Source organism: Castanea sativa, chromosome 2, assembly GCF_040712315.1.
Source record: "Castanea sativa cultivar Marrone di Chiusa Pesio chromosome 2, ASM4071231v1".
Taxonomy (NCBI): Eukaryota; Viridiplantae; Streptophyta; class Magnoliopsida; order Fagales; family Fagaceae; genus Castanea; species Castanea sativa.
This window is the reverse complement of record NC_134014.1, coordinates 10,170,353-10,314,531: the sequence shown is the minus strand read 5'-3', so window position 1 is coordinate 10,314,531 and position 144,179 is coordinate 10,170,353. Positions and strand designations below refer to the sequence as shown.

Sequence of the window (144,179 nt, the reverse complement as noted above, 5' to 3'; positions counted from 1 at the left end):
AAGCATTGAGCAAAGTATGTTCAAGCAATTTGTGATCAAAGACAAAGTTTGCCCTAATTCATCTCTTTGTGAAGAAGCTGCTGTGTCTTTGCGAAGAAGCTGCTGTGTCTTTGCACCATAGGGTTTTGTAATCAAGCATCTTCTTGTTCTTCATTGTGAGGATGAATTGAAGAACTTTGCAGCCAACATCTTTCTCAAGTTGGTGATTGAAGTCACGTACTAGGATTTGCGCAATTGGTTAGTCACGTACTAGGAGCCGTGCATTGAAAATGAGAGATTATCACTACAAAACAAGTCCAATTGGATATTGGGGTAAGGGTTCAACTGTAGGTTGGTATAAGGTACTAGGATTCCTTGACTTGTAACTGCATGTTGTGATAATAGTGGTTTCTCGGGAGTGGTAACCTTAAAATCACCGGGTGCGGTTTTTGCCTTAGAGGTTTTCCTCATTCGTAAACATATCACTGTGTCAAATTTATTTTCTGCTGCACTTTAGTTTATTAGTGATTTGTTTGTGCTACCATGCATTTGCATTTTAACTTGATTAATTAATTAAACTTGGCTAATTAATCAATTAATCCATCATAAGGGGTCAATACGTTTTTGGTCTATCAAGTGGTATCAGAGTGGGCACACTCTGATTAGGGTTTAATCCTTGTGTGTGATTTATTGACTCCTAGTTGTCATGGATAGAGGACAATCTCTTATTGTCCCTCCTTTTTTTTATGGGACTAACTATGTATACTGGAAAGTACGCATGAGAGCTTTTTTGCAGTCTCTAGATGAGAAGGTGTGGTAAGCTGTAGAGATTGGTTGGACCAAGCCAAAGGAAGCGTCGGCCGATTGGGATGAAGCAAAGATCAAGGTGGCAAACTTCAACAGCAGAGCATTGAATGCGTTGTTTAATGCAGTCACGAATGAGGAGTTCAAGAAGATATCCTCCACTGAAACTGCAAAAGAAGCATGGACTATCCTCCAGACAACCTATAAGGGAACAAAGGCTACGAAGGATTCGAACCTACAGAGGCTTACTACAAGCTTCGAAGAGATAAAGTTGGAGGAAGATGAGTCATTTGATGAGTTCTACGCTGAACTCAAAGACATAGTGAACTCTACCTTTAATCTTGGAGAAACTATCCCAAACCCAAGATTGTCAGAAAGGTAATAAGATCTCTACCCGAAAGATTCCATGCCAAGATCGCTGCAATTGAGGAATTAAAGGATATTGATAAAATTCCTTTGATAGAGCTGGTTGGAAATCTACAGACTTTTGAGTTGGGTTTGTCTAGAATTGGAAGGACGAGTAAGAACAAAAGTATGACACTGAAGGCCAAGAGCAGTGAAACAGAAGAGTCTTCAAATGATGACAACTCTAAGATGAATTCCTACATCACCAAGCAACTCAAGAAGTTTATGAAGAATGCCAATGGAAAAGGCTTCAACAAAGACCGTAGGCAATTCAGTTCTTCTCAATTCAAGGGTCAAGACAAAGGGAAGAAGGATGCTAGGGATAGCGGTCAATACACTATTCCTATAGGACCTACGTGTTTTGGGTGTCAAGGCTTCGGACACATGAAACAGGAGTGCCCAACATATCTCAAGACAATTGGGAAAAGCAAGGCACTTGTTGTTACGCTAAGTGACACTGAACCTGAAGATGATTCCGACAATGAGGATGACGGAATCTTGAATGCCTTCATTGCCATGGTTAATCTTACTGAGGGGATTGTTAAAGATGTGGATGAAGAAAAGGAATTGGTGGAATCCAAGTTTGAGAAGATGGATGATCAAGATGACATTCACACAGCCTATGCTAAGCTATACAAGGTCTTAGAAAAGCACAAGAAGTTGTATAGGTTAACCACCAAAAAGCTTAAGGATGTGGAGCTTGAACGTGAAGAGCTTTCCACAATGTTTGATGAAGCAAATCAAATTATTGGAGCACTGAGATTTGAAAATAACTTTTTGGCTGAGAAGACTAAGAAGCTCGAGGTAGAACTATTCCAAGTCAGAGCTCAGTTGGAAAGGACTTCAAGCGCTACGCTTGATGAGATGCTCAGTTTTCAAAAATCTATTTCAGGTCAAACAGGTTTAAGGTATGATTTCTCTTCCTCTAATATTGCTTCTGCTAGTACTACTGTGTTTGTTCCTCCTAGTAATAACGTTGAAATTGAGAACACTAATGTTAAAACTGAATTAGCTAGTGAAAACATAGACAAGGGTAAATCTATCTTAGGAGCACCCCCTAAGCAAGATAAGAAGGAAGTTAAAAACCCTAGAGCTAAGAAGGCTAACTCTCAAAGGCCCAAACAAAAGAAGCAACATCTCTATCATCATTGTGGAGCAGCTGGTCATACTCGACCAAGTTGCTATAAGTGGTTAGCCACTCAACATAGCAATAGCATGTTGGCATTGAGAAACCAAAATCAGTTTCCGTCCTCGTTTGCTCCTCTCTGAGATCTTCTCAAAGTCCTCATATTCCTTTCGAACTTGAAGGGTATCAATCCTTCCCCCTCACCACTGGTTCAAGAGTTTATGAAAAGAAAAAGGTTCTTCCAAGATGTGGAAGGAAAAGGGTTCTAAGTGATTTAATCACTTTTTCTCTCTCTCCATCTTTTTTTTTTTTTGCATTACTTGTGTGTTTTGCTTTAAAGTTTTGAGTCAGTCTAGCTTTGTTTTGTTTTACACGTTTTTAGTTGTTAGTTTTTTAGTTTTAGTTATTTTTAAAAAAATAATAATAAAAAAATTTTAAAAAAATTTTAAAAATTAAAAAAAATACAAAAACAGTGTGTGTTTGTATACATTGGTTCTTGTGAACCTTAAAATGGCTATTGAAACAAAGTTTTCTAAACTTTGTATCGTTTGTAGCTTAGATGAGCATTTCTATGCACAACTAAGTAAGTGAGCTTTGTGGCTTTTTGTTTGTGATGTGTAAGGTTAAGTGATTTCTTGTACTTAACACTCGTATCACTCTTACGAGAATGACTAAAAAATCCTAAGAGAAAGGTATTAATAACCATCTCACCACTATTACCCACCAATCATGATATGACATCTGTATACTTTGGCATAGCAAAAGTGTAATGTCAATAACATCTGTATGCTTCGGCATAGCAAAAGTGTAATGTCAAAAAACTTAACATAATTGGGTATTTCTTTTCTCTCCTTGTATACCCATGTATGGTTTTCTTAATAAAAAGAAAATATGCAAAGAAATAAAAGCAAAATGCTTTAAAATATGATTGCAAGCCTGTTTTCTAGGAGATGTGGGAGTTATAGGATGTACCTCGAAGGTGATAGTCCCCATCAAACATTTATGATTGTGTGTGAGTTAAAGTGATTTTCTCATATCTCAAATTATCATAACATTAAGACACTTATGCAATATTGCAATGTTTTTTCACGCACAACACGCAATATTCTTTGCTACTCTTTATACATGCGCAGATACAATATGATTTGGCCATCACAAGGATTACATGTTGATGTATGCTCACTAAACTATCTTAACTTGTTTTTGAAATATAAAATTGGTTAGACTTGTTTAGTGTGTGTGTGTGTGTGTGTGTGTGTGTGTGTGTGTGTGTGCGTGTGTGTGTTTGGGAGCTAAATGTTTAACTCTTTGTTGATTGAGAGATTAAAATGTTGGTTGGATCATTGGCTGAGTTGCATGTTTGATTGCATTCATATGTGTGTTTTTCCTTTCTTGAAAAACTGTTTTTAAGCCATCTCGATACCTTCTTGACACCTTTCGATACTTGGCCTATCTATCAGCTCATCTGTTGTATCTTATTGCAATCTCGACACTTCTCGATAGTTGTTGGTTCGATTGAGAAACCTCCTGGCCTCTCAATAGCTTCTTGACAGTTGGTGGATCGATCGAGCTTCTCTTTTGTGTCTGATGTTTTGTTCCTCGACACCTCCTCGACAGCTGCATCTGTCGACGCTTGTGTTCTTGACACCTACCTCGACACCTGCCTTGATACCTCTCGACACCTCTATCTGTCGAGATTTACTGAGGTTCTATATATAGGTTCTCGTGCGATTTGAACTTCATTCTCTTGATCTCTCTCGATCTGTCCGCGCCTTTTTCCTCTCCCAAACACTCTCTAAAATCACTCCATTACTATATATGATCTCTCTTAACCTAACTTTTTTTTGCCAAATACAAAAAAGTTCAAAATTAGTTTCTTAAGTCCTTGATCACAATTCACATATGCAAGATCATCTCTCTTTCCCTTATCACATCACTTCCAATTTTTCCTCTTTTTTGTTTCAAAATGATACATTGAAAATAGTTTCTTGGAAATCCCATTTTTCCTTCTTTTGCAGGTGTTAGGTTAAGATAGCTTGACCCCAGTAAATTAATTCAATTATCCAAGTTGATTAATTAATTTCAATTGCATGCAAAATGTGAAGGCACCAACAAATCACCAAAAATACTAAGTGTAGTGGAAAATAAATTGAACATGGTGATTTGTTGACAAATGGGGAAAACCTCACAAGGCAAAAACCCTACCGGGTGATTTTAAGGTCACCACTCCCAAGAGTCCACTAATCAACAATCAAGCGGTTGCTTATAAGGATTTTACCAACTACCCTGGCCTATCCCGAAATACCAACCTACAGTTGAACCTTTACTCCAATATTCAGTTGAACTTGATCTTGTAGTAGCCTTCTTTCCCTTTGACACACAAACCTTCAATTTATGACTAACTATTTGCATGGATCCTAGTACGTGACTAATTCTAGCAACTTGAACAGATGTTGTTGGCTGTAAAGTTTTTCACTTCATCAACAATGAAGATCATAAAGCACTTGGTTACAGAACCATATGGCGTGCAAACGCAATAGTTTCACATAGAGAAAATAAGTCTCTTGGTCTCTATATCCATGTGTGACGGCTCTTAAAATAAGCCTTATATATGTTTAGGGTTATGAGAAAAGAAACCTTGAAAAAATACTTAAGCCTGGGTTGAATTTCAAATCTGGAAAACTAAGGCCCTGTTTGGTTTTTTTTTATCATTCATCACTCCTTACTCAATTTTCGTTACTCATCACTCAAAAATACCCCAATTTCTTATTACTTTATTTGGTAGCCTATTTGGGTGGAATATCTCAGTGGTTTTTTCAATTCAAACACTCACCTTTATGTCACTCACTGGGTCCCACAAAAATCAATTGCAAATCAGGTGTACAGAACGGTCACAAGCCTACCCGCGTTCTCTCTCTCTCTCTCTCTCTCTCTCTCCTCTTCATGCCCTTTCCACAACAAAACACTCTCTATCCCCAACTTCGAAAACCCACACATCACAACAATGGGTAAGTACTTGGGAAGCAATGGTACTTGGAAAAGGCGTGAAGGGTACAATGCTTAAATCTTGTTAAATACAATTTTTAACAATATAGATAGAAGAATATCTTCTTCCTCTTGCCTTTGGTTTGTTGTGAAGGCATTATATTGCAATTACTCTAGCAGGGGGTCTTCTAATGCCAAATCCCCAAAATGACAGCAATGCTAAAAAGTAAAAGAAATGTAACATCGTTCCCTAGCAAGATAGATGACCTGCGAAATCCGAGCATGAAAATTAGACACTATTGACAGTTAATTTAGAATAGAAAAATGATTTGAAATTATTTGTATGCAATTAGGTCTACATAGTAGATGGAGGGGTTGAATTTGGGTCTCATCGGAAACAAAAATCAGTGAACGGAGCTGTGTATATCTTAGGCTGAAGGTGTTGATCGACGGTGAGCTCTGCTTCAGTTGTGTTGTGGGTTCGGGAGAAGGAAAAGGGGAAGTGAGAGTGAAGTAGTGAAGCTTGGGTAGTTGGGAAAGTAATACAAAAGTGCCCTTGGAGCTCAGTGGGTTTGTAGTGGTGTAACTACACACTGTTGTAGGACCCAACTCTTGTCCAAAATTATGCCTATTGCCACTAAGTTAACATAACTCATCACTTGAAAACAGCCCACAGTTGTTTTCAAATTTGTTAACTCAAAAGCCAAAAAACTCAGTTTTGTTAACTGAGTGAACACCCATGAAAACCATCCAAACAAACATTATACAGGTGGGCCCTATGGATTTTTGGTTATAAGTTAACAAAACTCAATTTTGTTAACTCAGTTTGGCAAAATCCAAACAGAACCTAAAAATCGTAAATCTCGATAAATCGAGTTGCTGTTGAGCTATTTATCGAGCTTCACATTAAGTCTTGATAGTAGGCATCTGTCAAGATTTAATGAACAATTTTTCTTCACCTGTTTCTTAGACTAATCTTCATGTCTTTAAATCTTGACTTGAACAACATGTTTCTTGAAGTACTAAACTCATTTTAGAATCTACCCAATTACAAGTAAAGTGCATTTTCTCAAAGGATTAGTCAATTACAATAAATTATGACCCTAACAGCAGGTATGATTTCTTAAGCATTGCTCTGAGATGCGCTGCTAATGCTATCCTTCACTTTTGGTGTAGATATGAGTACCGGGGTTAACTTCCTACTTTAAGCCCGAGTACCAAAGGTCAAGCCACTTATAAAAATTAACTTGATACATAGTAAGTTAACAAAAACAATCTCAGCAACTCAATACATAGAATCTGTGTGATCACTAATAACCGCCACACACTTGCATGAAAATAGAGATGGGATGAGCTTATTTCAAGATAATTTGGTTAGTACTATTTAATAAACTGAAGGTACGTACGTAGCTCCATAATGCAAAGAAACAACATTAATTCACAAGTAAATTAATTACGTGGCCCTTGCGTGCATAACTTGATACTTGAAACAAGCACTAAAAGGATGTTCAATGCCTTATCCATAATGTGCTTTGGCTACGAACTAATGCAATAAAAGGTTGTATTGATATGTGTGTCGAAATGTAACCATCTTGACCCAGCTCAAATGGCATTTAAGTAAAACTTGTATGGCATAGCCATCCTTGTGATTGTCTTTAAGACTTTGACATTAATATAAGAATAAACTCTAAATTTGGCACATAAAAGTTTCAGGTTTGAATTTTTAATTTTTAAAGTTTGATTCCATTTTTAAAGTGATCCTTATATCTATCTCCATTACTAATTTGACCATTATTATCTCTCTCTCTCTCTCTCTTAAATGGCTAAATTAGTTATGTAGAGCTCATTGAGTCAGATACATGTCAAACGATCGATATCCACAACAACTAAGTCCAAATTTGTGAAAAATAATTGCTTTCTGTGAATTTTTTTAATGAATTAATTTCTTAATCATTACGATTTGATATTTGAATTGAGTTGTAGACTATAAAATCCCAAGTTAAAGGGATAAATATATATTTTTTAACATTAGATAAAGGCTATATCAATTTACATGGCAAGATTCTCTCAAAAAAAAAAAATTACATGGCAAGTTTGCAACAGATGAACTTAAGAAAGGAGTTTCTAGATTGGATGCCAATCTTCATGCTTGAAAGCTCACTTAGTGTGTAAAACACTAGTAAATGTTTAGGCTCCCAATTTAAAATTACCAACACAAGCTTATACTCAAACAATATATGTGCAGAATGATAAATATAAGCTATACCCAAAAAAACAAACTACTCTAAGGCATAATTTAATCACAACACAACAGTAATTAAATGCAAAGAGTAAGGGAAAGAGAAAAGCAAACGCAAGATAACACCGGCACGTGTTATCGAAGAGGAAACCGAAGAACTTGGCGAAAAACCTCTCTGTCGTCCTCTAAGGGGTAAAATGATCCACTAGAAAATCAGTTGGGATATATGAATAGCAATAGACCCTCCAAGCCTAATCTACCCGATGCACCTAAGCCCTCTAAGCATCTTGCTCCAACAGGGTTAAGCCTAAACTTGTCTTCTCTAGCTTACTAGATCCCGCAATAAGCCCATTGCATCAACCAAATGAATTGGTTCTCTCTTGAACTGCTTCCCAAGCACCAAATAACCTTCTCACTGATATGAATATGGTGAGGTAAGGATTAGGCTAAAGATCCTCTCAAGGGTATGATATTGGAGAGGATGAGTGTAGAAGAATTTGGAGAATCAAATGTATAAGATTGTGGATGAGTCAATCTTGTTTTTCTCTAAGGTTTATCTCTCAATTTCTCTGAAAGCTCTCTACATTTCGTGGGAATAAGGGTATTTATAGTAGGGTATGAGAAGGAATGTGAAAAGTCATTTTTCTACAAAACAAGGTGCTTTGGTGAGTGACTCGCGATTGGGATGAGTCGTGAGGTCCAGTTGCTAAATAAAAGAATGGTCAAACTGTATTTTTTGTCTAGTAGTGATCCAACTGTCCTAGCCATTCAACTTCCTACATGATTCACATGTGTGACACTTCTGGCAAGTCACCACTCGTGAGTCAAATGTGAGATCCAATCGCAAGATGATCTTTGATGCACACACTTGATCAATTCTTCACACTTTCTCACACACAATCCATACATAATTCCTAACTAAATACAGAGTTTCTAAATACTGAATTACTAGCATATTTGGCACAGAATAAAGCCAACACATGATTGAATAAATTCAACCTTACAATCTCCCTCTTTGGCTATTCCATGATGAAACCCTAAAATAGACTCTAGACTTAAAAATGTGAGTTGTGAACAGTTGCCAAAACTCACTTATACCTAATTCTAGAACTGTGAAACTCTTGAACCATACGGAAAAATTTCCTGAAAACAATATCACAACATGCACCTCATTAAGTTTATTGTAAGCGGAAATCTTAGAATTCATATGGAGCAAGCACAATACGATCAAGCAAGTATGAATATAACAATAAAGCATAGCTTGACCAAACAAGAACAATCACTATAAAAAGTGACTACAATGAACATTCACACGGTGAATGAACATCCAGACATGCAAGCAAAAAAGCTCAATGCAAAGTATCATTTGCATGTCCAATATCAATGGTTTTATTTTAGCTTTCAACATAATAAAATAATATAAATAACACAATAAAATAATATATCCACTACAATAAAATAATATATTCACTATAAAGCAGTGTGAACACTTGACTAAAATAATATATTTAACATAAAGCAATGTGAACATGCAATTTAACAATATATTTTTTTTACCTATGAGCTACAATGCACAACCACTATTGGCTGTGCACTGTAGTTGTGAAGCCAAATTTTTTGGCTTTGGCTCCACCAATGTAGCCATAAATTTGCATTTGGTGGTGCTGAAAATAACAATATAGCTTTTTAGCACCACTAATACTAATGCTCTAAGTGTGGAGCTTTCATGCTTAAGTTGTATAATTAGTTAAGGGGTAATTACATATAACCCACTTGTGGTTTGGGCGAAAATCATTTTGCCTACCCGTAGTTTGAAAAGTATCACTTAACCCACCTGTGTTATGTTTCTATCAATCTTCGTAACCCACCTTAGCCCTAGCCATTACAAAAACACCTTTTAACTCCAAAACACAACATAACACAAATCAAAACACCCAAAACTCAAAATCTTTTCAAGAGAGAGACCTGTGGTGAGATCGTAGTGTTCTTCATGTTTTCGAGTGTCTAGAGGGGGAGAAAACACAATTTGAGCAACATCGAAGTTAGGGAAGGTAGTTTCAGTAAAGAACTTCAAGGTATTTGTTTCTGTTCTCGATTTAGGGTTTCAGATTATGTTTAAGTGCCAAGTTACTGTGTGAAACTCTAAATTTGGGCTTCCCAAGTATCGTATTTTGTTGATATGTCTTCATCAAGTGGTAATTTCTCAGGTTCATGTGGGCATATGTGCAATGAGCAAAATTGTGTTTTGAGAACAAGTCTGAGTTTGCACAACTTTGGGAGGAGGTTCTTGGGTTGTAGCCGTTATAAGGTTGGTCCTAAGTGTCCTTTCTTTGTTTGGCTTGATAACCCAACCTGATGTCGTGGGAATGAAACTGCACCTTTGGGTCTAGAGAGGATATCTAGGCTTTAGAGTGCTCTCCAACTTGCCAATGAAAGGGAAAGGACAGCTCTGGAAACAACAGAAGAAGCTAGGCAAATGGCAAAAAAGGCTCTTGAAGAGGAAGCCAAAGCCAAGGAAAGGGAGAGAAAGGCTCGAGCTATCTGTGCAAAAGCTAAGGAAAAGGCCATGTTTGCCAAAGAGAAGCAGAGAATGTGGAAGTTTGCATGCATTTTGTCATGGATATTTGTTGTTATTGTTATGTTATTGTTGTTGTGTTTTGGCTCAATTGAGTTCTTTGGAGTGAAGAGACCGAGGTTGTTGCCCTGAAGTAGTTAATTGGTTAGTAGAGATAGTTATGGCATTGTAAAGAATGCTATTAATGAATTTGCATTGTAATGTTGTTGCCCTAAAGTAGTTATGGCACTACCCTACTGATGTAATGTTTTGATGTGTTAATGAACAAAAAATTGGTCACTTATTGAGTATTGTTTTGTGCATACCATAACAACTATTCAATGAAAGAAGTATTGGTCATGCCACTAGTCTCTAGGCATATAATGAAAGAAGTATTGGTCAATTATCAATGACCTGCGCATACCATAACAACCATTCCACAATAACAACTTACATACACACTGTATTGGAAAAAATCTACTTGGACACAACCTGTAATAGCAAATAAATAAACTTCTATATAATCCGGTTTGGACAAATAATATTCCATACAATTACCTACACATACCATAACAACCATTTCACAATAACAACTTCCAAACACTCTATATTGAAAAAATATACTTGGACACAACTGTAGCTGCAATAATAAAACTTCCATATAATCTAGTTTGGACAAATAATGTTCCATACAAACTGAATTTAATAAATACCATAATTTCCATACCATAATACCACAAAATTTCGTACCATAATAACAACCTAGAGTGTATTGTGCCTTAACTTCTAGTAAATTACAAAAAAACACATTCCAAGGTCAGCTACATATATATATATATATATAGCTATAAGTTACATTTTATTTCTTCAATCAAGTTAGCAGGCATTGCCGCCATAGTTATCCAATTATTTTGAGCATTATCATTACTTTCATTATTTTCATGAATATATCTCCTATTCCCCATATTTTGTTTTACATCTATTTCATGATAACTCTTCCATTCCCATTCATTTATTTCTTCACCTGTTACTTCTTCATCATTTTCTACTATCTCTACATTTTCTTCCGGTATGTCTATGAATGGTAGGCTGAGCCTCCTTCTTAACCTATCTGTTTATTATTTTGTGATTATTTGCTCAAGTTAACTTTTACATCCCAGTTATCTGCTTCTTCTTGTTTCTATGTCTAGCCCCAAAGTTTATTGCAGATGTGTACTATTGAGACGTATAAGACCAAATCTATGCTGTTCGTTAACCCAGTAAGTCCCAGTATCCCCCTGGTCTATGTTGGTCAACCTGTGTTAGCTATGTGTCAGGCGTTTTAAGGTGGTCCTGCAATTTGGAGGATTGCGGCAATAGGAGGTTGAAGTTTGCATGTGATAAGACGATTGTCATGTATGTATACCCTGTTTCAGATCTAAGGATAGATCCAGAAGTTTGAGGAAAAAAGGTGATTAGGTTGTGATTGTTAGATTAAACTTTTAATCCAAAAAAATGAATAGGTTGTTTAGAAGTTACTCTTCCACCAGTTCTAGATCACCCCTCCTTGAAATCCCACAAATTCCACAAGATGCTGGAATTATCAACTCTGAGTCTTATGAGTTATCAGATGTAGATTTAAAGCTAGGAGATTGGAATATCCCCAAAGTCCCTACCAACTAGATTTATAAATCTTCATGGTCCTTAGAAAAGATTTTCAAGACAAACTACCATGTTAGAACTATAGAACAAGTTTATGGAATTAACAAGGAATATGAGACATGCTACTTGTTATCACCATCTGCCATAGCAGCACATAAGAAAAAAGGACACAATTACCTACACATAGGTTTAGTCCAAGTCGGAGTTAAACCTTTGATTAGAGAAGGGTTGAATTGTTCAATCCTCATGGCCCTCAAAGATACTCGTCACATATGATTTGATGACAGCCTCTTAGGAACCATCCAGTCTAGCCTCAACAATGAACCAGTCTATTTTGACTGTTTCCCCAATTTCACAGTCCATCTTCATGACCCGCATATCATGAAGACTCTCAATTTAAATATCAAGACCCAAGGAACCCTCATGGTGCAAGGAACTTCCCAGTTAGCCTTGATATACAAGATTTATTATAAGTGCATCAGGACAAACATAAATGTTCAAGCATGGGATAAGAAAAAGATGGGAGAAACAACTCTCATCCAATGTCCAGACCCTAGAGCCAAAGTTGAGGGACCAAGAACCCCGAAATGGTCTGAGGTCACTTCTCCCCCAAATTGGACTCTAGAGAATGAAAATCATCATCTCCAGATCCAAGACCCATCCTAGAATCCGGACCTAGATTTTGTCCAGCAGTTAGCCAATGGCACAGTTAGACTCATCTTTGACCAATCTAGACTTAGAACCCCTCTAGGTTATAACGAATCTAGATTTAAAACACCAATAGATGAGTCAAGTTTAGGTCCCCAATAGATCTACACCAACCCATTAGGTAGTCACCTATCCTTCTTAGAGATAGACCTGCATCCTAGTGTAGCTTAACCAGACCTTTGTCACCATTCCTAAAGTCTAGAAGAGATTTAGGTTTAAAACTCGAGGGAGTCAAGACCAGATCCCAGGTTAGCACACCTTGCTACACAGCTAAACAGGACTCAGTTGTCGATGAGGATGACAACAGAGAACAGTCCCTTCCATCCCCATCTAGGACTGATATGGAACAACCATTACAGCAAGAACCCCAGTACCCTGCAATAGATCACCAGCTCCAGGTAATTAAGAAAGACTTCACCCCTGACCTGGTATCCTTAGGTAAGGAGTTTGATTCTAAAGAGAACAGAATCAAAAGAGAAGCCTATAGAGCCAACCATACCAGAGAGCAAAAGATAGAAGTTTTGGAAGGATGGAAAGCATTCATGAAAGAGATATCCAGTAATGTCTCTTTCTTTGAATACTTTGAAAACCATTTTGAATGGCACAAACAGTCTACTGTCATTAACAAAACCAAATGGACCAAAACTGACAACAAGGAAGTTGTTAGGTCTAGCCATCCACCTTTAGAGAGCATAACCTTTAAACACCGTGGAAGTGATGTAGTTGCTTCACCTTTCAAGTTTCCCACAAATAAGGAAAAACCAGTTAAGAAAGTGATAGAGCAAAATACCTATACCAACCAATGTTTAAATGTTATAAGAAAATAGCTTGCTAGGATAGAAGATAGGATTGTGAACAAAGTTATCCTCCAGTTAGAAAGCCCTAGCAAGCCTATCCAAACCTTAGAAAAGCCTTTAGACAAGCTTCCCATATCTAGGCATACAAGCCTCAAACCTAAGGACAAAACAGCCTTAGAAATAGTCACCTAGAAGTTAGAAGAACTAGTGAAGAAAGAACCAGTCACCCCTTCACCAGTTTCAACTAGTAATAATCCCCAGCTTAATGTCTTAGGCACAACCTCTAGGAGCTTGACAGCCTTAGAGATTGTTACCCAAAATCTTGAGGAACTAGCGAAGACGAAACCAGTCATCCCTTCACCCAGAAAAGCCGCACAGCTTAAAGTTTTAGACAATTACACAACCTCTAGTAGTTCTAGTCAAGCCTCCTAAGAGTTTGACAAGGAAATAGAACAACTAGAAAACTAGTTTCAGGATTTACAGTTAAAACGACTTTACCACCCCAAAGTAAGTCCAACCAGCCTAACCAATAATTAGTATCCCAAACCAACACCTCCTAACCTCCAGTTTGAGGAAAGGAATGTTAGCAACCAGTTCTTAGTGTCCTCTGGTAAACTCAATGAATGGAACATAGATGGTTTATCAAAACAAGAAATCCTAAACAAGATCCAGCATAGTGACTTGTCCGAAATTATTCTGAATAGTGACTTGTGCTATCTAGAGCTAATCGTTATCCAAATTATAACCATCATATCGGTCCTGGGAATCCTAGAAAGGATCAATCAGATTGCGGTTAACTAAAGCTTCTGAAGAGGTAGGAGAAACCTTTTCTTCTAACTTTAATTGCTTTGATTGAAGAAGCAACTACTAGGCAAGATCTTTTAATTCTTTGCTAAATTTTCAGACGACCTGGACGAATTCTAGACTAGACTGAGATCTTGTTCTGTGAACAATGGTTTTTGGAACTAGAGGAGGGAAATCCTTATAGATATGATTGAAAATTTGATCAATCTTAAGGTTATCCCACCATTTTACTAAAAACTCTCTGTCCAAGAGATTGGTATTAATTGCATAACTCCACATATTAATCCAGTGGATCCTGTATCTGACCGTCATATGCAGGATTATTGGAAACTGGGAACCATGTCTTGATGCTTGGAATCTTGAGTCAAAATACCTAAGGGCATCTTGCAGGGGTTTTGGGAAAATTTAAGGGATTGATCCAAACATTTTCCACCATTTGAGGAACCATGAGGAAATCTAACCGAAGAACCTCTTGTTAAACATCAAGAACCATGAATGGTCATAGTTTTTATTCTGATAAAAGAGAACTTTCTCAAAGGCATCCATGCAGTCATAATAACTATAATAGAGTTCTGAACCTATGAGAGACTTGAAATCCTTGAGAGTTCTTAACAAGGAGGGGTGATGTCCCCAATCTCTGCAACTGACTAAACCTGTGATGATAAACTTATGATAGAGGACTACTGAGGGGTACCCTCTGTTCATGATGTTTTCTATTCGAGCAGACTTTTCCTGAATGAGGATGCTCTTGTAGAACTTGATATTTTTCTCTAGGTGTTTTGGTAAGAAATGTCATCCCTGTGGCAAAACTTCCATGGCTAGGGCTAGGGGATCTATTGTATGAACTAGGTGTGGTTCTATATAAGAGATATGTTGGATGAAAGATTTCTTAGCATAATAGGATCTTCCTTTTTTGGTTGGGTAGAAAGAAGGCTTTTGAGTTTTGACGGGGCCAAAAGGTTCTTCAACTGTGTATGGAGAGATTGTTTTGGGGGCGGGGGTGGCTAAGGCTGAAATGTAACTGGGTTGACCATAAGGTGGCCTCTCATAATTTGGTTTTGGGATTGTAGAGACCAAATAACAATTGGCAATGGTTGAGGGCGAGGCTGGAGCATACTGGCCAGGGTTCTTTGCCTGACTGGTACCACCGGGGTTTTGTTGTTTAGGCAACTTTGGGGGTTAGGGTTGTACGGGTTTCTTCCCGGACATCCTGGTTCAGACTCTGTAAGAATTCACGGGTTAGAAAATCAGGGATACTATCCTAGCTTCCTTCAATGAATTCTAAATCAAAGTAAAAAACTAAAAGGATAGCTTGCCATCTTGCAAAAATTTGTTTTGATGCAATATTTTGAACATCTTTTTACAAAACATGTTTTGTAGATTTACAATCAATCCTTATTAAAAAGTTTTGATTCAAAATATCGCTTTGAAATTTTGAGATACATAGTACCATAGATAATATTTCTTTCTTAATAGTACTATAATTGAGCTGAGTGAGAGTCCAAATTCATGAATAGAAACAAACTATTTGTTTTGGAGAATTAGGATTGACACACTAGAGAAGAATGCCACCATAACCTATGTTAGAGGCATCTGCTTGAACAATCTTGAAGGAATTCCTAAACAAGGAAGTGTTTTGACATATTTTTTGATCTCTTGGACGACTGCTGTGTGATCTGGAGTCCAAGGAGGTGGATTTGTGTGAAGTCTATCAAAGAGAGGTTTGCATTGTTGCCTGAGGTTTTGATAGAAATCAGAAATGTAATTAAGAGATCCTAAAAATCTCTGAAGCTGGGTTTTATCTAGGATCTGATTAGGAAACTTATTTGCAAACTGGATGACTCGATCTATGGGTTTGATGACTCCATGGTAAATGTCAAAACCTAAGAACCGAATTTTAGTTTGGAAAAGTTTCATTTTTTGGGCTAAAACAACCAAGCCGTTGAGCTTGATGGTATGGAGAAAAGCTTTTAGGTGTTTCTGATGTTGTTCCAATGATTCTGAAAAGATAAGTACATCATCAATGTACACAATTGCATGGCTGGAAAATGGATTGAAAATCTCATTCATGACGTTTTGGAATTCAGAAGGTGCATTTTTTAGGCCAAAGGGCATCACATTCCATTCGTAATGTCCAAAGGATGTGGTAAAGGCTGTCTTATACTTATCAGATTCTCTGATTTGTATCTGCCAAAAACCACTTTTCATGTCAAATTTACTGAAAACTATTGCTCTGCTCAGCCTATTGACTAAGTCTTTCTTGTTGGGAATTGGGTACCTTACCCATTCTAAGACTTTGTTAAGAGGTTTGTAGTTGATGACTAGTCTAGGAACACCTCTTTCTATTTCAGCATTCTTTTGGACATAAAATGTTGGACAAGACCATGGTGATCTAGACTTCCTAATGATTCCCTTTTTAAGGAGATCCTCAATTTCTGCTCTACAAATATCCATGAGTTCTTGGGTCATTTGGATAGGTCGAGCTTTAGTGGGATGTCCTTTTCATCATAACCTTTGACATATGGGAGAGCTACCTCGTGTCTCTTTCTATGCCAAAAAGTTGTAGGTAGATCAGAGCAGACTTCCTACTTAAGTCTTTCTTCAAACTTTCTGACCTTATCTTGGATGGTTTTACAAGTTAATTGTTCTTCAACTTTCTTGTATCACACCTCATCCTATAGATACTTAAGGTGCTAGGTGTTGGCACTAATCATGGTTAGTGTTTTGGAGATAGAGACTTCTTGGAGGCTGCTAATTTCTCTAGGTTTAGGGCTCCTAAGATACTCAAACTTGACAGATTGGCCAAAGGGATGGGCAGTGAGACTATCACTATCTATTGTGAAAAGGTATAACAGACACAGAAAAGGGTTTCCTAAGATAACCCTATCTGTCATGTTCTCGACAAAGAAAAATGTGGTTTTGAAACATATGTTGTCCTAACAAACATGGGCTTTTGAGAGTTTGAATTCAATCTGCATTTTTCAGCCACTTGTGAATGTCAATCTTTCCTTAGTTTTCTTGAAGTACTTGGAGGGAATGATTCCTTCTTGGATGCAGTTAAGATCAGCACCTGAATCTATTAAGGCTATAACCTCGAATTCAAAATCTTTGCTGATGACAATCCTAACTTTGGAATGCCATTTCTGGAAGTTAATCCTACTGATGGTACTGGATGGTTCTTGGGCCATATCTGCTGTAGGGTTAACTGTTTCATCAGCTTTTTTATCAGAAGGGTTCTGAAATGAGGGACCTCCCTCATTGCCTTGATGAGAATTACTTTCCAACTGTTGAACTTTTTGGTTAAGGAGATTGTGATCAACCCTAAGAATGGTTAGTTCTTGCTTTAGGGTTCTAATTTCTGACTTTGTCTCCTTAGCTTCCTTTTGAAGGTCGTTAATCGTAACTTCCTTCTAGGACTTGGTGAACCTATTGTAGATTTTTTCTAAATCTACTTTGGGTAAGCTTCTAAGCTTTGATCACTGGTTCTTCTATTGCTTCTATAAGATCTAGAAGAAGCTCTTCTTTCTTAGTAAGAACATTGATAGTTTTGTTCTTACAACAACTATCCTTGCAAGGTATGGGTGCATCCTGGCCACTAGAGGTATTGGAGGAGGCTCTAGAGGTTTCATAGGATGTCTGGTATAACTGTTGGAACTCTTAATCACTAGAACTACTGGATGACTCATTGTATGAGTGATCGAGTTCTAATAGCTTAAAGATTTCATTCTTACTGTATTGGTCATTTATAAGGGTGTTGATAAGGGATTTGGCCTTTGATCTACACTCTTTTTTGAAATAAACTCTTTTTCCATAATTGAAGCATTTTCCTGATACTTGTGAAATGGGTTATCTTGTGGACTTGGATTTTCCTTTCTTATAGAAATCATCATTCTTGCATTTCTGTTTTCTATAATACTTGGAGGTTGTTCTCTTCCTATGGAATTTCTCAGATGATTCCTTTCCCTTATATTTGGATTTCCTTTTGGAAGGGTTTATTGAGGGTAAGCCATACTGTGTACAGAAGTTTCCTACTTCGTACTTGGCTTTGTTCTTGTTGGCTTGGCTTTGGATTTTTAAATCTCAGCACATTTTCATTCTTTCACTTCGGATAGTACTAGAGATATCTTCATAGGTTAGGTTATTATAATCAATGACACCTAAAGGGGTTGCAAAGGGCTTCTTTGATTTTCTGGCCAAAGAGTGTGGGTAAACCATTGATGAACTTCGCCTTCCAGAATGGAGAATTACAATCACTTCTATGCATGACTCAGGTAGTAAAGACATCTTCATACCACCTATAATCACCTAGGGTTTTACATCTATGGTTACTCAACTGTACGTAAATCCTAGATGTGATGTCGCCAGGTTTTCCTACGAAGTGTTTCATGATCGTATAGATTAGGGTATTGACTCCATCAAGAATTCCTCTTTCAATGCTGTCAAAGATGGGGGTGCCCTCCTTATCTTTTTGGATTGCACTTTTGATATCTTCTTTTGACTCTTCTGTTAGGCAGTTGTTCCACCATTATATTTTATTTCTTCAATCAAGTTGGTAGGCATTGCCGCCATAGTTATCCAATTATTTTGAGCATTATATTCATTATTTTCATGAATATATCTCATATTCCCCATATTTTGTTTTACATCTATTTCATGATAACTCTTCCATTCCCATTCATTTATTTCTTCACCTGTCACTTCTTCATCATTTTCTACTATCTCTACATTTTCTTCTGGTATGTCTATAAATGGCAGGCTGAGCCTCCTTCTTAACCTATCTATTTATTATTTTGTGATTATTTGCTCAAGTTAACTTTTACATCCTAGTTATCTACTTCTTCTTGTTTCCATGTCTAGCCCCAAAGTTTGTTGCAGATGTGTACTGTTGAGACATATAAGACCAAATCTGAGTTGTTTGTTAACCTAGTAAGTCCCAATATCCCTCTAGTCTGTGTTGGTCAGCCTGTGTTAGCCGTGTGTCAGGCGTTGTAGGGTGGTCCTATAGATTGGAGGATTGCGACAATAGGAGGTTGAAGTTTGCACGTGATAAGACGATTGTCTTGTTTGTTTGTATACCTTGGTTCAGACTTCTGGATCTATCCTTAGATCTGAAACAAGGTATACAAACAAGACAATCGCCTTATCACGTGCAAACTTCAACCTCCTATTGCCGCAATCCTCCAAACTGCAAGACCACCCTAAAACACCTGACACACGACTAACATGGGCTGACCAACATAGACCAGGGGGATAGTGGGACTTACTAGGTTAATGAACAGCATAGATTTGGTCTTATACATCTCAAAAGTGCACATCTGCAACAAACTTTGGGGCTAGTCATAGAAATAAGAAGAAGCAGATAACTGGGATGTAAAAGTTAACTTGAGCAAATATTCACAAAATAATAAACAGATAGGTTAAGAAGAAGGCTCAGCTTACCATTCATAGACATACCAGCAGAAAATGTAGACATAGTAGAAAATGATGAAGAAGTAACAAGTGAAGAAATAAATGAATGGGAATGGAAGAGTTATCATGAAATAGATGTAAAATAAAATATGGGGAATAGGAGATATATTCAAGAAAATAATGAAAATAATAATAATGCTCAAAAAAATTGGATAACTATGGCGGCAATGCCTGCCAACTTGATTGAAGAAATAAAATGTAACTTACAACTTCGACAGGCCAAACTTGGCTCTAATACCAAAAGTTGGCTCTAAGCCTGCTCTCTCCTTGTGGAATTAATTTTATGAAAAGGAAGATTTTGAATTAATCATTATCAAAAAAAAAATCTTGAATACAAAAGGCTTAAATTTTTGAGTTCAAAAAAATATGCCATTTTTTTACTAAGCTTTTTTTTTTCTATAGTTCATTTACCAATTTCGACTATAAGAATAAGAATTTGGAAAAATTAAGAAAGTGAAGGCTAATTATGTTTGTATGTTTTGGTGCTGATGTAGTTAAAAAAACGAGGAATGGATTATAATAATAAAAAAATGATCTCTTTCTCTTTTTGTAGTTTTGGTGAGTAAAACATAATGTTGTGAGTTTTGATAGAGTCAAATTGAAAATTCTATTCTTAAATCAATTCCTTTAAGTTTTTGGATTTTACCAAATTTATATCGAAGATTTCCAACAGTTACTATCTATTAGGCTATCACATCATAATGAGATGAATAATTCATAGAAAATGTGATGCAACAATTAGATCTGTAATAAAATATTATAGAGACAATTAAAAAAAAACTATCAAAATATTTGAAACGTTAAAGAAACGGAGTTTATTATATATAAATGGGTAAGATGAGAGGAAAAGGACTAATGAAAAATGGGAAGAGTTTAGTTCCAAACTTGTTCGGAGATACATTTTTCAACTTATTATGTGATAATTTATAAGAATATCTATGTGTATTATTTAAACAAGCCACATAATATATTAAAAGAGCATGTGACAAAAGCTAAACGTGAATAGCCTTTTTAACCGTCATATAATAAGTTAGAGCAAAATAGCTCCCAATTAACATGTTTGGAGCCAAATGTTTTCTATGAAATATTTATGGGAAATATAAGATGGAAGAGAAAGAACTGTTGGAAGAATATTGCTTTGGTCAAAAAGAAGAGGGGGAGAATAACAATGAAAATGAGGAGAGGAAGAGTTGTACAAAATGTAATTGGAAGAATATAAGAAGTCATGAATAAAAGAATTGAAGAAGGCCTTCAGGGAATGGATTTGAAAAATCTAATATTACAACAACAAAAAAAATATGTTGCTAGTGGATTAGGAGAGATTCCTTTAGATTGGTTTGTTTGAAAATATTTAGTGATCGTTTTTTCTTTCTTATTTAAATATTTGACTCCCTGAAAAAATTATCGTTATGTACTGCCTTTAATTGCCTTTGAGGGGCAATCTTGGACCTCTAACTCTATTTAAGGTTCTGCTAGATGTACCCAAATCAAATTAATTGGTTTCTTACGTGGTCATTGATAACTCCACCACTTCCAAAAGTCGTAAAACTGGTTTTTTCAACTCTTTTGTGATCTCATTCTCTAGCCACATGAAGTTGCTTCTTGCTACGGACATTCGTTGTGGAATACGGATGCGGACAGTCATAGATTTGCATTGGCTACGAAATACTGCTGCGTAAAGAGATCAATGCTTGTGTGGAAATGTTCATTTTGAATTTGATGAACTTAAAAATATATAAAAAGTAACTCACAAAGTAAATAAGTAAAACCACTTACATGCTACTGTGGGTTCAAAATGGGCATTTGTCAATGGCCTTATGGAATAGCCATGGACCAATATTTAACAAGTAAACCAGATATAATCCGAGGAAACACATGTAATCTTGATTAGTTAAGAGTATGAGAAATGCTAACGAATTCCCATAGAACATTGGTTAATAATCCATTTAAAGAAAAATTTTATGGGAAAACAAAAAAAAAACAATTAATATTTTGACAACTTTTTTCATTTCCCAAAAAAGTGGTGTCAAAACATTCCTAAAATGGATTGTTAACCAATGCCCTAAGGGCACACATTAGCATGACCCTAAGAGTATTATTTAATATTCAACAAAGTAAACACATTTATAATCTTTGCCCTAAGTCTCAATCCATCTTTATATGTATATTATTTATAACAGTCCATATACAAACATATTCAAATTCAGACTTAATTTTACAACATATATAATAATGAATATTTCATTATCCAAACCAAATTATTTATTACTTTGTTGAATTAAATAAATAATACTTTATTACTTTGGACCCCAGCAAAAGAATTACAACTAGAAGTGACTTTGAGCATTAATACTTAAAAACTTTTAGCCACATATGAATCTAGATCGCGATCATTTAAGATTCTCAAATTACATTAATTTAGTCAAAGTTTTTTTTTCTTTGATCATTGCATATGCTCAGGCAACACAAACTCATTCAATCCAATCCACACAATCTTAGAATTTCATAATTTATGAGAAATTTTTTGGGGAGATTATAATTTTTGGGTTAAATAGTATCTTATATGTTATATTAAGGTTTCAATTAGAGTATTCTCAAAGTCTTCTCTCCCCAACTAGTGATATAAGAACTAATTAATGATGGTGTAAGGCAATATGGCAAGATTATTAAAGTGTCTCTCATAGTTGGAGTAGGAACAAGATGCATGTTCTTAGAGTCTACACAGTATTTACCACACCAGGCAGGCCCACAAAAGCCCATCCAAGTTATCTTTAAAAAAATTCCCAACAAAATAATATTACATATTATGCTGAATCAAAGAAGAATGATGTAACATAAGATTCCCATGGATGTGGACATATCGGTTCCCATAGATGTTCTGTAGGGTTGACAATTGCCCTCCATGAATGACGTACAAAAAGTTCATGGATGATGATAGAGGAAGAAAAAGTAAGTACTTGTAATTCCTATTTAGCTAGTTTGATGTATTAGAAAATTGGATGAAAACTTGTTACTTATTAATAGTTTTGATGCACCTGAGAATCAAAAAAAAATAAAAACTGTAGGAAGTTTAAATTTTTTTTTTTTTGAAAGCATAGGAAGTTTAATTTCAATATAAGAGATAAATGACCCAATGGCTAGGACAAAAAAGCCTAGCTCAATTAACTCAAACCAATCACCTATGGGTTGGTTTGGTCTAGTTATTTTTGTGATAATTGATTGGTTGGGATTGGCAATATTTGAATCAAACGAGGTTGGTTTAGATTCAAAATGCCACAAACTAAACCAACCCCAACCTTTTAGGCCTTAATTTGGCTCAGGCCTTTGAGAAAGGCTCACTCCAGGCCCTGATGAAAGTAATTAAATTAGGAGACCATTTTTTTACAACATGATTCCAAACTCAGCTCATAAGCATATATATACTTGTGCCCACATATTTACAAAACCATAAAGATATATAAACTCAACTCATAGATTATGTGTGATCACTAATAATTGTCACACATTTGCACAAAAAAAGAATTGGGATGAGTGTTTGTGAAGATAATTTGATCACCATCATTTAGCAAAGAAACCGCATTAGGGAAGATATTTTTTCTTCTTTTTTTAGCGATTATTTGTTCAAGCTTTTGTTAATCGGTGACTCCTCCATCAAAAATTGTGCTTTCTGCACAGATTTGAATATGAGAAAATATGTTTTTTTTTTGGGCCACGCTATAGGCTTCAATTCAATCTTTTTTTTATTGGGCCGCGGGTTTGGGGCCTGAAAAAAAAAACCGTTTATTAAACAGGCCGGGTTCAGGTATCGGGTACAAGCCCATAGGGCAGGTTTGGGCATCAAAAAAAACCCAGCCCGAACCCGACCCGTTGTCATTCCTATTTCCAGTGCAGTAGACAAATAACATTGTGTGTACCGCCCTTAGGATACAGCAACTCAGCCACCTTGCTGAATATCCTTACAAACCCACACCGTTTGTAAGATAGGAATCCCTCAATAGTACTTTCCTTTTACCCAAAACATATAGTGTATCGAAGGATATCTTGTTTTCATGAAATTAGAATTTTGATTCGGCAAAAATGTAGGTAGTTATCTTTTTTGCCCGAAAATGGTGCCCAAAAGAAAATTGATTTTCTCATCTGAAATCGGACGTGTTGGCTGCATATTCATATTGGCCGAAGAAACATACAATACAGATCAAGTTTATTTGTTGCTCAAAAAAAAAAAAAAAGATCAAGTTTGTTTGGGTTTCAAATTTACTTTATTGTTATTATAATTATCTTTAAAGTGGCTAGTAAATAGTAATTATATTGAATCATAATATATCAATGCCAACGGTAACATAAAAACGGTACAAACTCAACCAATTAAAGATGATGGTTTAAAGCAATGAATTAAGATTGAATAATAGAAAAACGTTAGCCACTAACGTTTACTAGGCCGCCAGCTCATAACTTATAGTAAAAAATAATAATAAATATAAAATATTATGATTTTTATAAAAATATTTCTACACTTAACACTGTAGTTTACCAAATATTCTAAACTCTATAATTCTTTCCGGTTAATATAAGTTTTGAAATTAAACTTTTACTTCCTACGCACAATAATACCAAAACGAACGCCATCAAAGAGGCTTTTTGCCAATTAACATTGCGTTGATTATCATATACAAGTCAAACGAAATCCACAACTACCTCCATATTCATTTCAAGGACAATAAAGGCTTTATTAATTATATATAGCAACAGGAGTACTCCTTAATTAGGAAAGGAGTTTACAGATTGGATGACAATCTTCATAACATTATTGTAGAGTTGGAAAGGAAAATACTATATCATTGGTTCAATTGACCTTATTCATGTAAATACTCTTCTATTCCTCAAGTTGAGGAACTGTAACGGAACCCAACTGGCCTAAAGGTGAAAATTATACGGGCACCCACAACGTTGGTTGCAACGAACTGTATGTCCGATTCCAAGACTCCCACAGCAGGAAGTGTGGAGTTGCAGGTGGAGAGGGGTGTTATAACCACTAGATCGCAAGCACTCAAGCCTAGTGTTGCTGAGAGATTAAGTCGTATAGCATCCAAGGAAAATGAAAATACTCCAGCGGCATTGGTTGTTGTAGTAGCAACCACATTTCCAGCTCCACACTGCAGTGGTACTTGGGCACCTAGAAGTGAACATAACAAAACATTGGTGAGATTGAAGTACCTTATTAGCTAAGACTAATGTGTGTAGTCATGGTGCATTGGACTAACCGTAACAAATTCTGAGAAAACTTACTTGGGAAAGCTCGGATGGTAACATTGGCACCTAAACTGCCGTTAATAGAGCAAGGCACAAAAGACGGCTGGACCTGGAACACAACATCAGCACCGATGGGTAACGTGGCTTTAGCTATTGGAAGTGCCAATGCAGCAACCATTACGGAAACAAAGAGAACTAAATTCAAGGCCATTTCTCAATCACAGTGTATTGCTCTATCGAAAGTCGAAACTGGCTTGCAATAGAAATGCTGGCCATGCGACCATTTTATAGGGTAAATGTGGCCTAGTTGCAGCCGATTTTTCTGACATAAATCAGGAAGCTAGATGTCACGCCCCAAACCCCAAAGGGTTCAAAGTGTGAGAAAGACATCTCAATTACCTGTAAATTTTTATTTTTTGACAATTCAATCCACATAAATCCTATCAAGTATCAACATCAAGAATTATCTTAATAATTTCATTGAATTTACTCTCAAAGTAAGTCAGAGCTCTAAGCATTAATTACAAAGATCATTGGCCACAAAAGAATAGAGGTCTGAATAATAATTACATTTCAACAGTTTATCCCATCAGTGGGAAACATAGTCACAACCACTATAATATGCAAAAGAATGAGTCAAGCCTATTCTAAAATGTACATCATCAAATAAACTCCATTACAAAAGTTCAGCCTCCATCAGTAGTTAGTCTAACTACTATTAGCCACTAAAAGCTGTCTCAAAATATTGTTGCCTACTTTGAAAAGTTTATAAAAATAATGGGATGAGACTGGGCCCAGTAAGTAGCATAATTAATGGGGGTGGGGGAAATGCAAGTTTCGTCTTCAATAATAATAATATGACAAGAATGGTTAAATAATGAAATACCAAATTTCTCTAAGTAACTACCTTGAAACAATATACTATAATCTGTGAGCACTAACAATATAAATTTCAAAGCCATAATATCTAACATAAGATAAATTATCACAATAATATACCACACTACCACATAGACCGGTCAGGGGATCCACCCATTCACAATTGGCATGATATTGTCCTATTTGGTATGCAGACTCTTGGCCCCATGGATAGTAGCCTCACTCATACCCTCAAGGTTTTTCTCTCCCCCCATTTGCAGCAGAGAGAGCGCGTTAAATAGGACCTCTCTTGCATGTGGTCTTTTGGCCCCATGGACAGCAGCCTCACCCATACACAATCAAGGAACCTCTTCCCCCCATGGACAGCAAGGAAGAATGCGTCATCCAAAATGAAAGGGCTCTAACCTAGATTTGATTCCGTTGTCACAAAGACTACGAAAACCAAATTGGGTGATCACCGGGAAATCACACATGGCATGGTGTTAAAACTACATAATGCTCACAAGTTACATTTCTTTGAAACACATAGTTTATATCCAAGTAGTTTCAGAAAAACCTTAAATAATCTACTTCCACAAAGTTTGTAAGGTTTTTAAATTTATTCTTGCCAAAAAGATTTTCTATCATTTTATCAAATACTAAGACAAGATAAGCATCTTTAAATTTTCTATTATACCATAGAATCTATAATTTCCTTATCAAAGATTAAATAAAAGATGCTCATTTTTGCATATCAACAATTCATGCATTTCCCCAAATGCAATACCAAATATGATGCATTTTTATATATAATAATGTGTAATAGGGTCACAACACGACAATTTTAAGAAAACATATATCCATATATAATTTTTCAAAATATGTTTGACCCCAAAACATCGTTTGTGAAATATGGTAATTTTCCAAAAGTATCCCATTAAGAAGCTACTTACCTCGCAACCACAAAAGCCTAACTCTCCAAGCTCCAAGGAGATTAGCTAGAACCTAAACAATATCTAGTAAACCTATCACAATAAGTCTAAAACTTGAAATTATATCTAACCAAAATTTAGGATTTGCCAAATAAACACTTAATTAGGCAAGCTTACTATTTAACCTCATCAATAATAATATATACCATTCCCTAAATTTCTCAACAAATTTATTCACAAGGTATCAACTCCAATTTATAAAGTTAACCCATTTCATAATATCTCCAACATTATGACTAGTTTTCATAAGATTTACACTACATCATTAAAAAACTCATGAAAGCAAAAATCAACATATTCTCCAAGACAAGAAATTTAGAATTTCACTAACTCCAAATAAGCCCAATGACAATGGAAAAATTAATTTTACCAACCATCATACATTATATCTTAAAACGCCTAAATTTTTCCACCATACATAAACCTTGAATAGACATTATAGCACAAAATATATATATACCCACTCATCAAAAATTCCACCAATACAAAACCCATACATAAAAACACATAAATATCACTTCCAATGCACATAAATCACATGGGTATCATTATCAAAACGTAGATAAAAATATCCTCAAGCAAAAGTGTAAAACCCACCAAAAGATTAGAAATTTTTACCTCAAATAAAATGATGAAGATGCTTATGGGTTCCTAAGAATTTTTCCGGTGATCTTGCCGGAAAAATGATGGTGAGATGGTGTGTTTTGGAGAGGAGCTGGCGGGTGAGGTGAGGAATGAGTGTGTTTAAGTGAAGAGAAAAGAAAGAAAAATGAAAGAGAGAAAGAAAGGTGAGAGCCGGCCAAAAGGGAGAAGAAATAAGAGAAAATGAGTGGTGGGGAGTGATGGGTAGTGGGGTTAGGTGGGGGGCACATGGGAGAGCTTAAAACTTGACCTTAACATTTTTTTTTTTTTTCAAAAGCTGACAGGGACGTGACACTAGAGCTCTCTGTGCAAGTCAAGAGAGATAATAACTATCATGCTTTTTGACACGAAGTTCACCTTCACCATGGATGCCAACTTTGTGGGCTTACACCTACTAGCAAGCGGCTTGATATAGTTTGAGGCTTAGTGCAATAAATTTAAGCGGAATTTCTTTCTTTGTTTCATAATTAAATTGGTAGCATGTTCATGTTCATGTTATGGACAAATTAATTACAAATTTATATATATATATTATCACGACCTTCATAATAATAGTGAGTCACTTGAATTTATTTTTATTTTTTTATACAAGGTTAAATTTGTAAGTGCACAATTGCACCTGGCCCCAAGAACAGTTACGGGCTCGGGCCCAATGAGCCTTAAACAATATGAATTTGTAGAGTGTGGGCTTGAAACTCAGGTTAGAAGTGTCTAAGGATTAAATGACAAGTCAAAGATTGTAAACACTTGAAAACAACAAGGAATATTGTAAATCAACCTCCTCGGACGTAAGCCGAGAGCTGTTCTTATATTATCTCTTTTTCTTTTTTTCTTTTTCTTTTTTTAGATTACAAAAAAGGGAGCCCCCCTTTTCCTGTTCTAGGTTTCTTCTTAAATACTCCTCTTTTTGATACTTTGTACACGTGTTGCCCCCACTTTGCCTTAGCCTAGATATTTCTTTTCTCAGTACCTTTGAATAGTAACCAGAAGTTTCCCTTCCACTGTTCAGGTGTCACTTCCCCATTAATGCGGCCAGGGTGGTAGGTGCAGGGTCTTTAATGTGGAGGTGGCAGCCTTTATCTTTGGTATTTCTCTAACATCGGTGCTTCTAGGACATTCAAGGGTTCCCCCTCTTTAACCATTGGTCTTGACCGTGTCATTCCCTAACCTTTACCATGAAGTCCCGGGTTCTCCGGTGTCCGTCCGAAGGGAAATTCACCCTCGACTAGATCCTCGGATCCTCGGCGTATGGGCCGACCCGTAGTACTAACAAGTTCTAAACCCAAGAGCAGGTCGGCCTTCCTTAGCATAGGCCAAAGGCCCACATTCCCATCAGGGTCTTTTTACTCCCCACAATAGCCCCTCAAAACTCTAATTTTCAACGTCCGAGGAGAAAAATAGGGTTTTGATCTGAAGAGAACTTACTCCACACACTTTGTGAATGATTGCACGTGTGGAAATCGTTTCGCGTCCCAGAAGATGCCACTTGGCGGTTTTATTTTCAAAAACGCACGCATTTATTACTGTAAGCTACACTTTGTCCCCCACGTTCAACGGCGAGATGGGTATCCAACGGTCCTCGTTACTCCACGAAAATTTGGGCGGGACGAATATAATTTTGAGGCCGCTTTTCCGCACATCGTGACGCTTCGAGAACCTGCGCCTTCATTTAATTCCCCAGGGGCTAATACCATCAAAACATCAACAATCATATTTTACCTGCAGAAAACCGTGGAAATTTGCACACCTTCAACTTTGTAAGTTCTTGCTCTCTCTATTCTTAACCTTTTCTCCTCGGATATAGTCCTCGACTGTCCTCGTAGATATTCTCCCCTTTAGAGTTTAGCCTTTCGTTCTTTTCTGATGGGTAGGTTCAAGTGTCTAGTTGATACCGCCACTGGGATGGAAGGCTTCAGAGCCAAGTATAACATTCCCGGCGATGTAGGTTTAAAATATTGCCCGGCGAAAGCCGTGGTCGGTTCTAGAAAAGAGGGAGAGGTTATCATCCCAATGATAGCCTTTATAGAGGGTGGGATGACCCTCCCAATGAAGCCTGTGACTAGGGAGTACCTTCGCAACCACCGGTTGTGTCCCGATCAGTGCCTCCCAAACGTTTTTAGAGTTTTGGGTAGTGTCGATGCTCGAAACGAGCAAATGGGTCTAAACCTCACCTGGCACGATGTCGTCTTTCTGTACGAGTCCCATAAACTTTCCAATGTAGGTTACTACATTAAGTCTCGCTCCAGTGTCATTAGGCTAATCTCCTGTCTGCCCAAATCCAACAAAGGCATGAAGGACGACTACCTGATCGTCTCTGGGAACTGGCACGACGGCCTCCACTGCCCAGTTGAGTGGGGAGATCCAGGTGCGACACCTTAGGATTAACCTCCCCATCTCACAACTTCCTTTAATACTCACAAACATGCACACTAACATGTATTTATATTTGTTTAACTTTATCACTTGCTGTGTGAATCTAACCATGTTGTTCACTTTCACGTCTTTCTTTGCAGATAAGCAACACGTGCGTCCACGCTTGAGCCACTGCAGTGTTGCCGATCTAAACCGAGTGCTTCACTCCGAGGTGTTTGTCAGCGAGGACTTACAACTTAGAGCTGCTCATCTGATTCTGGGATACACTCCCATCTCTTCGAACTTCCAGGAGATAGAAAACGCCATAGTCGCGGGTGACCGAAGGCGAAGGAAGATAAATGTAGCCCGGCCCAACTTTTTGGACGACCGCGATCTCCCCGTCGCCCCTCACACCGTCTTGTACAACCAGCCCATAGCGGCAATTCCTCTCGCCGTACATTCTCAGGGCATTGCCATCCCGGAGGAGCGAGTGTCCTCTTCTAACACTTTGGACGAGGAGATAGAACAATTTCAGTTCGAGGGCTCTCCACAACCTCGCGGAAACCCATTTGTTATCCTCTCCGACAAGGAGGAAGAAGAAGAAGCCGAGGCCTCAGGGATTGCAGGTCTAGTGATAGCGCATCCAGACGATAGTTCAGTCGAAGAAGAAATGGACACGCTTAAGGATCTCATGTCTGACAGAGGTGCCCGGGTGGCAAAGAAGGGTGCGAGAGGGTCCCAAGTTCCTCCTACCTTGCCACCACCTCCTCCTCCTCCAGCTGACACTAAGCCTTCCACCGATGATTCTAAGAAGAAGAGAAAAGTGGACGCCGAGGTGGCTGGTGGGGAGAAGGCAAAGAAAATAAAACAGCAACCGCCGCTGGCCTAGCAGCAGAAGCCAGACAAAGGCAAAGGGCGCGCCCGCTCGGTTGAGTGGGAGATCGAGAAGTGGCGAGGTGCGACGAGCGCGACTCACCTGGTCTCCTGATTTGAGACTGGACGGCGTCCCTATTCCCTGCCATTCCAGCATCAAAGCCGTGCAACAAGGCCACGCCCACCACTTAGCCGAGGTGCTGGAGCGTTCTCTTCTGCTGCCCAAGGACATGGAGTCTTTGGAGAAGATGGGCCATCCACAGCTGTTCCTCTCGTTGAAAAGGGGTTTAGCTCGGTAAGCTCCCGCTACACTTTTTGTTTTCTACATTTATTTATAAACATTTCGTTGCATTTAACCTTCTTAACCTTTTGTACCCATCCAAGAAGATTTTGCGGCCGAGAAATTCGTGGAGGATTCTCGAAAGCATGCCGGGATGGAGCAAGTTGAGACAAGAAGCAGAAAGTCTCTGGGCCAGGCTTGGCGAGAAAAGGAAGGCTCACTTCACAGCTGGCCGATCTAAGAGAGAGAGAGAGACGGTGACAAGGCCAGCTTGAAGACAATGGGGAGTCAAGTGGAGGCCCAGCCGTAAGCTCCTCCGTCAAAAGGAGGACGAGCTTGCCCAAATCCAACATGCACGCTCCGATCTTGAAAGGAGCTTGCGGCGGCAAAGAGGAAGCTCACGCCCATAAGCACGCCATGGAGGCCGCAAAGAAGGCCAGTTATCAGGAGGGGGTCATCAAAACCCAAGAGGAGCTGACAGAAGCTTTCGCGGCCTTGTGCCGTGAATACTGTCAGCAAGTCTAGGGGGAGGCTATGAATATGGCAGGGGTTCCTCAAGTTTCCGAACTGAGGAAGCCCGAAAATATTTGGCTTCCCTTAGACATTCAAGAAATTGAAGACCCTCCTGTCCCTGCCTCTCCTACTCTTCCTCCAGTGGTACAAGAGCTTGTTCCTACTCCTACAGAACCTGAAGGTTCCCATAAAGAGGAGGACAAGAGTGATGGTGCCGAGAAGGAGGAAACCCCAAGCATGGAGCCCCTCATGCCTTCAACGGACGAAGGAAAACAAGCCTTATCAACCTTCGAAATGGAATTGAAGAGTACTGAGGCTGGCAGCAGCTCCCATCAAGCTCCCCTTCCCTAGCTTAGGGCCTAGTCTAGGAACTTTTGTATTTCCCTTCTTTGTATACGCTTAATGAAAAACATTTTATTCGGCCTTCATTATTGTTGCCTTTGCTTTACTTTATTTTCTTTATGTGTTGCCATGAAAGTTCGTAATAACAAGTAGTTACAGGGAATGTCCCTCCACCATGCAAACCATCATGACTTCAAAAATTATCATATAACTTTAGATATTAAAGAATGTCACAGTGCAAATAACTCACATAAAGATCAAACTTTTATAATCCGAACGGATTTGACACTCAAGAATGAAGAATTTAAGATCCGATTTTAACAAATGGAGAAGTAATAATTTCCCTCACATGTGTGATAAGGGCAAGGACACCAACAAGATTTGTGATCCGAGGACTGTACTTGGACAAGTTCCTGTTTGATTATTGATAGTTATAACTTCAAACGTTAAATTCCCCAAAGTAGGAGGTCCGAGGACCCAGCATAACTGAGGTTCTATCTAACAAATGACAAGATATCAATTTCCACAAGGTTTGTGGTCCGAGGACTGCACTTAACCAAGTTTCTGTTTGATTCTTAAAGATAGTAGCTTCAAATGTTAATTTTCCCAAAGTAGGAGGTCCGAGGACCCGCCATAACTAAGGTTCTGTTTAACAAATGATAAGACATCAATTTCCACAAGGTTTGTGGTCCGAGGACTACACTTAACCAAGTTTCTGTTTGATTCTTAAGAACAATAGCTTCAAATGTTAATTTTCCCAAAGTAGGAGGTCCGAGGACCCGACAAAACTAAGGTTCTGTTTAACAAATGACAAGATATCAATTTCCACAAGGTTTGTGGTCCGAGAACTGCATTCAACCAAGTTTCTGTTTGATTCTTAAGAACAATAGCTTCAAATGTTAATTTTCCCAAAGTACGAGGTCCGAGGACCCGACATAACTAAGGTTCTGTTTAACAAATGACAAGATATCAATTTTCACAAGGTTTGGGGTCCGAGGACTGCACTCAACCAAGTTTCTGTTTGATTCTTAAGAAAAATAGCTTCAAATGTTAATTTTCTCAAAGTAGAAGGCCCGAGGACCCGACATAACTAAGGTTCTGTTTAACAAATGACAAGATATCAATTTCCACAAGGTTTGTGGTCCGAGGACTACACTTAACCAAGTTTCTGTTTGATTCTTAAGAACAATAGCTTCAAATGTCAGAGATACTCATAACTTTAAAATGTTCACTGACAAAAGCACATTTTATTAATAATAATACCTTCTCAGATTGTTTACATTCCATGGGCGTGGTACAATTTTTTCATCTAGGTCAGCTAGCCGATATGACCCTATGCCGGCTACTGAAACAATGCGATAGGGGCCTTCCCAGTTGGGTCTTAGCTTACCCCAAGCTGGGTTCTTAGAGGTGCCCACAACTTTTCTTAGTACGAGATCACCAGGTGCAAGTGGCCTTAGCCTCACGTGGGCATCATATCCCCGTTTTAGCTTCTGTTGATAATAAGCCATTTGGACCATAGCTGCCTCGCGCCGTTCCTCAAGCAAATCTAGGCCTTTCTCCAGGAGTCCCGCGTTATTCTCTGGATTAAAAGAGCTCGTCTTTAGGGTGGGAAAACTAGATTCCAGAGGTATCACCGCCTTGGCTCCATAAGTCATAGAGAATGGCGTTTCTCCAGTGGACCTGCGCGGCGTGGTCCGATACGTCCACAGAACATGAGGGAGCTCTTCTACCCATCTGCCTTTCGCATCATCCAACCTTTTCTTCAGCCCACTGACAATGACCTTGTTAACGGCCTCGGCTTGCCCATTTCCTCGAGGATAAGCTGGGGTGGAATATCTATTTATGATACCCATGTCACCACAATACTTCCTAAAAGCGTTACTATCGAACTGAATACCATTGTCTGAGATGAGTGTGTGTGGTATACTGAATCTAGTGACGATGTTTTTCCAGACAAACTTCTTGGAGTCAACATCTCTAATATTCGCTAAGGGCTCGGCCTCAACCCATTTAGTGAAATAGTCTGTTCCCACGAGAAGCCATCTTTTGTTACCTGTTGCCCTCGGAAATGGCCCAACTATGTCTAGTCCCCACTGTGCGAAGGGCCAAGGACTGGAAAGGGGGTTAAGAACTCCTCCAGGTTGATGAATATTAGGGGCGAACCTCTGACACTGATCACATTTCCTGGCATAGTCTTGAGCCTCCCTTTGCATATTAGGCCACCAATAACCCTGAGTCAGAGCTCTATGGGCTAAGGATCTTCCCCCAGTGTGGCTGCCACAAATCCCTTCATGCAGTTCTTCTGGAAGCCCTTCCGTTGAGTCAGGGTGTACACACAACAAGTACGGTCCTGAAAAGGATCGTTTGTACAGTTTCTGGTCCTCGGACAACCAGAAACGCGACACCTTTTGGCGTATCTTATCTGCTTCAGATTTGTCCTCAGGAAGGACATCGTTCCTAAGAAAAGATATGACCGGGTCGATCCAACTAGGTCCAGGCCTTATTAGATGGATGCGAGGCGCGTTGGCAATGACAAGAGAAGGTTCTAGCAAATCCTCAACGAGGATAACCCTAGGTAAACCTTGAGCCGAGGACGTTGCCAGCGTGGCTAAGGAGTCTGCATGGGTGTTTCCGCTCCGAGAGATATGAGTTAAGGCGAAGGAGTCAAATTCAGTTTGCTGGCGCTTGATCTGGGCCAAATATTCCTGCATCCATGGATCTCTAGCCTCCATGGTCCCCATGACCTGGCCGACCACCAGTTGAGAGTCCGAGAAGACATGGATTTCCTTTCCACCCATTCTTCGCACCATCTTCATGCCTACCAAGACCGCTTCGTATTCGGCCTCATTATTAGTGGCCGAGAATGCCAATCTCAAAAACTTTTCGAAAACAATTCCCTCGGGGGACGTCAGGACAAGTCCAACACCTGACCCTCTCTGATTGGCTGCCCCATCCACATACATTTCCCAAATCGGAGATACCGCAGCTGTGATCACACCAACTGATTTTTCACCCATGTGGGCCTCCTTTAGAGTTTCTTCCAGTAATGGCTCGGTAAATTCCGCCACCAAGTCAGCGAGGACCTGGCCCTTCACCGAGGTGCGAGGCTTGTATTTAACATCAAAAGCCCCCAGGATGGTCCCCCACTTTGCTATCCTTCCTGAGTAGTCGGCGCTACGCAAAGCACCGCCGAGGGCAACTGGGTCGTAACAACCAGACTGTGGGATTGAAAATAATGGGGAAGCTTTTGCGTGGCATGAACCACGGCCAGGAGTGCTTTCTCTAAGGGTTGATAACGCACCTCGGCATCACCTAAAGACTTACTAACGTAATATACCGGTCTTTGCACCCCGTTATCATCTCTTATCAGGACCAGGCTGACCGCGTGGACGGCCACTGCCAGATAAGCAAACAAAATCTCATGTGCCTCCGGACGAGACAGAATGGGTGGCCGAGAAAGATATTGCTTGAGCTGTTGTGAAAAGCTAACTCGGCAGTCTCGGTCCATTGAAACCCTTTCCACTTATTCAACAGTTGGAAGAAAGGACGACACCGGTCAGCTGACCGAGATATGAACCTATTCAAGGCGGCAATCATTCCCGTTAACTTTTGAATTTCTTTTGGGTTCCGAGGAGGCTGCAAGTCCTAAATAGCCCTGACCTGCACCGGATTTACCTCTATGCCTCTATGAGTAATCATGTATCCCAAGAACTTTCCAGACCCCACGCCGAAAGAGCACTTTGAGGCGTTGAGACGCAACTTGTACTTTCTCAGTATCTGAAAGGTGTCGGCCAAATCTTTCACGTGTAAGGGTATTGTTTTGCTTTTCACCACCATATCGTCGACATATACTTCAATGGTTTTCCCCATTTGATGTTCGAACATTCTGGTCATCATCCTTTGATAGGTAGCCCCAGCATTCTTCAAGCCGAATGGCATGACCTTATAATGATAATTCCCCGTCGGTGTAATGAAGGCAGTCTTCTCCTGATCCTCCAATGCCAAGGGAATCTGGTGGTAACCCTAGAAGGCGTCCAAAAAACTCATCCAAGGATGTCCAACAGTGGCATCCATCAGTTGATCAATACGTGGCATTGGGAACGAATCTTTAGGACAGGCCTTGTTCAGATCAGTGAAGTCCACACATACCCTCCACGTTCCATTTTTCTTTTTAACAACAACAGTATGAGCCAACCATTCGGGGTAGAAAACTTCTTTGATAGCCCCCGCCCTTTTGAGTTTAAGAATATCTTCCTTCACAGCCTCAGAATGTTCTCTGGAAGATCGCCGAGGTGGCTGCCTCCTCGGAACAATAGCTGGGTTGACATTTAGGCGATGACAAATGAAGCCCGGATCCAGGCCTGGAGCTTCATAAGGATCCCACGCAAAAACATCAACATTGTCCTTCAAGAATTCTAACAATTCCATCTTCTCTTGGTGTGGCAAAAGTACACCGACTTGGAAGAATCTCTCTGGGTCATCGGCTACTGGAAACTTCTCTAACTCCTCGCAATGTGTCTCATCTCCTGTCACCATTCCAGATGAATCAGGAGCCGTTAACTGCTATAAGTCTTTGGTTATTAAAGCCGAAGACTTGACTTCTATCTGATGTAGTACCGCAGCCGATATGCACTGCCTGGCTACCGATTGGCTGCCGAGGATTTCCTCAACACATTCCCCCGAGGGGAATTTGACTTTAACGTGCAAGGTAGAGGAGACAGCCCCAAGCGCGTGCAGCCAGGGCCTGGCGAGGATGGCTGTATATGGAGAGTACGCGTCAACCACAATGAAATCCACCTCAACCGTTTCCAAGCCGGATTGAACGGGTAAACGGATCTGTCCCTTCGGCACAACGACTCTCCCTTCGAAACTTATAAGCGGCGAGTCGTAAGGAGTTAGATCTTCCAATTCCAATCTTAGCCCTTTAAATAGATCAGGGTACATGATATCTGCACCGCTGCCCTGATCTATCATCACCCTTCTCACATCATAGTTCCCTATCCTGAGGGTGACCACAAGAGCATCGTCATGGGCAGGATAGTCCCTACCTTATCCTCCTTGGAGAAACCTAAGACGGGCAAAGTGCCCTTCAACCTCTTCAGCCTGCTACCCACATCCTCGGCCTGAGGATGGGAAACCGCCATCACCCTAGTGGGACCTGAGCCGGTCCTACTAGGTGCAGCGAAGATAACATTAATTTTTCCCAATGCTGGCCGAGATGAATTGTTCCTCTGATTGTTTGAGCCAACTTGACTGACCTGCCTAGTGGGCTGACACAAGTGCTACTTTAACTTTCCCTCACTGACAAGCTGCTTCAGATGGTTCCACAGGGTCCGACAGTTCTCGGTAGTGTGGCCCACATCCTGATGGTACTGACAAAAGAGATTTTGATTTCTTTTCGCAGGGTCCCCTGCCATTTTGCTGGGCCATCTGAAGAAGGGCTCTTTACGAACTTTCTCTAGTAACTGATGCACTGGTTCTCGGAACACAGTATTTATAGCCTGGGGTGCTGCCGAGCCGGATTGCCCGAAGTAATCCCTCCTCGGCTTGTTGTTGTGATATTTGTCCGACCTGAAATCCCTTCTCTCCTGCAGGATAACCTTCTCCTTTCCCTTCCCCTGTTGCTGGTCTTCCTCTACCCTTTTGTACTCATCAATACGATCCATAAGGCGGCGTACACTGCGGACGGGCTTTTTCGTCAGAGACTTTCTTAGGTCGTGGTCAGTAGGAAGACCTACCTTAAAGGTATTAAGCGCCACCTCATCAAAATCACCATCTATTTCATTAAACATTTCCCAGTATCGGTCGGAGTATGCTTTCAGCGTCTCCCCTTCCTTCATGGCCATGGATAGCAGCGAGTCCAATGGCCGAGGGACTCTGCTACACGTAATGAACCGCGAAGCGAATGCCCTAGTTAGCTCCCCAAATAAGCCCATAGACCTCAATTTGAGACCGTTAAACCATCTCATAGCCACAGGTCCCAAGCTGGAGGGGAAGACTTTACACATCAGAGTCTCGTTGTGAGAGTGCACTGCCATCCTCTAGTTGAAGTGACTCACGTGCTCCACCGGATCAGTCCGGCCATTGTAGATGGTAAAGGTGGGCTGGGTGAACCTCCTGGGAAGCCTCCCCCTCTCAATCCTCCGTGAAAATGGAGATTTGGAGAGTTGGTGTAACGCCCTACTCATAGCGTCGTTGCCTAAGCCCCTAGAAGGAAGATTCTTGCGTCGCGAGGCGGCCGTCGTCCTCCTCACCGAGGACACCGAGCCGCAGGTGAGCACGATCTCGAACTGTAGCCAGCTCGCCTATCCTCTTCCGAGGAAGGATTAGGTGAGGATGATGAAGGCCTACGTCTGGCGCGGCGTAGCTTTCTCTTTAAACGGTTGATCTCCTTCTGCATGGCTTTAGAATCGTCCTCCCGGGGGGCGCTACCCCCACCATGAGTATGGCTGGCGCCTGGGTACTCTGTGTGGACACTTCCCTCACGATCCCTTCGATGTTCAAGACGCTCGAAATGGTCCTCCGGTTGTGATCCCTGTGACTCTGCATGGTGAGAGCCTAAGCCTGCCATAATATCCCTACCTCTTCTAGACTAGATTTCCCATAGACGGCGCCAATTGTAAGTGCACAATTGCACCTGGCCCCAAGAACAGTTACGGGCTCAGGCCCAATGAGCCTTAAACAATATGAATTTGTAGAGTGTGGGCTTGAAACCCAGGTTAGATGCTTGACAAGTCAAAGATTGCAAACACTTGAAAACAACAAGGAATATTGTAAATCAACCTCCTCGGACGTAAGCCGAGAGCTGTTCTTATATTATCTCTTTTTCTTTTTTCTTTTTCTTTTTTTAGATTACAAAAAAGGGAGCCCCCCTTTTCCTGTTCTAGGTTTCTTCTTAAATACTCCTCTTTTTGATACTTTGTACACGTGTTGCCCCCACTTTGCCTTAGCCTAGATATTTCTTTTCTCAGTACCTTTGAATAGTAACCAGAAGTTTCCCTTCCACTGTTCAGGTGTCACTTCCCCATTAATGCGGCCAGGGTGGTAGGTGCAGGGTCTTTAATGTGGAGGTGGCAGCCTTTATCTTTGGTATTTCTCTAACATCGGTGCTTCTAGGACAATAAAGGGTTCAACCTCTTTAACCATTGGTCTTGACCGTGTCATTCCCTAACCTTTACCATGAAGTCCCGGGTTCTCCGGTGTCCGTCCGAAGGGAAATTCACCCTCGGCTAGATCCTCGGATCCTTGGCGTATGGGCCGACCCGTAGTACTAACAAGTTCTAAACCCAAGAGCAGGTCGACCTTCCTTAGCATGGCCCAAAGGCCCACATTCCCATCAGGGTCTTTTTACTCCCCACAAAATTTATACTCTAACCTAATCTATGTGAATATATGTATGAAGTTCCTTCCTGGAGACAGTTGCCCCCCACACCCTACAAGTATTTATACATATGGGGTGACCATCGCACCAAGGGTGCACGGTGGTCACTTGAAATTCCAAATTAACTAATATAACAAATATATTCATATACTGAGCCATTTAATGTAATTAAAGACAAAATGTTATGTGCAAGTTTTGTTAATATTATTTCATTATCTTTAATTATATGTAATAAGTGGATAAAAATAAATATTTTTTATGAATTTTTTGTTGCCATGTAAGAATTTCATTAAAATCTTGTGCTATATTTTTTTCCATTGAGTAAAAATTTATCAAAAAAACCTATTTGAGATTCAATTAACAAATTTACCTCTATTTCATAAGTTTTTATATTAAAATTTATATTTTCTGGTAAACATTCATAATTAAAAAATATTTTCAAATAAAAACGAACTATCTAGAATATAAAATACTTCATTGCAAGAGCCATAACCTCAGGATCCACCCCATTGAACAGGTACAAGTAGTGCATTAATATCGCAATAAAATCAAGTAATTATATTTGCCCCCGCATATCGAGGGCTTTACAATGTATTACCCACTAATTTATTAAAATGTAATAATAAGAAAATAATAACAATCAAGTAATATCTATTTCATTAAATTTTAATTTTAATTTTAGTAGGAAAAGAAAGGACATAACCTTTTTTTCTAGTTACCATTTGAGAAAATTTACATGAATTTGTTTTATAAATACATTCTAAAAAATAAAAATTTACATTACTTTGTTTATAAATGCGTTCTAAAAAAACATATATTAGGGACATCGGTAGGCTACAAACTTGATTGTAGCAAAAATCTACAACTTCCACTTAAAAAAACTAATATTGCTATATATTTTAAAATTTAAATCGTTGAATTGCTTGTTCTTTATATTCTTAACAAGTATGTCAAATTTCATATCAATATTATGTTATTTACTATTTGATCTATAACTTATTTTTTATGCATAATTTTATATTACAAAAACTTAAAACTTAAACATTAGTGATGATATAGCAATTGATTTTTGATTTTCTGAAAATTTTGCAAACATGGAGGATATAATAAAAAGTAAATATTATTTAATGGTGAATTTGTTAAAATTCATATTCAATAAAAAAATATATATATTGTCCAAGTTATTGTCATTGGCTACAACTAAGTTTGTTACCAAACTTTATCCAAATTTTAGCTTTAGACAATTTTTTAATAGTTGGATCATCGATATAAAATATGTTGACAACATTAGATCAAAGATTTGAATCTAATCGAGAGACCAAGTAATGCCATGGCCCTCCCAGCCCCAAAGATTTTTTTTTTTTTGTATGGGGTTTACGGTAAAAGTATGTAGTCTATACTATGGAGACTTGTAAGTAACACCCTCTCAAAAGTTAAATTGGTCCAAAGAGGCCCAAAAAATATAAATAGCCAACTTGCCCATATGTTGTGTTTCTATATTGAAGGTATCAACTCATATAGGACCCCCAGTACCTCAAGGACCTCAACACTACCATCAATATGGGTTGAACAAAAGCTCTGACCTCCATTCCTCTAAGCCTGCTCTCTCTTTGTCGAATTAATTTTATGAAAAGGATGATTTTGAATTAATCATTACTAAAAAAAAAAAAATCTTGAATACAAAAGGCTTAGATTTTTGAGTTTGAAAAAATATGCCATTCTTTACCATGGTTTTTTTTATTGTTAATTTGCCAATTTCAACTATTAGAATAAGAATTTGGAAAAATTAAGAAAGTGAAGGCTAATTATGTTTGTATGTTTTGGTGCTGACGTAGTTAAAAGAACGAGGAATAGATTATAACAAACAAAAAAAATGATCTCTCTCTTTTTTTAGTTTTGGTGAGTAAAACATATTGTTGTGAGTTTTGATAGAGTCAAATTGAAAAAACTATTCTTGAATCAATTTTTTTTAGTTTTTGGATTTTACCAAATTTATATCGAAGATTTCCAACGGTTGCTATCTATTATGCTATCATATCGTAATGAGATGAATAAAAAGAAAATTTATAGAAAATGTGATGCAACAATTTGATCAATAATAAAATATTATAGAAACAATTAAAAAAAAACTACCAAAATATTTAAAATGTTAAAGAAATGGAGTTTATGATATATAAACGGGCGAGAGAATAAAAGGAGTAATGAAAAATGGGAAAAGTTCAGTTCCAAACTTGTTCAGAGATACCTTTTTCAACTTATTATGTGACAATTTATAATACTATCTAGGTGTATTATATAAACAAGCTACATAATATATTAAAAGAGCATGTGACAAAAACTATACATGAATGGTCTCCATAACCATCATATAATAAGTTAGAGCAAAATTGCTCCAAGTTCACATCTTTGGAGCCAAAAGTTTTCCATGAAAAATTTATATGAAAAATAAGATGGAAGAGAAAGAACTGTTGGAAGAATACTGATTGGGACCAAAAGAAGAGGGGGAGAATAACATTGAAAATGAGGAGAGGAAGAGTTGTACAAAATGTAATTGGAAGAATATAAGATGTCATGAATGAAAGAATGGAAGAAGGCCTTAAGGGCATGGATTTGAAAAATCAAATTTTAAAACAGTAAAAAAAAAATTTGCTAGTGGATTAGAGGAGATTCCTTCGGATCGGTTTCATTGAAAATATTTGTTGATCTATTTTTTCTTTCTTTTTAAACATTTGACTCCCTGAAAAAATTATCGTTCTGTACTGCCTTTAATTGCCTTTTCGGGGCAATATTGGACCTCTAACTTTAATTGAGGCTCATTGCAAGATGAACCTAGATCAAATTATTGGTTTCTTAGGTGGCCATTGATAACTCCACCACTTCCAAAAGTCGTAAAACTGGTTTTTTCAACTCTTTTGTGATGACATCTCTAGCCACATGAAGTTGCTTCTTGCTATGGACATTCGTTGTGGAATGTGCATGCGGACAGTCACAGATTTGCATTGGCTACAAAATACTACTGCATAAAGAGATTAATACTAGTGTGGAAATGTTCATTTTGAATTTGATGAACTTAAAATTATATAAAAAGTAACTCACAATGTAAATAAGTAAAACCACTTACATGCTGCTATGAGTTCAAAATGGGCGTTTCTCAATGGCCTTATGGAATAGGCAAGGACCAATATTTAACAAGAAAACCAAATATAATCCGAGGAAACACATGTAATCTTGATTAATTAAGAGTATGGGAAATGCTAATGAATGTCCTTAGAGCATTGGTTAATAATTCATTTAAAGAAAAATTTTATGGGAAAAAAAATAATTAATATTTTGATAGTTTTTTCCATTTCCCAAAAAAGTGGTATCCTAAAATGGATTGTTAACCAATGCCCTAAGGGCACTCATTAGCATGACCCTAAGAGTATTACTTAATATTCAACAAAGTAAACACATTTATAATTTTTACCCTAAGTCTCAATCCATCTTTATTTGTATATTGTTTATAACGGTCCATATACAAACATATTCAAATTCAGACTTAATTTCACAACATATATAATAATGAATATTTCATTATCCAAAACCAAATTATTTATTACTTTGTGGAATTAAATACATAATACTTTATTACTTTGGACCCCAGCAAAAGAATTACAGCTAGAAGTGACTTTGAGCATTAATACTTAAATTTTTTTTGCCACATATGAATCTAGATCGCGATCATTTAAGATTCTCAAATTACATTAATTTATTCAAAGTTTTTTTTTCTTTGATCATTGCATATGCTCACGCAACACAAACTCATTCAATCCAATCCACACAGTCTGAGAATTTCATAATTTATGAGAAATTTTTTGGGGAGATAATAATTTTTGGGTTAAGTAGTATATTATATGTTATATTAAGGTTTCAATTAGAGTGTTCTCAAAGTCTTCTCTCCCCAACTAGTGATAAGAACTAATTAATGATGGTGTAAGGCAATATGGGAAGATTATTAAAGTGTCTCTCATAGTTGGAGTAGGAACTAGAAGCATGTTCTTAGAGTCTACACAGTATTTACCACACCAGGCAAGCCCACAAAAGCCCATCCAAATTATCTTTAAACAAATGCCCAACAAAATAATATTACATATTATGCTGGATCAAAGAAGAATGACATAACATAAGATTCCCATGGATGTGGACATATGGGTTCCCATAGATGTTTAGTAGGGTTTACAATTGCCTTCCAAGAATGACGTACAAAAAGTTCATGGATGATAATAGAGGAAGAAAATGTAAGTACTTGTAATTCCTATTTAGCTAGTTTGATGTACTAGAAATTTAAATGAAAACTTGTTACTTATTATTAGTTCTAATGCACCTAAGAATTTTTTTTTTTTTTTTTTAAATCTGTAGGAAGTTTAATTTTTTTTTTTTTTTTTGAAAGCGTAGGAAGTTTCATTTCAATATAAGAGGTAAATGACCCAATGGCTAGGACAAAAAAGCCTAGCTCAATTAACTCAAACCAATCACCTATGGGTTGGTTTGGTCTGGTTATTTTCGTGATAATTGATTGGTTGGGATTGGCAATATTTGAATCGAACGAGATTGGTTTAGATTCAAAATGCCCCAAACTAAACCAACCCATACCTTTTAGGCCTTAATTTCGCTTAGGCCTTTGAGAATGGCTCACTCCAGGCCCAGATGAAAGTAATTAAATTAGGAGACCATTTCGATACAACATGATTCCAAATTATGCCCAGAAGCATATATATACTTGTGCCCACATATTTACAAAACCATAAAGATATATAAAGTCAACTCATAGATTATGTGTGATCACTAATAATTGTCACACATTTGCACAAAAAAAAAGATCTGGGATGAGTGTTTGTGAAGATAATTTGGTCACCATCATTTAGCAATGAAACCGCATTAGGGAAGATATTTTTTCTTCTTTTTTTAGTGTTTATTTGTTCAAGCTTTTCTTGATCGGTGACTCCTCCATCCAAAAATCGTGCTTGATGCACAAATTTGAATATGAGAAAATATGTTTTTTTTTTGGGCCACGTTATCGGCTTCCATTCAATCTTTTTTTTATTAGGTCAAAGGTATGGGGCCCGAAAAAAAAACCATTTACTAAACGGGCCGGGTTCAGGTAACGGGTACAAGCCCGCGGGGCAGGTTCGGGCATAAAAAAAAAACCTGGCCAGAATTCGACCCGTTGCTATTCCTATTTCCGGTGTAGCAGACAAATAACATTGTGCGTGCCGCCCTCAGGTTACAACAACCCAGCCACCTTGTTGAATATCCTTAAAAACCCACACCGCTTGTAGGATAGGAATCTCTCAATAGTACTTTTCTTTTATCCAAAAGATATAGTGTATCGAAGGATGTTTTATTTTCATGAAATTAGAATTTTGATTCCGCAAAAATGTAGATAGTTATCTTTTTTGCATTAAAATGGTGCCCAAAAGAAAATTGATTTTCTCATCTGAAATCGGACGCGTTGGCTGCATATTCATATTGGCTGAAGAAACATACAATACAGATCAAGTTTATTTGTTGCTCAAAAAAAAAAAATAGATCAAGTTTGTTTGGGTTTCAAACTTACTTTATTGTTGTTATAATTATCTTTCAAGTGGATAGTAAATAGTAATTATATTGAATCATAATATATCAATCCCAACGGTAACATAAAAACTGTACAAACTCAACCAATTAAAGATGATGGTTTAACGCAATGAATTAAGATTGAATAATAGGAAAACGTTAGCCACTAACGTTTACTAGGCAGCCAACTCATAACATATTGTAAAAAACAATAACAAATATCAAATATTATGATTTTTATAAAATATTTATACACTTAACACTGTAGTTTACCAAATATTCTAAACGCTATAATTCTTTCCGGTTAAAATAAGTTTTGAAATTAAACTTTTACTTCCTACGCACAATAATACCAAAACGAACGCCATCAAAGAGGCTTTTTGCCAATTAACATTGACTTGATTATCATATACAAGTCAAACGAAATCCACAACTAACTCCATATTCATTTCAAGGACAATAAAGGCTGTATTAATTATATATGGCAACAGGAGTACTCCTTAATTAGGAAAGGAGTTTACAGATTGGATGACAATCTTCATAACATTATTATAGAGTTGGAAAGGAAAATAACATATCATTGGTTCAATTGACCTTATTCATGTAAATACTCTTCTATTCCTCAAGTTGAGGAACTGTAACGGAACCCAACTGGCCTAAAGGTGAAAATTATACGGGCACCCACAACATTGGTTGCAACGAACTGTATGTCCGATTTCAAGACTCCCACAGCCGGAAGTGTGGAGTTACAGGTGGAGAGGGGTGTTATAACCACTAGATCGCAAGGACTCAATCCTAGTGTTGCTGAGAGACTAAGTCGTATAGCATCCAAGGAAAATGAAAATACTCCAGCGGCATTGGTTGTTGTAGTAGCAACCACATTTCCAGCTCCACACTGCAGTTGTACTTGAGCATCTAGAAGTGAACATAACAAAACAATGGTGAGATTGAAGTACCTTATTAACTGAGACTAGTGTGTGTAGTCATGGTGCATTGGACTAACCGTAACAAATTTTGAGAAAACTTACTTGGGAAAGGTCGGATGGTAACATTGGCACCTAAACTGCCGTTAATAGAGCAAGGCACAAAAGACGGCTGGACCTGGAACACAACACCAGCGCCGATGGGTAACGTGGCTTTAGCTATTGGAAGTGCCAATGCAGCAACCATTACGTAAACAAAGAGAACTAATTTCAAGGCCATTTCTCAATCACAGTGTATTGCTCTATCGAAAGTCGGAACTGGCTTGCAGTAGAAATGCTGGCCATTCGACCATTTTATAAGATAAATGTGGCCAAGTTGCAGCCGAATTTTCTGACATAAATCAGGAAGCTAGAGCTCTCTGTGCAAGTCAAGAGAGATAATAACTATCATGTTGTTTGACATGAAGTTCACCCTCACCATGGAGGCCAACTTTGTGGGCTTACACCTACTAGCAGGCAGCTTGATATAGTTTGAGGCTTAGCGCAATAAATTTAAGCGGAATTTCTTTCTTTGTTTCATATTTAAATTGGTAGCATGTTGATGTTCATGTTATGCACAAATTAATTACAAATTTATATATATATATATATATATATATATATATATATATATATATATATATTATCACAACCTTCATAATAATAGTGAGTCAATAGAAATTTTTTTTTTATACAAGGTTAAATTTCTACTCTAACCTAATCTGTGTGTATATATGTATGAAGTTTCTTCTTGGAGACTTGAACCCCGACAGTTGCCCCCCACACCCAACAAGTATTTATACATATGTAGTGACCACCGCACCAAGGGTGCGCGGTGCTCACTTGAAACCCTAAATTAACAAATATATTCATATACTGAGCCATTTAATGTAATTAAAGACAAAATGTTATGTGCAAGTTTTGTTAATATTATTTCATTATCTTTAATTATATATATTAAGTGAATAAAAATATTTTTTTTTTATGAATTTTTTGTTGACATGTGAGAATTTTATTAAAATATTGAGCTATATTTTTTTCTATTGAGTAAAAATTAATCAAAAAAACCTATTTGAGATTCAATTAACAAATTTATCTCTATTTCATAAGTTTTTATATTAAAATCTATACTTTCTGGTAACCATTTATAATTAAAAAATAATTTCAAATAAAATCGAACTATCTAGAATGTAAAATACTTGATTGCAAGAGCTGTAACCTCAGGATCCACCCCAATGAACAGGTACAAGTAGTGCATTAATATCACAATAAAATCGAGTAATTATATTTGCCCCCATATATCGCGGGCTTTACAATGTATTACCCACTAATTTATTAAAATGTAATAATAAGAAAATAATAACAATCAAGTAATATCTATTTCATTAAATTTTAATTTTAATTTTGGTAGGAAAAAAAAGGATATAACCTTTTTTCCCTGTATCCATTTCAGAAAATTTACATGACTTTGTTTTAAAAATACATTCTAAAAAATAAAAATTTACTTGACTTTCTTTATAAATGCATTCTAAAAAAATATATATTCGGGACATCGTGAGGCTACAAACTTGATTGTAGCCCAAATCTACAACTTCCACTAAAAAAAATTACTATTGCTATACATTTTGAAATTTTTATCTTTGAATAGCTTGTTCTTTATATTCTTAACAAGTATGTCAAATTTCATATCAATATTATGTTATTTACTGTTTGATCTATAACTTATTTTTTATGCAGAATTTTATATTACAAAAACTTAAAACTTAAACTTTAGTGATGATATAGAAATTAATTTTTGATTTTCTGGAAATTCTGCAAACATGGAGGATATAATAAAAAGAAAATGTTATTTAATGGAGCGATTGTTAAAATTCTTATTCAATAAAAAATATATATATTGTCCAAGTTATTACCATTGGCTACAATCAAGTTTGTTACCAAACTTTATCCAAATTTAAGCCTGTGACAATTTTTAAATAGTTGGATCGTCAGTATAAACTATGTTGACAACAATTTAGGATCAAAGATTTGAATCTAATCGAGAGACCAAGTTATGCCATGGCCCTCCCAACCCCAAAGTTTTTTTTTTTTTTTTGTATGGGGTTTACGGTAAAAGTGTGTGGTCTATACTTTGGAGACTTGTAAGTAACACCCTCTCAAAAGTTAAATTGGTCCAAAGAGGCCCAAAAATTATAAATTGCCAACTTGCCCATATGTTGTGTTTCTATATTGAAGGTATCAACTCATCTAGGACCACAAGTCACTCAAGGACCTAAACACTACCATCAATATGGGTTGAACAAAAGCTCTGACTTCCATTTCTCTAAGCCTGCTCTCTCTTTGTTGAATTAATTTTATGGAAAGGATGATTTTGAATTAATCATTGTTAAAAAAAAAAAAATCTTGAATACAAAAGGTTTAGATTTTTGAGTTCGAAAAAATATGCCATTCTTTTCTATGGTTTTTTTTATAGTTAATTTGCCTATTTCAACTATAAGAATAAGAATTTGGAAAAATTAAGAAAGGGAAGGCTAATTATGTTTGTATGTTTTGGTGCTGATGTAGTTAAAAGAACGAGGAATAGATTACAACAAAAAAAAACAAAATGATCTCTCTCTCTTTTTGTAGTTTTGGCGAGTAAAACATATTGTTGTGACTTTTGATAGAGTCAAATTGAAAAAACTATTCTTGAATAAATTTTTTTTAGTTTTTGGATTTTTCCAAATTTATATCGAAGATTTCCAACGGTTGCTATCTATTAGGCTATCATATCATAATGAGATGAATAAAAAGAAAATTTATAGAAAATGTGATGCAACAAGTTGATCAATAATAAAATATTATAGAAACAGTTAAAAAAACTACCAAAATATTTAAAATGTTAAAGAAATGGAGTTTATGATATATAAACGGGTGAGATGAGAATGAAAGGAGTAATGAAAAATGGGAAAAGTTTAGTTCCAAACTTGTTCGGAAATACCTTTTTCAACTTATTATGTTACAATTTATAATACTATCTATGTGTATGATATAAACAAGCTACATAATATATTAAAAGAGCATGTGACAAAAACTATACATAAATGGTCTCCTTAACCGTCATATAATAAGTTAGAGCAAAATAGCTCTAAGTTCACATGTTTGGAACCCAAAGTTTTCCATGAAAAATTTATATGAAAAATAAGATGGAAGAGAAAGAACTGTTGGAGGAATACTGCTTGGGACCAAAAGAAGAGGCGGACAATAACATTGAAAATGAGGAGAGGAAGAGTTGTACAAAATGTAATTGGAAGAATATAAGAACTCATGAATGAAAGAATTGAAGAAGGCCTTAAGGGCATGGATTTGAAAAATCAAATTTTACTACAATAAAAAATAAAAAATAAAAATTTGCTAGTGGATTAGAGGAGATTCCTTCAGATCGATTTCTTTGAAAATATTTATTGATCTATTTTTTCATTCTTTTTTAAATATTTGACTCCCTGAAAAAATTATCATTCTGCACTGCCTTTAATTGCGTTTTCAGGAAAATATTGGACCGCTAACTATATTTGAGGCTCATTGCAAGATGTACCCAGATCAAATTATTGGTTTCTTAGGTGGTCATTGATAACTCCACCACTTCCAAAAGTCGTAAAACTAGTTTTTTCAACTCTTTTGTGATTCCATGCTCTAGCCACATGAAGTTGCTTCTTGCTATGGACATTCATTGTGGAATATGCATGCAGACAGTCAGAGATTTGCATTGGCTACAAAATACTACTGCATAAAGAGATGAATGCTAGTGTGGAAATGTTCATTTTGAATTTGATGGACTTAAAATTATATAAAAAGTAACTCACAAAGTAAATAAGTAAAACTACTTACATGCTACTGTGGGTTCAAAATGGGCGTTTGTCAATGGCCTTATGGAATAGGCAAGGACCAATATTTAACAAGTAAACCAGATATAATCCTAGGAAACACATGTAATCTTGATTAATTAAGAGTATGGAAAATGCTAACGAATGTCCCTAGAGCATTGGTTAAATATCCATTTAAAGAAAAAATTTATGGGAAAAAAAAACAATTAATATTTTGACAACTTTTTTTATTTCCCAAAAGAGTGGTGTCAAAACTTTCCTAAAATTGATTGTTAACCAATGCCCTAAGGGCACTCTTTAGCATGACCCTAAGAGTATTACTTAATATTCAACAAAGTAAACACAATTATAATTTTTACCCTAAGTCTCAATCCATCTTTATATGTATATTGTTTATAACGGTCCATATGCAAACATATTCAAATTCAAACTTAATTTCACAATATATATAATAATGAATATTCCATTTTCCAAACCAAATTACTTATTACTTTGTTGAATTAAATACGTTATACTTTGTTACTTTGGACCCCAGCAAAAGAATTACTGCTAGAAGTGACTTTGAGCATTAATACTTAAAAACTTTTAGCCACATATGAATCTAGATCGCGATCATTTAAGATTCTCAAATTACATTAATTTAGTCAAAGTTTTTTTTTCTTTGATCATTGCATATGCTCACGCAACACAAACTCATTCAATCCAATCCACACAATCTGAGAATTTCATAATTTATGAGTAATTTTTTGGGGAGATAATAGTTTTTGGGTTGAGTAGTATCGTATATGTTATATTAAGGTTTCAATTAGAGTATTCTCAAAGTCTTCTCTCCCCAACTAGTGATATAAGAACTAATTAATGATGGTGTAAGGCAATATGGCAAGATTATTACAGTGTCTCTCATAGTTGGAGTAGGAACAAGACACATGTTCTAAGAGTCCAAACAGTATTTACCACACCAGGCAAGTCCACAAAGGCCCATCCAAATTATCTTTAAACAAATGCCCAACAAAATAATATTACATATTATGCTAGATCAAAGAAGAATGACGTAACATAAGATTCCCATGGATGTGGACATATGGGTTCCCATAGATGGTTAGTAGGGTTGACAATTGCCTTCCATGAATGACGTACAAAAAGTTCATGGATGATAATAGAGGAGGAAAATGTAAGTACATGTAATTCCTATTTAGCTAGTTTGATGTGTTAGAAATTTAAATAAAAACTTGTTACTTATGATTAGTTCTGACGCACCTAAGAATTAAAAAAAAAAAATCTACAGGAAGTTTAAATTTTTTTTTTTTTTGAAAGCGTAGGAAGTTTCATTTCAATATAAGAGATAAATGACCCAATGGCTAGGACAAAAAGGCCTAGCTCAATTAACTCAAACCAATCACCTATGGGTTGGTTTGGTCTGGTAATTTTCATGATAATTGATTGGTTGGGATTGGCAATATTTGAATCGAATGAGATTGGTTTAGATTCAAAATGCCCCAAACTAAACCAACCCCTACCTTTTAGGCCTTAATTTCGCTCAGGCCTTTGAGAATGGCTCACTCCAGGCCCTAATGAAAGTAATTAAATTAGGAGACAATTTCGATACAACCTAATTCCAAATTCTACCCATAAGCATATTTATACTCGTGCCCACATATTTACAAAACCATAAAGATATATAAACTCAAGTCATAGATTATGTGTGATCACTAATAATTGTCACACATTTGCACAAAAAAAGAATTGGGATGAGTGTTTGTGAACATAATTTTGTCACCATCATTTAGCAATGAAACTGCCTAAGGGAAGATATTTTTTCTTCTTTTTTTAGCGATTATTTGTTCAAGCTTTTCTTAATCGGTGACTCCTCCATCAAAAAATTCTGCTTGATGCACAGATTTCAATATGAGAAAATATGTTTTTTTTTTTGGGCCACGTTATAGGATTCCATTCAATCTTTTTTTTATTGGGCCGCGGGTTTGGGGCCCAAAAAAAACCGTTTATTAAACGGGCCGGGTTCAAGTTACGGGTACAAGCCTGCGGGGCAGGTTTGGGCATAAAAAAAAAACCTAGGCCGAACCCGACCCGTTGTCATTCCTATTTCCGGTGCAGCAGACAAATAACATTGTACGTGCCGCCCTCCAAATACAACAACTCAGCCACCTTGTCGAATATCCTTACAAACCCACACCGCTTGTAGGATAGGAATCTCTCAATAGTACTTTTCTTTTACCCAAAAGATATAGTCCATCGAAGGATATCATATTTTCATGAAATTAGAATTTTGATTCCACAAAAACATAGGTAGTTATATTTTTTGCATGAAAATGGTGCCCAAAAGAAAATTGATTTTCTCATCTGAAATTGGACGTGTTGGCTGCATATTCATAATAGCTGAAGAAACATACAGTACAGATCAAGTTTATTTGTTGCTCAAAAAAAAAAAAAAGATCAAGTTTGTTTGGGTTTCAAATTTACTTTATTGTTGTTATAATTATCTTTCAAGTGGATAGTAAATAGTAATTATATTGAATCATAATATATCAATGCCAACGGTGACATGAAAACTGTACAAACTCAACCAATTAAAGACACTGGCGGAGCCATGGGGGGCGAAGGGGGGCACCTGGGCCCCCTGACTCCTAAAATTTTTTAGCATCAGTACTCAAGTACTTACTTACATGGAGGAAAAAAAAAATGACTTCTTGGTTGAACGTGACTCTCAAGAAAAAGAAAGGAAAAAAAAGTTCACAAACACCAAACTTTTGTCTTGTCCTACATCACAATTTTTACTATTTATGATACTTTTTATAGCATTTTATTCTTGAATGATGCTAGGATATTACATATTTTACTACTTATATCTTACAAATTAGCATGTCACCAATCAAACAAAATAATTTCAAACATTTATTCATTATGCTTTTTTAAGTAACACTAATCACATTTTTACTCCATCAATTTGTAAATTTTTTAGTAGCAATGAATTTGTTATTTTTGTTTATTTATTTTAATAATATGAAATATATTCATATTTGCTTATAATTTTTTATTTATTCTGTTATTATTTTTTATTAGTATTTTTTAGATTAATTTCACTTTTAATATTGCCCCCTCTAGACTAAAATCCTGGCTCCGCCACTGATTAAAGATAATGGTTTAAAGCAATGAATTAATATTGAATAATAGAAAAACGTTAGCCACTAACGTTTACTAGGCAGCCAACTCATAACATACAGTAAAAAATAATAATAAATATAAAATTTTATGATTTTTATAAAAATATTTCTACACTTAACACTGTAGTTTACCAAATGTTCTAAACGCTATAATTCTTTCCGGTTAAAATAAGTTTTGAAATTAAACTTTTACTTCCTACGCACAATAATACCAAAACGAACGCCATCAAAGAGGCTTTTTGCCAATTAACATTGCCTTGATTATCACATACAAGTCAAACGAAATCCACAACTAACTCCATATTCATTTCAAGGACAATAAAGGCTTTATTAATTATATATGGCAACAGGAGTACTCCTTAATTAGGAAAGGAGTTTACAGATTGGATGACAATCTTCATAACATTATTATAGAGTTGGAAAGGAAAATAATATATCATTGGTTCAATTGACCTTATTCATGTAAATACTCTTCTATTCCTCAAGTTGAGGAACTGTAACGGAACCCAACTGGCCTAAAGGTGAAAATTATACGGGCACCCACAACGCTGGTTGCAACGAACTGTATGTCCGATTTCAAGACTCCCACAGCAGGAAGTGTGGAGTTGCAGGTGGAGAGGGGTGTTATAACCACTAGATCGCAAGCACTCAAGCCTAGTGTTGCTGAGAGACTAAGTCGTATAGCATCCAAGGAAAATGAAAATACTCCAGCGGCATTGGTTGTTGTAGTAGCAACCACATTTCCAGCTCCACACTGCAGTTGTACTTGAGCATCTAGAAGTGAACATAACAAAACAATGTTGAGATTGAAGTACCTTATTAGCTGAGACTAATGTGTGTAGTCATGGTGCATTGGACTAACCGTAACAAATTTTGAGAAAACTTACTTGGGAAAGGTCGGATGGTAACATTGGCACCTAAACTGCCGTTAATAGAGCAAGGCACAAAAGACGGCTGTATCTGGAACACAACACCAGCGCGGATGGGCAACGTGGCTTTAGCTATTGGAAGTGCCAATGCAGCAACCATTACGGAAACAAAGAGAACTAATTTGAAGGCCATTTCTCAATCACAGTGTATTGCTCTACCGAAAGTCGAAACTGGCTTGCAGTAGTAATGCTGGCCATTCGACCATTTTATAGGATAAATGTGGCCAAGTGCAGCCGATTTTTCTGACATAAATCAGGAAGCTAGAGCTCTCTGTGCAAGTCAGGAGAGATAATAACTATCACGTCGTTTGACACGATATTCACCTTCACCATGGATACCAACTTTGTGGGCTTAAACCTACTACCGGGCCGCTTGATATAGTTTGGGGCTTGGTGCAATAAATTTAGGCGGAATTTCTTTCTTTGTTTCATATTTAAATTGGTAGCATGTTCATGTTCATGTTATGCACAAATTAATTACAAATTTATATATATATATATATATATATATATATATATTATCACAACCTTTATAATAATAGTGAGTCACTAGAATTTTTTTTTGTACAAGGTTAAATTTCTACTCTAACCTAATCTGTGTGTATATATATATGAAGTTTCTTCCTGGAGACTTCAACCCCGACAGTTGCCCCCCACACCCTACAAATATTTATACATATGTAGTGACCACCGCACCAAGGGTGCACGGTGGTCACTTGAAATCCTAAATTAACTAATATAACAAAGATATTCATATACTGAGCCATTTGATGTAATTAAAGACAAAATGTTATGTGCAAGTTTTGCTAATATTATTTCATTATCTTTAATTATATATAATAAGTTAATAAAAATATTTTTTTTTTACGAATTTTTTGTTGACATGTGAGAATTTTATTAAAATCTGGTGCTATATTTTTTTCTATTGAGTAAAAATTAATCAAAAAAACCTATTTGAGATTCAATTAACAAATTTATCTCTATTTCATAAGTTTTTATATTAAAATTTATACTTTCTCGTAACCATTTATAATTAAAAAATATTTTCAAATAAAAACGAACTATCTAGAATATAAAATACTTTATTGCAAGAGCCGTAACCTCGGGATCCACCCCAATGAACAGGTACAAGTAGTGCATTAATATCGCAATAAAATCGAGTAATTATATTTGCCCCCGTATATCGCGGGCTTTACAATGTATTACCCACTTATTTATTAAAATGTAATAATAAGAAAATAATAACAATCAAGTAATATCTATTTCATTAAATTTTAATTTTAATTTTGGTAGGAAAAAAAAGGATATAACCTTTTTTCCCAGTAACCATTTGAGAAAATTTACATGACTTTGTTTTCAAAATACATTCTAAAAAATAAAAATTTACATGACTTTATTTATAAATGCAACCTAAAAAATATATATATTAGGGACATCGTTAGGCTACAAACTTGATTGTAGGCCAAATCTACAACTTCCACTAAAAAAAATTACTATTGCTATATATTTTAAAATTTATATTTTTGAATTGCTTGTTCTTTATATTCTTAACAAGTATGTCAAATTCTATATAAATATTATGTTATTTACTATTTGATCTATAACTTATTTTTTACGCATAATTTTATATTACAAAAACTTAAAACTTAAACTTTAGTGATAATATAGCAATTGATTTTTGATTTTTAGGAAATTCTGCAAACATGGAGAATATAATAAAAAGAAAATGTTATTTAATGGTGAGATTGTTAAAATTCTTATTCAATAAAAAAATATATATATATTGTCCAAGTTATTGCCATTGGCTACAACCAAGTTTGTTACCAAACTTTATCCAAATTTAATCTTGTGACAATTTTTAAATAGTTGGATCATTAATATAAAATATGTTAACAACAATTTCGGATCAAAGATTTGAATCTAATCGATAGACCAAGTAATGCCATGGCCCTCCCAGCCCTAAAGTTTTTTTTTTTTTTTTTTTGTATGGGGTTTACCGTAAAAGTATGAAGTCTATTCTTTGGAGACTTGTAAGTAACACCCTCTCAAAAGTTAAATTGGTCCAAAGAGGCCCAAAAAATATAAATAGCCAACTTGCCCATATGTTGTGTTTCTATATTGAAGGTATTAACTCATCTAGGACCACGAGTCACTCAAGGACCTCAACACTACCATCAATATGGGTTGAACAAAAGCTCTGACTTCCATTCCTCTAAGCCTGCTCTCTCTTTGTTGAATTAATTTTGTGAAACGGATGATTTTGAATTAATCATTATTAAAAAAAAATCTTGAATACAAGAGGCTTAGATTTTTTAGTTCGAAAAAATATGCCATTCTTTTCTATGGTTTTTTTTATAGTTAGTTTACCTATTTCAACTATTAGAATAAGAATTTGGAAAAATTAAGAAAGTGAAGGCTAATTATGTTTGTATGTTTTGGTGCTGATGTAGTTAAAAGAACGAGGAATAGATTATAACAAAAAAAAAAAAAACAAAATGATATCTTTCTCTTTTTGTAGTTTTGGTGAGTAAAACATATTGTTGTGAGTTTTAATAGAGTCAAATTGAAAAAACTATTCTTGAATCAATTTTTTTAGTTTTTGGATTTTACCAAATTTATATCGAAGATTTCCAGTGGTTGCTATCTATTAGGCTATCATGTCATAATGAGATGAATAAAAAGAAAATTTATAGAAAATGTGATGCAAGAATTTGATGAATAATAAAATATTATAGAAACAATTAGAAAAAACTACCAAAATATGTAAAATGTTAAAGAAATGGAGTTTATGATATATATAAACGGGTGAGATGAGAATAAAAGGAGTAATGAAAAAAGGGAAAAGTTTAGTTCCAAACTTGTTCGTAGATACCTTTTTCAACTTATTATGTAACAATTTATTAGACTATCTATGAGTATTGTATAAACGAGCCACGTAATATATTAAAAGCGCATGTGACAAAAACAACACATGAATCGTCTCTTTAACCATCATATATTTACTTAGAGCAAAATAGCTCCAAGTTCACATGTTTGGAGCCAAACATTTTCTATGAAAAATAAGATGGAAGAGAAAGAACTGTTGGAAGAATATTGATTGGGTCCAAAAGAAGAGGAGAATAACAGTGAAAATGAGGAGAGGAAGTGTTGTACAAAATGTAAATGGAAGAAAATAAGAAGTCATGAATGAAAGAATTGAAGATGGCCTTAAGGGAGTGGATTTGAAAAATCAAATTTTACAACAATAAAAATAAATAAATAAAAAACTGTTGCTAGTGGATTATAAATGATTCCTTTAGATCGGTTTGTTTGAAAATACTTAGTGATGATTTTTTCTTTCTTTTTTAACTCTATGACGCCCTGAAAAAAGTATCGTTCTATACTACCTTTAATTGCCTTTTTAGGAAAATATTGGACCTCCAACTCTATTTGAGGCTCATTGCTAGATGTACCCCAATCAAATTGATTGGTTTCTTATGTGGTCATTGATAACTCCACCACTTCCAAAAGTCATAAAACTGGTTTTTTCAACTCTTTTGTGATCTCATTCTCTGGCCACATGAAGTTGCTTCTTGCTATCGACATTCGTTGTAGAATACGGATGCGGACAGTCATAGATTTGCATTGGCTACAAAATACTACTGCATAAAGAGATCAATGCTAGTGTGGAAATGTTCATTTTGAATTTGATGAACTTAAAAATATATAAAAAGTAACTCACAAAGTAAATAAGTAAAACCACTTACATGCTGCTGTGGGTTCAAAATGGGCGTTTGTCAATGGCCTTATGGAATAGGCAAGGACCAATATTTAACAAGTAAACCAGATATAATCCAAGGAAACACACGTAATCTTAATTAGTTAAGAGCATTGGAAATGCTAACGAATGTCTTTAGAGCATTGGTTAATAATCCATTTAAAGAAAAATTTTATGAGAAAACAACAAAAAAAAATTAATATTTTGACAACATTTTTCATTTCCCAAAAAAGTGGTGTCAAAACTTTCCTAAAATGGATTGTTAACCAATGCCCTAAGGGCACACATTAGCATGACCCTAAGAGTATTATTTAATATTCAACAAAGTAAACACATTTATAATTTTTACCCTAAGTCTCAATCCATCTTTATATGTATATTGTTTATAACGGTCCATATACAAACATATTCAAATTCAGACTTAATTTCACAATATATATAATAATGAATATTTCATTATCCAAACCAAATTATTTACTATTTTGTTGAATTAAATAGATAATACTTTATTACTTTGGACCCCAGCAAAAGAATTACAGTTAGAAGTGACTTTGAGCATTAATACTTAAAAACTTTTAGCTACATATGAATCTAGATCGCAATCATTTAAGATTCTCAAATTACATTAATTTAGTCAAAGTTTTTTTTTCTTTGATCATTACATATGCTTACGCAACACAAACTCATTCAATCCAATCCACACAATCTGAGAACTTCATAATTAATGAGAAATTTTTTGGGGGCATAATAATTTTTGGGTTAAGTAGTATCTTCTATGTTATATTAAGGTTTCAATTTGAGTATTCTCAAAGTCTTCTCTCCCCAACTAGTGATATAAGAGCTAATTAATGACGGTGTAAGGCAATATGGCACAATTATTAAAGTGTCTCTCATAGTTGGAGTAGGAACAACATGCGTGTTCATAGAGTCTACACAGTATTTACCACACCAGGCAAGCCCACAAAAGCCCATCCAAATTATCTTTAAAAAAATGCCAGACAAAATAATATTACATATTATGCTAGATCAAAGAAGAGTGACGTAGCATAAGATTCCCATGGATGTGGACATATGGGTTCCCATAGATGTTTTGTAGGTTTGACAATTGCCCTCCACGAATGACGTACAAAAACTTCATGGACGATGATAGAGGAAGAAAACGTAAGTACTTGTAATTCCTATTTAGCTAGTTTGATGTGTCAAAAAATTGTATGAAAACTTGTTACTTATTATTAGTTCTAACGCACCTGAGAATCAAAAAAAAAAAATTCTGAAGGAAGTCTAAATTTTTTTTTTTTTTTTTTTGAAAGCATAGGAAGTTTCATTTCAATATAAGAGATAAAGGACCCAATGCCTAGGACAAAAAAGCCTAGCTCAATTAACTCAAACCAATCACCTATGGGTTGGTTTGGTCTGGTTATTTTCGTGATAATTGATTGGTTGGGATTGGCAATATTTGAATCGAACGAGATTGGTTTAGATTCAAAATGCCCCAAACTAAACCAACCCCTACCTTTTAGGCCTTAATTTCGCTCAGGCCTTTGAGAATGGCTCACTCCAGGCCCTAATGAAAGTAATTAAATTTGGAGACCATTTCGATACAACCTGATTCCAAATTCTGCCCATAAGCATATATATACTTGTGCCCACATATTTACAAAACCATAAAGATATATAAACTCAACTCATAGATTATCTGTGATCACTAATAATTGTCACACATTTGCACAAAAAAAGAATTGGGATGAGTGTTTGTGAAGATAATTTTGTCACCATCATTTAGCAATGAAACCGCCTTAGCAAAGATATTTTCTCTTCTTTTTTTGGCGATTATTTGTTCAAGCTTTTCTTAATCGGTGACTCCTCCATCAAAAAATTCTGCTTGATGCAAAGATTTGAATAGGAGAAAATATGTTTTTTTTTTTTGGGCCACATTATAGGCTTCCATTTAATTTAATTGTATTGGGCCGCGGGTTTGGGGCCCGAAAAAAAACCATTTATTAAACAGGCCGAGTTCAGGTAACGGGTACAAGCCGAGGGGTAGGGTCAGGCATTAAAAAAAAAAAAAAACCTAGGCCGAATCCGACCCGTTGTCATTCCTATTTTTGGTGTAGCAGAAAAAAAACATTGTGCGTGCTGCCCTCGGGATACAACAACTCAGCCACCTTGCTGAATATCCTTACAAACCCACACCGCTTGTAGGATAGGAATCTCTCAATAGTACTTTTCTTTTACCCAAAAGATGTAGTGTATCGAAGGATATCTTATTTTCATGAAATTAGAATTCTGATTCAGCAAAAATGTAGGTATTTATCTTCTCTGCAAGAAAATGGTGCCCATAAGAAAATTGATTTTCTCATGCGAAATAGGACGTGTTGGCCGCATATTCATAATAGCTGAAGAAACATACAATAAAGATCAAGTTTATTTGTTGCTCAAAAAAAAAAAATAGATCAAGTTTATTTGGGTTTCAAACTTACTTTATTGTTGTTATAATTATATTTAAAGTGGATAGTAAATAGGCATTATATTGAATCATAATATAGCAATCCCAACGGTAACATAAAAACTGTACAAACTCAACCAATTAAAGATGATGGTTTATAGCAATGAATTAAGATTGAATAATAGAAAAACGTTAGCCCCTAACGTTTACTAGGCAGCCAACTCATAACATACAGTTAAAAATAATAATAAATATAAAATATTATGATTTTTATAAAAATATTCCTACACTAAACACTGTATTTTACCAAATATTCTAAACGCTATAATTCTTTCCGGTTAAAATAAGTTTTGAAATTAAACTTTTACTTCCTACGCACAATAATACCAAAACGAACGCCATCAAAGAGGCTTTTTGCCAATTAACATTTCCTTGATTATCATATACAAGTCAAACGAAATCCACAACTAACTCCATATTCATTTCAAGGACAATAAAGGCTTTATTAATTATATATAGCAACAGGAGTACTCCTTAATTAGGAAAGGAGTTTACAGATTGGATGACAATCTTCATAACATTATTATAGAGTTGGAAAGGAAAATACTATATCATTGGTTCAATTGACCTTATTCATGTAAATACTCTTCTATTCCTCAAGTTGAGGAACTGTAACGGAACCCAACTGGCCTAAAGGTGAAAATTATACGGGCACCCACAACGTTGGTTGCAACGAACTGTATGTCCGATTTCAAGACTCCCACAGCTGGAAGTGTGGAGTTGCAGGTGGAGAGGGGTGTTATAACCACTAGATCGCAAGCACTCAAGCCTAGTGTTGCTGAGATACTAAGTCGTATAGCATCCAAGGAAAATGAAAATACTCCAGCGGCATTGGTTGTTGTAGTAGCAACCACATTTCCAGCTCCACACTGCAGTTGTACTTGAGCATCTAGAAGTGAACATAACAAAACAATGTTGAGATTGAAGTACCTTATTAGCTGAGACTAATGTGTGTAGTCATGGTGCATTGGACTAACCGTAACAAATTTTGAGAAAACTTACTTGGGAAAGGTCGGATGGTAACATTGGCACCTAAACTGCCGTTAATAGAGCAAGGCACAAAAGACGGCTGGACCTGGAACACAACACCAGCGCCGATGGGTAACGTGGCTTTAGCTATTGGAAGTGCCAATGCAGCAACCATTACGTAAACAAAGAGAACTAATTTCAAGGCCATTTCTCAATCACAGTGTATTGCTCTATCGAAAGTCGGAACTGGCTTGCAGTAGAAATGCTGGCCATTCGACCATTTTATAGGATAAATGTGGCCAAGTTGCAGCCGATTTTTCTGACCTAAATCAGGAAGCTAGAGCTCTTTGTGGAAGTCAAGAGAGATAATAACTATCACGTTGTTTGACACGAAGTTCACCTTCACCATGCATGCCAACTTTGTGGGCTTACACCTACTAGCGGGCAGCTTGATATAGTTTGGGGCTTAGTGCAATAGGCGGAATTTCTTTCTTTGTTTCATATTTAAATTAGTAGCATGTTCATGTTCATGTTATGCACAAATTAATTACAAATTTATATATATATATATATATATTATCATGACCTTCATAATAATAGTGAGTCACTAGAATTTTTTTTTCGTACAAGGTTAAATTTCTACTCTAATCTAATCTATGTATATATATGTATGAAGTTTCTTCTTGGAGACTTAAACCCCGACAGTTACCTCTCACACCCTACAAGTATCTATACATATGTAGTGACCACCACACCAAGGGTGCACGGTGGTCACTTGAAACCCTAAATTAACTAATATAACAAATATATTCATATACTGAGCCATTTGATGTAATTAAAGACAAAATGTTATGTGCAAGTTTTGTTAATATTATTTCATTATCTTTAATTATATATAACAAGTGAATAAAAATTTATATTTTTTATGAGTTTTTTGTTGACGTGTGAGAATTTTATTAAAATCTTGTGCTATATTTTTTTCTATTGTGTACAAATTTATCAAAAAAACTTATTTGGGATTCAATTAACAAATTTATCTCTATTTCATAAGTTTTTATATTAAAATTTATATTTTCTGGTAAACATTTATAATTAAAAAATATTTTCAAATAAAAACGAACCATCTAGAATATGAAATGTTTGAATGCGAGAGCCGTAACCTCGAGATCCACCCCAATGAACAGGTTTAAGTACTGCGTTTATATAACAATAAAATCGACTAATTATATTTGCCCCCGTATATCGAGGGCTTTACAATGTAATACCCACTAATTTATTAAAATGTTGAAATAAGAAAATAATAACAATAAAGTAATATCTATTTCATTAAATTTTAATTTTAATTTTAGTAGGAAAAAAAGCACAGAACCTTTTTCTCTAGTTACCATTTGAGAAAATTTACATGAATTTGTTTTATAAATACATTCTAAAAAATAAAAATTTACATGACTTTGTTTATAAATGCATTCTAAAAAAATATATATTAGGGACATCGTTAGGCTACAAACTTGATTGTAGCCCAAATCTACAACTGCCACTAAAAGAAATTACTATTGCTATATATTTTAAAATTTTTACCTTTGAATTGTTTGTTCTTCATTTTCTTAACAAGTGTGTCAAATTTCATATCAGTATTATGTTATTTACTATTTGATCTATAACTTATTTCTTACGCATAATTTTATATTACAAAAACTTAAAACTTAAACTTTAGTGATGATATAGCAATTGATTTTTGATTTTCGGGAAATTCTGCAAACATGGAGGATATAATAAAATGAAAATGTTATTTAATGGTGAGATTGTTAAAATTCTTATTCAATAAAATATATATATATATATATATATATATATATATATATATATATATATATATATATATATATATATATATATTTATTGTCCAAGTTATTGCCATTGGCCACAACCAAGTTTGTTACCAAACTTTATCCAAATTTAAGCTTCTGACAATTTTTAAATAGTTGGATCATCGATATAAAATATGTTGACAACAATTTAGCATCAAATATTTGAATCTAATTGAGAGACCAAGTAATGCCATGGCCCTCCCAGCCCCAAAGATTTTTTTTTTTTTTTTTGTATGGGGTTTACGGTAAAAGTGTGTAGTCTATATTTTGGAGACTTGTAAGTAACACCCTCTCAAAAGTTAAATTGGTCCAAAGAGGCCCAAAAAATATAAATAGCCAACTTGCCCATATGTTGTGTTTCTATATTGAAGGTATAAACTCATCTAGGACCACGAGTCACTCAAAGACCTCAACACTACCATCAATATGGGTTGAACAAAAGCTCTAACTTCCATTCCTCTAAGCCTGCTCTCTATTTGTTGAATTAATTTTATGAAAAGGATGATTTTGAGTTAGTCATTGTTAAAAAAAAATCTTGAATACAAAAGGCTTAGATTTTTGAGTTTGAAAAAATATGCCATTCTTTCCTATGGTTTTTTTTATTGTTAATTTGCCAGTTCCAACTATTAGAATAAGAATTTGGAAAAATTAAGAAAGGGAAGGCTAATTATGTTTGTATGTTTTGGTGCTGATGTAGTTAAACGAACGAGGAATAGATTATAACAAAAAAAACAAAATGATCTCTTTCTCTTTTTGTAGTTTTGGTGAGTAAAACATATTGTTGTGAGTTTTGATGGAGTCAAATTGAAAAAACTATTCTTGAATCAATTTTTTTTATTTTTTGGATTTTACCAAATTTATATCGAAGATTTCCAACAGTTGCTATCTATTAGGCTATCATATCATAATGTGATGAATAAAAAGAAAATTTACAGAAAATGTGATGCAACAATTTGATCAATAATAAAATATTATAGAAACAATTAAAAATAAACTACCAAAATATTTAAATTGTTAAACAAATGGAGTTTATGATATATAAACGGGTGAGATGAGAATGAAAGGAGTAATTAAAAATGGGAAAAGTTTAGTTCCAAACTTGTTCGGAGATACCTTTTTCAACTTATTATGTTACAATTTAGAATACTATCTATGTGTATTATATAAACGAGCTACATAATATATTAAAAGAGCATGTGACAAAAACTATACATGAATGGTCTCCTTAACCGTCATATAATAAGTTAGAGAAAAATAGCTCTAAGTTCACATGCTTGGAACCAAAAGTTTTCCATGAAAAATTTATATGAAAAATAAGATAGAAGAGAAAGAACTGTTGGAGGAATACTGCTTGGGACCAAAAGAAGAGGGGGAGAATAACATTGAAAATGAGGAGAGGAAGAGTTGTACAAAATGTAATTGGAAGAATATAAGAACTCATGAATGAAAGAATTGAAGTAGGCCTTAAGGGCATGGATTTGAAAAATCAAATTTTACAACAATAAAAAAAAAAAATTGCGAGTGGATTAAAGGAGATTCCTTCAGATCGGTTTCTTTGAAAATATTTATTGATCTATTTTTTCTTTCTTTTTTAAATATTTGACTCCCTCAAAAAATTATCGTTCTGTACTGCCTTTAATTGCGTTTTCGGGGAAATATTGGACCGCTAACTATATTTGAGGCTCATTGCAAGATGTACCCAGATCAAATTATTGGTTTCTTAGGTGGTCATTGATCACTCCACCACTTCCAAAGGTCGTAAAACTGGTTTATTCAACTCTTTTGTGATCCCATGCTCTAGCCAAATGAAGTTGCTTCTTGCTATGGACGTTCATTGTGAAATATGCATGCGGACAGTCACAGATTTGCATTGGCTACAAAATACTACTGCAGAAAGAGATCAATGCTAGTGTGAAAATGTTCATTTTGAAGTTGATGAACTTAAAATTATATGAAAAGTAACTCACAAAGTAAATAAGTAAAACTACTTGCATGCTGCTGTGGGTTCAAAATGGGCGTTTGTCAATGGCCTTATGGAATAGGCAAGGACCAATATTTAACAAGTAAACTAGATATAATTTGAGGAAACACATGTAATCTTGATTAATTAAGAGTATGAGAAATGCTAACGAATGTCCCTAGAGCATTGGTTAAATATCCATTTAAAGGAAAATTTTATGGGAAAAAAAAAATATTTAATGTTTTGACAACTTTTTTCATTTCCCAAAAATGTGGTGTCAAAACTTTCTTGAAATGGATTACTAACTAATGTTTTAAAAAAACACGTTAGCATGACCCAAAGAGTATTATTTAATATTCAACAAAGTAAACACATTTATAATTTTTACCCTAAATCTCACTCCATCCTTACATGTATATTATTTATAATGGTCCATATACAAACATACTCAAATTCAGACTTAATTTCACAACATATATAATAATGAATATTTCATCATCCAAACCAAATTATTTATTACTTTGTTGAATTAAATACATAATACTTTATTACCTTGGACCCCAGCAAAAGAATTACAGCTAGAAGTGACTTTGAGCGTTAATACTTCAAAAATTTTAGCCACATATGAATCTAGATCGCAATCATTTAAGATTCTCAAATTACATTAATTTAGTCAAAGTTTTTTTTTTCTTTGATCATTGCATATGCTCACGCAACACAAACTCATTCAATCCAATTCACACAATCTGAGAATTTTATAATTTATGAGAAATTTTTTGGGGAGATAATAATTTTTGGGTTAAGTAGTATCTTATATGTTATATTAAGGTTTCAATTAGAGTATTCTCAAAGTCTTCTCTCCCCAACTAGTGATATAAGAACTAATTAATGATGGTGTAAGGCAATATGGCAAGATTATTAAAGTGTCTCTCATTGTTGGAGTAGGAACAAGATACATGTTCTTAGAGTCCAAACAGTATTTACCACACCAGGCAAGCCCACAAAAGCCCATCCAAATTATCTTTAAACAAATGCCCAACAAAATAATATTACATACTATGCTGGATCAAAGAAGAATGACGTAACATAAGATTCCCATGGATGTGGACATATGGGTTCCCATAGATGTTCAGTAGGGTTGACAATTGCCTTCCATGAATGACGTACAAAAAGTTCATGGATGATAATAGAGGAAGAAAACTTAAGTACTTGTAATTCCTATTTAGCTAGTTTGATGTACTAGAAATTTAAATGAAAACTTGTTACTTATTATTAGTTCTCACGCACCTAAGAATTTAAAAAAAAAAATCTACAGGAAGTTTAAATTTTTTTTTTTTTTTTTTGAAAGCGTAGGAAGTTTCATTTAAATATAAGAGATAAATGACCCAATGGCTAGGACAAAAAGGCCTAGCTCAATTAACTCAAACCAATCACCTATGGGTTGGTTTGGTCTGGTAATTTTCACGATAATTCATTGGTTGGGATTGGCAATATTTGAATCGAACGAGATTGGTTTAGATTCAAAATGCCCCAAACTAAACCAACCCCTACCTTTTAGGCCTTAATTTTGCTCAGGCCTTTGAGAATGGCTCACTCCAGGCCCTAATGAAAGTAATTAAATTAGGAGACAATTTCAATACAACCTGATTCCAAATTCTACCCATAAGCATATATACACTTGTGCCCACATATTTACAAAACCATAAAGATATATATACTCAAGTCATAGATTATGTGTGATCACTAATAATTGTCACACATTTGCACAAAAAAAGAATTGGGATGAGTGTTTGTGAAGATAATTTTCTCACCATCATTTAGGAGTGAAACTGCCTAAGGGAAGATATTTTTTCTTCTTTTTTTAGAGATTATTTGTTCAAGCTTTTCTGAATCGGTGACTCCTCCATCAAAAAATTCTGCTTGATGCACAGATTTGAACTATCAATACGTGAATCGGGATACCTTTTTCAACTTATTATGTAACAATTTATAAAACTATCAATGTGTATTGTATAAACAAGCTACGTAATATATTAAAAGAGCATGTGACAAAAACAACACATGAATCGTCTCTTTAACCATCATATATTTACTTAGAGCAAAATAGCTCCAAGTTCACATGTTTGGAGCCAAACATTTTCTATGAAAAATAAGATGGAAGAGAAAGAACTGTTGGAAGAATATTGATTGGGTCCAAAAGAAGAGGAGAATAACAGTGAAAATGAGGAGAGGAAGTGTTGTACAAAATGTAATTGGAAGAATATAAGAAGTCATGAATAAAAGAATTGAAGAAGGCCTTCAGGGAATGGATTTGAAAAATCTAATATTACAACAACAACAAAAAAAATGTTTCTAGTGGATTAGAAGAGATTCCTTTAGATTGGTTTGTTTGAAAATATTTTGTGATCTTTTTTTCTTTCTTTTTTTACTCTTTGACTCCCTGAAAAAATTATCATTCTGTACTGCCTTTAATTGCCACTTGGGGGTATTATTGGACCTCTAACTCTATTTGAGGCTCATTGCTAGATGTACCCAGATCAAGTTAATTGGTTTCTTATGTGGTCATTGATAACTCCACCACTTCCAAAAGTCGTAAAGTTGGGTTTTTCTACTCTTTTGTGATCTCATGCTCTAGCCACATCAAGTTGCTTCTTACTGCGGACATTCGTTGTGGAATATACACGCAGACAGTCACAGATTTGCATTGGCTACGAAGTACTACTGCATAAAGAGATCAATGCTATTGTGGAAATGTTCATTTTGAATTTGACGAACTTAAAAAAATATAAAAAGTAACTAACAAAGTAAATAAGTAAAACCACTTACATGTTGTTGTGGGTTCAAAATGGGCTGTTGTGAATGGGCTTATGGAATAGCCATGGACCAATATTTAACAAGTAAACCAGATATAATCCGAGGAAACACATGTAATCTTGATTAGTTAAGAGTATGGGAAATGCTAACGAATGCCCTTAGAATATTGGTTAATAATCCATTTCAAGAAAGTTTTTATGCAAAAAAATAAAAAAAAATTAATGTTTTGACAACTTTTTTCATTTCTCATAAAAGTGGTGTCAGGAATTTCCTAAAATAGATTGTTAACCAATATTCTAAGGACACTCATTAACATGACTCTTTATTATGGCCCATATACAAACATATTCAAATTCACACTTAATTTCACAACATATATAATAATGAATATTTGAATCGAACAAGGTTGGTTTAGATTGAAAATGCCCCAAACTAAACCAACCCTACCTTTTAAGCCTTAATTTGGCTCAGGCCTTTGAGAATGGCTCATTCCAGCCCTGATGAAAGTAATTAAATTAGAAGATCATTTCGTTACAACATGATTCCAAATTCAGCCCATAAGCATATATATACTTGTGCCCACATATTTACAAAACCATAAAGATATATAAACTCGACTCATAGATTATGTGTGATCACTAATAACTGTCACACATTTGCACAAAAATAGAATTGGGATGAGTGTTTGTTAAGATAATTTGGTCACCATCATTTAGCAAAGAAACCGCATTAGGAAAGAAATTTACCATTGCGTGCACAACTTGATTCTTGAAACAAGCACCAAAAGGATGTTCAATGCCCTATACATATTCCTCTCTTTCAATTTTCCTCTGGCCTTTTTCTTTCTCCTCATGTATCATGCTCTATCTCCAATATTCATACCCCATTCCGCCTCAACCTTAAAACCCATATGCCAATCAAGCAATGCATGCCAAACAAACTTAAATTAATTCAATTCTGTCAAGACCACAAACAAATCTAAACCTCCATCCGTGGCAACAATGACCCTAATACTCATCATTTCTAGCCTCCCTGATCTCATTATCTGGAACACCCTGCACCATTTTTTGATGGTAGTAGTTGCAGGACTAGTTGTCCTATATCTTAAATACAAAAGAAAAGTCCCCATTTATTTACTAGACTTTGCTTGCTACAAACCGCCCAACTCTTATAGGCTACCCAAGTCAATGTTCCTAGAGGCTGTCTTTCTTAATAACATGGATCCTGACAGCATTGCTTTCCAGATCAAAATCTTAGAAAAATCAGGGTTCAGTGAGGAAACTTGCATTCCTCCTTCACTTGCTCGAGTACCAATTAGAAAATCTCTCCCACTTGCCGTGGAAGAGGTTGCGACAGTCATGTTTTCTGTGGTCTCAAACTTGTTTAAGCAAAACAGTATCAACCCCAAAGCTATTGACATTGTTATCTCTAACGCTAGTATGTTTTGTCCTACACCATCTCTCAGCTCTATGATAGTTAAAAATTTCAGAATGAGAAGCAATGTCATGAGCTTCCATCTCTCTGGCATGGGATGTAGTGCTGGAATCATATCTGTGGGGCTAGCTAAAGACTTGTTGAGAGTGCACCGTAACTCTTTGGCTCTAATTGTCAGCACAGAGAGCCTACACTTGAATTGGTACACTGGCAAAAACTCACCCATGTTGTTAACCAATTGTCTCTTTCGAATGGGAGGTGCAGCTATATTACTATCTAGCCGTAAAGAAGACAAGAGCAAGGCAAAGTATGAGCTACAACACCTTGTTCGAACAAACAAAGCACAAGATGATGTATCCCATGCTTGTGTCTATCAGGATGTGGACTCTGAGAACAAGGTTGGGATATCAATATCAAAGGGTATAGTACATGTGGCTGGAGCTGCATTGAAAACAAATATTGCTGCACTAGGACCATTGGTTTTGCCATTCAAAGAGCAACTTAGATATGGGTTTTCCATAATATGCCACAAGATGTGGCCTACAAGGAGAACAAGCATTTACATACCTGATTTCAAGAAGGCTTTTGAGCATTTCTGTATACATGCAGGAGGGAAAGCTGTTATTCAAGCAATTGAAAAGAATCTACACTTGAGAAAACAAGATGTTGAGCCCTCAAAGATGACTCTTTATAAATTTGGAAATACTTCATCTTCTTCAATTTGGTATGAACTCGCTTACATAGAAGCAAAAGGGAGGATGAAAAGGGGGGATAGGGTCTGGCAAATTGCCTTTGGGAGTGGGTTTAAGTGTAATAGTGCAGTGTGGAAGTGTGTTTATGATTCAAAGTTTGAGATAGCCAATGCATGGAGTGATATCTCGTCTTATCCAGTAGAAGTACCTGATTTTGTAAAAATCAGTGAGTGAACTTACAAACTAATGTGTCATCACCAAAAAAAAAAGTAATTTATGTATTTATTTATTATGTTGTTGAAATGATACCAATTACAGTCATTATAATGCTATTTGTTTTTTTTTTTTTTGGTTGAGAAATAGCTGGTTGGTATGTCTTTTATAGAAAACTTGGTATAGCAACTTTACCATTTTCCAAAGAAGATAGTGAACTTTTGAAACCATATGAAATATCTATTTGGTTGTCTTTTTTTAACAATTTTCGTTATTTAAACAATACAACACGTATTTTCACAAAAAAATTTCACCCACACTTATTTCCACAACACTTAAATAACATTACTAGAACAACATTATCAAACGGGAACTACTAGAATCTTGTCATCCCAACTTCTTCCATGAAATTTCAAACTATTTCCATTTCAATAACAGTGGTAGCTAAAAAAGTGAATAACCTTATAGTGGCATTTAGAGTGTATTTGGAAACAGCTTTTAGCTTTTATGTATAGCTTTTATGTATAGCCTTTATATACAACTTTTTAAAAATCTTACTTTTTCCCGTCTTTTCTTAGTTATTCAAATATTTTCAAGGTACAAATATACATTAGCACACTTTCAACAAAAAAGTAAACATGTTATTCCTAAACAAACACTTTAGTCAACCCAAGTGTGCAAGCGCAAAAATGGGGCAAATCAAATGCCCATCAATGAGAGTCAAATTGGAAAATTCAATACGGAAGCAGGACATAAAGTGTGCGTTTGGCTCCATATTAAAAAGGCAGTTTATTTTATTATTCAGCTTATTTTTGCTACTATTCATGGCCTCATTGCACTTTTTGATACTATTCATGAGTCTCACTGTACTATTTCAACTAACTTTTATCTTTATCTACAATATTTTCAGCAAAAAGTTTTCAATTTCAGCAAAATAAGTGGATCCCAAACAGAATAAGACTTGCAAAGTTATAAAGCACTTTCTGAACAAAAACAACAAAAATACCTTAGTTTCAAATCCTTAATTAACATGCTTTTCTTTTTCTTTTTCTTTTTATATTTCGATTTCAAAAAATGTTCAAACTTTATTTTTCCATCCTCAAATGGACCAAGATGCTCCTTGAACTCAGGTCATTCATGCAAATAATAGCATTCATTTCAGGAGTCTTATGTTATTTGTTCACTAATTAGTTGAACCATACTGTTTCATGAATCATTAGGCCTTGAAAGTAGTTCATTCACAGGAACCTCTAGTATTACTTTTTGGTTTTCAAACTAAACTAGACTCTGCCATTTAGCCTCTCCTTGTAGGACCTTGTCAAGGTGATGAGGAGAATCTCCTCGTTGGGACTTTGCAGCAACTTATAGGATACAATTAGAGAGCTATTTTGATCTCTAATCAGGCCACTGGAAGTTTAGAACCGACCATCCCTACTAACTGGGCTTCAACCAACTGATTTCTATCTCGACTCACATCAAGCTCTCTTAAGCTCAAAATCCTCTTAGAGCTTAGGCGCAAAGCACACGCATCACGAATCAAGCCTTTTTTGATAAAATGAGCATTTATCCAATAACCTTTTATAGAAATATTGGTAAGATATGGTAAAAAAAAAAAAATTAATCAACACTCAAAATTTTTATATTTTAAATTTTACCCATTACGTTAGTGCAATTGTATAATGTTTGTAAGTTCAACTTTTACATAAGTTTCTTAAAAATTTTATTTAGTTAATTGAAAACAATTGTTAATGGATAATATCATAGTTTAAACATAATATTTTATATAATTATGTTGTGCTTTATAAAAATACAGAACCACGATAGTTAATGTATATGATTCAATCAACATATATCTAAAAATTAGAGACCAAAAAGCACAAGAAAAATAAATTAATCTTGTTAGTATCTATAAACATATAACTAAAAAAACAATAACAATTGTTTGTGTAATACACCACCTTTATAACAGTGGCTGTATAGTAAATCATTAATCCATATCATTTCTTTCAAAATCAAGCAATTAATTTTAATGACTCATATCCCTTTTCGCAATAAAATAATAAAAATAAAAATAAAAAAAGCATGCCTAAAGTGTGTTGCATTAAATGAGTTTTTGTTTTGTCAAACAAAGCCCTCAAGCTTTGGGACTTTGAACTTTCAAGATCAAGCAATTAATTTTGATGATTTATATCAACTTTAGCAATAAAATAAAATAAAAGCACGACTAGACATGCTTTGTGCTTCTTCAAAAAGTGCCAAAAAAGCATGTCTAAAGCATGCTTCATTAAATGAGTTTTTGTTTTCCCAAACAAAGCGCTCAAACCTTGGGGCTTTGAGCTTTGAGTTTTAAGCACACCTAAGTGTGCTTTTAACTACGTTAATCTGGCCTAGACTGCCTAGTCATCCTTCCAAATCACAATACTTAGCTTAAATGCTTGTGGAAAGTTCCCACCTCTCGCATGCAATCTTTCTTATGGCTGTGCTTCTTACAAAGAGGTTTTAGGCTACTTGCTTATCATTCAAGGGAATACAAACTAACCCAATTTGTCCCATGTGTGGCAGCATTATTGTATCATTAATTCATCTCTTTTAGATTATCCTATGGCTTGACCACTGGAATGTTTTGGAACAAGTTTTTCTTTCCAAGATCTCTCTTGACATTGAATATGGAGATTGAAATTGAATCCCACTTATACTAAAAAGAAACTAATAGGAGTCTTGCTCTAATAATATAAAATAATCATCATGAAGCAAATGTTATAGGTTCAAATCCTATCATATTAATAAAAGAATTTCCCCACAGGATTGGCTTCATGTTAATTGCAGATCTTCTGAAATCTTCCATGTACACTCTCTCCATAGAGTGCTTCTAACGGCTATCTGGTTATTAACTTATTATGACTAGGTTCTAGTTGGGGAAGTTTTTTTCCATCAAGGACCCGTTGCTATGTGAATCTCTAAAGCTGTGGTATTTCATTCAATTGTGAACCACAAGAGAGTGAAACGGTTGTGCATTGATACTCCAGTCAAGTGGAGTATCTAGACTAATAGCCCCCCAGATCCCAATATAGATTGGTTTAATCCGACAGACAGTAGCTTCCTCTTTGGGTAACGTACCTTGGTCGAGAGGCAGGGGGCATGGCTACAAGTTATTAGCTAAGCATTGTCAGTGCAAAGTGGTTCACAATTAGCTACATCTATGCAGTTATAATTTCTCGCGGTGAAAATAGATGCTAAGGTGGTGTTTGGTTTGCTTAAAAATCCAAACTTTGCTTGCAGTTCTTTTGGTGTCTGTAGCGACTACAAATGGTTAATGTGTCAACTTCACAAGTTCTAGCTGTAATGAACCAAAACTGTAGCATTTTTTTTTTTTTTCATTTACCTCGAATAGTAAATGAGTATCTACATTAAACTGTATTAATCACTTTTTTCGGTCTATTGGGTGGTTTTTTTTTTTCAGTCTATTGGGGGTAGAAATATCAAGTATTGTCCTTGGGAGTATAATTATCTACCTGCCTAAGTAGATGACCAATGTGCATTTCTAGAAATTACAGATTCGCAAAGAAACCATCCTCCAATATTGTATAAGAGAATTTAACAAGAATGCGATGTCTGACTGTTAGGAGGTCCATAAGAAACAGCCTCATAAAAAATACTCTAGTCCAAAACTCAAACTAAGATATCAGCACAAAGTAACACAATCCCATAGGAAAAAAGAAACAAAACAGGTAACAGCAATGCAAGCACTGTTTTCTTCTCCACCTAACAAAAATGGTTCCCAACATATGTCTATCTTCCCACATCTTCCTTAATTCTCTTTTAAAGATTTGACTGGTTGTTCTTTCTACCTGTTTAGGGATTTAACTCAAATAGGGCGAGGTGGGATGTCAAGAGTGGTTCCAGCTTGAATCTGACCCCAACCAATAAGCCGCCAGTGCTTCTCAACTCGCCGACTAAGGGCAATCTTCTCACCTTTGCTAGTGCACACTGGAGATGTGAGTTGCAACTTTGCCAGATCGTTCTTCACAGCCATAACTCTTGCCCCTGTAGACATAGAACCTATGTTCAACATTAAAATCTCGGACTTGGTCAGCTTAGTGACCTTTCCCTGCCTTTCTGTGCCCCTAGTCCTGACACCTAGAAGCCTCCGCAGCAAGAAAAAATTAACCTGCAAAATCATAGTAACAGAAGTTTAGCATAAAAGGATTGTCTGAGAACACATGAAAGAGAGAGCATTCCATTTCATCCTTGACCAGACTCTATATAAATAGTTCCCTAAGGCATACGAATCAACAGAATGGTCCAAAAAAATGAGTTACTTAAACCCAAAAGAACAAGAGGATTAACACAAGCAGAAACCAAGAAAGGAAATTCCAAAAATTACTTAACTGTCACTTCTTAAAATCAGAAAAAAGAACCCCAAGCACTCACGTAGTTCATTTCAAATGCTCTAATAAAAACAGGCATAATATAATGCACAGCAATAGACATTTCTTGTTTTTTGAAAAGACTGATATAGTAATTATTTCTACTAATATTATATGCCTTGCCCCATTTAAAGCCAGACCAAATCCATCTATCCGACATGAGAGAAAAGCATTTGAGTTATGCTAAGGGGTGCTTGCATATCATTTAAATATTTCTATATATTTATAATAAATAAATAAACAGGACAAAACAAACAAACAAAAAGATTTTTGCTCAATGATAAAACCTTATTCCAAAAATTGTTAGTCACACAAACCAGTGGATCCTCATCCACCACCTTTCTCTTACAAGAGAAGGTACCATTTGAGCTAGAATTAATTGACTTTCCTCATCGATACAACTATCAAGTTTAATCAAGTGAAGAGAGTAACTGATCCAAAAATAAAATAAATCCAGTCAAGGGACTAATAAAAGAAACTTTCAGATTAGCCCTTTACCTCAAGCTCAACAAAAACTTCGGGGAGTGATCCAACTTCACCAAGAACTTGACCCACCAACCTATCAGCACGTGTCAAAGTGGGGTCCATGGTTGTGCCGACACCAATGAGACCTCCAGGCACAGCAAATTGCAGCTCATTTTGCTCAGCGTATAAAGAAACAATTCTGGAATATATCGGCGTGCATTTGATGCCCCCACTCTCATCTTTAACAACAATCCCAGGACGAACCTCAATAAATTGATTTACCTTCAAAACACCCTACAAAGTACGGAGCATCGAATGAGGTCTTGACATAAAATAAATTTCATGTACCAACCGATAAAATCATGAATATAATAAATTTCCATGTACCAAGTTTCTATTATATATGTCATCAAATAAAAAAATGGTCCAAACCAAGGCTTAGAGAGGCCCACAGGATATCAATTTTCTAGCTTCCTTGAAGTAATCACCAACTAACACAATGTTGATTAACAGATTATAGAAACAAAAAGTGGGACGAATTGACAGGAGGAACCCAATCCCAAAGGAATAAGCAAACCATATAAATGTAAAATGTTTCTTTAGGCTCTTTGGCCTTCTGGTGGAATTTAATTGTTTGAAACAATACCAAAGACACATCCATGTGCACATCAGTTGCACGCATGATTCAACCAATGATGTGGAATAGCATCAACCATCATTCTTCAGAGAATTCCACATTAAAAGCAGTTAACAACCATGTGCCAATAGCAGGAATGAATGGCACTTAAAATGGTTCTTAATTTTTGCACAAATTCATATGGAAGAAACATACCCTAAGAATACTTCCACCAGCCACACCACCTCTAATTTCATCAACCTCATAACCAGGCTTATTGACATCAAAAGACCGGATTACAATCATATTAGGAGGTGACACAAAGTCCCTTTCTGGAATGGGGATTTTCTTCACAATGTACTCACACACAACATCAATATTATACTACAGCTGAGCAGAAATTGGTACCACAGGTGCTCCATCAGCAACAGTTCCCTGATAAACAAGGAATCAAGCAAATATATTCAGTACACTAAATAATGAACTATGTTGTGCGTCAAAGATGATCTAAAAGAACTTACCTGAATAAACTTCTGGATTGCTTCATGCTGGTTGATGGCTACATTTTCCTGAATCTAAACTACTTTATTTTGCAGGATTATTATATGTTGAAGGCGCATAATTTCAACAGCAGCAAGATGCTCAGAAGTTTGTGGTTGGGGGCAGCTTTCATTTGCAGCTATTAGCAGTAGAGCTCCGTCCATAATTGCAGCTCCATTAAGCATTGTAGCCATGAGAATATCGTGACCCTACAGAAAAGGTTAAGAAACAATCATATCAACATAAGTTTAAGATGAGATACAACAAGATTTAGCATTATAATATTTGAGTGCAAGCACCATACTTTACTCAGAAAATCATCATAGAATAAAGAGAAACGTGCCTCCACAAACTCTCTTTCTTAATTCCAGACTTTTTTTTATAAGGAAGCAGTACCTAAAATCCATGACATGTACACAATGCCCCTAAAGAATTACATTATGGAAAAGTGGCATTCTAAAAGAATTACAAACTGACAGATCTAACACATTATGAACCTTAAGAAAGAATCTCTTAAATACAGGCCCAAGTCTGTTCAAGAGTTTCAAAAGAACTTTCAAATCACAAACTTCAGGATGACTAGAGGATCAAAGACTAGGTACTACATGCAATAAAATGAGCGTCCCTAATTATAAAGAGAAAAACAAAGGTTTGATAGATACAATACTAGTAAGAACTAAATAGAAAAATCAAGATAGAACATTGCCCAAGCCAATGTCACTTCAACTTTTAAGGACAACCCAATCTCTGTACCTAATGCCTATAACACCATCTATACAATACATCATGGAACCTAAACGAATTGACATATATTCTACCTAGTCATAAAACCACAATATCTAATAAAAAGCACTTGAACCTTACCGGGCAATCCACAAAAGAGACATGTCTCAGCAATTTCATCCTGCAGTTTTCATATCCCAGCACATCACACAGAGGATTATCTTCCTTCCCACTTCCATAAGCCCTACATGAACATTGCAACATATTAATGACATGTTGCTAGCTAAATAAAGATATAACAAAATTTGTTGAATAGTTACCCACTTGTAGCACATAGGTCTAGGGCACCGTTCCTCTTCACATTTGTAGATCTTTGCATTAGCATAACCAAGCTTGATAGTGATGTTGCGCTCCAACTCATTTTTAAAACGAACAGTCTGCAGATGAGTGAAAAAACGTTGAGGTTCAAGTAAAAATTTAATGCGTAATGCTTCTGCAAAAGAAAATGTAAAAATACTATGTTCCACACTTCCACCATTTGCCCAAATTAATTTTTCCTATCTATTTACAAGCTTTAACATATAACAATAAAGCCAAGGTTAGTCTCAATTGAAGGAAAGAAATTGCACCAGTGGCAGCTCCATAGTGGCTACCAATTAACACTATACCGAGAAACCTTTGGTTAATCAACGACCATTAATTAATCTAAGTAAATATAAAGATAACCAACTCTCCAACTCAATGTTGAAAGATTTAGGGCAGTAATATACAAGGACATTTGGCACCAAACATGTTTTCCAACCCATTACATGGCAAATTATAAGACTAACTCATGTGTATTATTTAAACAAGTCACATGACTCATTAAAAAGTCATGTGCCTAAAGCCACACATAGTGAAGAAAATTTAAGAGTCAATGATCTTTTGGAATAAGCATAAATAAATTAATAAGGTGATTTTCATGTCCTAAACTACTAGCACTTGCCCCATATACCGGATAGCATATAGTTTTATGGACAGAATTTTCTCCAAACCTCCACCCAGCGATGTGGCAATTGAAATGAACATCCACATGTATTTTTAATCACATTGCCTGTTTAATAATCATGTGACTTGTTTAAAAGATTTGATGAATCACGTGGTAAAATTACAAGTGGAAGGTCATCTGAACAATGCGTAATAGGTTGGAGGATATTCCTCCAAACCGGTTTAGAGGAAAACTGTCTCTGTTCTATAGCCATTTAAAATGAATAAAATACATTATTGCTACACTGCAGCTATACTATAACTCATAACATTAATAGCAGTGCATGCGTCCAATAAGAATGCACTGAAAATTGTAAAAGAAAAAACAAATCACCTGAACACCGGATATTGCTTTTACGACTGTTGACTTTCCATGTGCCACATGACCAATGGTGCCTGATGCAATAAGTTAAATTCCAGATCATCAGCTTCAACAAAAACATAGGAGCACCAGACAATCACCAACTAGAAGTATGAAAAATTCAGTTAAGCTCAAGTGCTGCAATGACCATGTGAAGGAGGTTTAAGCAGTTCGATAGCAAACAGAGCTTACCAATATTTATTGTAGCCTGCCGAGATATAACTTCAGGGGAGAGTGGATGTAACGTTGTTACATCCAGTTTACTCAGGTCTTGCTCCATCAAACCCTTCCGCGACATTTTTGGTTGTTTCTTAGTGACCCTCTAAATGAAAGAACTTTCTGTTTTGGTTATTCCGCAAAAATCCAACTAAGAAACAATCAACGAATGTTTCTCTCAACAAACACAAGAAAACTGCACAAACCAAAAGCAATCAAATCAATTACCACACTCAGCACACTACTGTGCAAAATTGGAAATTCACAAATGCACCAAGATTACAATCTGGCATACCTGATAATTTCCATTAAATCGAAAACAAAAACTTTCTTTATAAATCACTCTAAAGAGACCCCACAATGAAAAAAGGCATTATTAAGCATAGAATCTTATTCTCTTACTAAAGGCAACAGTGAAACCATAAAATTCGATTGTTATTCCCTATCTCCATCTAAACCCAAAAGAGAAAGAGAAATCCAAGCAAAAACAAAACCCAAATAAAACTATAACCAAATTGTTTAACTAAAAAATCAAAAACAAAATAAAAGAAAAACCCTACAAAACCCCCCCCATAAATGCCAAGCATAAAAATGGGTTTTGATTTCACCATCGTCACAATCGTTATCTTAAAGCATTTTATGTAAAAAATAAAAAATCCAATACCCACAAAAAGAATTATCAAAACCCTAAATAAACCCAGACTCTGATTGATATTTCAAAACCCTAATCCCCCAAAGTTCATTCCCACATATAAATAATTTTTAAAAAATTAAAAAATAAAAATCTAATGGTAAAAAATAATCTAAAAAAAAACGAGCACGAATCAAAAATCTGAAAATCGAAAATGAAAAGCAAACCACAAATTAGACAGAAATGAGAGAGAGAGAGAGAGAGGCGGACCTGGTTGGTTCAGCTCGTACGCAAAACCGGGTCGGGTTGGGTCGGTTTTAAGGGCGAGCCGACAAGAGCGAGCGAGAGAGAGAGGCTTGTGTTTGGGAGCTGAGAGAGAGAAAAAGCACAGATTTGTAGAGGAATTTTGGCGTAGCTAATGCTATATATCAATACCATGTGATTTTTTTGCTAGGGGAACAAGGTGAGGTTATTTTCGTAATTTTACTGCGAGACCCGGATTTGGACAAAGCCTGCTCGCTTTCACTTGGGCTTCAGCCCATGTTTTGAACCCTTCTTCTCCAGGTAAACACAAACAGAGTGTTATTGGTTTATATCAGTTATCTGGCAAGAGTTAACAGGCATCAAATTAAAAAATATTTTTTGAAATTTTTATAGAAAAAGAAAAAATAAACTTTCTTCTTTTAACTTTTGATTTTTTTTTTATGAAAGTTATATTAAAATTTTCCTAAAATAGGAAATTAACAAATGCTCTAATGACATTTGTTAACAAGCATCAAATTAAAAAATATTTTTTGAAATTTTTATAGAAAAAGAAAAAATAAACTTTCTTCTTTTAACTTTTGATTTTTGATTTTTTTTTATGAAAGTTATATTAAAATTTTCCTAAAATATGAAATTAACAAATGCTCTAATGACATTTGTTAACCAGACCCAACTTAAATTATTGGCTTATAATAAGTTTTAATGCATGTGTTTTAATAGCTCAATTTAAAGTTTTTTGTCCTTTTAACGAGAGATTTATGGTTTTAATCCTCACTACACCAAAAATCATTTGGTTGTTGAAATTGTGCGATTAAATAATTAAATTTATCATATCTCAATAGTTTAAACTTTTAAAATAATCAATAATTTATCATCAATGTCTTAGATTTGATAATAAGGAAAGTTTTCTTAATGAAACAAATGGAGTATCTTTAAGCCATACCAATATAAATGGGTCTAGGTATAGTTATCTATCTGTGTTGTGCCCATGATTGATGAATCCGAAATGTCAAATGTGGGATCCGGGCTAAATGAACGCTAAGCACGCCTAATTTCCCTTTGGAGTTTCGAACTTACCAGCAACTAGCCCATTAGCAAAAATTGCTTTTGGGTCATGAACAATTCTAAAGGGAGTTTCAGATACAGATTGAGAAACAAAAGAAATGACAGGTTTCCAATAAATAGAATATTTTTTACCTTCTTTTTCTTAAATCTCCCTTTTATGGTGTGTATAGAAGTCTAATATGTTTCAGATTTTTTGTTAAACAACTGGCTTCACCAATTGAGTTAAGGTAAAATAAACATAAATAAATATTATATATATATATATACACACACACGTGCGTGTGTGTAAAAGAGCCTTGGATGTTTGCATTTTTCGATAGTGAAATGTCTTAGTTTTGTCCTTTGCTTGTTGGAATGTATGGTAAGATGTCCTTTTGTATAACACATTTTAATGCATTATTATTTGCATTGGTGGAATGATGCACCATTTTGCATAATATAATCTCCTTTTACATAGTGAGATGTCTTTTTGCTACACAACATGATGTCTTTTTGTTATTGATTTGTAATCCTCAATTCACCACATTTTATATATTTAAGAGGCAAAGGAATCAGAATTCAGTAACCCCCTTTAGGGAGGAATTTGCCAAGAAGCCACCAGGATACTGAAATTGAAAAGAGCATAATTTTGCTATTGCTCAGTTCCAATGCTTCAGGGGCAACAGTATGTTTAGCACTTTGCTTTCAAGGGAAAAAGAAAAAGAATGAATCATGTTTAGCCCCTTCAAACAAATATAACATTCATCAATGTTACAAATAGTATACCTATAACATATGCATGTAGTTGGATTACATTTTTGCTGATTTACCTATACGCATAATGTTGAATTGTTGTTTTAACACCCAACTCAATCTCAATGCAGTATTGTATTTCCATTATCATTAAGAAAGGCATGCAACTTTAAGATCCAAGTTTTCTGTCAAATACCAATACGATCACAAAATTGTTCTCTAAAGCTCTACAGATATTAAGCCCCGATTAGTCGACCTTGAAAATTGGCATAACAATTAACAATGACCAAGTGTAATTTAAATGATACTGAGAACTTGAAAATATAAAAGTGATAACAAAAAAACTATTTTACTATATATTGGTAAAGAAGATTAATCTACACACTCAAAAAAAAAAAATTGCTCGCTTTACACTCTCATAATTAATAATCTCTCCCTCCCAGGCCTGTTCATGTGAGTAACAGTGACAGAAAGGTGTAAATATTCATAAAGATTATCCCTCTTATTCAATTTTTATTTTCACTAATTTTTTTCTCAATGTCCCTCAACAATACATACATAAAACTTATGCGCCAACACTGTCTTTTTTGTCACCAAATATACGTTGTTTGAAGTCTTCAACCATGAGAGGAAGTCCATTGCGAAGAGACACAGTTGGGTGCCACCCAAGAAGCTCTCTGGCCTTGGTAATATCAGGCTTTCTCTTATGTGGGTCATCCTCAGTATTGGGCCTGAACTCTATCTTTGCATAAGGGTCTATAGTTTCTTGTACCACCTGCACAAACCCAAGTCCAATTCCCTCTTCTTAGCTTTGTTCTTCTTTTTTTTCTTTAATCAATAAAAAAGAAAATGGAGCGAGGCCCAAGTATGTAGGAAGTAAACTAAGGACACTTCAAATAAGAAAAAGAAAACAAAAATTAAGCAAGATACAAGCTATCCAAGGATGCTAAAACATCTTAATCGAAATCAAAAGAAGGCCAATTACCTTTGTTCCTTTCTTTTGAGTTAATTTTTAAGAAAAGCTGTAACTTGGTTATATTTCATCTCTTTAATAAGTTTAGTAATAACTAATGAGTATAATGGTCCTATTATCTCATAATAGGTCTCATTCTTCTACCATTTCCAAAGAGTTAATGGCTATTCGTAGTTATTATTTCAATGCCAAAATAATAACTTTGCACATAAATATTACATATTTGATTTCATTCATAAATCTATTTTTTACTCTATGAGTTTTAGTGTCATAAAAATGCTATTTTTTTAAGTTTGATAATTTAACAAAAGTTGCGTCCGTTAAGAATTTGATTATGTCAATTTTTTTTTTTTTTGTGGCAATATATCATTTTTTTTTTTACTAATTTTATAGGATATGGAGCTACTAGAGTTAACTTTATGAGTTTCACTTAATAGTTATTATATTACTAAACCACGCAACTTCATTTGAGTATAACATAGAAAAATTGTCGGGAAAAAAAAAAGTACAACATAGAGAAGTAGAACAAAAATTTTACCTGAGCAAGTTCAAGCATGGTGAATTCACTAGGATTGCCAAGGTTGAAAGGACCCACATGATCACCTTCCATCAGCCTTATCAGACCCTCCACCTGTCATTGTCGGATAGTATATAAAAGTCAGAGAACATCATTGGTCAGAACAGTCAGAACTCAGAAGCGTGCCCCACAACCCAACCTACCTACCTTCCCCACAATCTTAATCCTCGCCATTTTCGCCAACTAAACAGGCACAGGGAAGAAAAATAAAGAGACCACCAAAAGGAAATGTCTAAAAGTCACTTCATTATTTGAGTATATACATTACTGATTAGAATTCTCATAAGTCATAAAGAGAAAAGGTTAAAACATTACTATTATATAATGGATTTTGCTAATGTGTGTCCTTAGGACACACAATAATTTATCACTTTTAAAAAAAAAATTCAAAAATTCAAAAAAATTTGACAGTTTTTTCAATTCCCAAGAAAATTTTTCAAAAAATGAATGAATTAGGGCACATATTAACCAGACCCTTATATAATTATGTCCAAATCCAAATCCTTGGTGGTGATGTTAAGTGTCATTTTAATATTTGTACTTCCTATTTGAATAATAAACCCTCCAAGACTTTTGGTTTGTGACAAATCTTAAATTTAAATTATCTGTTGATAGCAAGGTAATAACTACATTACAAAGTTATTAAAAATGTGGAACAAATATGTATAAATTAAGTGTGTAAACTTTAAATCAATTAATTTTATTGATAATTCAATAATCAGATATGAGAAGATTTAAACTATGAAAGCTTCTATTGAAAATACCAACTCTAAATACTTCTATTGAAAATACCGAGAAGTATTAACCAATTTAAAACTACTACTTCTTGTTGGAAAATAATAACAGAATGCTTGGTTCATTACAAATTTATTGTCAAAAGGTTAATTACTTAAATCAAGAGCAAATTTGCACTTACTTCAAAGTTCAAGGATGATATTTATTATTAAAAAAAAACACCTAACACTTTATTTAAAACACAAGGGAAAAAAAAAAGAAAAAAGAAAAAAGGATTATGATGGAAATGATCCAATTTTCAATGTTTGGTTACAAAGGTAGAAATGGAAAATAATGAAAATTGAGCGATTGATTTTCTTTGGGGCCCATATTTTTGTGTCCTCCCAAAATGGAGTAATTCTTAGGTACTCCCGGAGCACGGAAAATGGTACTCCCTCCTCTCACATTCATGGTGGGGTCCGCTCATTAAATTCATGATGGGGTCCACCATGAATGTGAGAGGAGGGAGCACCATTTCACTATATTCCGGGACTACCTAAGAATTTTCCCCCAAAATGACCAGATGAGGAGGGATAGCTAAAAAGAGAGTGGGTTGATTTTAAAATAAAGTGAATAAACTTATTGAAATATCCTTAATCTTTTTAGAAACAAATTCCAAAATTCAAACACTACTCTATATAGGAAATTCAAATAAGGACATAAATGTAAAAATGCACATACATCCTTTCCTTTCCTTTTATAAACCAAACAAATTCTATATAGAAAATTCTTTTCCCTTCTTTCCTGTATCTAAAGTCTAAATACATCTAAAGATACTAATTTCCTCTTCCCTTCTTTTCTCTTTCCCTCCCCTCTCTCTTTTCCTTTCTCTCTCTCTTCCCCTAATTACAACCAAACAAAGTGTAAGTTTTAGTTGGGTGCCTATAGACCACTTCAGAAAAATAAAACACTTTTTTTTAAAATGAAAATTAGAACACATTTAAGATAGATTTTATTAGAAGAAAGTTGGCAGTGGTGGCCTTTGAGCTCAGGAGACTCACATGTTTGCTGACAGTGGATGGAAATGATTTCGATTGATATTATTTCATTTTGAGCATGACAAACTCAAAATAATGAAACATCGACAGAAACATAACAAATTCGTACAAAAGTGTCTGTTAGTGTCAGCTGCATCCCGATTCCCCAAGTTATGTTTTTACAACCACAAAGTGACACTTTTTTCCTTTGTTTCCTGTCTGATTTTTATCAAAATCCAAACAATGACTGCTTGATTACATTACATTCAGATCCCTCCATTTTTATCGAAAGAGAAAAAATAAGTTGTTTGCTCGAATACTTGTACACAAGTTAAGGCTACACTGCCTCAAAAATTATTTGATACAATCCGAACCAAGACTTCTGAATTCTGATGATAACTCTAGAGGTGGACCCAAAAAAAAAGGCTACCAAGATAAGTTTTTAAATCTGCTAAAACAATGGTGACCCTACATATATACCTCTCAAGAGACATCAAATTCTCAATACCTCCTCATCATGTCTCATTAAAAAATAAAAATTGTATGAAAGAAAATAAATTTTAAAAGAAAAGAAGGAAAAAAAAGACCATATATATATATATGCTTAAATGAAAGTCAAAGATTTAGAAACCATGAATGGCATCAGTGCTTCACCATAAACTACCACAATCACAATTGCGACCCCATGACAAGCTTCACTAGAAATTGCCATGAATTTGATTGACATTATCAACTAACAGAGAACAACAACAAAAAAAAATCTATAACTATCCTAAATGATAGTGGTAATCATTTTTTGGCAACAATATATATATGTAGCAATCAGATTTTATGATACTGGTTGGGCATTATCTGGTCCAGGTAATAACTGAGACCCCCTGACAACCTTCACTAGTTAAGCCACATTAGTACTATTTGCCCGTTTGGATCCCCGTTTTCCTTCATGCGTCTGCGTTTTTTTTTTTTTTTTTTTAAAAGACCAGCACTTGGTGCACTGTTCATGGGACATGAACAGTGTACCAAGGCATATAAACAGTAAAAAAAAGAGTAAACAGTGTTTTTTTACTCATTAAAAAATTATTTTGCTACAGTGTTTTCAGTTTTCAACAATAAGTTCTATCCAAACGGACTCATAAATATGGTTATGATTGATGTTTTCAAAACACTGACATCTTTAATTTGTATTATGTACCAACAGTTTGCTAGCTAGATATGGTGGCTCTTAAATTGGGACATAAAGTGTACAATTATCTGCCACATATATTTTGAAGCAATTTGACAGATGTAGGAGTGGATTATAGTACATTAGAGAAAGCTAAGGTTTCACAGCAGCCAAATTGTACTTAAAAAATCAAAACCAAAAGAAGCAATTTGATAGATATCAGAGTTCATCATGTTCATTAGACTAAAATAAGAACAAAACTTAAGTGGTTAGGTATTGTAGTTTAGATTAATTAGTGTGTAATCTCATGCATATGCACTGGTACATTTAAAAACAATCATAATTATATATATATATATATATATATGATTTATAATCTAATTAGATCTAGATTCTTTTGGTTTTGTACCTAATAATTCACTTGCCACAAAAATTAAAAAATTGGATGGGACACATGGCGCAAATTGAACTTCAATTAAAATTCAATTTAAAATTTAATTGAATTTAGACTCTTCGATTTTTGCACCTAATAATTCACTTAACACATAAATTTAAAAATTAGATGAGACAAGTGATGCAAAATTATTCTCCAATTTAAAAAATTAATTAAATTTTCTCTCAGTTTTGACAATATATATATGAAAGGTGCTACATCCACAACATTTTTACAACATCTTTACAACAAATCATAGGTAGTTAGTTGTTATTGGTTCAAATTTGAACCTAACACTAAGATTACTTTTTTGCCCCAACAATAACAACCAGTAGCATCCTGCCACTTAGGATTTGTTGTAAAAATGTTGTGAACATATCATTTCTCTATATATATATATATATATATATATAGATTAATTAAATTCAACCACATGCGATATTAATTAATATATCACAAACAGTATTATTTGTTTCTAACGACAATTAAATTCAACTATATGTCATATTAAATAATACAACCATATAGTTGAATTTAATTTGGAGAGATAAAAAATTGTATTTTAACAGATGGATTTGAACAATTTAAATTAATGTGAGAAATGAATTAAATAAAAAGCTTTTTAAGTATGCTTGTTGCAATATTATGAATTAAAAAAGAAAAGAAAAAAGAAAGGCATTACCAGGTCGGAAACATATTGAAAGCTTCTTGTTTGCTTCCCATCACCATAAACAGTCAATGGCTCCTTCCTTAATGCCTATGTAGTTTAACCATTAACAAAAGAATCCCAAATAGAACTAGAATTAGGTACTTTAAACTTTGTTATTTATTTAAAACTAAAGAGGCAAAGAGAACAAAAAAAACAAATGGAAACTGATTAATATAAATAAAAGTTAATTACCTGAGCAACAAAATTGCTAACTACACGACCATCGTCTATGCACATACGTGGTCCATATGTGTTAAAAATTCGAGCAATCCTCACCTGCAAAACGTTGTAAGATCATTTAAATTTCTCTTTACAGACTATCAATTAATTAATGCACCTAGTGTTAAATTAAAATGCAGTAACTCCTTTACCATAATAAAATTGTAATTTTTTAAAAAATAATTTCATAAATAAAAATGAGAAATTTGAATCCAAGACATCTTTATCTAAAATACCATGAAGTCTCAATTGAATTATACGGCTTTTAGCGTTTTATTCAAAAATGAAATTTAAGAAACTAAAGTAAAATTGTGAAGTAATTTAAGATAAATTAAGCTTGACCTCAATGCCATGGCCTCTGTGATAGTCCATGGTCAAGGTCTCTGCCGTACGCTTCCCCTCATCATAGCAACTCCTTACACCTGCCAAGATGCACGTGTGGGTCAAGACCCAATGAGAGAATTGCCCTTTGGTCAATTATTCAAGAGGGCTATATTTAAACTTTTAGAATAGTCAAATCCACTACTAATTTTATTATAAAATGTGCTTAATATAGGGGTTAGTGCATATATTAACCCATATATTAAACAAATTTTAACTATATAATATATATTTGTAATGTATTTAAGAGTTAACACATTAGTTTATAAACTTAGAATAAAGTTTAATCCCAAATTTTTCTAACCATTTGCGTTTTTATTTATAAGAATATTTATGTATATTATTTAAACAAATTATATGATTTATTACAAAAATCTTGTTACAGAAACTACATATGGGTAATGTCTTCAATCGCTATATAAATTTTAACCAGTTTGGAGTTTTTTTTTTTTTTGTAAAATTTGTGATAGTCTTAATGTTACTCTAAACGTTCAAAGTTTAGATAATAAAATAGGATTTTTTTTTTTCATTTTAAATAAAAAAGAGAGTATATTTCATAATTTTAAACATAAAATAGTTAAGAGTTAAAAAATTTGAAGTTACCAATGGGGTTGACGTTGCCCCAGTAGGTTTCAACCTGGGGGTGTTGCAGAGGATCGCCGTACACCTCACTGGTGCTCGTTACCAAAAACCTTGCACCCACTCTTTTTGCCAGTCCAAGCATGTTCATTGTACCCACCACATTGGTCTTGTGACCCCCTGGAATACAAAGTCAAGGACTCCAAACAGGACCCACGTGTCTAATAATAAGAGAAAAATTAGATTTAAAATGTTTGTATTCTTTATTTATTCTCTCATTTTGGGATTCAAATCCAATGGATTGGATAATTCCACATGGAAAAAATATTTTATACATTCGATTTATTGAACCTCACTGGCTGATTAAAAAAAATGTAAAACCCAGAATATAGATTAATTTCACATCAACCTAATTATTAATTAGTGATAATTATACCAAATCCTTTGTAAATGCATACCGAAGTAAGTGTCAAAAAATTGAAAGGAAAATGTGACACAGTTTAAATTGTATGTCATCGTGATGGGTCCAGTCAAACTAAATACTTAACCTAATCTAAGTCCATAATAAATAGGAATAATTGTCAAAATGACCTCTCTCCTAAGATTCTACAAAATGAAAACAACACTCAAAAATACCAAAATTCTTCCAAATTGGCATGAAAGTCCCCAATATATTATAATCATCCAAATTTTCTCATGAAATAAGTACTTAGATTCTGATAGTTTAACTCTAGTGTGAGAAATCAACTTTGTCTATAAATCAATTTAGTCCTTAAAGTTCTAAAAATTATCTAATAATTCAACATTTAGTTAACTTTAGGCTAAAATATAAAAAGGAAAAACTTGTTATAGATAAACTGTTTTACACATAGCCTAAAAATCAACTAAAACAGTGGCTTAAAATTACAATTTCTACTTAAAAACTATGATTTCAAGCCATAATTTCAATTATTTTTTCAAGTTATAATTTCAGTTATTTTTTAAGTTGCATAAAACTATGTAAAATCATTTGCCTCTAATAAACACAATCAAGTATAAAAAAAAAATCAAATAATATAAACAGTCCTCTGTTTTAGTTCAAAACACTAATTTTTTTTTCTAATTAGAAACCAAATTAACCCAAAAATAAGCAAATCCTTTAATTCAAAGTCTCAGTTAAATCCTAGTATATGATCAAGGAATTCAAGACCAAAATAATAACTTAAGGAAATTAAAAATATATATAAAAATAAAAATGAAGGATATGATGGTTTTGACCGGATTGTACTTGTAATGAACTGGAGAAGCAGGGCAAGCTAGATGGTAGATCTGATCCACTTCCAATAGAATCGGCTCAACGACGTCGTGTCTTATGAGCTCAAACCTCGGACTCCCAAAGTGCTGTACCAGGTTGTCCTTCCTGCCCGTGAAGAAATTATCAACGACGATCACAGTGTCTCCTCTTTCGATCAGACGGTCCACAAGGTGGCTCCCCACGAACCCGGCCCCACCAGTCACCAATATTCTCAGGCCCTTCTTCTTCAACCCCAGTGGAACTTTCCCACCAACGTTAAAATGCACATCATGGTGTGATGACTGTGACGACGTCGTCTCGTACAGCACGTGCCGAGTTTGGAGCTGAGCCGACTCGGACTGTTGCTGTGAAAGTGGTGGTGTTTTACTTAAAGGGTCGAAGAAGTTGAAGAAAAAAGTGGCTATGGCGATTCCAATGAACGTGTACAGTAATGGGTCTCTGGATTTTTTAAGAAGATTTGTGGGTTTTTGTGCAAGGTGGAGAGTGTCATTGGGTTTTGGAGTTTTGCTAGTTTGGGTTCTGTGAATGAGCTCAGAGTTCATTTTTCTTTAGGAAAAGAAAAAATCTGAGTTTTGGAGAGAGAGAGAGAGAGAGAGAGTGAGTGAGCGTTTTGGTTAAAGAGGGAGGGATTTTCATGCATGAAATATTGGCACTATAATCGCTCCAAGGTGCGTGGTTTGTGCTACCTTGCGGGTTTGGCACTTATTAGTAAGGGCACTTTGTTATATGCTTCTGGTAAGTGGTCACACTTTTTTTTACAGTTACGTAAATGTATGTGGGTAACGTACAGTACTCTGAAATGGGGGGAAAAGATGTGAAGTTAATTAATGTTGGGTGCACATGGTTAATGATTAAATTAGGTAGCTGCTTTAAGTTTTTATTAAATAATTGCAAGTCAACTAACTCAACGACTAACGAATATAATAATAATGAAAATAATGGTTAATTATTAATTATAAATACGATGGTGGGAGTGGGATTTTTTTTTTTTAAATCTACATCATATTAAAATACATACATGTGTGTGTTTTTTGGGTAAAAATATTACCTCTATAATTTATAATCAATTGGCAAAGTTCATTCTCCTTTAAATTCAAGCGTTATTGAAATTATAATTGATGCTAACTTTGTTGTAGGCTTGCATACAAATAATGAAACCTCATATGTTAAATATGCACAAATTGTTGATGATTGCAAGAACTTGTTGAACCAAATCCCCTGATGGTAGGTCAAACATGGCTATAGAGAAGTCAACTTTTGTTTTTAATCTGCTTGCAAAGATGACTATTTACATACAAACAAGATTTACCTTACTTTAGAATATTAGCCTGTGTAGTATTTTCTTTTAAAGTTACGATTTCTAAGTTCAAAATTATGACTTCAAGTCACGATTTCAGTTCAAAAATAAGGTGTGTGAAACTATATAACAGTTTGTGATCTATGACCTAGTTGATGGAGGCAGCAAGCCGGGTCAGGGGGGAACTTGAACCAAATATGGATTGTACAAGTGGACCCATAAAGATAGGCTGTAATACTTGTCAATCAATTTCTGACAGTTCAACTGTGTAGTTGGAAACTGAGCAACTGGTCAGATTAAAATAGGGTGGTAACTCTGAGCTTGGACATTGTATAAAACTTTGACCGCTATAATCCTCAAGTGTCTGACCACTTTGGGTCTCTGAAGATGATGAAAGAAAGGAGATAAATTTACAGTCTGGAGAGCAAAAAGGATAGAGATGTACATGAGCTTGTGAGTTAAAACATGTGATCAGTCAAAAAAAAAGGAAAGAAAAAGAATGAATATAGAAAAATGTAGCGTTTCCTTTAAACGCGAAGTGTGGCATAATTGACGCTTGCCTAGTGAAAACCACGATTGGTCTGTGGAAGGCACGAAGACGCTAGTGCATTTGTTGGAAACAGGCCGACCTTACGATATTGTCTCCAAAGAAAAGAGGTGAGCCAAGCCAGGTGTACGCATTTCACATGCAACAGAAATTATTTATTGCTGGGAGAGTAGAAAAATTAGCTTAATTCCTTCAAATTAACAACTACGATAGGTTGAATCCACTAGTAAGGTGCTACCGTCCCCAGTGAACACAACCATGTGCCTGTTGACAAGTGAAATCCCTTCGTCAACGCAGACCGAAGTTCGGCTGCCCAAAATGGAACTCAATCAACCTGACTTTAATCCCCAAAACTTTTTGGGTCAACTTCATCTAACACTTTGAAAACCAAATATTTGAATTCTTTATCTAAACTTTGAGCCACATCAACCCCAAAGAAAACTGTTTAACATTTGGAATTACTCTTAACTAGAACAGCCAATTGTTCTAATTGGTAACTTCTATTAAAGATTACAAAACTATATTTCCCACACATCCCTTTGTCTGTGGTTAACAGAAGCAACAGGCAGCGTGTATGACTAAAAGCCTTTATCCACATTAAACGACTAGTTTTCATTTTACATTTGCCAAATCAATGTGAAACAGCATGACACATGACCAATCAGAGCATTGAGCCATAGAGGATGACCACTAGAACCGCCGAATATCTTTTGGTGGCTTGAAATTAAGGGGATGAGTTTCTGGTGTAGCAGTCTCATCTTGTTTCCACATTTTAATTGTCTTGTCAGCTTCACAAGTAACAAGCCTTGAACCAGTTAAATCATAGGAGAGAGCATAGATACCAGCTTCACTATCCAATGAGCCTGAAAGCAAGTATTAAGCAGTGATTAGTGCCGGCCCCATTTATGGTCACTTCCACCCCCACAACCATAAAGAACAGATAGATAATGCACAAAATGCATACCAGGCTGCACAATTGTTTGGGATTGCTGAAAATTGTGACCACTCTTCCAATCCCAGAACCACATACTCCCGTTGTCACCTTGCATAAACAAAAGGAGGGAAGATAAGAAAGATGTAACTATTTATTCTAGAAACTAAATGTCTAAAAAAAAAAAAAAAAAAAAACCTCTTATGCAAAATTAAAATGCAGATGGTGTGCCTTGACATCAGACACCAAACCTATTCGAGAATGAAGTTAATTCACAACCAGAATGTATAAAAACCCTACCTCCTGTAGCCATCACACCCTCCTCGTTGACAGCCATTGCATTAATTATAGTTTTCTGCTGAGATCTGCTCAAAATATACCAAAAGCATTGGAATATAAGTTTATCATCAGACTTGGTATATAACCACTACTTGAAAACATAAAATAAATTGTACAGAATACATCATGTAGTTCCCAGAGTGAATATATGACATTTTATTTCAAACTAGAATAAAAAATCAGGAGACTCATCTAAGAACTTAAAGAAGATGGACCTAATTACACAGAATCACCTAAATAAGACATCAAAACAACTAATGACTCTAGACCAATCTTTGTCAAGCTCCTAAGCAAGTTTAAACCAAAAGATCCATAAAAATCATGTAAAGAAAAACTTAAATACCTAAATTTGATTGGGGCACTTTGTAAATGCCAATTTTATTTAAGTGCCACATTACAATTGTTAAATAGTTATTGATTCCAGATTAGAGGGGTGTTGTGAACTCCATTTCAGGGATGCTCAGAGTAGGATTTTACGAAATGATTTTTAACTGATTGCAACCAAGTTAATTATAGAAGAGTAGAAAGCCTAAAATAGATGCTCACAAAGTACTATATTACCTGCAATTCAGTTCCCTACATTTTTCTGTAACACTAATTGGTCCATCTGGAGAATAGTGAATACCACATCATCTAAAACTACAACTCAGCACATGGATAAAACTCGACCATGAGGCTGGCTAGTCACTCACTTTTTTCTGCTAATGTGCAGCGTTTGAGAAGCCAACTGACCTATGGTGTGTTCCAGCAAACTCTGCTATAACCATTTTTATATCTACTCTTCTTCTTTTTGATAAACATACATTCAATCTACTCTACAGAGTTGAACATAATAAAATAAGAAATTGAAAGATTTTGTTGAAATTGCTCCTTTGGAAATTTCCCAATGCTGGGGTCTTGGGTCGAAACAGGCGATATTTTAGTAGGTAAATTAACGCCTCAGGTAGCAAAAGAATCGTCGTATACCCCGGAGGACAGATTATTAAGAGCCATACTTGGCATTCAGGTATCCACTTCAAAAGAAACTTGTCTAAAACTACCCATAGGTGGTAGGGGTCGAGTTATTGATGTGAGGTTCCGATAAATTATCTAATCCCTCCCTTTGGTAATGTGTGAAGGGAGGGTCACCAGACTATACTACTACGCACTCAGTATTTTCGTGCTTCTTTTCCCATTGATCTTGTTATGCTTAATGTTTCTTCAATTCCAACTACAAACCCATATCAAGAACTATCATTCAAAACCTTGGAGATAGTAGGCTGAAGGAAACAATTTGTGATATATGCAAGCGGTCATCAAAGGCATCAATTTGGTCAAACAAGGGGTTCTCAGTTTTGCATGGTCTGAACAGTTTGACTAGTATAGAAGTCAATACTCTCTCTCTCTCTCTCTCTCCCTCTCTCTCTCTCTCTCTCTATGATAAGTAAAGCCAATACTCCACACCCTCTCTCGGAGAGACCAAAACTAGATCCAAAATTTTTAAAGGTAGGTGGGGTTGGTTTGGCTGTAATGGTTCTTTCAAACCAAATTAACTACACAAAAATAACAAAACTAAACCAACCTATAGATGATTGGCCATGGGTATCAGTTGGAACCAGCATTGTTTACCCAATTCATGACCTTCTAACGTAGCATGAATTGTAGCCTAGAGCCTACATTTAATATCTTACACAACAAGATAGCAAAAAGTACATAAAATAACTACGAGAGAGCCTAACATGATCTATTAATAACAACGTAGGAGATGATAATTGCTTATGACAGTCATATTGTGGATTTGACATAGGAGATTATAACTGGTCATGATAATCGTATTGGTGGATTCATCTGTTGTCTATAATGACCCCCTCAGTCCACGTTATAAAAGGGAGAGAACTAAACCTCCCCTTGACCCTGCCAAGACACCAGCAGATCAATTAAAAAAAAAATCATATTTGCGTGCTTCAAAGGAGTAAATGGCCAAAAAACCTTTCAAATATGGATTTCAAGAGATGAGATGAAGCCATATAGAACACCAACCAATTTAACAAATGTATTTTACTCATTTGCTGAGTTGTAAATTTTAATTGACAAATAATTCTCTGATTGGAACAGCTGGAGAATTGTAGCTGTTATATGATCACATGCTTACAATAGAAGTAGGTGCATCATTAAATCTTGTAGACCAACATCTTACAAGAGAAAAAGGTTGTGAAAGTTAAATGGATCAATAACTTGTAGCTTGGGGACTCATCTTTTGACTCCATCCCTTTGTTCATAAGTTCTCTTCTTTTTTGTAATTAATTTTCTGTTTTTTTTCCTTCTTCTTTTTGTACTTTTTGACTATTATGTGCTTTTCCTACATATTGTAGTGTCTTTAATACATAATTTCTTACCTATCAAATAAAAATTAAAAATTTGTAGCTTTCGCTTAGCTGAACTTTATTAAAAAATGGGTCATTTATGTAGTTTTCCATTATCACCCAAAAAAAGAAAAGAAAAGAGCATCACAATCTCACTCATACTAAAGAAAATGACACGATATTAATATCTTAACGAGAAGCAAATTGTCTACAAATAAACATAAAGAGAAAAGTAGGCAGAAAACTCACAGCATGTTGTGTAAAAATTCCCCTCTAGGAAGGTTAAATTTCTTGATGTTGTCAGCTGATGCAGAGGCAAAACAATTCCTGAAAAATAAAAGTGATAAATGTTTTTTTAGTAAAAGCATGATATTACAAACCATAGCTGTGTTATTTCGTAAGAACTATATATAAGAGAGAGAGAGAGAGAGAGAGAGAGAGAGAGAGGAATGCACATACTCTGTAGGATGCTGTGCCATTGCTCGCACCGACTTTTTATGGTGTGTGAGAGTTGACATCGTTTTTCCTGCAAAGTAATAACTGATAAGTGAAAAGTGGAAAACAGAAAAACCACCCAAAAAAAAAAACAAAACAAAATAGCAATATAAATAATGATATAGTAATAGAAATCAATCATCAAAATGCAAATTAATTACCAAATCTGAGGTCCCAGAACTTGATGGTTGTATCATGGGAGCCAGTAACAACTTGTGGATCCTGAAAATATGAGAAACATAATTTCATTACATAACAAAAATCTAACCCATTGATGTATAAAGCCCCATATCCATACCAAAATATTAACAAACAAATCTACCCACATCCTATGAAAGAGAAATTACCCCCCCCCCCCTCCCAAAAGAAAGGGGGAACTCAGAATTTTGGTAGGAAACATACACTACCCTAGAATCAAATATCAAATTAAAAAAGATAATATAAAGCAGAAAAAGGATCCACATACCGTAGGTCGAGTAAACACTGAGCAAACAGTGTTGTCATGCCCAGATAGAGCATATATTTGCTGCTTGCTACGAATATCCCAGACCTAAACATTGTTGCATCAAAACGAATAACATCAGAAATGAAAAACTTACTATGTTGAGAAGCAAAAATAGTGCATCTGTTATGATATTGCAGAAAGTATTTTACATGTACTGAAAATTTCCATACCCGGCAGACAGAATCACGTCCCCCTGTCAGCAAAACATCAATTGTGGGATGAAGAGCCAAACAATAAACCCCACTTAGATGACCGTGATAAGACCGGATGACCTGAAGAGCAATTAAAATGTCCTTAAGAACCAGTGTTGCTAATACAATAGAGAATTGAACACTTGGATTACTTAAGAGGTTCTGACCTTATTCTGTTCAAGGTCCCAACATTTTACTTGTTTGTCATCACCAGCAGAAAACATGTACGTATGCTTGCTGCTGACAGCAAGGCCTACAATCAAAACAACAAATTTTTTTACCATGTTAATAACTGGTCAATATGGCCATTATCTACATCATTGTTAGCCAACAGAATTTGATTTATCATCAATAATTCATTGGGGACCAACCTCGTATTTGTTCAATGTGTCCTGTTAGTGTGAGTTTTAGCCTTCCACTTGCCACGTCCCATATCTGATAAAGCAAAAATTACAGGATTAAAACACAGTAGTAAATTCCTTACTATGAGATGCCTAGAAAGGAGAGGAGAGAAACAAACTAATGAGAGAGAGAGAGAGATCAAAAGGTATAAAATGTTGAAGGACATCAGGGTTGTACCATCATAATCCTTTGTTTTCAAATCTCAGAAATATTGCATGATTAGAGCCCTGAGTTGGTAAACCTCAGAAATACTATCTCTTGATCCATCCATTCTTGCAACAACTAAGCTTTGGTATCAGCTTTCTATTAGATTACTTTGCTCAATTTTGTAAATTTTACCAAATTTTCTGCCCAAGCTTCACCAATACATTTTATAATAACAAAAGTTCCCCAAAATATTTCCAAGTTTGCAACAAGTAATGGCTGGATCATCTAATCAGGACCACATGTGAGAAATAAAATATTTGTATCTATAGAGAACAGGAGCAGAAAATTTAATAGCACAAAAACCAGAAGGCAAATTATAAAGGGCTAAAATTTAAGCCCAAAAGTGTATGATAGCACATCATCAGAAAAACTCTCTTGGACTAATTTGGATGAACTGAATTGAAAATGGATACCTTGATAGTGCGATCTGCAGAGCCAGTACAAAACCACGTATTACTCGGATCAAATGCAATAGATCTCACCCATCCCAAGTGGCCACTGATGACCTACAGAATTAAATTGTGGGCATTTTAAAATGGCTTGAAAGCAAAGGTGCAGCAACAAAGTAATGCATTCATATATATAGAGGTGCAACCAACCCTATCTCGTATAACAGGAAAGGCCAAACCAATGAGGATTAGTATTAATTATATCTAGTATGCCCCACCCCTTTCCAAAAAAAAAAAAATCATACATGTTTCATCTTAGCTGAGCTGTGTAGAAATCCTGTGTAGACGAGGTTCCCTTCTTTACAATTAAATTTCTTAAATATTAATACACACACACACACACACACACACACACTATTTAATAAAATACCCTTCCACCATTGCCCTGCCACCCACAGCCTATCAATCAATAATTAAAAAAGGAAAAAGAAAGAAGCCTTACCCTGTAGGTCTTCCAAGGTGCATGCCATAGAGGACGTGGCCATTTGCTTGGGATTCTTTCCATTATAGCAGCTGTAGATAAATTCCTACAAGAGGAAAACCGAAGCACATTTAAGACAAACCAAAGAACAACATTTATATGCAAGATAATGCAGCATAGAATGACAATGTTCTATTGACCTTCAATTGTCTTTCAATGCTCCAGAAGTGCATTTCCAGAGACTATACAATAACAAGTAATGAAGTGCATCTGTGCATAATGCATGTGAATGTCAAAAAATGGCATACATGCCAGGATACTATAATAGAATGAAATTAACCTGATGATATGGTCTTTAAACATCTTAAAGGATTTCAAACTGATGTCAGACATATCGATGTCAAAAATATCAAAGCAACCACAATGTGAAAAATACTTTAAAGAATAATTCCACATTTCAATCATATCAAACTCATCTCCATTCACAGCTATACAGTGCAGAGAGCATTCCTTTAAAAAAAATTACTACATGGCTGCGGAAACTGTTAAGACTCTATCAAAAGAGAATGCCAAGTAGAATAATTAAATGAGAGGTGTAAGCTATTATGAATGAATTAATGGGAGAATACAAAACACTTTTCTGCATCTCACAACATAATACATAAGAAGAATATAAAACCTTTCAGATGACCCTGAAGCAGAAAAGGCTGTAATGCTTTTGCTGGGTAGACCACCATCATTCCTGGCAAAACCATGAATCATCAGCACAAGTTTAATACAACGGCAAAGATTTGATAAACAAATTAATAAAAGGAGGTTAACGCGCGTTGGAGGTGTGACACAATTCAATATTACCATTCCTAAATCCAACGTTTATTAGATCTGATTACCATTGAGGGTATTATTCAACCCCCCCTCCCCCCTTCCCCAAAAATACAAAATAAACAAGTTTTTTATGAAGAAAAGAATACTAATAGCAACCAGTGATAGTAAAGTGGTGAATCTAGAAATTATTAAACCTCAATGTTAACTGACCTACTATGAGGGAAATGCAAAAACTATTTGATAAGGGCACAAGCAAAATAGGGGCAACATGATAGGATAACTGAAAACATGAATACAATGAGTGTATATGTCTGTGTGTTTTTGGAGCTCAACAGTGAAAGTTAGAGAGAATACTTACGGTGCCTTTGACTGAATAGATGGACCAACAACTAGTGCATTTTGAGCTCCTCCCTTCTGGCGATCACTAGAATCTTCGAGACCTACAAAACCCAATAAAAACATATCTCAATATTTCATTCCCGGTTGCAATGCCAGAGCACATAACACCCAGTAAAAATAAAATAAAATTAAAATAAAAATAAAAAAACCAGTTTCATTCCACTAAAAATACTACACTTACAACTATCTTTCTATATTTTTTATTACTCACTCACCAAAAGGAAAATTATTTTTACACTTACAATTAAGATCTTAATTTCTTGAACATCGCATATTACCACTCTTTGATCAAAGAAATCAACAATGGAGTATAATTAATACAATTCTAAAGTCACATACATCATCAAGTTGCAATGCTAACAAATAAAACTTCTACACTCATACAAGTCAATAGCTCTACCACTTACATACTAATTTATGCGTAAAACTAAATACAATCTTGAAATTTAATTGCTACTGTAAAAAGATATCAAGGCCTATGTGTGTTATAGAATTTAATCCCAATTCTACTTGTAGTGCAAGCATCGTAAACCACGGTTTAGTCTATAGTTAGTCTAGGATTATGTTTACCATAAAATTATAAATACCCACCAATGAATTCATTGCAATACACAAAACTTAACAGTAAAAAAAGTGCCCCACATTAATTCTCTCCCTCTCTCTCACTCTACCTCCTTTATTTTTTCTTCTTTATGTTTCCTCATGCACTTTATTTCGTACTCTTCAGTACCATGTTTTATCTTTTCTAATAATTACAATACCAAAAAATATATATATACCTGGAAGAGCAAGAGCATTGGAAGCCACTGGAGTTTGAGCAACAGCATTAGCTTGACGAGGAGGTTGATTCGCCACGGCGTTGATTCCTCTATACTCAGTGTTTACCTAAAAACCCAAATCAAAAATTTTAATTCAAAACCCATCAAAAATCACAATCTCAAAAAACAAAAAAAAATTGGGCGAAAATTTCACTGACCTTGTGGCTAATTCGAATTCTTTTACTGCAAACAAAAAAAAAAGAAAAGAAAAAATCGATTAGAATTTAGAGAGAGAGAGTAAGAGAGAATTAGGGAATTAGGGATTGTAAAGAAAGATTAGAACCTTTCGGGGTCAGGAGGAGCGAGGTGAGAATGGAGAGGAGAGAAGAGATCGAGGGCTCGTTTGAGGGATTTGAAGCTGAGCTTCTTCAGTGACTGTGGCTCCACTGCTTCCATCTCTACCGTTGGCCCTGGCATCTCTCTCTCTCTCTGTCACTCTACTCTCAGTTTCTCTCTCTCTCCCTCTCTCTGAAATTGAATACGAGGGTTTTACAGAAAAGATAGAGCAAGAATGAGAGTTGGGTTTAAGTTTTCACTGTTTAAAGCTTTATATATATATATATGTTTAAGGCGGTGACTCAATTTTATTTTTTATAAGTTTTTTTTTTTGAGGTAAATTCAATTATTTTTTATTTATAAACTTATAATATATTTATACTTAATTTTGTCATATTATCAATAATTTAAATATAAATATAAAATTTTCATATATATATTTATAACTTATATTTTTATAAAAAAAATAAACATAGAATCTAAAATTATGATAATCAGTATTTTTCTAGATGCTGATGAAGAAGTAAAATTTAATACACTAATTTTTATTTTTATTATTTTTGTAGATACTTTGTACACTAATTTTAAAATTAAATTATAGGATTATAGAAACTCTATAATAAAGTGACTTTGAGAATTTTAGTGGATTTTAATCCCTAAATAACTAAAATTCTATTATTAAAAGGCTATGAAATTTTAAAAAAAAAAATTATACGTGGTGTTTGCACCAAATAACTTAATGTTATATATAAAATTAATGTGTTTTTATTTTATGGCTCATTTTTTAATAAATATTTTTGTTAATTTAAGTAAAATAATTTTTAATTAATATGTATATTGCATAGGCATACTATTAATCACAATTAAAAATCGCTCTTAACTTTCTCTACATTTTATAAAGTGTTAAATTGGATCCAACTATTTCATATTAGATTAAACAAAATCACCACATTATAGGTCTGGGGAGTAAAAGGGCCCAAGTGGGCATATGGGCCTTTGAGCTGTAACATGGAGGGCCGACCTGCTCCAAGATTAAACTCTATGAGTTAGCCCATACGCCGAGGGTCCGAGGATACAGCCGAGGGAGAGTTTCACCTCGGACAGATCCTAGAGAATTCAAGATTTCATTATAAAGGTCAAGGCACAACTCTGGAAAGACTAGTGGTTAAAAGGGGACATCTTGAATCTTCTAGATACACTAGTATTAAAGAAAATATCAAGGGTAAAGGCTGTCACCTCCGCATTAAAGGCTCTGCACCTACCTCCCTAGCCGCATTAATGGGGAGGTGACCCCTGAACAGTGAGGTGGAAACTTCTAGTCACTGTTCAAAAAGTATCAGGGTAGGAAGTATAAAAGGGGGGTAAAGGCCAAAGAAAAAGGGGGCGGTAGCTAAGAAAGAAATTGAGAAAGTGTAATCTTTAAGGAAGAAGTAGAAATAATAAAGAAGTAGTCATCGGCTCGAGTCCGAGGATATCCATTGCAATTATTGTTCGTTATTTACCTTTATTTGTTTATAAAAGCCTGTTATCGAGCTCTCAGTACTTCAAACCTAGGTTTCAAGCCCACGCTCTACAAATTTTATTGTTTAAAGCTCATTGGGCCTGAGCCCGTGATTGTCTTTGGGTCCAGGTGCAATTGTGCACTTACAATAGGTATAGTGTTTTATAGAATTTAAATTATATCCTTCATTTTTATTCATTCATTTCAATGCTTTTATAAATATAAGTTTTTGATTTGGTTTATGTGATTTCTTTTAACTTTCGTGTGATTTATTTGTCAAGGATGGGATCTCTTTTATTTGAACATTGCCAAATATTCAACATGCTTTCATTTTCAATCGATCTTTATATGATGGAATTCTTTATGGACGAAATTTTAATAAATAGGGTTTGTTTAATCTATGTAACAGTTAGTCATTTTTTTTTTTATAAAATTATACATTGTATACATTCATAAACAAAACTATATAACACACAAGCCTTTAACTAGTACTAGTAGTAATAAAAATTGGATTGATCTAAAAATCGTGGTGGCTATATTCTTTTTAATTATTAAATAAATTAATTTATCTAATAAATTATTGTGATAATTTACTTTAACTGAACTCTATTTCTTACAAAAATTAAATACTCTTCTTAAACTAAAATTCTATTACTTAAATTTTCTATAATTCTATTATATAGAGTTCAAGAAATTTAACTTATTCCCCCCCCCCCCCCCACAAAAAAAAAAAGATTTTAAACTTATACTCGTGAATATCACATTATACTAGTGATCTTATAGAAAATAAGTACTATTAGCAAAAAGAGAGATCTAAAACAAAGGTTTAAATTTTAAATTAAAAAAAATCTTGAAATTATGCATAGGATCCCTGAATAGAACTCAATCTCATCCAACCTTATCCCACCTCCTTTGTCCCACGCTTTGAAGCTTCGCATTCAATTTCACAAAACAACTAACACCATTGTTGCCCATTGCACACCATTTACAATTTCGACCAAGACTAGATATCACATATCATGCCTCAGAGCAGTTTCTTATAAATTGATCAATCACTAATTCAGAAAATAAGTTGGGGTGGATTTGAATCCAGTTATTCAAATGAGAGACTAGTTATTATTGATTCTAATTTGAACTTGCCACTGAAATTATTTTTCAACTCTACCAATAACAACCTATAACAACTTGCCACATAAGATTTGTTGTGAAAATGTTGTGGACATGTCATTTCTCCTGATATTAACTCAACCCACTTTCTTTTAAAATTACAGAGAATTTTTACAGAATATTGAACTATGGTCATTAAATTGTCAAACCATATTATATCATGCAGAGCTAGTGGCGACTTAAAAAAAAAAAATTGAGAGTGGTCATTAAAAAATTTTAATTTTAATTTTTTTTAATAAAAAAATTGAATATATTAACCTCACAAAAAAAAAACAAAAAAACAACAACAACAATAAGTGCAAATACATAAAGTTTTAAAATTTCTTTCCACAAGTTTTCATATTTTGAAATTTTTGTGTGATATGATAGCTTCACTATTAATTTCGTAGCCTCCTGTTCGACGCATGCGGCAGAAATGGTCGCCACCAGAAGTAGGAGTTTATAAGATTAATTTTGATGGCGCTATCTTTGAAAGTGCAGCGAGAGCTAGTCTGGGGGTGGTAGTGAGGGACGCTAAAGGTATGATCATTGTTGCACTTAGCCAAAATATTCAACTCCCTAGCTCTGGGGATATGATAGAAGCCTTGGCTGCTCGGCGTGCTATTATACTTGCTCAGGAAATAAGTCTTGCTCTTGTGGTGGTGGAGGGTGATTCACTTGAGGTCATTACGGCCATTAATAATCCAAAGCAGAATAGGGCTCAGTGGGGCCATGTTATAGAAGACATTAAGAAAGCCAGTTCCTTTTTACAAGTTTGTAATTTCTGTCATGTTAGTAGGGGGTAACAATTTAGCCCACTCCCTTGCTAGAAGAGCAGTTCTAACTGCTGATATAAATGTGTGGTTAGAAGAACTACCACCAGATTTGGATGATGTTTTCCAGTTTGATTTGTCTAAATAAATAAAAATGACTTACTTGTTACGCAAAAAAAAAAAAAGCTTCACTATTAATGTTATTAGCTACATATTTTTCAATATACACAACTAAACACTCATTAAGCTATTAATCTCCCATTCAATTACCAACATCTTGCCTAAATCCGTAACAATATAAACAAAATGCATTATTTTTTTGAAAATATGTATCACACAAATCAATAAATTCGGCTGAAAACTAAATCAAGTACTAAAAGACTAGCAATTTGAAAGTGTGCATTTTTTTATTAAAAAAAAATAGCAATTTTAAAATATGCCATTTGAAAACACAATTTAAAAAATCACAATTAAATGTTTGATTTGGACTTTTAGGCTAATTTGTTTGTAAAGGCAATTTTTGAGAAGTGCTAAGTCTACAACATTTTTGCAATACTTTCACAACAAAGCTTAGTGGTAAGTTTTTACTAGGGATGGCAATTTAGATCCGACCCGCGGATGCCCGGCCCGGCCCGACCCTAATGGGCCGGATTTTACCCGGCCCGATAAAGAATAGGGTCGGGTATGGGTTTTTAAAAAAAAACCCGACGCGGGTTCGGGTCGGGTCCGGGTTTTATAAAAAAATCCGAAACCCGACCCGAAACCCGCCCCGGATAAAAACCCGGTTATGGAGGATAAGACATTTTGTAAGAATTTCTTAGTCTTTTTCATTTGTTAGTTGGAGGATAAAACATTTTGTAATTTCCTAGACTTGTGGGATTTATTTTGTAGCTTTTAAAGTGATTTGTTGATTTAAAATCTTAGTTGTGATTTGTTGATTTATGATTAACTTATAATTTGGTTTGATTTGGTTGCCCTATAATGTGGCCTAAATGCCAAATTTTGGCATTTGGGCCATGTTAAATGGCTTGAATAGGCTTGAATTTAGGGAAAATATTTTAATGGGCTTCAAAAATTTTTTTTTTTGTGAGGCTAGATTTGGGCCCAAGAAGATAAACGGGGCCCGCGGGGCCCGTGGGGCCCGACGGGGCGGGTATGGGCCCCGGGAAAAAAACCCGATTAATAATCGGGCCGGGTCCGGGTTCCGGGTCTTAGCCCGCGGGTCGGGTCCGGGTATGCAAAAACCCGGCCCGAACCCGACCCGTTGCCATTCCTAGTTTTTACTGATTCTAATTTGAACCTATCACAGAAATTCTTTTTTTGTCTATCAGTAACAATCTACTACTTAGAATTTGTTTTGAAAATGTTGTCAATATAACATTTCTTGTCAGTTTTTAGTTCAACATTCAACGAACCAAAATTTTGGAAAGGTTGAATTTTATTTTTAATGGGCTCAGTTTGTTATTTACGGTGTTCAAGTTTTTTTTTTTTTTTTTTTTCAATGGTCAAGTTTTTGTTGTTGTTGGGAAATTGCCTCAAATTCCAATTGTGACTTGAAAAGTCAATTAGATTTTCTAGTTGAAGAAGGAAAAATTTATTTGGGTTTCCTTGTTGTAGAAGGAAATGCTATTCTTTGGTGTAGAAGGAAGTCTATTCCTTGTTAAAGAGGTAATGTATTCTTAGTCTAAGAGGAAATAGATTTCTTATTAAAGAAGTAATGTATTCCTAGTTTTAGAGGGAATAGCAAAAGAGTCTTATAAATAGACAATGTTACAAAGAATTTGATAGCTTTGGCCCATGAGTCCTCCCTATGGGAAGAGGGAAAATAGAACATGAAACCATGAGAGAGAAAATGGATTTTCGCTTGGGAGAAACGCAAGAGGAAGGAGAGAGCAAGGTACTGCCGCATTTGAAAAGACACAAAGAGAGTATTATTGTAATTGATTTGATAAAAAGGAGAGAAAATAATAGTGAGTTGTGTATGGAGAAGAAAATAAAAAGGAGAGAACAAGGTGCTAATGCCTTTGAAAAAATTAGTTAGTGTGTGTGAGAACAAAGAAAAATAAGAGTGAAATTATTTTTCTTTAGCCGTGAGACATACACAAAAATTATTATAATTGATTTGATAATAGTGAAATTATTCAAAGTTTGTCTTGTGGTTTTTTCCTTAAAAAAGAAAGAGTTTTCCACATAAATATTTGTGTTCATATGTATGATTGTTATTTTGGATTGCTAATATTTGTAATAATATTATTTGGGACCTAACATTTCTTAGGGTGGTCAAAGACCCATATTAATTTAAAATTTAATTTTTTAGAGATATATAAAAAATAAATATTCAAGTTCGGGTGGTCATGTGACCATCTGATTAATACTTGCCGCAGTCCCTGTGCACTATTACCACATTTTATACACTAATATTATTGATCTTTATCTTTATAGCAAACGCACTATACCTTTTTATATTCTTCTTGGAATGGTATGCGCACTATACAAATGACAGGAATCAATGATACGATAGTTCAATTCCTCTCTAAGATATACATTTTAAACTTTAGCTTATTACATTGTAATGTGAGTAAATCAAGCAAACCCTTTTTTATGAAGCATAAATGCTTTGGCTGTTGATGATGGTACTGAAATTTTGTTGTTAAAAATCTTGTGCTACAAGGGGATCCAGCCCTATAGATATCGGGAATTGGAAGGTTAGGGTGAAAATCATCATTGATTTAAACAAAATAATTGTTTAGTAACTTGAAGCTAGATGAGTTGAATGTACCCACCTTGATTAGGCCGGACTCCGTACCACATAGTAGAATGTCATTGGCAGTGAGGAGGCTTGTTATCCTGCTGCCAGCTGAAATCCTCCCCACATTATGCTGCGCCCCTCTCAACCATATCTTTGTTGCAAAAAAGTATGTCAGAATTCATTGAGATATTAGTAGCCGTTTGAATTATTTATAAAAAACTTCATTTCTTATTAGTTATGTATTCACAATTTTTTTAATAGCACAATTTTTGTCAAATATTCAGTATACTTGAAATAATGGTACACGTATGTGGGATTGATGTGTTATGTATCCCACATACATGTGAGAGAAATGTTGCATTCATTCATTCAGCATAGGAATAGACATTGTTCTCTGTGCATTAAAAGATCATGCCATGGGTCATACCACATGGAAACCACACCTAATATTCTTAACCTGTTAATTGAGTGTTGCTTTTGAGAGATTAGATCAAGTACCTGAATGTTGTTAGCTGATGAGTTGCAGTGTAGGTATATGAAGTCTTCCACTACTCCCATTGCCAGCACATTGCCTCCTTTACCAGTTGCTATTGACATTTGGGGTTTGCTTTTTCTTTTCCATTCCTACATCATTTTACCATTCAGCGAAAGGATCTTCCATGGTATATGATATATGATTATAGTTCTTAGTTCTTACCTTTAATTTTGAACCTTCAACATTTACACTTGCAACATAAAGCCAATCTTTATATGTGACAATTGAATTTATAGGCCTTTTTGGCTTCTTCCAACTCTTTGCTGGTACTTTGATTTCTTGCTCCCGGTTGTTTGTTATAGAAAACTCCTGAAAAGAGTGATATATCATTTGTTTCAGTTGGTGCATGAATTTCTAACAAACATGACTCTTGAACTAACCTTTATGCTTGAGTTTGTGCAGCCCACGTAAATCTTCTCCTGAACCACCCTCACGCACTTCATCTTCTTGCTCTTGCAAACATTTTTGATCGTTCTTGATGCATCACATACCTGGAGAAAGAAAAACTCTATTTAGCTAAATCATCATCATGAAACTGATTTGGCATGGGATTTTTTTTTTCTGTTATTTTCCCCCATCTGAAAGGTATTTGAAAGTTTTGCAGTTTTGATTTTCTCCTCAAATAACTTCATTATATTGAACTTTGAGCTTCACTGTGTGTGTTTTCTGTGCACTCAAGTGTGTCCTGAATATAAAGTGCAAGATGCATTGCAAAGAATTACCTTCATCACATTTATCATCTCTATTACTACTAATACTACAGTTATCGTTTTTGTTACCTTCAACTCATGGCTATTGGTAACTACAATAATCATATTTCCATATGCATCTAAGTGTTGAATTGGTTCCTTGATTGCTATTACTTCAATGCACTCCAGTTTCTGGTGGAGCATTTGCCAAACCTGCAGAAGGAAGGTGCATTTTTAATGATCATCCAGATGAAGAAAGTGGTCACTACAACAGAACTTTACCGTACCCTAATGGTTTTATCGATGGAACCACTTAAAAGGCTATCTCCTTCCTCAGAAAGTGCAAAACATGTAACTGCCTTCTCGTGCTCCTTCATATCCCATACAAGTATGGCTGATTGCCCCCTGATGTCCCACACCTATTCAGCATTATAGATATTTTCATTTACATTTTCTGTCACACATAATATTTCTTTCATTTTGATTTTCCACACTTTATGTTTTCTGTGTACTGCTGTACCATAAAATAGGCAATGACCTTCATATTTTAATATGTAACATATTCCTTACCTTGATCGAACCATCTGAGTATCCACTGTAAAGCAGTCCCTTGTAGTAGATGAGGGCACATACAGCTCCACTGCATTTGAGACCTGCCTCCAGGATTTGTGTGTGAACACAAGAAATACGCTGCTCTTGCAAATGTGATGATTTTGGCAAGTCAGTGAATCAACATCCATTACTGATGGTAAATATTAGGCATGCTGTGGTTGAAAAATATACTAGGGCATATTATGATAGGGCGCTTCTTATGCTAGTCATTCGAAATGGCAAACACAAATTAGCCTTGTTTAGTTAATTAGCAATGTATGCTCTCTTAGTTGCATCTGCCTGATGATATCTATTCACTTTATTATACATGCTTTGAGAACATCTATAATGCTTTTACAAATAATATTATTTAATGCTATAAATTGTCGGCTGAAATGTGTCTGATTCCTTTTCTTTTAAAGGCAACATATCTGGAAAATTTTGATTTTGAAATGAGAGATTCATTGTTAGGTTGCTTCTGAGTTAGAAGATAACAAGAAGAGGGAAAAGGAGACCACATAGTAAGCTATTGGGTTAATTCTGCAACTTGGACTGTGCTGGAGTACTCACTGATTTGTTTGGCAGGTAATAGTCTGCTACTTGATGTAATTCCTCTGCCATCCAGGTTATACTTGAAAGGCGTCTTAGTGATTCTCTTACTCCTTCTGAGAAATGAATTAGTTTTTGCATCCCTACACAAGGAAAAAACCTTTTAAGTTTGCATGGGAAAAATTGCATTCTTTACCTTTATCTTACTCACACTTCTGCAGAGGAGATGGGACAAGGGTTAGTTGTATATAATCCATCTGTATCATGTCATATAAATATGTACGACTAGCCTGCTTGCAGGGGGTACCTAGTCAATTAATCTCTTAAGGGGCATGTGTACTTGAAGCCGACTATTGGAGATAATCCAACATCTATAAAGTTAAAAGCTTAGTTCAAGACAGTATTTCGACATAATTTTTTCATTCAGGGTATTTGGACATTGGGGATAAATTTATTCCATTTTGGCTTCCATAGCATATGATGTATATGCTATACAGAATCTAACAGAATGATTGGGCTGTTCCTCTGGTGATAAGCAAAATGTACTTCTCACGTAATGTGGAGAATAATTCTCTCTATAATTCTCAAAGAAGGTGCTATGAAGACAAATGGTGTAGATTTTTTTGCATAAACCCAACATAAAATTTCATGAATCGTCCTAACTGCTGATTCAGTATTCATTCATGTCAATGATCATTTGCATATGTAACAGAGATGAATCTTAAATATTTTGTGCTTTGTGATACTGCAAAATGGTTATTACATAGAGATGTTTACATTAAAGGCATTACCTTTGCCAGAAGCATAGTTATAGATGCAAAGACATGCTAGAAGCCTGTCTTCAAGCTCTGATCCAGGATGCAAAAATTGCTCAATTTCACTTAGTAAGATCTCACATGCAGAATATCTTATACTATTTGAGCACTTTGTTATTTCACATCCAAGCCATGCAATGGCTGTTAGACAAGCCTTAGACACCCTTCTTATTTTGCTCTTTAGTCCCTTCTCTAATGCATGGAAGATAGGATTCCCAATATTAATGATGCCTCTAGCAACCTTGCTGCACCAAGGGTCTGTGGAAGTATCCTGCAATCCATGAAATTTTCTTTGTCAGTACCTTTATTACCATAAAAAACCAATAGATTTTTTCTTATATCTCACCTGTAGGCTTTTATCCAACCAGTTAAAATTTCTTATCATATTCCGATGATATGGAGAGGTTAAACCGGCCTTTTTTACCAACCATGCTATGGTATATGGTTCCCCTGTCCAAGCATATGTTCCACCAAGATTTGACAGGATGAATGCAGATAAATGCTGCATACCAGAACTTTCTTCAGGTGCTAGATACTTCAGAAGGACCTGCATAGCCTCTTCTCTGAACACAGTTTGGCCATGTGAATTACCCTGCACATATTAATAGCCTAACTATGTTAATTAAAGCTTTTTCTGAGGCTTAGAGATAAAATTGATTTGCATGATATAAAATGCTTACTTGATAGTAAGCAACTAAGAATGATATGAAGCAACTAACTAACCATGCTTACACCACAAGGTTATACAACCTTGAAGTTCTATTGCCTAAGTCGAATTTATCCATCAGATCTTAATCATGCAGCCTATCATATCTGTTTGCATGCAAGGACAGGTACAATGAGTTTCTTGAAAAAGTTAATAGTCATACTGATAAAGTTGGTATAGTTTTGATTTGTAAGTTCCCTTTGTTGAGAATTCCTAACATATTTGGTCCTAAGTTGAGCATCTATGGTGAATTAAGATTCCTGCATCTGTAGTGAATTAAGATTCCTCAACAATGGAATCTCATTACCTGTCTTGAAATAATCATTCCTCTGAATGCATCTTAGAGAAATTTGTAGTATTTATCAACTTAAACTTTTGGGATATGTGGTAATTTATTAGCACTATATATAAAAATTCAAGCCTCATATTCAATTGCATAAACATGGAGGAAGAAACATTTTATCATCTTCATCATCTACCTAATTTGCTTGTTTATTATTGGTTTTAAACGTATGAATCACCTATGGAGACACTGCAGTGAAAAAAAGGGGTAAGCTATAGCACTTATAAGTAATTCTAACTAAGCTTTCTTATGGTGCCAATTTTTGGTCTTCAATTTAAAAACTTTTTGTATATAGAAAACCAGTTTAATATAGAGTGTAGGAATGATGACCTCATAGATGTTATAGTTGGCTACAGTTCTACAAGAATTGCAATATCTGTGCCCATGGATCCTGACTTGGTCTGTAAACAACTAAAAATGCAGAAGAGAATACTATATTATATTCAATCATTGACAGCCTTGTTCTAAATTTGGGTCTAGTTCTACTGTGCCTTTGGAAATAGAAGCTATACCAGTGTGTCCAATTGAAGCAGTAAATTTGCTGCCAAAATTTGGTAATCAGGTTGCAATTGTTGGATACAATTCATTAGTTTGTGCATGATATTGATGCTTCCTTCTTTTTGTATTTTCTGCAATAAGATTATGGCTGATGACCTGAAAAATTGAGAAATGGATGTTAGAAGACCTTCATAACTGGGATTGTGAAAAGACTAGACTAAAGAACTCTATGAGCTAATCCTTGCAAATGGATGGGATGCAAGGTTCTCTATGACATGCATGTAAGTTGATTCACCTCTCATTTCATTGACAGAATAATGCTCTAATAAATCCATATGAGGAGGTTAATTGATGTCCATGTCTCATCTATGGACTAATTTTCAGTTTTTTCTGAAATTTAGAAGATAAGATTTGAGTGTGTGTTTCCATTGTTACCATACCTAACTTTTTAGGCAAACATCAACTGCATAGCTCTCTAAAAATTATATTTAAAAACCAAATAACATGTAAAAATAATGAATTTGAAGGAAATTTTCCTACCTTGGTATGCGAAGGATCTCATGAAAGAACTCTAGTGCTATGAACTTAGCCCGTTTCTCATCACTTTGTAGAAGACAAATAAATGGAGCCACAGGAGTAAATTTCAATATATATTTTCTGCATTGCCCATCAAATTTCATGCACTTTACAAGTATAGTGGCCAAAGAGATAAACTCATCCTGATTATTAATTCTTGCTACACCTAGGAGCCTGCAAAGAACACGGGGAGAGTTGATAGCAGCCAAGTGCATGTTATTTGTGGCGTAGTCATATGCAGTTACTAATACTTCAATAATCATCAGTGATGCTCCAGGAGGTGTCAGCAGAAGTGATGCCATCCTACCCTTATCACCGCCTGAATTGCACACAACCTCCACAAGTGCTGGTAAGATTTCTAAAGTCTTAATTTCTGCAGGAGATGGATTTATTAGATAGATTAGAATTGCAGCTTCATGCACATTTTGCTTCAGAGCACTTGCCAAATCACGCAACCTTAAACCTTTTTTCTTGATGTCGTCTATAACTGATTTGTTTGCTGAAATGATTGTTGTTAATATAGTTACTGATGCTCTAACTACTCTTTCCTCTTTGGATATTGAAATAGCTGCAAGCAGTTGATCCAGAATTACATCCTTCAACATAGCATATTTTACTCCTGTTTTGTTGTTCAACATCTCGTAAATTTTTGTAACTTCTACTGCATAGTCTTCATCACTTTTTCCAAATCCTCCTGAGAAGCACAGCTTTGAAATTGTCTTTTCAATTATCCCCAATATTTCACTTGTGGAATCCTTTCCAGAATGTAAACAAACTTTATTAAAGTTTTTCTGGCTACTAGAGTTCTGTTTATTTCTTGCTGCACTTCCTTGGTGATCCATCAGGGTGGTCCTACTTTTCTGAAGAGATGTACAAGATGATATATGATCAAAGAGCTCGAATTTCTGTGTTGATTCATTCTCTAGATGGAAATTCCAAAGAGTATTTGATTTTTCATTTCTATCTTGCAAAGTGGTTAAACGTAATTTGTTGATGGATTCATTGGTTGGCATTGGATTCTGGGGGGCATGTGGCAAAGATATTACTCCAAGCTCTGGGTCTGATGTGGAGCAAGGAGCCTGCAGCTTCCTGTGCAAGTCAGTGCAATAAATTTAACAAAATAATTAATATTCTGATATCTGGTTGTCAATAGTAGGTTTAGCTATCAAGAGAAAAGTAATATATTGTGATTGCGCACTAAACTGATCACAGATTTCTTTCTGTGGATCCTCTGCATTTATTGGAGTTCTCATTGAGCATTTAGTATCATCCATATCTGCCTGATTCATAGAGAGATGAGTGAGCATTAAGCAACCATAATACAAGAAAGAGGAATGCTTATTGTAGTTATATTCAAAACAACAAAATCCGTGGCAATATTGCAATGTTTTTTTGAACAATTACCATGTCACTGTCATACACAGAATCATTGTAGCATGAATCTACTGAAGATTGTGTATCTGACTGAGACTCCAGCATATCCTGTAGGCGTCTGATACTTGAACTTCTTTTAAGCTCTCCACTGTGAACTTTAAATTTTGAAAGTTGATCCAAACATCTACTGCTGGCTTTCCTATGATCTTCAAATTCTGGAACTTCATTGGATGCCTTAGGCTTCTTTTCCATTTCATACATTACGTCTTGAGGATCAAGTGGGTGCACCTTCTCATACTATATTCAGTTTCATATCATACAAATTAAATGAACAACACAATATTTAGTCAATGCAAGTTACACATAATGTAAGTTAAGTGTGAAGGTATATCTAATTCTGAAGGTTAACATAATATTGAGCATCTGCAGAGAACATATGTGAAATTCTGCTTGCAAATACTTGAAAAAGAGTCAGACAAAATGCATGGTGATGGTGAAGGAAAAGTAAGTTAAGGCTTACATTATAATAATTCTGCAAGCTGTTTCCATGCTCAATTGAATTTGAAGATTCAGTTCTGGTGGATATTGTATGCCTGCTCATGAATAGTGAATCATTATGAGACCTTATGGAATGCCAATTGAGCTTTGAGGCCCATGTTCAATGAAACAATTTATAATTCTCTGCTTAATCTCTCTCCTTTCCATGCTTACAATATTTCAAATTTTCATTTTTAAATACAAGGTTAAACTTTCAAATTTCCAATTGCAGTTATGATTTGTATCTGGTCTTTTCATGTGAATGTTTCAATGATTGATAAGCACAAAGGAAGAACTTACGAAAAATATTGCGACTCATTGTCAGGGGATGAACTATCTCTGCTACCACAGTGCCACAAAGGAATCTCTCCAATTAACATGACCTGATAATAGATTAACCAGTCTTTGTATCTCCTTGCCATCTGCCTCATTGCTCCATTATAATCACCCTCTATGGACTCCACGAGATGTATAGATCCCAAGCTTCTTCTCCTTCCAATTGTATTCTTTTTTTCATGCATATTACATGAAGGAAAAAGACTTTCACAAAGGTCTGGTGCAAATTCTGTTCCAATAAGTTTTGGAGACACCAATAGTGCTTGGATAAAATGCAGTGCAGCCTGCCACTCATCCTTTTGGAGGTTCTTTACTGCTGAGAGGTAAAAGTAGGAGCAACACGCCAAGTAATGGTTTGGAATTCCAGCCGTGATTTCTTGCTCATCAAGCAACGCTGGGACTTGAAGCATTCGCTCTGAGTTCCTCAGCCTCTCGTCTCTCTCTTCCTGCAATTTTGTTTGAATTGCAGTTTCAATGCTGTCAATGCCCCAGTAAAAATTTGCCAGCACTGATTGCTCAGAGAATTCAAAGAATTCCTGCTTTTGATATTTTAGCTTTGAGGTGCATCTCAGTTTTAGAGAACTCCTAGTGTCAGCATTTGCTAAGAGTTCAGTAATGTACTTATTGATTGAAACAACAATTACCCTTATCGATTTGAGGTCTGGCCTCTCATAATCATTGGATAAAACCATAGAGTTTGAAGAAGAAGAAGAAGAAAAAGAAGGATAAGACATAGGAATTATGGAATTACTAGACATACTGATTCCTTGAGGAAGGTGTAGTGTCTGTGGTGCTTAAGAGGAGGAAAGAGATTTATTAGTGTCGAAGAGTTGTGGAGGGTCTGTAACAATTTCCCGTGACTGCTTTTGTGCTTGAAGCCAAATTTGAAAACTTCAGTGGCCCCTAGCCTCTCTAGGCTTCAGACAAAAACGGACCGTTGCTTCTTAAGCAAGGGAAAGAGGAGAAAGAAAACAAACATTCTTGTGCTTATGTTCACATGCTTGCTCTCTTATCATATCACTTTGGTTCTTCTCTATGTTTCCTGATGATTATGCTTGCAATTATTTGGGAAAACAGTAACTGTGATTATTTATAGTTTTTGGCTTACTAGAAGCTTTGCATGGATTAATTTAGCTATATTAAAAAATATGATATATTAATTGTGTTGGATCTTCTTGTTTAGGCGTGAATGCAAACCATCCTGGTTGAAGCAATGCTAGGTGAACAGTGAACTATCACTTTCTCACTATATTTATTTCATTTGTTTTCTCACCAAAGGATTATTTAATATACACGAACAACTAACCACGGGCTTAGAATATCAAATTTAAATATCATAGACACTTTAAAAGTAAATTGTTATTATTTAAGTACACTTTTTTTTTTTTTAATGAGAAGAAGATAGAAAATATTATTAAAAAAATTCAGCCAACAACCAGAGTTACAAAATTGAGGTGTGGATGAACATTTTTCATTTCATCTACACCAATAAATTGCTAACATGTCTAGAATGTTTAGCCAAGTTATGACGATGATTTGCATGTTAGTAATTATATTTTTATTTTGAAAGGTATACTATTTTCTTTTTTTGATGGGTGTGTTTGCGCCTTTGTGGTTCACTGTATGGGTGATGTTAGGGACTCAAAAAGTTGTTACAACCTTTTTTACAACAATATGATACAGTAAGTTGTAATTGGAATACTCCCCCTCTAGCCTGGTCTCATAATGGCACGACTTTTATTACCATGAATCACAACATGTCACGACAATTTTGAAAAGAATTGTGAAATTTTTTGTGCTGTTAGATTTATCATCATCTCCTCCTGTTTGGATGAATATATGTGTAACAATCTCAAAAACCTTTTTGTAGTATTTGTTTCAATTTTCTATGAAACTATTTTGGAAGTATTAAAGCGCAAAGTTGTTTCTATTCTTCTTCCTACTTATAGATAGATGCCTTGACAACCGTGCACGCCCACTTGCACTACAGAGAACATGTTGACTTGCCAGGACAAATTCCCATCATATTTCATATGATTTGGAGTTTTGGACTATTTGATCTCTCTTTTATATTTATTTAACCTTTTGCTCTAATAAAATAATTTACCAGAGGGTTGCTCGTGAATTTGTAATTTTCCAAAATAAAATATTATTTTGTTAATGCTCAATTTTATCTCAGAAGTAAGAAAAGTTAGGAATTAGCTTCACTTGAATCGAAGTATTTCAACAATAGTACTTTCTTTCACTCATACTTATCAAAATCTACAATGCCAAGTGATTATTCTCAACGTGTGGTTATTTCATATATGATAGAGGCCAAATCTTGTGCCGTGTCCGGTCGCTTAGAAAGGGACTTGGCCTGAAGCAGAAACAAAAGTCCACGCCATGGATAGCTCCCTCTGTTAAGCCATTTTGTTTTTTTGCTTTCTAATCATATTATGTGATTCTTACTCCAATAAAAGAAAAGAAAAAAACTGTGATTCAGGTAAGATGTGAGATTTGGGATTAGCAGAAGTGCATTTACATGTATAAGAAATCCTGTATCTACAAGCAACAATGACCAAAATCCAAATACCCTATCAACTATATAAGGATTATAACCATTCATAATCAAACCTTACAAACTGAATTCAAGTACTCTCACACCCATGCTTACAAATCTCACAAATAACACTAACAAGGGGGAAATTGGCCCATTATTATCCTTGTAAAGACCCACTGGAGAATAGAAGAGCTGAGTTGGGTCTCCAAGTTAAACCTATAATAATAGGTTTAACAATAAACTTATTATTTTGGAAATTCACTAATATTCTTTTAGAGTCTTTCTTTCTTTCTCTCTCTCTCTCTCTCTCTCTCTCTCTCTATACGGAAAGGTGAAAACCATTATTTTATTAAAAATCTTCTGTATCTGTGAGGAAGGGGGGAGTGTTAAGTGCTGTATTTGGTGTATTAGTCACAAACTTACTCATCTTATTATCGATGTCTCTTTCTTTTCTTGTCATCCTTTTCCTGAAAAATTCATAAGCTTATCTCTAGATTCTGGGCCGTAAGCTAGATTTTCTACAAAGATTACATAGATATTCTATCAAGGTTACATTAAATATTATTAGCTTTTGATACTATATAAGCTGATGGTTGAATAGTGTAGGCACATTACTCAGATGGATTGGACCCTTGTCTGTCACGGGCAGACTATTATGAAGTTTACAATGTTTTCAACGAGGGAATAATATATCTAAATCACATCACATGAAGCCTGCAATCCAAATAATAATAATAATAATAACAATAAAATAAAGAGAAAACAAATTATTTGGTGATCAACTATTAAACAGCATGGAGTTCTTCTAAACATTCAAATCATGTTCGTGAACAGAACCCACTTATTACATGCCGAAGCATGCAAGATTTAAAGAAAACCAAAACAACAAAAGTAAAGAACAAGAAGAACTGAAGAAGCATTGGCACAAGTATATATGTATTTTTTATAATAATATATTGATATTGATCATGTTTTTTAATAGTAGTTGAAGGTTTATGAATCATTTAGAGGCAAGATTTTGTATAATATATATATGTGTCTGCTGGCTGAGAATCAGGGTCCACATTAATGTATATTTTGGACCGTGACTTGCCTGGCAACTTTGTATCGTAATATTCAGTGCTGATGAGTCCTGGCCCAGTAGGCAATGTCAGTTGGGACCGTGTCCATTGTCGTCCACAATATGTATTTTCGTTGAACTTCTTATCACATTCATGGAAATTCAGTGAATCGCATCTCCCTATATAATTCTAAAAATGATTGCTGTTACCAAAGCCATGAGCTCAATAGGTCATTTCAAGCATATGTTATAGGAAAAAAGAGATCACGAGCGAGCTAATTCTATTGCCGTCCATGATCTTTTTCTTTTCTCATTATTGATTCAATCATTGTGCATATAACAATGACGTTCACTACCAGTTGAATTCTAGAGAAGAAATTCAGTTTTATATGGTAGTTGAAGAGTTGAGAAGCCAATGTCATGGGATAGTGATCAGTGAGCCTACACCTTTTGCATATAGAATTGACCTTAAAGCAGTTTTAAGTAAGAATATTGTCGACTAAGTCACAGGCTATTTTGCTCACAAAAAAGGGGAAAAAAAAAAAAAAAGTCACAGGCTATTAAGGAACTAGTTGTAGACATGTGCGATGCTCAGAAAAAAATTGACCATTTATTTTTTTATTTAGAGAAAAATGAAAATAGTATTTGAGATTTATGTGTGTTTGTCCCAAACTCTTTTTATACCGATATTATTTTCTAGCAAAATATAGTTGATATAATATTTATATTTTCTAAATTAAGCTATCTAAATTTGTAATTTGAAAGTGTATAAATTTTGTAAGTATTTTTTAAAGGAAATATATGATGCATTTTACATTCAATTACTATATAATGAGAGATATTTTGTAAATAATATAATGTGTGGTTAAAATTTGTTTCAAGTATTTCTCATAAATGATTCATCTTTTATCAAGAACTTACCAACATTACGCTAAGAATGTAATATAGTTGTCAATAAAGCATTTCATCTTTTTACACAAACCTCGCCCTCGATCTCCTCCCAAATCATCACTGAAGTGGATCAAATGTACTGAAGTGGACCAAATAGACTAAGGAGAAGCAAATGGATAGAAATGATCCAAAATGAACTGAATGAACCAAAATTAATTGAAGTGTTACGTTGATGTGACTCAAAAATAGGATAGTAACAATTACGCTTAAACTCTTAGATATTATATAAATTAATAAGAATATTTTATTAAAAAAGAAGAAGAAGGAATAAGTAAGGATATGAGTTTAAAAGTGTTTAAGCTATCTTAGAAATTAGAATACTAATTTTCAATGTTTAAATTGGAATTTAAAATTTTCCTTGATGATTTTTTTTCCCATACATAACCATATCAAGTTCAGGGGCCTCATCCATGATTCCAGAGCTAGATTTTTTAACTGGCATTTTAGTAGTGACTGGTCACTATAATGACACAAGGAAAAGCTCTAGTTACATCTGTACTATACCTTAAAAGGACTAGTCACAATTGAGGCTCCCTACAGTTGTTAATAAAGCTCAGTTCAACCCAGTAAATACCTGATGTGGGACTCATCACACACCCACACACATCACACAATCAATCAAATTGGGGCATCACAATCTCCCACACTTAAATCTCTAACGTCCTCGTTAAGGCCCACTTTGTGGGATAGTGTATTCGATCCCACGCGGGATTACCGGGCCGGCTCTGATACCATATGTAACGACCCAAGGAAAAGCGCTAGCCACATCTGCGCTGTTAATAAAGCTCAGTTCAACCCAGTAAATACCTGATGTGGGACTCATCACACACCTACACACATCACACAATCAATCAAATTGGGGCATCACAATCTCCCACACTTAAATCTCTAACGTCCTCGTTAAGGCCCACTTTGTGGGATAGTGTATTCGATCCCACGCGGGATTACCGGGCCGGCTCTGATACCATATGTAACGACCCAAGGAAAAGCGCTAGCCACATCTGCGCTATACCTCAAAAGGACTAGTCACGATTAAGACTCCTTGCAGTTGTTAATAAAGCCTAGTTCAACTCAGTAAATACCCGATGTGAGACTTATCACACACCCACACACATCACACAATCAATCAAATTGGGGCATCACAATTTGATTGTAATGCCCGAAAAAAAAAAGATTTAAAAGGAGGGGTATTTAAGTAATTTTCTTTGTGGGGCCAATTTTATAATTTCTAATTATAAAGGAGTTTTTAGAAAATAAGGTTGAAACCCTAACTATATATAAGCTTATTAAAGGTCAACATATATGGAGAGATATTTTGAGAGAGGAGACTACCCAAAGGACTGAAGTAGAAAATGATTGACTACGTCCTTGAGGTAAGAGCTTAAGAAATCTTGTTCTTTTGTCAAATTTAGATTTTATGTGTTATTAGAATATTTTCTTATGTGGGTGTTTTGGCCAATAGTGAAACTATTTAATTACTTGAGAGTTTTAATGATGCAAACAAAGAAAAGTTTGGATTCATTTTTTGGTAAACTAGACGCTGTTACTATAGATTTTTCTCTGTCCAGTAACTTAATCTCTTTCTATACTTTCGTGTGTTAAGCGTAGAGAGAAGCCACATATTTTCTTAAAATGTTAGGTGTTTTGCGCAGCCTTTCTTTCAGGAACAGTGCCAAAGTAGTGGATTTGATGGGAAAAAAAAAGGTTGTTTTTCCTCGTAAGGCCATGTGCCTAACTGTACTTGGAGTTGGCAAGTGGCATGAGATTTTGAGATGATAATGGAGGCAGGTGGCAAAGAAAAAGAAAAAAAAGAAAAAGAAGGAAAGGTGTAAATGTAATTGTGTTCAAGTGGTGTTTTTTATTATAAATTGGTTTTTGACTTTATAGGTATTCTATAGTCTATATCCCTAGGAAACTATTTTTAGTAGAAAGTAAAGAAAATATATGATATGAATAGGTGGATTTTTTTGGTGTGAGATAACAGTGGATAGTTATGAGATATTTTTAGGAGTCTCTCTATCTGGTCGGGTACCATTATAAGTTCTTCTTAAATTATTTAATTATTAAGTAAAAATATTTGAAAATTGTTTTAGGTGATATCTAAGGATTTTAGAGGATTTGTTAAGAAAAAGTTTCTTTTGGAATAGCTTTTGGAGGTAAGTAACCTTATCCTAATTGGGTTTTATTTTGCTTATATTAATGTATTTTTAACTACTAAAAATTTGTTTATAATTGTTACAATTTTATTTCTATTGTATCACTAATTTCAAGTAAAGAATTATTACAAATATATCTGGTTACTGAATATATGATGTGTTTTCATTAATTGTTTTTAGCTGTACTGATTCAACGTAAAGAATAAAGAATTTCCACAAATATATGTGAGCATTAAATATAAGATTTATTTTATTTAATTGTTTTTTTTAGCTATATTGATTTAAAGTAAGGAATATAGAAATATCACAAATGTATTGAAATATTGAATATATGATTATATGTATATGCATTTGAATAAGATATATTTTTGTTAGAAATTATGATTTCATATATATGATTATGGATAGTTTGACTATGAATTGATTCTGATACCCAAAACAATGGGGGTCTCCGAGCTCCAGTTCGAGCTAGTGGTACCCATGAGCTTACCCAAATGTACCATGGGGTGTGGGACAATGACTGTCACACATATGTAACAACCTAAGAAAAAGCGCTAGCCACATCTGCGCTATATCTCAAAAAGACTAGTCACAATTGAGGCTCTTTGCAGTTGTTAATAAAGTCCAATTCAACCTAATAAATACCCAATGTGGGACTCATCACACACCCACACACATCACACAATCAATCATATTGGAGCATCACATCGGGTATTTATTAGGTTGAACTAGACTTTAATAACAACTGCAAGAAGCCTCAATTGTGACTAGTCCTTTTGAGGTATAGCGCAGATGTGGCTAGCATTTTTCCTTAGGTCGTTACATATGGTATCAAAGCCGACTCAGTAACTCCGTGTGGGCTCAGAGACATTACCCCACAAAGTGGGCTCTAACGAGGACGTTAGAGATTTAAGTAGAGGAGATTGAGATGCTCCAATTTGATTGATTGTGTGATGTGTGTGGGTGTGTGATGAGTCCCACATCGGGTATTTATTGAGTAGATCTAGGCTTTATTAACAACTACAAGGAGCCTCAATTGTGGCTAGTCCTTTTGAGGTATAACGCAGATGTGGCTAGCGCTTTTCTTTAGGTCGTTACAGTCACAAATCACAATGTCACATATTATTTTCATGTATAATAATTATTACTATTGTTATAATTTTGGGATCAATTTGTTGCCTTGTTACATGTCAATTTTTTATTGGCTTGCCCCTTGGACATGGGTTCAAGTCGGGGAGTCAATTTTGCTACTTGTGTCAACACAGAGGGTGATGAACACTAGCGGTGCGTCTTGGAACTGCACATAAACTATTATCCTACAAAGAAATTAAGGATGAGAACAAACACCAATTAATTAATTTGCATTTAAAGTCATAAAGGATGGCAAATTTGGGACTGGGTGAGAAGGGAGAAAGATGGTATCCTGCTCATGCTAATAGACACAAAGCAAACTCATTTTACCAACTATTGAACGTGATACTAAGGGCTTTTGTGAAGAACTAACAAGAGTTTTGAGATTAGGTGAACTGATTTAATACTCAAGCTTGATGTGCTCTTATAACAACTCAAGGGTATGTATAAACCCTGAGGATTGTTTTTTCTTAATGGATTTTGGGGGAATTGGAGCTTTGAGTAGTGGGATTAGTGGCAAAGCGAGCTAATTTGGTTACCAATTAGGGAAATCATGTTGAACTAATCTTATTTGATTTGTTTTTCTGAAAAGACTGGCGTTTCTTGAAACTGCTAAATTTGTGAGATTGTGTCATTTTGCATTATTAGTAATTGAGCTGACAGTTATTGTAAAATTAAGATTTGATAAGAGAGCATATTTTGTGAAACCACCCTCTCATGGCATGTGAGACTTACAAATGCTTAGAGAGAAATTTTTCATGAGATAATCTCTTAAGATACTCGCTTGTGCATAGTGCACCATTCATGTCATGTTTCTGACAAAAGCTCCCAAACTCATTTGTAAGCATGTCTTTTGAGACCAAAGATATATGAAGAAAATTCCTCTATTACCCTCCAATTCACAACTCCCCAAATTTCTCATGGGCTTTGATCACATGGAGAGAGAAAGACAAAAGTCATGGGACCAAGTCCACTTGGCAGGCACTCTCAATGGGATGCTATTTTTCTTTTCCTTTCATGGGTCCAATTGTCTTGGGCTGTCAAAATAAAAAGGGCCCCAAAAACACTAGAACCAAGGTCCAATGATTTTTTTTTTGGATGGGAAACCAAATGAATTTTTTATTTAACGGTATAACACCGAAACAGTCCACATGGACTAGCAATTTTATGCCTGGCTCTCTTTCCTCCGCCATTGACCTCTCAATGAGCATTAGAAATTAAGAAATAAAAAAGGTAGAAAACAAAATATAACACTTATTTTTATTTATTGATTGTTTACGACCATTTGACGATTATGATGAGACTATGATTCATTTTTCTATGGTCGTGAAGATGCTGCGAATTGATTGGCTGGAACCCATGATCAATGAATGTTATTTTATCATCACACTTCCCTTTTTTTTTTAATAAATTATGATCACACTTCCCTTTTGCAATTTGAGATGCTCACAATCTTTCTTTTAAAAGAGAACATGTCATCACTATCCCAGTTCTTTGACAAGATTACGACAATGCCCTCCCACCTAGAGCAGAATCACGGATGTACCCTGGACATACTCTACGGTTCTACACGCACCTAGTACGAGATGAACGGTATTATATATATATATATATATATATATATATATCTATATATATATATCATCCACACCCAGCCAGAGTAGAGAAATTTCTTAGGACTTGGAAGTTGGAATAACAAAAACAAAGTAAGGTGATACGGTTTTATGTTTTGGACGAACTACAGTGAGTGAGTTCATTTGTTACAATTGTTTAATAGTTTTCAATATTTAAACAACATTACACCAACTTTTTCTCTTACCGTATTTCTAAAAAATACATACAAAGTATTTGTTGGAACAGTAGGGCCAAACATGTGACAATTTTTTTTTAAAGCAATATGCAGAAACATGAGGCTACTTGGGTATTTTCCAATCTTGTCAAAGATGGCTGTCCTGTCCTGTCCTGTTTGGTTTGTTTTGATGAGCCACTTGGTGTCATAGTTATCACAACAGTACCAAACCAATGGTTAAATTTTTTTTTTTTTAAGAAAAAAATAAATCAATAAGTTTTCAGTTTACTATTAAAACCAAATTTATAATAAAATCAATAAGATAACTATGCTTGAGGCACGGAATATATAATTATCTAGTCAGAAATAGTCCATAATCGTTAACTTATACTGAAATTATTAGTAATTTATTAGCAAATTATACTTCATTTCTCATCGTTGTTTTGGAGAACATTAATATTGCACTTCGATCTCAGTTTAACATGGAATGGCACTTCTGTGGCAGTGCCCCCACAGAAAAGAAAGAAAGAAAAAGAGCATATACAAAGAGGAACACAATTTATTAATAATTAATTAGTTTTCCAGTAATAGTTTCATGGAATTTGGTATGATTTTTAGTGACTTGATCTCTTTTTGTTTGCTTCTTTGGGGAAAGACATGGCACTTAATATATGTACATTCACATTAATGCTTAATACGACTTGCTTATCTTCCTCTGTAAGGTTTGAAACACTTTTGCTACTTTAATCTTTGTAAGGTTTGAAAATCTTTTGCTACTTTAATCTAGATAGAATGATTGATTTAGGAAAATGGAGCCTGCCAGCAACTTTTTTTCTTCCATCCAGGGACTAGGCCTTTTTCCTATCATCTATGGTTAATTATCAATGACATCTAAATAATTAATAGGTTTTTTTTTGCTGAATTAAATAATTAATAGGTTGCACCTTGAGGTGCTAGTCTTTAATATTGGGCTCTGCACCACAGTGCTTCTTCATGAAATAGTAGCTTTGTCAAGTGCATAGTAATTATGAAATATCTACAGGTTCTTTCCCTTTCCAGTTGTCTCTAGCTTTGTCAATAACATAGAGAGGCTGAAGTTTGTCTATTGCTTGGCCAGGATGTGTTGTATTTCTTCTGTTTACAATTTCATACAGTTTATGTGAACTATAGGTGAACTACTAGCTAGGGGAGTTTACTCGATTAGAAAATACTACATTCTTACAGACATATACTAGCTCAGCCTAGTTACGGCAGCAATTTCCAGTATCTGAAACTCTATCTCAAAGTTCTTATGATAAGCAATGCTATAGGTATTACAATATTTACTACATTAGTTTTACAAATTAATTTATCCATTTTATAACACAAAAACAAAAGAAGTAATTCAAAATTTTATTTATTATATTATTGATGTAACACTAATCATGTTAATTTATGAACTTTTTAGAGTAAAATTAGTAGTAGTAGTTTTAGCATTTTCTTCTTGTGATACGAGAAAAACTAGTTTGCAGACAACTTAAACAAGTCTCCCCTCACCCCCTCCCTAGTTCTCCCTTCACAAGAGGAAAAGAGAAAAAAGATAAGTTCAACAGTTGACACTTACTTATTATGTAGTACCTAAACTATTTTTTCAATCCATTAAAGAAAATGATTATTCTGTGATCTTGGACACACTTTCAATTTTGAGTTCATTGAAAAATGATTAGTTGAAAGAATCTCATTGACCAACATATTGAAGACATGAATTCAATTATTCATGTTTCCCCTAGTCATATTCATGTCTGTTTCACTTATCTACTCAATAATAGTTTGAGAGATGTTAGGTTGATACTCCACGTATTGGGTGCGTTTTAATGTTACATTTTTGACAAAGCTCACCAACCAAAACAAATACCAATTGAATAGTGAAGTGCATGTCTTCTTTGATGCTTTCATAACCCAGGAAGTCTTTCTCATTCGATAAGCTACAAATCTCATGTGCTTGAGCTTGTTATGTAAAGTTCCATGGTTTTGGCATACTTCAAAACCAAAAATGCTGGTAATCTCTACCTATTCAATGCCACTATATACTGCTATTATTGGCCCTTCATCCTCTTGGTGTTAATAGTTACTTCCAATGTGGTTTCTGCAACCCACCAAACTGGTTTGCAACGCTCAGATGCTCCAACTCACTTGAACTTTTTCCGTTCTGCTTTAAGGGGAAGGCAAAGGGTACTGTCCTGTGCCAATGACCCAAGTGTGTGCTTAGACCGAGAGAAGAACCCTTGGGGTGGTACCACATGTTGTTTCCAAAAGTTTTGCAAGGATACCATGAGGGATAGGAACCATTGTGGAGCTTGCGGTTTGGCATGTGCTTATGGGCTTTTGTGCTGTGATGGGAAGTGTATTGATGTACAAAATGATCCACAACACTGTGGGTCTTGTTTCGAGGTGTGTCCTGGACAATCTAGGTGCTCCTATTCTATGTGCGATTATGGCGGGTGAGATTGATCAATAAAACTCTTTTAAACATTCATTTTCCTGTAGCATTGATTATGTTTTGCTTTCAAATTTTCCTTTTCTTTCTTGCATACGTAACTTATGGACAAGCATCCTCTTCAGTTCAGTCAAGTGAAAGTAAAATCTTTGCATTTTATGGTTAAGATTTTACATTCCGTATTTAATGGTGCACACAGTTTCATGTCATTTTAAAAATTTTAAATGACACATTTAGATTTATAATTAAAGGGAGTTTGATTGCCGACCAGAGCTAACAAAACTTACTAAGACCATGCCAAGCTGACTAGCTTAGGTTGTTTCTAACTAGTTTTGACTTGCCCATCGGCTGGATTTTCTCCCACAATCGACATTAGCGATTTAAGCTATCTGTCACTCATGGGATTTGAAAAGCAGCTAATAGCGAATCGCACTGATATATTATATATAATAAAAAATAAATTATGCTTAAATGGCGTTGTCTATTTTCCCCTATAAATAACATAAAACAACATGATTTCATTCAAACAAAATAATGGGAAAAAATTAATATAAAGCCATGTTGTTTTGTTTAGAGGAATTAAAATAAAAAATTAAACGATTTTAGAAGCCCTCACTAGTCACCCTCATAATTGATGCGATTACCTCTAAATGTTGGGTGCCGACACCCACAAGTCCAGTCCATACCCTTTGTCAAAGCTCATTAAATGAGCTTGTAATAGAAAGCTTGTCAAATGAAATCAGATTTTATGTGCAAAAGTCAAGCCCTATTTTTGAAAAATGTATCTTTGTCTTGTGCGTGTACTACAAGCTAGAGAAGAAAAGAAGAAAAGTTGAAGAATAAATAAATGAGGCCATTCGGCCCGTGAGTAAATGAGGTAGTCCCAGAGAGACTGAGAGCAAGAGAAAATTATGAGAGATAACGGTGAGGAAAAAAGCAGTAACCAAAAATAATAAAAAAAATTTTATTTATTGTTTTGGGGGGTGAAATATTTATTTAATATAGTAAAATTATTCGAAATTAACCTCATATTTTTTTTATTTAAAAGAAAATAATTTTTCACGTAAATCATCGGATGTATCTTTGTTGTCGTTACTTTGCGCCTCTCACATCTTTTTGCTCGCTGGTTGAGCCACCGATCAAATTGTTGTTTGTTGACCCAACGATCTGACATTGGTGTGACTCAGCCTTTCTCCTCCACCAGTATGGAGGCGGTTTGCATTTTAGGGAAGCCCATGGGGGCGTTGCAATGGGAAAACTCTCCCAAAAATCAGCTTATTGTAAGGATGAACATTTCTATTTGTATTATTCAATTTGAACCATAAAATATGAATTCATAATTTTCCACGAAGACAAGTCCAAGTGTAATAGTGCAAGGTTGATGCTTCCAATCAAGGAATATATTGGTGATGCTGCCAATCATCAGCGAATATATTCATGCCAAAACTCTCCTTCTCATATTTCTGTTCATGGTATTGAGAAGACTAATGATTCCCAAATAAAAATAAATTGAATTTCAATACTAAAAGATGCTCAAAGAAAGAAGAAATTAATTAGTAATTTAATAAAATAAAGTTCACTTACGCCTGTTTAGCACTTAAGGATAGCTAATTTCTGGATTGATTCGATTCAGTTGACATGAAGAACTTCAAAAATTTTCTTTATTCAAAATATCAGGCTGCTACCAGCTACATATTCTAGGAAACTTCATTAATATTATTATGAACGACTCATTAATAATAAGCTTTTGTGGCCTATAATTTTACTGTTTGGTTCCGATTTGTGTATTTAATTATGTGAATCTCTGAATTGTGAAATGCATGTGCTACCTAAACTCTTCGAAGCATTCAAGGTGCAAAATTCATGAGCGAATTTTAATAATTTCTTGGCGTTTATTTTTCCCAACTATTTCATAGAAAACAATATCATTGCTTCTTCTGGAAACTATATTAATTTGTTTAATATGTCTCATAGAGGAAGACGGACCCTTGGACTCATCAACCGAGACAAAAACAATGTGACATTTTATTTTAAAGATGAAACAAAATATTTTACAGTTTGGATCTACTGTAGTACTGTTGTCAAAAGGAATTTTCCCCAAAATAACAACCCCTGCCGACATTTTCTTGTATTCTTTTAAAAATATGATTGCGAAAATAATTTATGATTGTTTAAGATTGTCCTTTAGAACCTAGCTCGGGCAGTGACTTGCAATTGATTTTTGCATCCTCAAAAGTTAAGAACCATATGATGCTACTAAAAACTACTCCTATCATAAAGTTTAAAGATAATGTTCCTTCTAGAGTTTCAGTGCTAGGGCATTGGCATTGGAAAACTCATTTATACCATTTGCCCACCTTATGTTTGAGGAAATTTGGAATAGGGGGAGGTTTGAGTCTAGTGTCCAGTGGTACTGGATTCGTTGGGATTGTGACACGTATCTATTTTTGGACACATGTCACTATCCGACCGAATCCAGTGCACTGAAAGCATTGGACCTAATCTGTATACTTTGAGATATATATTAGAACCCTTGGAGTCCATAGGTGTTGTAAGGCTAGGATAAATTACCTAGTCTTACTAAGACTAGAATATTATTAGGCTAAATTTCTTATAAATACTTTTTTTTTTTTAAAGACTATAAATTTCATTAAATAAAAGATGAAATCATATCAAACTAAAGAGTTTGTTCTAAGAAATAAGAATTCTCTTCGACTCAAGCAAAAAAAATCAAGAATGCCTACAACATGTTTAATTAAAAGATAAGATGAGCCAGTCTTATATAAATACTTTCTGATGTATAACTTTGTCTTTTTATATTATTAGCACATTATTTTATAATTTTAGCCAAAAAAAAAAAAAGCATTATAAGTTGTAGGTGGCCTGCTAGAAGAAGCTTGACTTATAAATATTTAATTAATACTGGCCATGGTTAAACTTAAGACTCAAGCCCCCCTTTTTCTTAGGTAATGCTGTCCCCTTATCTTGAGGTCAGTTTTGCGTAGGGTTTCCATTTAATATTTGATGTAATATAATGACACCACTAAGTTCCCCAACATCTCTTCTAAAAAAAAAAAAAAAATCCCCCAACATTAATACATGTTATTATTGTTAAATTTGTTTCTCCATTAATGGGTGTCTTAAGAACACATATTCAACTATTGGGCATACGCATTTTAAACCTTATATTTTAGAGTTGGTTTCAAATTACACCTTATAGTTTCAAAAGGTTCCCCTCAAAAAAAAAAAAGTTTCAAAAGGTAATTATAATGTTAAAATTGATATAAAGTAGACTTTATAATTTAACCAGTTTCTAATTTAGTATTAAAATTTTAAAATCATTTAACTTTTTAGAGTTTGATTTGGGGTTATGATTTTCAGATTTGATAGATGGTTTACATTGATACGACTTTAAAAATTCAGAGTTCAACTTAAAATTAAATAGAAATGTATGATTTAATTTATAACAAGTAACAACCTTAAGTTTTAGAGTTTGACTTAAAAATTTGATAATTGGAGAAAGGATCTGATTCATTTGAACCATATACACTTATTTGTAACAATCTTAAGATGCTAATTAAATTATATGACTCTGGATTATTGAAAATTGAAATTTTTTTTTTTTTTTTTTTGAGAATCAAGAAATCTAAAATTTAATTTGTCCTAAAACACACTTATTGGTATAATATTATAAAATAGTAGTAATAATAAACCTGTTCAAGGTCTCACGCTTGATGTTGAGATCCCATCGCCTGACAAGTGACATTTAATAATTCTGTCTGAACCTAAACCATAGTGTCCCTAGTTTATAAGTAAGTGGCCATTATCCCACTTGACTGTTTTCTACGAAAAATAAAAAATGTCATTATCTTTTAAAAAGGTTAATATACGTCTTGAACACATGAAAATGGGATCCGATCAATAATTTTGTCTGAACCTAAGCACTGGGGTCTCAATTTCTCTTAAGTGTAGTGCCCCATTTGCCATTCAAGAGGCCATAACTCATAAATTCACTAGAAGATTGCATTTCTTTCTCTGATAATTTTAATTTTTACCTAACAAAGAGTCCTTACCCAACTGCCTTTGCATCTTTTACAACCCTCTCCAAAGCAAGAAAGCCTGAAAATCCTACCAACCAATTAGGCAGCAACCAAGGTAGGTGGTAGGTACACCATATGTACAAAAGTTTCATCGTTTGTAATTTTTTTTATGTTATGTTTTCATCTTTTAGTAAATGTTGGAATTTGAATGATAATTATTATAAATAAAAAATTTCATTGGTTCAATTGCTACTCATTAGCTTCCAAGAAAAAAGGGAAATTTAAAAAAAAAAAAAAAAAAAAAGTCAGTTGCTCAGCAAATATTATCAAAACAATGTTGCTCAACAAAAATGAATAATAATTATAAAAAAACTCAAAGAAAAAGCAATTCATTGGTCCAATTTCTACTCATTAGCTTCCAAGAAAAAGGGGAAAAAAATCATAAACATGAATGTACATAAGTTGAAAAGAAAATATTAAAAAAATATGGCTAAGCAAAAATTAATGATAATTATTTAAAAAGAAAAAAGAAAAGAAAAAGCAATTTATTGGTCCAATTGCTACTCATTAGCTTCCAAGAAAAAAGAAAAAAGAAATCATAAACAGGAATAAATAAGTACATAAGTTGCTAAGCAAATTCTACAAAAAAAAAAAAAAAAATACTAAGCAAATATTATAAAATAAAAATGTTGCTAAGCAAATGTTATTTGGTAATTAAGAAAAAAATAAATTTATATATTTTTTATTTTGCTGAAAACCGAAAACAATTAAAAAAAAATTTTAAATGACTGTTTACACCAAAAATACTGTTCAACAACGACTGAAACCCCAAACATTCAAAGTGGATGTGATCCAAACCCCCTCTTAAATTTCATCCACATTAACGGAAAGCTTATAGTTAAATAAAGGATCTTGATTTTTGCACTGAAATGAAGATTCTCAAAAAAAAAAAAAAAATGAAGATTCTCTCAAGTCTCATCCCTGCTTTGCCGACTCCCTCACATGCTTTTAGACCTGAAAGTCAAAAATACTCTTTATTTGCTTTGTTGACTACAGTCTAAAATCTAAAAATGCCATCTTATTTAGTATAACACGCTGCAACTTTTTCGTAACAGCTATTTGGACCCGTCCAATGCTTCGTTTGGGTCATGTTATAACCTATATAAAGGTGGAGCTTATTTTAGGGCCACAATTTTAGTTTTTAGTTTTTTTTTTTAATGAAAAAATCGAGTAATTTTCTTATAATGAAGATAAATTTAATACATTATAAGCTAAAATAGACTCAAAAAATATTGGATTTTCTTTTACCCAATTTACATAATAATCTAGATCCCAAATTACTCTATTTTGTTTTAAGTTGAGTGTATGCAATTTCAGTTCTTAACAAGAATTGTAGTAAATGGTCTTATAGGCATATATTTTCAAGATTATGTCCACCAACTGGTAAGCACTATTCTAAAAAAAAAAAAAAAAAAAAAACTAGTAATTACTAAGTAGTAACTATTAACTACCACTAGCAGTACCAATTTTGGTTTGCAAAAATGGCAGATACTGAAAAAACATGTTATTGACTAATTTTATTTATTTTATTTTTATAAAAAAAGTGTTACGTCTACAAGATTTTCACAATAAATTATAGATGTCAAGTTGTTTTGGTTTTAATTTAAATTTACAACTAAATTACTTTTTCTTCACTCATAACAACTAATTATAATTTATTACTTAAAATTTGTTGTGAAAATATTGTAAATATAACATTTTTCTATATAAAAAAACATGTTACTGGTCAATTTTATATTTTTACAAAAATGTTACTGATCACTGCCCTATATAGTATATATTGAGAGATGGACACCATTGAGAACTCACCAAGGTCAAAAGGAACTTTTTCTAAACTTGTTTTTTGGATTCAAACCATAGTTTTTCCAAATGAAAAAGACTAATGCCATTGAGCCTGACAACGATGATGCCATTGAGCCTGAGTTCAAACTTGACTGCCCATAACACCTTCCTACTAACTTCCATCATTAACGCGTATAGTATACATTAAAAGACCCCTAAAGCATAGGAAGTGCCTTCCTTCTCACGGGTGTTCCCATTTTCCATGTTTTTCTGTTTTCCATTGTGCCGTAATATTCTCGACCCTCGCAAGCACAAGGAAACCAACCTCGAGACTTAACTCAAACATGCATCTCACGCTGCCCTTGAATGTAATTATCCATAGCCTATAAGTCTACCTCTCCATTCGGTGGACATTAATTAATCCATGAGTAATTCTATTACTATGAACAAAGTCCTAACTTTTGTCATAACTATTATACAAAAAAGACCGTAATTGACTCTTAGATTAGACACACGAGTGATTGTGACAAAAATTATAGCTTAGTTTGTGGTACTAGAATTTTTGTGAACTCATATATATGAAAAAGTAAAGGCTACTTAACTTTTCTAATATACAGATAGAATAAATATGCCAACAAATAATATAACATGTTAAGTAAACATCTCATAATTTGGTCTTTAACAGCAAGGAGTATTTTTTTAAGGAAAACAAAAGAATAATTTTTCAATTTTTTAACTAACTTATTTTTTTATATATTCACATGTATTTGTACATTGATTGATCTAAAATATTGATCAAATTATAAATTTTAGTCAAGCCCATGAATCAAAGCCACTTTAAAAATTGAAATATGTTTGGGTCATGTTAACGGTAGCGCAATGATTAATAAACTATTTAAGAAAATTTTTTATATCATTTTTATGAAAAATTGTTAAAATATTAGTATTTTTTTTCTTTTTTTGTACAAAATTTTAAAAAATAATTAATTTTTTAAAACATTTGTTAACTTTTTCCAATATATTTTTTAATATTTAAAATACTAAATATTTTTACCATGGACAAAAGTATTGTCATATTTACTCTGTCTCAGTGTATTGTCCAAGGACAAAGCGAGGACGCTGTAAAGTCCACAGTACTAAATACAATCTAGATCCGAAGTTCCGAACAATGGAAAGCAAAACCCAAGTAAACTATAATATATAAATACATGAAACATGCCCTTCTGTATTCTTTTGATGAGATTAAAAAGGCTAAACCCATTCTTAGAGGGTTTGCAGTAGAAAATTATATATCATCCAATTTTATTATATTAAAAATTTATTTTATTAATTATACCGCATCATTTTATAAAATATTTAATATTTTTATTTTTATTTTCTTATTTTACTTATTAAAATAATATATATTATTCATTAAAATAATATAATATATTACAATTATATCGTATTATTCTACCATACATTTAATATCTCAATTTTTATTTTTTTTTTCTACTTATTAAAATAACATATATTATCCATTAAAATAATATAATATATTTTAATACAGCTCCCCTCTGTCTTCTCCCCAATTCCTATTCTGACCCATTTTATCAATTAAAATATATTATAGCATTTACCATCGTACTGTCATTCTACATTTAAGACGGTACTACAGTACAACTAAATTTTTTTTGCAATTTTAACATTTTACAAAGAGAAATGATATGTCCACAACATTTTTACAACAAATCCTAAGTGGCAGGATGTTACTGGTTGTTATTATTGGGGCAAAAAAGTAATCTTAGTGTTAGGTTCAAATTTGAACCAATAACAACTAACCACCTATGATTTGTTGTAAAAATATTGTAAAAATATTGTGGACGTACCACCTCTCTTCTACAAATGCCGTTAACCAACACTTTTTTGTGCTTTTCTCGTACATTTCCCTTTTGCCCTTTTGGAATTGCCAATGGAAATGCTCTTAATTTCTGAAGGCATCCGCGTCTCAAGCCCCTATTTTAAGACCACGATGCACCTTTCCCACTCACTCTTCTTGAAAACCAAAACAAAAGCCACATAGAAAGAAAATAAACACACCCAATAAACCAAAACTCACAAACCCTCAAGACCAAACCCCACAACAACAACCAAAATGATAGAAGAAAGACAAGCTGGTGCACCCCATGGTGTCCTACTAGCTATAGTTGTGGCCATGATAGTAGCTGTGCCACTCCTCGTTGGTGACCAAGGTGAGGCCATCACTGAAGCCATTTCTGAGCTCTTGAGCCCAGTTGGGCTTCTTCTCCTCCCAATAATCCTCCTCCTCACAATCCAGTTCCTCTCCTCAGATCGTGGCTCCTTCATCTCTAGCATCTTCTCAACTGGTGAGCCTGACACAATCCATAGGGTCAGTGGGTCACCCTTTGGGGTTGCACTAGTTTTGGTCCTCATTTTGTTTCTCTTGTACAATCGCTTCTCAATCTTTGGTGGTGGTGATGATTCCGGTGATTAGACATGGTGTATGGATCTGGGTTTAATTTTTGAGGCTGTACTTTTTATTTATTTTTGTTTTATACGGTATAATTGGTACGTAGATATTTTTACTTTTTGTTTTTTTTTTTTAATTTTATGTATGAATATGGATATGGGGTGGTTTGTAATTTTCGGTAGATTTATCATGTATTATTCTGATCATTGAGAAATTTATGTGGAGTTACAAAATTACCCTTGATGAATCTGTTATGTTATTTATTATGAGTGAAGGGCATTACTGTCTTGTTAATTTGAATTTGTACATAAAGTTATGTACGTGGCTGAGTGTGAAATGACATGTGGTGGTCAGCGGAGCCACTGTCGGTTCTGATGGCGCAGTGGTGGCTGTGACTCTCTCTCTCTCTGTTTCTCATTGCTTTTTGTCGTTTATTGACGCTCCTTTTACCGCTTTTGTTGGTGTTTTGCTCACGCTTGCACGTGGCCCCACCTTATTTTGCTGAATTTTGATGTAAATAATAATTAAATATGTAATCAGTCCACCAAAACAAAACTACTCTAAATATAGAAATATTTATAAAAAAAAATCATTTACTTTTTTTAAAAATAAATAATTAAATAGTTGTAGTAGCTAGTACAATAATGGGTGAGGACAGTGAGAAATAGTGGCCATTCAAAGCCAGAAATAATGTCACCGTACTACAGTGCAGACTGTGAAGTGAAGACATCATTTTTTTTTAATGTAATATTAAAATTTGATAATAAATGTGATTAGTGTTGCGTTAATGAGAATGTAAATAAATTTATTAATTATTTTTGTTTTATATTTAAAGTTAATACAATTTATAAAAAAATGTATACAAACTTCTTTGTCCTAAAATTTATATTACCGCTCAAAACGATCCTAAACAAATTTTACTTTTTTTCTTTTCTTTTCCTTCCTGCGTTCTGTTTTAACTTGATTGAAGAAGGTTTTACTATAAACAATAACAATAACAATAAAACTAAGTATATTAAACTAATAAATTTTCAAAACTGTTACTATAATTTGTAGTGATTGGCCTATCAAAAAAAAAAAAAATTGTAGTGATTGGAATATGAAAAAAAAAAAAAAAACACACTAACAAGAAAATAATGTGAAAGCAATGTTGTTACTTTTCAAAAATAATCAATATTGACTTGTTAATGTAATGGACATTGTGGAAAACAGTAAGTCTAAGATGTTAAGGGCACTATACTAATAATTAAGGTGACAACTTGTGTAAAAAAATATATATATAAAAAATGTTGTAATAATTATAATTTGTTGCTATCCCTCCCCACTTGCGAAAAATTGTGTTTTTAGTATCAATAACCAACATACTCAATTTCATAACATGTAATAAGGTGTTAAAATATAATTAGAACAGCATAAGTTTCACATGAATATATCATTGACAGACACTACTTTTATTTTTTATCATGTACTAATATATATATATATATATTTAGTGAGATTGAGTGAATACTAATTGATGATGCAAGGAAAATTAGTAGGTTGGATGCTTCAGGCTTCAACGGGATAGCGATTGATTAAAAGGCCTGAAAAAAGAACACACGATCAAGGTGACCGGGGTGAACCGGCCAAGAACTCTCTGATGCCAAAGTTAGTTTCTTTCTCACATTTTAGAGTTCCAACTCCTCAGGAGTTATTAAAAACTTACCTTCATTCGATGTTAATGGGTGTTTTTATAGTGTGCTCTTCAAGCAGTTACTTGTCTCATAACTTCCCCTATATTTGAGGACGTTAGAGGGTTCAAGGCTAACTCTCACAACCGCCGTAGGAGTTAGAATACGTTATCATTATCTTCCATAACTAATGTTGGGAGTTTTGCACTTAGGAGGAAGTTTTAGCGATGAACCAGGACTTAACTCAGGCCTTGGAGTAATAACACGTGGTAGATTACTCTGTGAAATTTCTCCAAGGGTCGAGGGTCGTCTTGGGGTTTTCCTCATGGACAACCCAAACGTCCATAGACGAACGTCCTGATAGGCACGTGGACGGTCGTCTTGATAGTCACGGCCATGCTCATCTTCCTGACACGGACGACTCTCATGGACAGATTGGAGTTCAAGTTTCAGCTCACCATCACTTATAATTAAGGGCAAATTACAACTTACTCACATGTAGATTGACTGAGATTTAAGTTAATTATTGTGGTTTGAAATTTGACACTTTACTCACCTGAGGCTTGATTGAAATTTAAGTTGTCTACATGTGGTTTGAAATCCCATGATGTAAGTATTCTGTTGGATTCTTTTTTATCTTATTTGATCATGTATATTTATATATTTTTTGTGTTTTTTGAGAAAAGAGACATAAAAGTGATGCAAAATTACATATTAAGCCTTGTTTTTCATAGAAGAACTCTAACTAAGCTAATATCAAGTAGGTAAAGTGTCAAATTTCAAACGACATATAAACAACTTAAATTTCGGCTAAACTACAAGTGAGATAAGTTGTAATTTGCTCTATAATTAATAACTTAGAGCATCTGCACTGGTCATTGCAAATGCCAAATTTAAGGTGGGTTTGGCATTTTAAGCCCAAAAGACCTCAGCAACGGTGATTGTAAAATTTTTTTGTAGGAATGGCAACAGGTCGGGTTCGAGCCGGGTTTTTGCATACCCTGCCCCGACCTGCGGGCCAAGACCCGAAACCCAAACCTGGCCCGATTATTAATCGGGTTTTTTTCCCGGGGCCCAAACCCGCCTTGCCGAGCCCCGTTTATCTTCTTGGGCCCAAATTTGGGCCAACCAAAAAAAAATTTCAAGCCCATTAAAATTTTTTGCCTAAATTCAAGCCCATTCATCCAAATTTTGATATAACATGGCCCAAATGCCAAAATTTAGCATTTAGGCCACGTTATATGGCAGCCAAATCCATCCAAATTATAGGTTAATCGTAAATCACCTGTTAATTATACATATATACATCAATAAATCATAACTAAGATTTTAAATCAATAAATCACTAAACTAAGATAATCATTAATCAACAAAATCATAGCTACAAAATAAAATATAAAAAGCTACAAAATATCTCAAGTCCAAGAAATAAATATTAAGTTCAAGAAATTAAAAAGTTACAAAATAAATCCCACTAATCTAAGAAATTAAAAAAGCTAAGAAATTACAAAAGGCTTAGAATAATTACAAACCAACAAATTAATCCAACAAATTAATCCAACAAGTTTAAGAAATTAAAAGGCCACTAAATTATTACAAAATTTCTAATCCTCCACAATTGTGACACAACTCCCATCATCTTCATTAGGCTCCCCATCATCAAGAATTGTTTGAAGATCACAATCTCCAGACATAGTTGAAGAACCTACAACAATGAATTAAAAAAGGAATAAACTTCATCAAATTGTAACTAGCAAATATAAAAACACAATTTTGATTTTATAAATAAAAATTAGACAATTGCTAACCGTTGATTTCACTCCATAACCAATTCTGAGCACACATCATTGCCTCTATAGTCTTGGGATGTAGCCTACTACGGTGTGGACTTAAAAGTCTCCCACTAGTGCTAAAGGCAGATTCTGAAGCAACAGTTGTGACAGGAATGACTAAAATATCTTTTGCAATCCTTTGTAAAGTAGGATGCTTGAGACCATTACTTTTCCACCATCCCAAAATATCAAAATCTTCACTTCTCTTCAACACTCCCTTATCAATGAAATGATCAAATTCCATTCTAGCACTCCCCTGTTTCTTTGAACTATTGTTCACAAACAAATCATAACTTGACATTGACCCACTCAACCTAAACTTCATTTGTGCCGCAGGGCTTGAAGTACTTGCAGGAATATGAGAACTTCCTTCATTATGTACAGGGGACTCATCTAGATCTCTATACTCATCAAGCAAATCATAACAAATATTCTTAATTTTTTCAATCTCCAAATCAGAATTATCACCATAAATGTTAGGATAATAAAACTCCAATAACTTCATCTTATATCTTGGATCTAAGATAGCAGCAACAGCCATAACAACACTAACATTAGCCCAATAAGAATTAAATTTAGTAAGCATGCTTTCTGCCATTGTACTTATCATCTCATTTGAAGACAAACTCCATTCATTCAATGCAATTTTCAACTCACACACCAAAGTAAAATACATATTAGTTGTAGGGTACTTACGACCAGAGAAAAACTCAGTCACACTATGAAACAACTCCAACCTCCCACAAATATCTTTGGCTAACTCCCAATCATAATCATGTGGCAAAGAAGTATAAGATGTTTCACGTTTAGCCAAGTGCGTGAAAACATCTTTATAAATCAATGCAGTAGAAAGTATTAAGTAAGTTGAATTCCAACGAGTTTTACAATTTAAGACTAACTCTTTGGTGCATTGAACACGCAATTGACGTGCATTTTCTTCAAATTTTTGCCTCTTTTTTGGTGATCCAGTCCAATAAATCACACTATCACGAATCATTTCAATACCATCACCAATAAGAGACAACCCATCTTGAACAATCAAATTCAAAATATGTGCAGCACCTCTCATATGCAACATAGACCAACCCAACATAAGAGAACTAGTATCAAGCTTATTCAAGAGAAGTCTTATCATAGCATCATTAGCACTACAATTATCAACGGTTATTGTAGACAACTTCCTATCAATGTTCCACTCTAAAAAACAATCAACAAGGACTTCAGCAAGGACATCTTTCGTTTGTGGAGAAGGAACATAAACAAACCTAGAAAAATAATAGGAATAATTATAACATAACTCTTTAACATTCAAATTATTACTAAATGTAAAGTCTTTAACATTCTAAGGACAAAGTCTTTAACATTCAATTTATAGATAAAAAAAATTACCTTAAAACCCGGTTTTGCAACGTCCAAGTATGATCAATAAAGTGAGTGGTAATGACCATAAACCCTCTCTTTTTGTTACATGAAGTCCACATATCAGTTGTAATTGTCATCCAACTTCCATTCTTGTCCGTCATCTTCAAAGCTTTCTCCCTCTCATTATCATAGATTTTAAGTATGTCACTCTTCAAAGTATTTCTTGTGACAAGTTTAAACAAAGGTTGAAGAGAAACCACAAATTCTCTAAACCCAATATGATCAACTATTGAAAGGGGGTATTCATGTAGGATGACCATACGAGCAAGATTATTCCTCACTTTGCCTTGATCAAATTGGTAGGCATTTAAACTCATAGTTCCGTCCACCTTATTTTGTTGTTTAATCAAGACTTGTTGTCGCATATCCCTTATATCTTTAAACTTCAACCGTGGACATCTTGCTAAATGATTACGCAAATGAGTTGTACCTTGACTAGAATCACCCAAGTAAAGTTTGCTACAATGATGACATTGGGCTTTAAATTTTCCATCAACTTTCTTCCTTGTAAAATGATCCCAAACATCTGAGGTGGTCTTTCTTTTTCTACTTGTATCTTACTCCGAGTCCTCGTTTGTAGGCTCTTGCTCTTCCTTTTCCCCTTCTTGTTCCTTTACCTCTAAGTCTTCTTCTGCTAAGTCCACCGTCGGAGATTTTGGACTCCTAATTGATTCAAAAGTTTGGGAGTTAGAATCACAACAAATATTCACAAATTTATTATTACACATACTCATTGATTAATAGGCACCAATTCATAATTACATAGATTCACAAATTCTATCAACCCAAACATAATTAAACATGATTAACTATAAATTCCAAACACTTACTCCTTGTTTAATGGGCATAAATGTGATGGTGATCCTGAGGGTGAGCTGCCAGGCGACAATGGCGAGGGTGATCATGAAAAAGGCGAAGGAGACCGTATAGCTGGCAAGGGAGAGTTGCTTGGCGAGGACGAACTAGATTTGTTTCTCGAGGGAGAGCCGCTTGGCGAGGAAGAACCATATTTGTTTGTGTCTTCCGTCTCCGTTTTAGGCTCTGCATTCCCAACAAACACAAAAAACAGAAAACAATTTCTTCCATTAGCACAAAATGGTTGGAATTTTAGTTTTTCAATTTAACAAAAAATCTAAATATCCTCGATAAATCAATGTAGCAATAATAGAAAAATTGTTCATCATGCATTTACTAATAATAGAAAAATTATCAAATTTGATTAGTGGCTATTCAACAACAAATTAATAGACTACTAGACTACTAATCAGTGGCTGTTCAACAACAATATTTACTCACACAACTATATTTAGAAAGTATATGAAGTATGAATTTGCAACTTAGTAGAATTTTGCTCACACAACTTAGCGTATGAATTTTCCCTTCTTTATTTTACAAATAAATTTCAAAATCAAAATAGTTAACCAAAAAAAAAAAAAAAAGATCAAATAAAAGAATGCCTATATACTGGTGTATATATTTCAATATGTAGACAACCCATTTTGAGAGTGCAACATCTAAAATCATTGAAATCCATATAAATTCTAATTACACCAAAACATAACACAAAGTTAAAGCCTTTCATTCTAGTCAGCATGTCAGACAATCAAACCATCGGTATTATTATGTGCCCACATAACATAACTAAACTTTAATACACAAAGCAATCTAACAAACCCACGTTACAATCTCTTTATTAAACAGCCCCAAAATTTAAAACACAAACTATAATCAAAACCCCAAAAAAAAAAAAAAAATGAAAACCCGAAAGCAGATTTAGTCTTTTAGTGCCAAAGATGCAAACTTTATTATCAAAGGAATCAGATTAAAAAAAAAAAATTAAAAATCATGACGTGCAAGAACTGAGGCGTGAGGGGCTGCTGAGGCATGAGGGGCGTGAGGGCTGCTGAGGACTGATGGGAAATAGGAATGAGAGGGGCGGCTGGGGCTAGGTAGTGACTTAGGTAGGGTTACAAATGATATATATATATATATATATAAAAGGGGGTTTTAGTAATTTAACACAACCGGGTATTTATCTGGGTATTTATCCAAGCCGGGTCCGGATTTTTTTGATAAAACCCAGACCCGACCTAGACCCGCTTCGGATTTTTTTTTAAAACCTATACCCGACTCTATTTTTTATCGGGCTGGGTAAAATCCGGCCCATTAGGGTTGGGCCAAGCCGGATATCCACGAATCGGATCTAAATTGCCATCCCTAATTTTTGGAATCATGCTACAGTACAATTCTACCTTTAGAATTGTACTGTAGCACAATTCTAAACTTAAATAATAATATTTAATACTCTCTCTCCTCCTTTTGTTAACTCCGAAATTTCTCTCTCCTCTCTCATTATTTCTCTTCTTTTCTCTCTCTTCCTTCTTTCTTTCTCATCTGCTCTTTGCTCTCTTCAAACCCAATACACCGTGCTCTCTTCAATGACCCTCTCTCTCTCTCTCTCTCATCTGGTGGTTGTGGGTTTCTCTATCTCTCTCTCTAGTGGTGGTGGGATTGTGATTGACGTGGGCGTGGGTTGGCATGGGTTTTGACGACGGTGGGTCGTGGATTTTGACAACGGTGGAGATCGGTGTGGGTTTTGAGGAGATCGGCGTGAGTGTTGACAACAGTAAAGATCGGCGTGGTGGAGATCGGTGGGTGGCGAGGCGGAGATCGATGGGTGGCGAGATCGATGGAGCTGTGGTGTTATGATCGGCGTGATGGTTTTTTTTTTATAGTTAGTTTCGCTGATCTAGGTTGATATGGATGATGGAGGAGCTGTGTGGAGGAGTTGGGTTGATATGGATGATGGAGGAAGAGTCTAGAAGAAGGTGAAAAGTAAAGTAATGGAGGATTCTGGAAGGTACACGCGTGTGGAAGATAAAATTAGGAAAAAACAAAAAAGGAAAAAAATATTTTATTGTGAAGGTATATTATTTTAATGAGTAGACTAGAAAAATAAAAGTGAGGATGTTGAATGTATTAAAAAATGATATTGTATAATTGATAAAGTGATTTTTTGAGATAATAAAATAAAATAGAATTGAAATAATCATTGCTGATGCTCTTATTATTTTAGCATTGATGTGTGAAAAATATATAAGAAAAATGTCACTTCCTCTTTTTATTGTATATATCATGTCATGTCATCAGTGGAGGAGAGAGGTTTTTTTTTTTTTTTTTTTTTTTTTACCATTTTTTGTTCGAAAGAGGGACAAGTTTTCCTTCTGTTTTTCTGAAGAGGGAAGAGGCAGGGTCGCTAGTCAATCCAATTTCTCTATTCATCCGAGAAAAAAAAAATGTTGCTGTTAAAATGGGATGTGCAGAGATTTGATTCTTTTTTTTATTAGTTGTTGAGCAAAGCAAAGATTTGATTCTTTGAGTAGTAATAAAATGACAGAAGTGAAAGATGTCAAGGTGGGAGCTGTTCTGAGTTCTGACTCCTCAAATAAACTGCGTCTTTGTTAATGTGTGCCATAATGACACATAATAATTAATTATTTTTTTAAAATTTTTTTCAGAAATTGAAAAAGTATTAACATCTTTTTTAATTTTCGAGAAATTTTTTTTAAAAATAAATTGCTTAATGTATGCCACACATTAACCGGACCCAATAAACTGAAGCACTTTTCCAGATTTTTTTTTGAAAATAACTGTAAAAGCCAAACTATTAATTAGCAACGATTCCAAACTATTTAGGTATCTAAAAATTCTAGTCTGTTAGACTCGATTTTACTGTAGCAAATTGAGTTTTAAAGACTCGATTTCCATTAGGTGCGTAGTTGATGTGGATTAAAAAAATCCACGTGGAACTCGAGTTCCCCAACCAAAAAATGCAACCCAGAAACCAGAAAATGTAGCAACCCAGAAAAGATTGAACACAAACCAACGCAAAAAACTAGAACAACAACCCAGAAAACACAAGCAGACTAACCAAAAAAGAAAAAGAAAAAAAAACCCAGTTAATCAACCTAGAAAACACTAACAGACCCAGAAAACACAAACCCACAATAGAAAATATTCCATCTGAGATAGACGAACCCAGAAAAAACAGAAAACGAATCGAGAGATAAACCAATGGCGCTCCGGTGCCAAAATTGTGATTTTTGGGTTTGGATTTTTGCTCCGATTGAGATCGTGATTTGGGTTTGGGATTTTGAGAAATAGGTTTGGGATTTTGAGAAATGGATTTAGATGTGGGGTTTGGATTTTGCTCCAATTGAGATCGTGATTTGGGTTGGGATTTTGAGAAATGGATTTAGATGAAGAAGGAAGAACTGACTTGGGTTTTTGGGGGCTTGGAAGAAGGGGGTGAGACGGCAGATGGAGGAAAAAAAGAAAAAAGAAAGAGAAAAGGACAAAGGAAGAAGATGGTGAATGGGAAATCGAGTCTTAAAAACTTGAGTTCCACGTGGGTCTTTTAGTCCACCTTAGCTTTGCCAGAACACAGAAATCGAGTCTCTTAAACTCGATTGGCTATAGTGAAATCGAGTTTAACAGACTCGAATTGTTAGATACCTAAATAATTTGAAAATGTTGCTAACTAATAAAATAATTTGAATTTTATAGTTATTTTTTTTAAAAAAATCCCACTTCCCACCCACAATGCATGAGCATGACTCATATTCTTCATGATTAAAATATGAAAAATATATCTCCCCCGAGGCTCACATGACATCAGTGATCTGTCATCAGTCTCTCTTCTCTTGCATCTGGCATCCGCGTGTCATTTGGAGGTTGATATACTAACTCACACTACTAGGCTTTTGTTTGGTAGGGCGGACAGGTGTACAAGTTTTAGAATTAAAAAAAAAAAAAAAAAAAAAAAAAAATATATATATATATATATATATATATATATATATATATATATATATATATATATATAAAGAGAAAAGAAACTTGAAGAGAAGGGAATGTTTAATTAATTCATAAAATCAGTTTTATAATTTTTAGAAATTTTTTTATGTTCTCATATTTAAATATAAATATAAATTTCTAATTTATAAAGATAAAACAATAAACTAATTTTTAAATATTTTATTTATTTTCCATTATTTATTTTCTTCTCATTTTTTACCTCTAAACACATAGAGAAACATTTCTCCTATCCTCTCTTTTTGTTTTCTTATCTTTCACTTTCATAGTTCTTTTCTTTTCTCTTCTCTTCCCTCCTCTCTAGTGTAAATAGAATGAGTTTACTAGGGGGATCGTGATTGGTGTAATATACGGTATTGTATTAGAGCAATTGAATTCCAAATTAACTTTTTTCTTCTATCAATTGATTAAATACAAAAAAAAGGTTAAGAAAGCATTTAAAACTTTTTCTTCTTCTTCTTCTTCCATTAAATCTCAATCCAGCCACCCAAAAATCATAATCACTTTACCATTCAGTCTACTTTAGTCTCACTAAAATACAACAACAAAATGATTCAATGCTTTTTAGATAAATTTTACGTGCCTCTAGACTTTTTGAAACAGAGTATGAAGCCAAGTAAACAAAAATGGAAAAGTCTGGATCTTAAGAGTAAGGAAAAGGAAAAGAAAATATTTTCCTTTGTAGACTTAATTGTTTTAATTCAAAAGTGTGTGCGTGGTTTTTTTTTTTTTCCGATAAGAATAAAACCTTATGATATCTACTTTATAATGATCGTTCTTTACTATTAAATTAAGACAAAAAAAGAAAAGAAAAAGACACCAATGTGTTTTTCTTGGTCTAAATGAGATTCAAACCCAAGTATTTCATTTAATCGTATG

The 144,179-nt window shown here is 34.6% G+C and overlaps 9 protein-coding genes and 2 pseudogenes across 12 annotated transcripts; 2 read left to right on the top strand and 9 right to left on the bottom strand.

The window, feature by feature from the left end:
- Window positions 1-24,124: 24,124 nt before the first annotated feature.
- LOC142623964 (phylloplanin-like) lies at window positions 24,125-27,376 on the bottom strand. The gene is made up of 3 exons (XM_075797455.1): window positions 27,230-27,376; window positions 24,798-25,083; window positions 24,125-24,684 (listed from the first exon to the last, which is right to left on the bottom strand). Exons 2-3 carry the CDS (start codon window positions 24,970-24,972, stop codon window positions 24,392-24,394), a joined length of 468 nt encoding a protein of 155 aa, XP_075653570.1. The 5' UTR covers window positions 24,973-25,083; window positions 27,230-27,376; the 3' UTR covers window positions 24,125-24,391.
- A 17,697-nt stretch (window positions 27,377-45,073) lies between these two features.
- On the bottom strand, window positions 45,074-45,834 carry LOC142625921 (phylloplanin-like). Its single transcript, XM_075799676.1, has 2 exons — window positions 45,621-45,834; window positions 45,074-45,507 (listed from the first exon to the last, which is right to left on the bottom strand). Exons 1-2 carry the CDS (start codon window positions 45,793-45,795, stop codon window positions 45,215-45,217), a joined length of 468 nt encoding a protein of 155 aa, XP_075655791.1. The 5' UTR covers window positions 45,796-45,834; the 3' UTR covers window positions 45,074-45,214.
- A 7,069-nt stretch (window positions 45,835-52,903) lies between these two features.
- Window positions 52,904-53,708, bottom strand: LOC142625920 (phylloplanin-like). Its single transcript, XM_075799675.1, has 2 exons — window positions 53,484-53,708; window positions 52,904-53,370 (listed from the first exon to the last, which is right to left on the bottom strand). The coding sequence occupies exons 1-2, from the start codon at window positions 53,656-53,658 to the stop codon at window positions 53,078-53,080; spliced, it is 468 nt and encodes a 155-aa protein (XP_075655790.1). The 5' UTR covers window positions 53,659-53,708; the 3' UTR covers window positions 52,904-53,077.
- Window positions 53,709-60,117: 6,409 nt separating this feature from the next.
- LOC142625919 (phylloplanin-like) lies at window positions 60,118-61,012 on the bottom strand. The gene is made up of 2 exons (XM_075799674.1): window positions 60,791-61,012; window positions 60,118-60,677 (listed from the first exon to the last, which is right to left on the bottom strand). The coding sequence occupies exons 1-2, from the start codon at window positions 60,963-60,965 to the stop codon at window positions 60,385-60,387; spliced, it is 468 nt and encodes a 155-aa protein (XP_075655789.1). The 5' UTR covers window positions 60,966-61,012; the 3' UTR covers window positions 60,118-60,384.
- Window positions 61,013-68,400: 7,388 nt separating this feature from the next.
- On the top strand, window positions 68,401-69,759 carry LOC142624867 (putative 3-ketoacyl-CoA synthase 21). Its single transcript, XM_075798599.1, has one exon. The coding sequence runs from the start codon at window positions 68,401-68,403 to the stop codon at window positions 69,757-69,759; it is 1,359 nt and encodes a 452-aa protein (XP_075654714.1).
- A 3,534-nt stretch (window positions 69,760-73,293) lies between these two features.
- On the bottom strand, window positions 73,294-76,773 carry LOC142624542 (uncharacterized; annotated as a pseudogene).
- Window positions 76,774-81,134: 4,361 nt separating this feature from the next.
- LOC142623548 (UDP-glucuronic acid decarboxylase 2-like) lies at window positions 81,135-89,564 on the bottom strand. Its single transcript, XM_075796983.1, has 7 exons — window positions 88,829-89,564; window positions 87,613-87,755; window positions 86,971-87,050; window positions 86,602-86,685; window positions 86,383-86,457; window positions 82,316-82,408; window positions 81,135-81,579 (listed from the first exon to the last, which is right to left on the bottom strand). The coding sequence occupies exons 1-7, from the start codon at window positions 89,422-89,424 to the stop codon at window positions 81,370-81,372; spliced, it is 1,281 nt and encodes a 426-aa protein (XP_075653098.1). The 5' UTR covers window positions 89,425-89,564; the 3' UTR covers window positions 81,135-81,369.
- Window positions 89,565-91,061: 1,497 nt separating this feature from the next.
- LOC142625876 (protein pleiotropic regulatory locus 1) lies at window positions 91,062-99,577 on the bottom strand. The gene is made up of 17 exons (XM_075799617.1): window positions 99,334-99,577; window positions 99,209-99,233; window positions 99,012-99,117; window positions 98,192-98,273; window positions 97,688-97,750; window positions 97,030-97,114; window positions 96,552-96,644; window positions 95,901-95,964; window positions 95,697-95,782; window positions 95,509-95,610; window positions 95,300-95,383; window positions 94,995-95,055; window positions 94,798-94,864; window positions 94,588-94,665; window positions 91,958-92,022; window positions 91,691-91,768; window positions 91,062-91,589 (listed from the first exon to the last, which is right to left on the bottom strand). The coding sequence occupies exons 1-17, from the start codon at window positions 99,465-99,467 to the stop codon at window positions 91,417-91,419; spliced, it is 1,446 nt and encodes a 481-aa protein (XP_075655732.1). The 5' UTR covers window positions 99,468-99,577; the 3' UTR covers window positions 91,062-91,416.
- A 5,596-nt stretch (window positions 99,578-105,173) lies between these two features.
- LOC142625930 (putative E3 ubiquitin-protein ligase LIN-1) lies at window positions 105,174-113,935 on the bottom strand. Of its 4 annotated transcripts, none has more exons than XR_012842426.1 (18): window positions 113,009-113,935; window positions 112,692-112,764; window positions 112,202-112,468; window positions 112,001-112,077; window positions 110,762-111,886; window positions 110,236-110,377; window positions 110,054-110,134; window positions 109,021-109,266; window positions 108,651-108,945; window positions 107,881-108,002; window positions 107,290-107,414; window positions 107,007-107,138; window positions 106,810-106,932; window positions 106,411-106,521; window positions 106,193-106,339; window positions 105,994-106,119; window positions 105,530-105,646; window positions 105,174-105,428 (listed from the first exon to the last, which is right to left on the bottom strand). XR_012842426.1 is itself a non-coding variant. In XM_075799686.1 (18 exons), the coding sequence occupies exons 1-18, from the start codon at window positions 113,800-113,802 to the stop codon at window positions 105,411-105,413; spliced, it is 4,116 nt and encodes a 1,371-aa protein (XP_075655801.1). In that variant the 5' UTR covers window positions 113,803-113,932; the 3' UTR covers window positions 105,174-105,410. The 4 variants fall into 4 exon arrangements, 3 of the variants coding, with proteins under 3 accessions (XP_075655801.1, XP_075655802.1, XP_075655803.1); XM_075799686.1 differs by having other exon boundaries at window positions 107,290-107,409; window positions 113,009-113,932; XM_075799687.1 differs by having other exon boundaries at window positions 107,290-107,409; window positions 112,202-112,459; window positions 113,009-113,932.
- A 19,069-nt stretch (window positions 113,936-133,004) lies between these two features.
- LOC142623383 (uncharacterized) lies at window positions 133,005-133,748 on the top strand. The gene has a single exon (XM_075796787.1). The coding sequence runs from the start codon at window positions 133,166-133,168 to the stop codon at window positions 133,523-133,525; it is 360 nt and encodes a 119-aa protein (XP_075652902.1). The 5' UTR covers window positions 133,005-133,165; the 3' UTR covers window positions 133,526-133,748.
- Window positions 133,749-136,775: 3,027 nt separating this feature from the next.
- Window positions 136,776-139,923, bottom strand: LOC142624866 (zinc finger BED domain-containing protein RICESLEEPER 2-like; annotated as a pseudogene).
- Between the last annotated feature and the right edge of the window lie 4,256 nt (window positions 139,924-144,179).

Bases quoted from the DNA above. Each gene is read 5' to 3' on its own strand.
- LOC142623964 (XM_075797455.1), bottom strand. From the start codon at position 24,972: ATGGCCTTGAATTTAGTTCTCTTTGTTTCCGTAATGGTTGCTGCATTG. The intron at 24,685-24,797 runs GTAAGTTTTCTC...GTTCACTTCTAG, and splicing joins TACCATCCGAGCTTTCCCAA to GTGCCCAAGTACCACTGCAG.
- LOC142625921 (XM_075799676.1), bottom strand. From the start codon at position 45,795: ATGGCCTTGAAATTAGTTCTCTTTGTTTACGTAATGGTTGCTGCATTG. The intron at 45,508-45,620 runs GTAAGTTTTCTC...GTTCACTTCTAG, and splicing joins TACCATCCGACCTTTCCCAA to ATGCTCAAGTACAACTGCAG.
- LOC142625920 (XM_075799675.1), bottom strand. From the start codon at position 53,658: ATGGCCTTCAAATTAGTTCTCTTTGTTTCCGTAATGGTTGCTGCATTG. The intron at 53,371-53,483 runs GTAAGTTTTCTC...GTTCACTTCTAG, and splicing joins TACCATCCGACCTTTCCCAA to ATGCTCAAGTACAACTGCAG.
- LOC142625919 (XM_075799674.1), bottom strand. From the start codon at position 60,965: ATGGCCTTGAAATTAGTTCTCTTTGTTTACGTAATGGTTGCTGCATTG. The intron at 60,678-60,790 runs GTAAGTTTTCTC...GTTCACTTCTAG, and splicing joins TACCATCCGACCTTTCCCAA to ATGCTCAAGTACAACTGCAG.
- LOC142624867 (XM_075798599.1), top strand. From the start codon at position 68,401: ATGACCCTAATACTCATCATTTCTAGCCTCCCTGATCTCATTATCTGG.
- LOC142623548 (XM_075796983.1), bottom strand. From the start codon at position 89,424: ATGAACTCTGAGCTCATTCACAGAACCCAAACTAGCAAAACTCCAAAA. The intron at 86,458-86,601 runs GTAATTAACTTT...TAAACTACATAG, and splicing joins TTAGCAATTTTGTTGCTCAG to GCATTAAGGAAGGAGCCATT. The intron at 82,409-86,382 runs GTAATGCCTTTC...CGACAATGACAG, and splicing joins TTCAATATGTTTCCGACCTG to GTGGAGGGTCTGATAAGGCT.
- LOC142625876 (XM_075799617.1), bottom strand. From the start codon at position 99,467: ATGCCAGGGCCAACGGTAGAGATGGAAGCAGTGGAGCCACAGTCACTG. The intron at 95,783-95,900 runs GTTGGTCCCCAA...TTTTGATTGTAG, and splicing joins ACACATTGAACAAATACGAG to GCCTTGCTGTCAGCAGCAAG. The intron at 95,611-95,696 runs GTCAGAACCTCT...ATTGCTCTTCAG, and splicing joins GGGACCTTGAACAGAATAAG to GTCATCCGGTCTTATCACGG.
- LOC142625930 (XM_075799686.1), bottom strand. From the start codon at position 113,802: ATGTCTAGTAATTCCATAATTCCTATGTCTTATCCTTCTTTTTCTTCT. The intron at 109,267-110,053 runs GTCATCATTCCT...TAATATGTGCAG, and splicing joins CCAACTATAACATCTATGAG to GGTAATTCACATGGCCAAAC. The intron at 107,410-107,880 runs GTGAGTACTCCA...TTGCAAGAGCAG, and splicing joins ATTACCTGCCAAACAAATCA to CGTATTTCTTGTGTTCACAC.
- LOC142623383 (XM_075796787.1), top strand. From the start codon at position 133,166: ATGATAGAAGAAAGACAAGCTGGTGCACCCCATGGTGTCCTACTAGCT.